The sequence below is a fragment of the Podarcis liolepis genome (assembly GCF_965112155.1).
Source record: "Podarcis liolepis genome assembly, chromosome: 7".
Lineage (NCBI taxonomy): Eukaryota > Metazoa > Chordata > Lepidosauria > Squamata > Lacertidae > Podarcis > Podarcis liolepis.
Genome location: NC_139561.1, coordinates 73,336,526 through 73,458,421, shown reverse-complemented (window position 1 = coordinate 73,458,421; position 121,896 = coordinate 73,336,526). Strand labels below are relative to the sequence as shown.

Here is a 121,896-nt window from a genome sequence, read left to right as displayed (position 1 = left end):
TCAGCATGGCTTCTACAAAATAACTATCCCTTTTAGAGTGTTTTATGGATTTGCTAGGGAGAGGGCGCTTATGCCGATGTCTTGCTCCTTCACTTCCAAGATGTCCACTTGAAGGAATATGCTGCTGGATAGGCCTGATCCTGCCATGCTCTGATGCTCTAATCTGGAATACAGCGGCCAATGCCATGGTCAGTGATGTGGAAATTTGCTACCATCCACCTTCCCGGCTGGTGCCGCCTTAAGGTTCATTGCCCTCCCACGTCCAGATGCAATCACACACTCAGAAGGCAGAAATACCACGTTTATTAGCAAGTATCAATGTGACATCTGTTTTTTAAGCAAGTACATGTACCCAAGAGGTATCTGTATTTATACAAAGCAAGGAGTCTGGCATAAACAGTGGTGCACAGAGTAAGCCTGCAACAGAAGGGTACTCCTAGCCAGAGGAAGAAAGGGCCCAATCTCTACTCCAGGAAGGTCCTACTGGAGTGTAGGGAAATTGCACTAAAGGATCACCACCCTAGAGGCAATATATAGTCTCTGCTGCCAGAACCTCAGCAGGGAGCGGGCAGAGGGGAATGTCACTTCTGTGAAGAGTGAGCAGCCCTTGCAGCTACTAGCGAGGGGAGAGCAGGCCTGAGGTGCTTGCTGGCTTCCGGTAAAAACGGAGAGCAAAAAGCCAAGCTAGGCTGCTACCCTATTACTTTCCGGTGACGGCAGGCTTTTCCTGGCGGCTGATGGGGATGCTGCGCTCCACTCCGGGAAGAGCCTGGGCAGTTGGTGCCGTGATGGATAGCACCCCGTCAGGAGACAGGGCCGAGGTGATGGCTGCGGGGTCAACACCTTTGGGGATCATGTAGCGGCGGTGGAACTCCCGGGAGATGTAGCCGTGCTCATCCTATAAAGAACGGAGATGCAAAAACAGGCAAGTGACTAAAGTGGGTCCAGAAACCAGCACTCTCACCAAGAAATTTATGTATTTACTTCACAAAATTTATACGCCGTTTGATTGTTTAAAAAAGGTCAAAGCAGTTTACGGAAAGATAAACCAGTAACCCCAAGTAAAATTTTAGAACCCTACTTCTAGAGATAAAATACTAAAACAATGAAATCGCCACAACTTTCTAAGTATCTAGGTAAGCTTGTTTCCACAGGAATATTTTTAAGCAGGCACTGAAAAAGAGTGTAGTGAAGGCACCTGCTTGAGTCAACAGGCAGGGAGTTCCAAAGTTACTTCTTAATTATTTTATTTATTAAATTGGTTAGTCGCTTTATCTTGCCTGCCCAAAGCAACTCAAACAGGAAGTTCAGGCGGCAACACATGCCTGATTTAATAATAATAATAATAATAATAATAATAATAATAATAATAATAATTTATTATTGATACCCCGCTCATCTGGCTGGGTTTCCCCAGCCACTCTGGGCGGATTCCAACAGGATATTAAAATACAATAGTCTATTAAACATTAAAAGCTTCCCTAAACAGGGCTGCCTTCAGATGTCTTCTATTTACTGATGCATGTAGTTTTCAGACATTTCAGACACGGCTTGGGGGGGGGGCGGGATCTGTGGCCCCTCCAGATGTTGCTGAACTACAATTCCCTGCACCCCGGCCATAAACCCTGTTGGTTGGGACCAATGCAAGTTGCGATTCCAACAACCTCTGGAGGGCCACGGATTCTGCTCTGGACACTGGTGGAGCAGCAGCAAATGTTTTTCCAGGCCGTTCTAGCTACTGAGGTTTCCAAATCCCTGCGTACAGACTAAGAGGACTCCAGAGCAATATGATTTGCTTCCGGGGTTGACTTAGGATGGCAGCTTTAACTTCCTGCTTTTGGATATGCCAGTGTTCTTCAACCTCGGGTCCTTAGAAGTTGCTGAACCACAAAACCCATCCTTCCCAGGCAGCTTAGCTGATGGCAGCTCAAGGATAGCAGGTCCCCAGAACACTGCCCTACAAGCACCACAGGGATCTTTTAGGTCAGGGCCACCCCACAAAGAACCCATGAAGCCACATACCGGCCGTTCCTCATGCTTGGCATGAACTTCGATGTAGTCCCCAATCACCTTCACGCTCATCTCTTCAGGTGAAAAATGCTTCACGTCCAACAACACAGAGAACTTGTCTTTGTCCATCTTCACCTGGGTGGAAGGGGGGGAAACAAAGTTAAAACTGGATTCAACAAACAGCATCTTCTACAGGCCAGCTGCCCCTGCGCCCAGGGGTGCTGTTGTGGACAAGTCAACACCCTTTTACTGCTTTCTTCAACAAACCACAGGGTAGGCACTAACACCACTGGGCATATTTAGCAATTATAACTAATTGAACTTGTTAGTTGCCCGCTGAACAAAGTCTCCCAAAAAATAGATACTGAGAGCACAATAAACACAAGTACAGTGGTACCTCGGGTTAAGAACTTAATTCGTTCTGGAGGTCCATTCTTAACCTGAAACTGTTCTTAACCTGAGGTACCACTTTAGCTAATGGGGCCTCCCACTGCCACGTGATTTCTGTTCTCATCCTGAAGCAAAGTTCTTAACCCGACATACTATTTCTGGGTTAGCGGAGTCTGTAACCTGAAGTGTCTGTAACCTGAGGTACCACTGTACATTATAATAAAAACACGTCTACGGGGGGGGGGGGGGATGGACATCCCCAATAACAGAAGCACAACTAATAGCAAACACCACCGCAGTCCATCAAAAGCCTGGGGAAGAAAGTAAGTGCTCTAGTAACATACGCAGCCAAAGCGCAGCACTTGCTTTCCTCTTCCCTCACCATTCCTTCTTCCTTTTATATCACGCCTTACCAGAGCAGCAACTGTCTTAATCCAGGGATCGGATGCCCAGGCCCAGGGGCCAAATGCTGCCCCCTCCAGGTCTGTATCTGGCCCCAAGACTCACACGCTTCTTCCAAGACCACACCCTCTTTGAGGGTTTGTGCCTGGGTGGAATACGTCATTGAATTCTGCTAAGGCTTCTTGTTTGTCTGGATGGAGGCCCAAACAGGTATGCCAGGGTGTGCAGAGACTAGCTGACTGCATAAGGCAGAATTCACATTCGCTGCTCTGCTCATCCTTGGCTCCGGCCAACACAAAAGGTTGTCCAGAAGGGAACAGTGTCGTTGGGCTGACAAAAGTTCCCTGCCTCTGATATCATTTTAATATATGCACAGTGTTTAGGAAAGAAATTAGCCACTTTAATTGTTAAATAATAAGTTAGAGCCACCATGAAGCCACTTTATGAGCACTGGGCAGCAGTTACAGAAACCAACACAGCAAAAATCCCTCCAGGCTAAACACAACCCTTTATGATATGGGCGAGAATGCTCTGTATTTTACACCCTTTTGTAGCTAGCTAAGAATATCATAGAATTGTAGAGTTGGGCCATGAGGGTTATCCAGTCCAACTCCCTGCAATGCAAGAATCTTTCGCCCAGTGTGGGATTCGAACCCAAGATCAAAGAGTTTCAGGCACTACCGACTGAGCTATCCCTCAGGGTCTTCTAGATTGGATCACTGTATATTTAGAGCCAGTGCGCCAAGAACACAGGAGCAATCTCCCTGCCAAGGGGTGTGATGAAGCACATTGGAAAAAGCAAGACAGAAAAAGCCAAAGTATGCCAGTCATGCATGGGGAGTTAAGTGGCGGCAGCAGCAGCAGCAGCACAAGGCTGCGCTGAAATCTCCCCAAGGATGAATTCTAACAGTTGAGTCTTAATGCCACAGCCCTTAAAAGCACCCCTCGTTTCCCAGGTCCAATTACATATTATTTAGTCATTATTATTTATGGAGCCGGTGACTACAGCTCCTTTGCATGCAGAGAAGGACCCTGGTTCAACATCCCCCCCCCCTTCTAACCGCAAGCAGAAGGGACTTGGGGGTGGGGGAAATTCTTTGGATTCCCCACCAGTGTGGACAGCAGGAACAACAACCAATGTCCGACTGAGCGAGGAAGCATCTCTAATATAGGCAACAACTATCTGGGGTGATGGAGGAGGTCCAAGGTTCGGTTCCCAACTCCTCCTGTTCGGGATCAGCTATCTGGTGGCAACATGGGGAAATGATCTCCCTGGGGACCCTGGAGAGCCACTGCCAGTCAGAGCAGGTGGTGCTGGCCTAGACAGACAAATAATCTGATCTGGGGCAAGGCCACCACTTATGCCCCCATGCTGGTAAGTAACTCCAGGCAGCTGTGGGCAGGGAGCCAGCAAGACAGTGTGTCTTCTGTACAGCAAGAGTCCAGAGGGCGGGGGGCGGGTTGCGTCCTGCATGCCAGCCCCTTCCCCACAGGGCAAGACAACCCAGCTGGCATTGTCTCCCCACCCTGCTCCCCCATAGGGCCAGCTGGGGAGGCTGAAGAATGTTACCATAATAGGTAAGCACAGCCTACCAGCCCCTTGGCACCCTTTCCTCTTTCAAGCGCGCACCTTCACCAATTGGCAACAGCAGCACCACTGCTTTAGAGTCCGCAGACCGCTTCCCCGCAGGAAGCGTCACATTCCCGACACGCAGGCACACCCATTCCCACGACGCAGGTCCAGACACCGAGCGCTACCCATCTTCGGGCATTTCTGCTCCCTTTTAATCCTAAGAAAGCCCCCTCAGCAGCCTCCAGTTAGGCGGGGGACCTGCTGCGCTGTTGCTCGGCCAGAAAAGCACTCTGCACATGGTCAGAGGCATCACGACATACATGGGGGGTGGGATTAGAAAACTAACTTTTCCCGTGATTTTTCTTTTCTTTTCTGGTGCAATTCCGCACAAAAGCCCCAGATGGGTTCAAAACTTAACGCAAGGCGCACCTACCTCCGAAAGCCCCGTGTCCGGCATCTGCGGCATCGCAGGCATAGCAGGCATCTGCAGGCTGGGCGTGCGCATGTAATAGGGGCTGAGCGTGGCCGGGAACAGGTCGCTCTCGAAGAGCCCTTCGCCGAACCTCTGGTCGAAAAGACGCGGCGGGAAGAGCGACGGGAAGGCCGAAGGGAAGCCCAGGGGCCGCCGCATCCAGGGGTGGTGGATGGCGATGTCCATGGCGCGGAGAGGCGAAGACGGGCGAGCAGCCGGAGACGCGCAGAACACAGACCGCGGCCAGGGGAGCGCACGCCCAGCCCAGCCCGCCGCGGCGCCTTTTATACCCGGCCGGCTCCGCCCCCTGGAAGCCGCTGGAACGCAGAAGAGGCTTCGGGACGGAGCGGGAAGCCCCGCGAAGCGCCCGGGTGGGCGGGGCCACGGGAAAGGGGCGGGGCATGGCTCTCGCCTAGCCTCGAGGCTCACGTGGGAACCGATAGGCGGAGGCGCGGCTCAGCGGGGAAAGGCGTGCCTGGATCATCCGTGTCATCAGGATTCTGTTCTGGAACAGAGGGAGCCGGGAAGGTTCTCTCGGCGTTTCCCCGGCTTTGAGCTCCCATCCAGCCCGTTCCCACGTTGAACGAAGACCCTGCAAAGTGGGAGGGCGGTGTAACGGTAACGTCTGAATTGGGGACAGGTGGTTAGATGGGGGAGGGGGGAAAGCTCATCGTTTCTCTTCCCGTCGGTCAGTGCTCCCCTGGCCCCATTTCAGACGTTACCTTTATACACGTGAGAAGCAAAACGATGATGAGCCGAAAATACACCGAGGGAAGAAATGTGAGTCCTTTGAAAGAGAGCGCGCGTTAACAGATCTTTTAAATATTTGTTTCAGAATGTAAAGTGAGCACTTTTGAGGTTTGTAGTGTTTACATCGGATGATAATTAGGGACCCTCCCCACCAACAATTCAGAGAAAAGAAATGGCGTAGGGTTGTCGGTCTCCGCTTTCAACCACTCGCAGTGGAATAAAACTAGCATAGGGGAAAGTACGCTATAATTTGAGATTTCCACAAATCCAGACATTTTTTTGTATCATTTGGCATTCATTCCTTTGTCACATAGGCAGGACAGCCTTCATTTTGAAGACAAACATGGACACAAGCCTGCCAAATCTGAACTTCACTTGACAGTCAAATAACACTAAATGTCTCTGCGTGTTGTTGTTGTTTTAACTGTGAAGACAACTTTTCTTTTTTCTTTGATGAATTGGACTTTGTTACTTAAGCCGCAGAAGTAAATGTACATATTCTATGTGCTGATGGTTTTTTTCCGTCAGTTGTCATCAGTTCTTCTGGTTTTTGTATATATTCTAAAATGCAATAAAATCTCATTACAAAAAACAACCACTCTCCACTTTTATGTCCCTAATACCGTTTCCTGCAACCCACATTCGCTTGTTTCCTTCCCTTCCTGCTGGCTTTGCCTTCTAGCCTGATATAATCCTGGGAACTGTAATTTGTGAAGGGTGTTGGTGGGAATCGTAGCTCTACAGCTCCCGGGAGCCTTGGGGAAGCAGAAGCCATGCACTTTAAATATATGGTGTGTGTCAGTGACATGACCTAATAAAGGAGTTTGGAAATGCTCACAAAGCATTATTTTGATTTATTTAAAATGCTTATGCTGCCTTTCAGCGCAAGTGGAAGCATCCCTGTTGCGCCTGGCAACATGTAGATACTTGCTTGCCCTTCCTCAGCCCAAGGCAGAACCCTGAGCTCACTGGACCAACCCTGCAAGGACCAGGTGATGGATTGATGGAAGAGACAGCACATACCCAGCATGCTTAGCTGCTTCAGCAGCTTCTCCCTTTATGTAGCACTGCTTGCAAAGGACCTGGGGGGTTTCCTTCACAAAGCAGGACAATCCAGAATGCCAACTGGGGAAGGGATACAGGAAGCCCAGGAGGTCTGCTCCAAAAGATGTAAACATGCTTAACTCATTCATTTACTGCAGGGCCTGTCCCCCTCTGGATGTTATCTGACTACAACCCCATAATCCTTGTCTCATTGGCCAAGCTGGCTGGGCTGATGGGAGTTGGAGTCCAGCAGTACCTGGAGGGTCACAAAACACCCCACTTTGATTTAATGGGACATAGCATGCTAAAGGGACTGATTCACACCTCCACCTACTGCACAAGTCCTGTAGTTTCTCGACAGTACAGGTATTTCCCTCAAGTCACCATTTTGGGAAATATTTTGCACCTCTAATCCAGATCTCTGGGGGAGAACTAACATGGCAAATTTCGCTCCTTTATAAGCAAAGGTAGTTGGAAAGAAGGGACTCTATATTACAGTGGTACCTCGGGTTACATACGCTTCTGGTTACAGACGCTTCAGGTTACAGACTCTGCTAACCCAGAAATAGTACCTTGGGTTAAGAACTTTGCTTCAGGATGAGAACAGAAATTGTGCTCTGGCGGCGCGGCAGCAGCAGGAGGCCCCATTAGCTAAAGTGGTGCTTCAGGTTAAGAATAGTCTCAGGTTAAGAAAGGACCTCCAGAACGAATTAAGTACTTAACCCAAGGTATCACTATATAGAGGAACAAGATTTGGAGGCTTTCACAAACAAGAGTTTTGTGGTTCAGCTTTTTCAAAATGCAGCTTGGCATCTTGACATGTAGACCACACAACTGGTCAACACTTGACTCACAGGTGACTGCAATAATAACCTTGGTTGGAAAGTACTGTAATATAAAACAGGCCTGCAGGATCAGGCCTTCTGACTTGCTTGAACTTCTCTCCATGGTGTTTGGTCCACAAGTGTAGGAACCAGCTGAAAGATACACTAAATGGCATTCTACAGTAATGCACTTCTATCTTGCAAACACTTTGCAGTTTATATACACCAGTCATCTCTCCTCACCACAAGCACACTTTTCTTGCTGAGCATACAATGTCGCCTCCTATAGCAAGCCTTGGGATTGGGTTAGGGAGACACACCTTTCAAATGCCAAATCACCTTTGAAGCAGAAGGGATAGCAGCCCAGCTTCCTGCTCAAGGCCTTTATTAGGCTAATTGTTGTGAGACTAGTAAAGCTGTTTTGTTTCCCTGAAAAGTAATTCACAAAATTAACATCTGTGGTATAATGAGCACAAAAGTTCCAATCTTTTGGCACTGTTAGCTGCTCTCAGTTTCAACTGGGAGAATTGTCAGTGTATACTTAAAACGTTCTTATTGAAATCCTTAGGATGTGCCCCTGACCTTAAGTATATTTATTTAGAAGGGGCTAATTATACATTACCTGCAAATGAATGCAGCTGTGAAGCCCCAACACAATTTTTTAAAGTGAAAAAGCAACCTGGGGAGAGGATAATTTAGAGTTGAGAAGCAGCAGGGGCAGGAAATATGTTAAAGGGGAGGGGATATTTTTTCCCTAGCCCAAGGAGATGATAAAAGCGTGTTCTATGAAGTATGTTCTGTATGCATATGTTTGGGAGGGGGACAAACATCACTACTTTATTATTCAACTGGTATCCCACCCTTCCTCCCAAAGGAAATCAATCTCAGAATAGTAATACAACACATTATAAACATAATGTTGTGCACATATTTAAAGCATTTTAAAAACTATTTTAAAAACATCTAAAACCAATTGCAATAGCGGATAGATGTAGCATTAACTGATAATCAAAGATCTGAGTAAACAGGAATGTCCTTGAGTTTCTCCGGAAAGCCAATACCAAGGGAGACAGATTCGCTGTTCCAGGGAGACCATTCCACAAATGGGGAATCACCACCGAGAAGGCCCTGTCATGGGTCAATACTAAGTGGGCAGCGGCCAGAGGTCCTCTTCTGTCCATTGTAGGGCCTAAGATGGCTGGGGAGTTACTTCTTTCAGGACTGGGGTTCCAAGCCATTTAGGGCATTATATGCTAACACTTATTGATCTTGGTAGCTGGGTAACTTAATTGGTTCTACTTGAGGACAGAGACTCTTCCCCCCACCCAACTTTACGAGGCTATATAATGCATTTTGAAACCCAGAATATTGGAGTAGTGGGGCATGGCCTGACCATAAAAATAATATTTTTAAAATGTGCAGAGTTGTTTCCGGTTTGTAGGGAATGTTCCATTTTGATTTAAGAAAAATGCATTAAAATGATTTATTTATAAAACAAATAGCTTAGAAGCAGCTTATTATCATAGGAATATCCCATCTCTCCTCCAAGGAGCTCAGGGTGACACAGGGTTCCCCTCCTTCTCCATGTTATCCTCACAGCAACCCTGTGAGGCAGGTTAAGTAGAGAGACATCCAGGGACCTTGTGGATGAGTGGAGATTCAAACCCTGGTCTCCCTAGTCCAATGCTCTAACCACTAGGCCACACGCTTTTAGATAATGCCATATTGCAACCTCCTTGTTCGCAAAGCTCGCGTGCTGTTTCCATCAGTCATAACCTTGGCACGCACATATTCTCAAAGGATTTTAAAAGAGCTGCAGCACAATTTTCCGCAAGGAGTCCGACTGCTTGCCTCTGGGTCTAGGTGGGGCAGTTACCCCATGAGATCAGTGGTGCTGCAGTGGGATCTAAGCATTCAGAAGAACAGGGTAGCTCATAGTCAGACTATTGAGCTTGGGAAAGGGTGTGGACTGTTCCAAAGCGTCTTCTGGATTACATCAAAAGGCTGGAATGCTGCTCTCAACTCTTTTGGATAACAGGTGTGTTGCCGTTCCAGGTATAACCTCGACAAGACTTCTCCCTTCCCTGAAGAAAAAACAAGCAGGATTTTCTCTCTACTGCTAGCCCATTTCTCAGTTGTTGTTTTTTAAAAAATAAAACACGGTTTTTATGCTACTCTTGTATCCTGTTCCCATGGCAGTTAGCAGAAAGAGCAGAATACTTAAAAGCATCAAAGCAAAGCAGTAAAATAAGCTAAAAGCCAGATAATCATGAAAGCAGCACAGACCAGCCAAGGGGGTTAAAACTGCACCCAGAAAGCTTGGTGGCAGTGGAGGGGGTGGGTGGGGAGTCCTTCGCCTGGCGCTGCTAGAAAGACAGACGCCAGACAAACCTCTCTAGGTTTTCTCGTTTGGCAGAGACAGTCCCCTAAACGTTGAAACGTAATGTCATTAATTGATGCAAATTGCTGCTGCAAGATGCAGTGATGGCTGCAGCTTTCAAATGGGATCAGGCGAATTTATGGAGCGTGGGTAGCTATACTGGGGGGGGGCAGTATTAGATGTAACGTGCAAATGGAGCCTCCAGATGCAGAGGCAGTTTAGCCCCAAATACCAGGCATGAAGGAGAAGAGACAAGGGAAGGCTGTCGGCTTCATTCCCCGCTGCTGTAGATCCTAGATCAGGGGTTGGGAATCCTTTTTTGTTCCAAGGTCTGTTTTTCCTTCTAGGACACCTTCGGGGATGGAAGGTTAGGTGCCAGGGGTAGGTGGAGCCAGAAACCCAAATGGGCAGAGCAAGGAATGTAATTTCTATCTTTGTTCAGCAGGCTAGTTTCCACATGCTCATGTGCTACTCTATCCTGTATCCAAACAAGCAAGAGGCATTATTCGGCTTTAAAAGCACATTCCACCCTAGACAAAAACACGCTAGGAGGATGAAAAGCAGGGCTGGTGGGCTGATGCAAGGCCTGGCGAGAGTCCCAAAGACCAGATATAGAGAGGTCTGGAGTGCTACACATGGCCCTGGGTCTGAGGTCCCCAACCAGGGTTCTTGATGAATTCTTGGTCTGATCCAGGTTGACTTGTCTTACGTTATGTAGATAAAGGACTGTATGGGCAATCTCTTCGGAATATATTTGTATTTCCAGTGATCTAACTCGGTTTCCCTCTTCCTGCCCCTGTTCCTTTTCCCTATCTTTTGTTAAGCTCTATGATGACTGAGAACAGCCTTTAATTTCCTAGTCCTAATCTGTTGGGAGGAAGTGATATTGCTGGGTACCTTCTTTTGAAGTTGGACATAGTTTGAAGAAAGTGAGGCATTGGCAGAAGCGGCTAATGAATAATCTGCAGGTGGCTAGTAGCATGTGGTCAGTCAGGCAAGCCATAGGCTAACAGGTTTGCTATCTATAAAACAGATTATTTTGGGCCGAGTTCAGAGAAGCTCGTGCACAGACTGATGGCCATGGGGCCGTGCAACCTCAGGCTACCTGAGAGAGTCACTTTGCCACTTCTGGAGGGCTTCCAAGTGGTAGACTGAAGTTCTTGCTTGGTATGTATATATTGCTTGCTGTTTAGAATACATTCGTAAATCTTCTCACTGGTGTTTTGTATTGCCTCTGAATCTTTTTTTCTAAAGAACTACCTTGCATTTGGCAAGACGAACTGAGGCAGAGCCAAAGTGGTGCAGTGGTTAAAGTGCTGAACCAGGACCTGGAAGACCAGGGTTTGAATCCCCATTCGGCCATGTAGCTTGTGGGTGACCTTGGGGCTCTCAGCCTAACCTACCTCACAGGGCTGTTGTGGAAATTAAGTAAGGATCTTCGGATAGAAAGGCGGACTATAAATGAAATTTTAAAAATGTCACGTGCTTTAAATGTATGTTGTATATGCAGCAGACAGACAGATAGCTGTTGATATGTAATGGTAATGAGATGAACTGAAATGACTTCCAAATCCCAGATCCTCAAACAGCAGGAAGTGCTTCCCAATAAAGAGAGGCAAACACAGACAAACTCCCCCTACTTCCATCCCACATGTGATGGGTCTAGAACCCAGGAGACCAGGATTCAAATACCTGGGACACAAACTTCATGGCCAAGTGGCACATTCCTGTTTCACATACAGATGCAAGAACAGAATGTTTGCTCCATCCCTCCCATTTTAGAAGTACAGATTCATCTGTGAAGCGCTGGTTTCAATCTGAATTAGCTATTGGTTTGTCAAAGGGAGGTAAATTAAATCCAAAGTGAAATGTGTACAGCCTCCAACGCCAAAGCAACCCTGAGCAGGTTTCAAGGAAGGAATGGAAAAAAGGAGACGGGGTGAGGAGCTCCGGCAATCAGATGAAGAAGGCAAAGGAGGTGAAAAGCTAGAGAGGCTGCCAGTTCAGGTCAGACGAGATACCTCCATTCATTTGCACCCACCTTAGGTGGCATCTCTGCTCCACTTTTAACAACAAACTTCTCTGGTAGAGGGCGATGTGCAGCCTCAGTGGGTGTGCATTAGCCACACCTGATAGTTGGTATATTTGTGTCAGCAGCTCCAGAGATAACAAAGCAGGTGGAACCAAGAAAAATAAAGAGAGTAGCAATGATAAAAACAAAACAAAAAAATGGAAAGAAGAGAAAGAAGCAAACAAGATGGACATACTGCAGCTTGCTGCTGGTTTATATTTTGTAGTCAATGGGTTGGATTTTCAATGGGACTTGTTCAGATAACTTAGCCTGGTTCCACCCCAATGGCCTTATCAGCCAAATGACATTTGACAGGTAATATCTAGAATACTACTTATTTTTTAACACAATCACTTCGTCTCGAATACCTGGAAAAGCTTCGCCCGCCGATGTTCACCAGTCTTGGAAAGAGAAATGAAAAGTGGCAACATCTGTAGCACCTCAGAGCCCAACCCTAGCATTGCAGGGTGAGGATGAAAGACTTGTTCCAACAGCTGGGCCTCCTAGCTCACAAATCACTTGGCTCAGCTGCTGCTCTTCAGACTTTCTTGCTCCTAGATCAGGTCTGGGGAACTTTTGTGAACTTCTCTGCTGCCAGTTGTGTCAGGTATGAATGCAGGACAAAAGGAAACAAATTATCTTGGCTGCAAGTGTTGGCACCCCCAGAGAGGTCTACTTAGGTGAAAGCATTTTCAGTTGTAAATATATTTTTTACTGCTTTTTATTTTTGTTTCACTGGATGCCATTCTCTATTGCTGCTTTTATTCTGTTAGATTTTTGTTTCCTATTTCAATTTACGTTTTAAGGTTTTAACTTGTCTGCCCATAGGACTTTTGTCGTCAGGTGGTATAGAAATATCAGAAACCAACAAAATCAAACTTTTGGCCCTCCAGATATTGCTGACCTACGACTCCCATCAACCCCAGGCAGCACGGACAGCAGCCATGGACGATGGGAGCGGCAGTTCAGCAACCTCTGGAGGGACAAAGGTTCCCCACCCGTCCTAGGCACAACCACGTGTCCTCCAGAGCTTCTGCATAATTGCTTCCAGAGGTTTATCTCCACCTAGAAAAACAAGTACTTAAAAAAATAACAAGGCAGAAACCATTCTGGGAGACTGCTTGTAATTAACATTCAGTGAGCTTTAGGTCCCCAACGTTGTACATACGGGCCTTCTGAAATCTCCACTGGCATCCCATAACCTTCTTTTCTCTCCTTGGCTTGTAAAATTGAGGTTGGAGGGGCTTTTTAGTTTTGTTTTGCTGGGGAAAGTCGCCTGCTTTTCATGTCTGTGTTGTCCTTGATGTGAGGCAGCGGGTACAAAATTTCGCCTATTTTCCTTTTGAGAAATGGTTCTTTTGTGATGCCCACAAGTTTCCGCTCAGATTTTTAAATGCCCCGCCCCCCCAAAAAAGGTTGGGGACACCTGCAATGAGTTCATGGCTGGAAGGAAGCCTGTGCCTCCCCATTCCGCTTAGCACAATGGAAAAGGCCAGATAGTGACCTCATGCAAGGCAGGCCAACACCTGCTGTAGGCTACTTCATTGCTCCGCTGACATCACCGCCCTTCAGCTCACGCCCCCTTCCCCACCCAGCCTGCGCAGGGCACTGCTGCCTAACCAGCAGGGAGGATCCCCCATCCCTTTCTGAGACACTAGACTGTAACCGGCCTGCTGGAATGACACAATTTAAATTGCAGAGCAAGCTGCAGCGGCTCAGGGAAACATTGGGCTCATTGTTTCCTCCACTGTTTATCACACCATCCTACATCCCAATCAGCTGACGGAGGTGTAGGAGAAAGGCTCTCCTAGGACAGCAGCCAACTTTCCTCCTCCTTTCATCGCCCCACGCCTGTCCCTTGAAAACAGCAACTCAGAATGCAGATTCCAAGTGAAGCTTTTTCTCTTTATGCAACTTTTCTTCCGTGCCAGGAGACCTTGATCTATTCCAGTGTCTACCGTATACTGCACTGGGGGAACACGGCACAGGGTTAAACTGTGGCAGTTGGGGGCTGCTCATTAAAGGAAGAACGAGGCCCTTGAAGTCGCCATCCTAAAAGAGCAGGGAGGGAGAAACTGTGGCACGTTATGTGCTGTTGGGCTATATCTCTCTTTGCTGCATGCTGGCTAGGACTGATGGAAGGTGGAGTTCATCCAGTTGCCCATCCAGTTATACACATTTTTACTCGGGGAGTAAGCCCCATTGAACGCAATAGGATTTACTTCCAAGTAAACATGTTGCTGGGATGCTGGTGGCGGTGTGGGTTAAACCAGAGCCCAGGACTTGCTGACCTGAAGGTCGGCGGTTCGAATCCCCGCGATGGGGTGAGCTCCCGTTGCTCAGTTCTAGCTCCTGCCAACCTAGCAGTTTGAAAGCACATCTAAGTGCAAGTAGATAAATAGGTGGGAAGGTAAACAGCATTTCCATGCACTGCTCTGGTTCGCCAGAAGCGGCTTAGTCATGCTAGCCACATGACCCGGAAGCTGTATGCTGGCTCCCTCGGCCAATAAAGCGAGATGAGCGCCGCAACCCCAGAGTTGGTCACGACTGGACCTAATGGTCAGGGGTCCCTTTACCTTTTAAACATGTTGCTGTTCAGCAACAATTGCAAAGGAGTGCAGAACTAGGCCCATCAAGAAATCTAAATATGTATATATGTAAAAAACCCATCATTGTAGTAAACACACACATATACACACCTCTAGTTTTCATGGAAATCAACAGAGCATAACAGGAATGTGGGAGCTATGGCCCTCCCAATGTTGCTGGACTGAAACAATACAAGAAGGGTAAGATAAAGGACCCCAGGATGGTTAAGTCCAGCCAAAGGCAACTGTAGGGTTGTGGCGCTCATCTCACTTTCAGGCCAAGAGAGGTGGTGTTTGTCCACAGACAGCTTTCCAGGTCATGTGGCCAGCATGACTAAACCACTTCTGGCACAACAGGACACAATGACAGAAGCCAGAACGCATGGAAGCGCCATTTACCTTCCCGCCACAGCAGTACCTATTTATCTACTTGTGTTGGTATGCTTTCAAACTGCTAGGCTGGCAGAAGCTGGAACAGAGCAACGGGAGCTTGTCACACCGATCTGAACTGCCAACCTTCCGATCAGCAAGCCCAAGAGGCTGTTGTTTAGACCACAGCGCCTCCCGGGTTCCTAATGCAAGAAGTAGCAGAGTAAGTCACACATAATGGAGAGCGCATAGGAACACAGTTTTTTAAAAACCCTGATATAGATCTATCAGCGTTCCCCTTCATGCAAATACTGTGTGCGACCCTGGTCACCACCATTTTTTCCAAGATGATTCTCTGGCAATTTTCTGGCTGCATTTCTTAGGTTTCTGAATACACAGGAAGATGTAATGTGGGAGCAACAGGCTTTAGAAAGCGTGACACCTACCTCGTCAAGCCTCCATCTCTTTTGGGTTTGAATCAAACAGTTGGATTGCCTAGGTGCGTGATGCTTTACAACAGGGATGAAGAACCTGTGATCCTCCAGACATTGATAAGGTTTCAGTTTCCATTGGCCTAGCCAGCATGGCAAACAACAGGAATGATGGGAACGGAAGAGTCTGGAAACAGGGCGGTCCCTGGGGAAGGCGAATAATGATGACTGCCCTGTGTTCCATGCTTGGAGGGCCCCTGCCTGGCACTGGCAGCCCCAGCCCCACTGCTTCTTGTCAACCTGGCCAGGTTCTCTGCCCAATTTTTTCCTGAGACATGGCAGGGAGGGAGGAGCTACTGCTAAAGCAGCATTCATATAAAAAAAATGGGGGGGGGGAGAGACCACCACTGCTAAATAGAAGTGGGACAGGGGGAGATACATTGTGATTTGACTTGGGTCTCACCCACCAGCTCCCACTACGACCGAAGGGATGTCCCTAGATATACAAGGGTGTGCTGGAGAGATTTGTCTGAGGTAGGGGAAAAGACCCATAGTATATTATCATTTAACTAGATAGATTTGCTAAGTCAGAAATCACTTCTTTTGAATTAAACACAGTAATTTTACTTAGAAACCAAACACACACACACACACACACACACACACACACGGGTGTCTTCTAGTGGGAAATTGTTAGTATTGCACAAGAGGCAGAAAAGTGAAGATTTTTCTGGGAAGAATAAATCCCTGGTGGCCAACCACTTGAGTCTAAGAATATCCTGCTATATGTTTAGTTACAGGTAGGTAACTAAAGAGGTATCTGAAGAAATGTGCATGCACACGAAAGCTAATACTAATAACAAACTCAGCTGGTCTCTAAGGTGCTACTGGAAGGAATTTTTTTATTTTGCTGTATGTTTAGATATGTATAGTTTTTTTTAAAGCCCAAAGGTCCACAGAGAAATAATTCATTTTGCCCTTCTACTGTACCCCTGCCTCTCTGCTTTATGCAGCCGAGGGAGATGTTTAAAATTGCGGGCAAGGACTGCCACTGGTCCTAATGCAATGCCTAAGGGAGACCAGATGGGTCGCTGGCCTGATCTTGCAGGCTCCTCTAATGGTCTTATCTCCATTCTCACTTCTTCCCAATACCACCACACTGTGGGCAAGCAGATATAGGCAACCCCAGGTTTATTAATCACCTCTGCCCCAGGTTGTGATCAGGGCATACTGAACAGAGGATTCTGCAAGGAGAGGCAGCCTCCCCGGGGTTCACCATGGCACAATCCCACTCTGGTTCCATAAAAGGGGAGAGCAGCATGCCACCCAGGGAGTCCATTGAAAAAAATACAACCCTAAAAGCTCCACACTGGTGACATCAAGGGAGGAGGGATTGGTCATGGAGTGCCCAGGGGGATGGTGAAGGAGAGGTAGTCGCCAAGCTCGCCCCACTCTGCCCGGCGTGCCTGGAAGATGCTGATCCATGTGGTGAGCACGATCACCCAGAAAAGAAGCCCCATAGCTGAACGCTGGACATCTGGGATGGAAACAGATAGAAAACCATGACCACAGTCACCTCCATTTAAGCATAGATCCTTATGCTATCTGGCACTGCCCAAATAGGTGGCCTGGGCTCTCCTCCTAGCGCAGAAGTGGGAAATCTTTGGCCTTCCACAAGTAATAATAATAATAATTTATTATTTGTAATCCGCCCATCTGGCTGGGTTTCCCCAGCCACTCTGGGCAGCTTCCACAAAGACCAAAAATACACTAATATGTCATACATTAAAAACTTCCCTGAACAGGGCTGCCTTAAGATGTCTTCTGAGTGTCAGGTAGTTGTTTATCACTTTGACATCTGATGGGAGGGCGTTCCACAGGGTGGGCGCCACTACCGAGAAGGCCCTCTGCCTGGTTCCCTGTAGCTTTGCTTCTCGCAATGAGGGAACCGCCAGAAGGCCCTCGGAGCTGGACCTCAGTGTCCAGAAGGAATGTGGAGACATTCCTTCAGGTATACTGGGCCGAGGCCATTTAGGGCTTTAAAGGTCAACACCAACACTTTGAATTGTGCTCGGAAAAGTTGCTGAACTATAACTCCCATCATTCTTGGTCTCTGGTCATACTTGCTGGAACTGATGGAAGTTGTAGTTCAGCAACATGTGGAGGGGCCCCACGCCTGCCCTGCCCCCTGCCCCCCCCACTTCCTAGGATTTGCACCACAACTCACAGCGCTTTATCTGTAGTTGCTCAGTGTACGCCGGCACCAGAAAGGCCTCTCGGAAAAACCAGAAAACGTTCACCAGCCACAGGAAAGGCAGCAGAGCAAAGCCACCTGGAGAAACAAAGGAAAGAAAGGACTCATTTATATGTGTGTGTTTTTAAACCCCTTCACCTTTCCTATATTAAAAGGGGCTGCATAAATGAAAAAAAGATCTTTATTTTTCCAAAAGGTTCACTTTGCCTACTGAAAAAACCTCTGCCTACCGTCTAAGCAAGTTGGCAAAAACATAACATTTCTAATAAGGCACCAAAATGTACACACACCAGCTCTTACCACAGTAGAAATTCAAAAGTTCTATGCACCTGGGCGAAATAGTGCTTTTTAAAATAAAAAACAACTTTAAGCAATCATTCTGTGTGTGTGTGTGTGTGTCTTCCATTTTTCCCTTTGCACATCGCATTCCCTCCACGCTAAATATTTATGTACAGACTTCCCAACCTAGCACTCCACAGCATTCATAATAAACCCAAGGTGTGCTGCATCTCCATTTAATGATCCATCTTTCTTTTTATCCCTTTTACTCCTTGACTGGCTGCTCGTGTGATCACCCCTACTTGTACATTAAATTTGGTTTCTTCTTCTTCTTCTTGAGGTAACCCCCAAAGCTTTCCCACTCGCCCCTTTATCCGGTTTTTTCCAGCCAAATTTCTTATTTCGGCTGTCTTATTGGGAAGTAATGGAAATTCTGTCAACTGATAGTGGGGATTTCACTTTCTTTTCCAATATCTGGCGTATACTATTCTGGACGCAGAGAGAAATAAGCCGCGTGCCTTCTATTTTATTAACGTTTAATTGTGCGTCGTCGTCGTCCCGTCCCCCCCCAATGATCGTCAGGAGGAAAACCCGGGTCTAACCACCACCGATGCCTCTCGCCGGAACCAGCCACTCACCCAAGTAGTACTTCCTACAGAGGTTGAGCTTCTCCTCGTTGGAAACGCGCTCCAGGTTCATGGTGCGACTGGGGTCTAGGAGGAAGAGAGGGACCCTCGCAGTCAGGGCGGAGCTCGGGGTTAAGCCCCCCAAAACCCTCCTCTGGCTTGGAGGGCAGGGCCCATCCCCCACCCCACCCCCAAATTGTGGAGTGGGTGAGCCTCCCCTCCCCTCCCCCAACGACTCACCCCTTCCTCCTCCTCCTCCTGCAGAGCAGCTTCTGCTTCCCCAACGCGGAACTTGCGCGGTTCCTGGTCACCAGCTCGCCCCGCGGGCTGCTGGGAAAACGTCCGCGCTCTCACCAAGCGCGGAGATAGGAAACGTCTAGAGCAGCGCGACGAGTAGTCGGTGGCGGGTATCCCTCGCTGGCTCTTTCGTTTGGTCCCCGCCGCACTCGAGAGAGCAAGGGTCCTTTTGATTTTTTATTGCCCCCCCCCCGAAAAATAATAATGGAGAATGCCGTTGGACTGCATTGTCCAAGCTTGCAAGTAGGTAGGTAGGTGGGTGGGAAGGTAAGAGGAGGGGCGGGCTTGCAAGAAGTGTTACGTCGTGACAGCTTTGCCAGGAACGGCTTGGATCCCCCCCCCCCAGCGCGAAGTCTTCGTCAACGAGAAGCACCCCGCGGGTTGCACCTATTGCAATGTTCCTATTTCCCCAAGGTCTTTGGTGGTGGGTGGGAGTAAGCTTCTCCCATAGATTTTTAAAAGGGGAAATACAATGGAGAGCTCTCCATTGACTTGCATAGGGAAAGGCACAAACCCTTGTGGGAATCAAACAGTTTTTAACCCTTCTCCAAAATAATTGTGATTGGAAGCGGGGGCAACCATTCCTAGCCCTGAGGTGGTGGCCGTGGTGCCAAACGCTGAAACCTCTGGGGATGAATAAAAAGACAAGGACCTCGAGGAGCAGGCAGAGCCCCCTGAATCCAGTATCAAGGATCCCCTTGAGGGGCCCTCCACGGTGAAATCTATTGAATCCAGCGCTCCGTTGGAAGCAGGACTTTTAACTTCAGGGACCTGCATGCAGATACATTGCGCATTTCCTAAGGCGCTCTCTCTCTCTCTCTCTCTCTCTCTCTCACACACACACACACACACACACACACATATATATATCCCCTACACACAATAAGACCCGAGTTAATTAGAGCGCGAACTCTCATCTCTGCTGCTCATTTTTGCTTGAGGGACAGCAGCCTGCTCAATTCCTAAATTTCCCTAGTTTGCAAGCTGCGGCATTCCTACCTCCGAAGACGAGCTCGCAGCATTCAGACACGACGCGCTGGTCTATAATGTTAAGTCTATGGTTCAAAACAACGCCCTGTCGCAGCGCATGCTGGGATATACTTATTTGCGGCGGATAATAGGGAGCAGGGGCCAAGAGCTTGCTGGGAGTTGTAGTTCCTTAAAGCCCTACCAACCTTGCCAACAAAGGTCCGTATAGTTAAAGCTCTGGTTTTCTCAGTAGTGATATATGGAAGTGAGAGTTGGACCATAGAGAAGGCTAATCGCCAAAGAATTGATGCTTTTGAATTATGGTGCTGGAGGAGACTCTTGAGAGTCCCATGGACTGCAAGAAGATCAAACCTATCCATTCTGAAGGAAATCAGCCCTGAGTGCTCACTGGAAGGACAGATCGTGAAGCTGAGACTGCAATACTTTGGCCACCTCATGAGAAGAGAAGACTCCCTGGAAAAGACCCTGATGTTGGGAAAGATTGAGGGCACAAGGAGAAGGGGATGACAGAGGACGAGATGGTTGGACAGTGTTCTCGAAGCTACCAGCATGAGTTTGACCAAACTGTGGGAGGCAGTGGAAGACAGGAGTGCCTGGTGTGCTCTGGTCCATGGGATCACGAAGAGCCGGACACGACTAAACAACAACAAAGCCCTACCACCTCAACCCTCCAGATGGCGAAGTAGCGACATGAGCAGCTCTTCCTTTATTTTGTGATTTTAAAGGTAAAACTGTTGCAGGACCACAGCTGCTTCTTGCTATGCCATGTTTTTGCCAACAAAGAGGAGGCAAAACCTGAACACCCATTGCCTTTTCTCCAGCTTCTGCCTCACAATCAGATTTCAGATAGGAAGTATGTTCCTGAGCATGTGTAAAGTGCACTTCCCCATAGACTTGCCACCTGCTCCTTACTGATGCACGTTAGATGCGAGGTGCATCATAATTTTGAGAATGAATTATACTACAAGCAAAGTATGGTTAAGGTAACACATCATTTTCTAAAGTCTCGCAGTTAAGTTCCTTATGAGGGACCTCTTTAGGGCATAACCCTCATTCCCCACCCCACAGCCACGCCAGGCATCAGAGATTGGCAGGGCCTGTTCCTTGACTACTTAACTCTCTCCCACACCCAATACCTAGAAAAGCTGCCTTTGTATCCCCCACCCCAATCTCTGTAGGGCACTTTTTTGGCTGCTGGGGCAGATCTTTCCCTCTTCAACCCTGGCAGTCCAGGCAGGTGATGCTGCGCTTTGAAGTCCACGTTGCAAGGACTTCTCTAAGTCTAAGGACTTCATTTGAAACCCTGCTCTTACCTGCCCTCACACCTGAAGTCAGATAATAATAATAATTTAATAATAATTTATTATTTATACCCCGCCCATCTGGCTGAGTTTCCCCAGCCACTCTGGGCGGCTCCCAATCAGTGTTAAAAACAGTACTGCGTTACATATTAAAAACTTCCCTGAAGAGGGCTGCCTTAAGATGTCTTCTGAATGTCAGGTAATTATTTATCTCTTTGAGATCTGATGGGAGGGCGTTCCACAGGGCGGGCGCCACTACCGAGAAGGCCCTCTGTCTGGTTCCCTGTAGCCTCACTTCTCGCAAGGAGGGAACCGCCAGAAGGCCCTCGGCGCTGGACCTCTGTGTCCGGGCTGAACGATGGGGGTGGAGACGCTCCTTCAGATATGTCAGGTGTTGGGTGTTCGTGTGTGGCCTGCACAAAAGAGCCTCTCAGGCCAAATGGGGAGGTAGCCAATGAGCTGGAGGTACCCCACCTGACTGTTCAAAGTGCTTTCTACAGGAACTCAGCAAACGAATAACATAAGGGGCTCTATAAATGGTTCTATTTTTATTTTCTTCGCCACTCTTCTGGAAAGGAGTAGACCATTAGATATGGATCCACGTGGGCTCCACCATTAATGTGTGCAGTACAAATGCATAACCTACATGGGTGGTGGACCACTATATTTTTGGGGAGCTCATATGTAAAGCTCTGGAACATGTAAGGCAGCCTGTGCCTTTGCATTTTGGAATCAAAGAGTTTTGATATGAAATCACTAGATGGTTGCTGTCTCCGTTTCCAGATGGATGGGCTTTGTTGTTTACACGCAAACACACTCCCCCCCCCCACTCCTTCAGGCTACAACGGAAGCCATGTGACAGTCTTGTGTCAAAATTGCGTTTTATTTAAAATTATACCAACAAGAATCCAACCCTTTACCGTCTGAGTTGACTGAGCATCTTAAATAAAAAAGTGCATAGAAAATAAACAGGTTTAGAAATTTGTACAAATATTTACATCCTCCTGGGTTTGATGTTTTTTTTTGTTTTGTTTTTTAACTTTAAAACAGAAAGCCTTAGCAGGAAAGGAAAGAGAATCACAAAAGTTAGAAGTACAAAATTAAAGAAAAAGTTGTTCTCACCCCACAAGGGAGAGGGAAAGAAAATCAGGTCTACGAAGCAGATGGGCACAGATAAGGGACCGGGGGGACTACCCTTCCCACACTTGCCCCATATCTCTGCTTGCCATAATTTCAAGCCACAGACAGGTCCACTGCCAAAAGCATCCCCTCTTCCCAGACAAAATGGGCATCACTGATGCTCCTGGGAGATGAGCCATCTCCGTGCCTCAGGGAACTAAGGGGATGAGTCAGTCCTGTAGCAACCCACTTGGAAAGCTACAGTGAGGTGGTTAAACTCCCTGCATGCCTCTTGGTGTCCCCCCTCACTGACGCCAGGCTGGGAGAAAGGTAGAGAGCTGAGGAATCAGGTCACGGGTAAAAAAAAATGCCTTTCAGTTGAGAAAACGGCGGCAGCGCTTGGCCCCGCAGTTGCAAGGGAGCTTGCTGCCAGCGTCCTCAATAGGGAATTTGTAGTCGTAGGTGAGCTCTTCGCCCCGGAAGATGCGTCGCAGGGCAAAGATGACGATGTGCTTCTGGCCCTCCACGTGGATGACCCGCGAGTAGCAGTTGGGCTCGCAGGAGTGGTTGATGAAGCGGGCGGCATTGCCGTGCATCGTGGCGTCCACCACGTCGAAGTCGTCAATGCGGAACATGTAGCAGCCTATGCCCTGCCGGGATGAGAAAAAGAGAGCTCAGATTAGTGAGACGATTTGGGGAGCCCAGCTCCTCCCTCCTCCACTGGTCCTGTTAAAAATAATTGTTGTTGTTGTTTATACCAGGCATAGGCAAACTCGGCCCTCCAGATGTTTTGGGACTACAACTCCCATCATCCCTGGCCACTGGTCCTGTTAGCTAGGGATGATGGGAGTTGTAGTCCCAAAACAACTGGAGGGCCGAGTTTGCCTATGCCTGATTTACACCCTGTCCTCAACTCAATCATGGGCTCCCCTGTCCCTTGACCATCAGCTCGGTAGAGCATGCGACTCTCAATCTTAGGGTCGTGGGTTTGATCCCCATGTTGGGCAAAAGATTCCTGGATTGCAGGGGATTGGACCAGAAGACCCTCGAGGTCCCTTCCAACTCTACAATTCTCTTGATTCAGTACCTTGCTGTCATAGTACTTTTCGCGCTTGTCTGTCAGCACCGAGCGGATCACAATGCCAGAGTACTCGATCACCATCTCGCCTGCATCGATATTCCGCTTGCAGAACAGGCCCCGGCCGTGGATGGCTGACCTGGAGTGGGGAGAAAGGTACGCATCAGCATTAAGAGAGTTAACAAGGCAGGCCAAAGATGGGCCAGCCACTGGGTACTCTCTGTTTCTTTTTCAGGCTCATCCTGGAGGCGAGTGTGGAGCAGGGCTGCTTCTCTGCACAAAGTGGCCTCTTTAGGAAGGATTCAAGCAAGCAGCAGCAGCTGCTGCCCTTGTTACCTGTACACGCCCACAGCTTCCTTGGAGGTTTTCTTCAGATGCCGAAACCGCATGGCCATGGGCAGCTCCAGGCTGGTGGCTCGCCTAAGGAAGAAGCAGAGGCCAGGCTAGACTTAGAAGCTTATGCCAAAAGAGAGTGTGGCTGCCTTTACAGTAAAAATGGATTCAAGATGGACAGATTCCCAGCAAGAATCACAAGGATGAAAATCAGAAGTTTAGGGTGCAGCACAACAGTTTAAAAAGTGATGGAGAAGGAAACTTGAGTGGCGGCAGCAGCAGTAGCAGATCATGGCACAAATTGTGGGAATGGACAGTAAAGTTTCCCTTCTGGGGGGAGGAATTCCTGAAACGTAGGAAACTGTCTTATGCATCTTATTTAGCTCAATATTGCTCACACTGATTGGCACCAGCTCTCCAGGATTTCAGAAAAGGGTCTCTTCCCGCCCTAGCTGGAGATGCCTTGAGATTGAACTGGGGACCTGCATGCAAAACCGATGCTCTATCACTGAGCTATGGCCCTAGCCAGGATATTCTGTGCGGGGAGCAGAAGTGGTACGTGAGCTCTCTCTTTTTTGGGTCAATGCTAATTTGGGCTATTTGCTGCCTTCCTGAGTGTGCTCTCTGGTGCACAGAAGAGGACTGGGCTCACTGGGCTTCCTTGGCAGCAAAAAAGCTGGAGCTGGAAAGCAGGTAATCACCTTTATTACATAAACCTGGCTAGAGGGCCGAAAGACAACTGACTACAAGCAAGCAATGCATTTTAATCAAGTGGAAATGAGATCTGGGCAAGGAAACATGGGCCCCTACTTCTAAGTGCTTTGGAGAAAAACGATCCTCTTGGAAATTTTATAACTCATAAGCTTCACAGGCTGAAGAGGAGAAACATCTGTTTTTAAAAGCTTCCCTGGCAGTACACACAGCATGGGCATTATCTAATCAGATTCATATTACCAAATGCTGAGTTTTCACAGCCTACCATATGAAGGGACAAAGTCAAGATTGACCAGCTTCAGGACAGCAGAAGACAGGCATCTTCTTACCTGGTGGACTTGAGCTGCACTTCATCCTCCTCTTCGTCATAAGGGCCTCCCTCAGGAAGCACACGGTGTTGCGATGCCAGGAAGTTGAACATATCAAAAGTGCATTTCCTGCAAAAGAAGTGGAAGGCTGCCCATCTCAGAAGGCCTCTGGATTCTCTCTTTTAAACACTGCCTGTAACACTATCTGTATTTCCACCTACTCAAGAAAGAACTCCTTTTGCTGCAATACAACCCAGGCAAGGATGCAATTTAGGAATAAGGGGTGAATCGCTGACCCATCGTATGTTTCGCATCAGCTGCAAATGACATGGGATGATGCGAACTGTAAGGGATGGACTGGGCAGCCAAATTCTGCCCCAGCTGGTGCTCAATTATAGGTCATTCCTGTTTTGTGCAGATATTATCATTATCATTATCATTATCATTATCATTATTTGTCTGGATTTAAATTGCATGCATTTTGTATGCACTTTTGCAGTCGTTTCAGTGTGTAGAAATGCACAAAAATTCACATTTTATCTAAAAGAACACAAAATAAATATGTTGATTACTTTTTTATTATTTATTCAATTTGTATACCGCCCATCAATCTCAGAGCAGTTCACAACAAATTATACAAATTAATGCATCTGTATAAATCTTTTCAATGCATTCATCTGTAAAATATTCATTTTGAACTCTTCTTTTACATAAAATATATATGACTGCACACACCTTTTGCACACTGCAACTGCCCTGCAAAATCCAGAGAGGTGTGTGATCCAATAGGTATATTGTAAACCTCTCTGTGATCCACGGATGAAGGGCGGTAGAGAAATTTGCAGTCCACTCCTCCTCCCCAGAGAGAAAGCAAGGCCATTCCTCACCTGACGTAGACTTCAGCTCGGGCGCAGCCATGAGGGTTGAGCGGAAGCTCCTCCTCCTCGCCTTCATGCTGGTGGTACCGGAACTTGTATTTGTGGCAGGCCTTGGCACCATACAGCTGTTCCACCAGAAAGATGACGGCATCATGGTGCATCCCCAACAGCCGCACCCCGTTCATCCCTGCCAGAAAAGTCAATATACCTAAGATTCAGCACCCAGTCACCCTTTCAATACAAGAGAACCAGTCCTATCCCAAAGCCTCCGAACAGAGCCCCAGAAACCTCCTCGCCAATGCAAATTTTGCTTTCTTGATGTGCTTTTCCCGCTTCTGCTTTTCTACATCATCTGCTCTCTTATTTATTTGGAACATACAACCTCTGTAGCGCTCCTATGCTTATAGTCTTCCCTCTTTTGGAGCAGCTATTCTGGGCAGTTTTCTGCTCCCAGAGATTGTTCCCCTTTCTATTGTCTCTGGGTCTTGAACTGAAAAAGCCAAAAGACTGGTAGGCTAGCTTGGGAGCTGCAAAGTAATTTCCAACCAGAACAGAACAACCTATGAACCAAGTAAGAGTTCTGCCGGATCTGGCCTAAGGCCCTCTAGTCCAACATCCACAGCAGCCAGCCAGATGCCCATTGGAAGCCTTCAAACAGGACCTTATTACCTGCAAAGGAGAGGTGCTTGAGCCGGGCATTGGTGCGGGCCTCCTGAATCTTCTCAATCACTGCTTTCCAGGCACCTAAACATGGAGAAGGCAACCGTGATTTACTCTGTAAGAGGCAGGCATCTGACCCAAAGCAAAATAATTATCAGAAGGGTATCACTGGGTAAAGGAGGTCCAAGGTGTTGCTGTTCCCCAGAGTCTCTTATGGCTTCCCTGAGCAAGGCATAACACAATTCCTGCTTGTACCCGGGATAAAAACAATCCCCCAGTTGTCTGTGGAGTGTGTCCCTCTTTCCAGCAGCATCAGCAGCACAACTACAACCAGCCAGCTGAGAGGTCCAAAGGAACGTTACCACCGATGTGATTCTCTCCTCCTCACCATCTATGCTGTCAGCCTGCACATTGAAGCCGTCCTCGCTGGTGATCTCGAAGCACAGGTGGGGCTGCGTTTTGCGGGGCATCTCATTCTCTTTGTCCTCCTGCTTCAGATTGTCCTCGTCTGAGCTGGAGAGATCCCCTGGGAGGGGAGAAAAAAAGGGGGAAAGAGCAGGAGGCCCAGGCGTATTAGCTCTGCTGTTGTCGAGTCATCAGCTGTGGGAAAGGGCTTAATTCACAGGAAGGAATAGACTTACAGCAGGGTTAAAATAAAAACCCAAGCTCACAAAGCAGAGACCTATCAGGTCCAGGATTCACTTTCTGAACTCTGGTATGCAGGCTGGAACACTGCAGTCCGTATCCGTAGTCACATTTAAGAGTAGCCCCATTGAAATTAATGTACACGACTAGACAGATCCGTTCATTGTGAAGGGTCTACATTGAGCAGCGCTTGGGTACAACCCACTTTCTGTATAGAAACTGATTTACAGCATTCATATTCCGTGCCTTTGTTACAGTCTCCCAGAGCAGCTTACAAAAAGCAACTGTATATATAACACCATTTATTTTATTTTTACTTATTGCACAAATTTATATACTGCTTAACATAAAATGCACCAGAGCCACGTACCACATAACAAAAATAAATATGGCGCAGACAGCTAGGGAGGGATTTCACACCAGAGAAAGCTGGTGTGAATAAAATCTGATGTGCAATGTAGGGATTAGAGATACACATCTCTAAAAGGAACTTGAAAGGGGTAGCTGCCCACGCCATTAAAAACAAATGAACAAGAGATACATAGCTGCTTAATGCTTTATTATATTTCTATCCTGTCTCTTCCTTCAAGTTCGTCCCACCCTCAGTCTCCACAACTACCTTGTGAGGTAGGTTAGGGTGAGAGAGAATGACTTGCAGCAAGTTACAGGGGTGAGTGAGGATTTGAACTCAAGCCTCCCTGGTCTTCTCCAACACACTCAACCGCCACACCACCCTGGCTCTTAGTACCATGTGCACAGCGATTTGCCCGATACAGCAAACGTGGACATTTAATCCCTGGTTCTGTGTGCCAGCCCACAGCCTCCCAGCTCAGTACCGACCACCCTTATTTCGAAGGTAGAGCGGGGCAGGCAAGAGATCCCAGTACCTGCATATCTATGCCAGACTGGCTCCAGCAGAGCCTCTTGGTTTGGTTCCGGCGTTCCAGGATGGGAATGTAACGCTGCGAAGGAGGGCGAATGGTCCATCGGAGACCTGAAAGAAAGAAGGGCTGTTTTAAAAACCCTGCGGCAGGCAAGGAACAGGATCCCGCAGCCTCCAACCTCACACTCACAGCTCACTCTCGCCGACAGCGCCTGCCTCCTCTTTGAGCGCATCCAGGTCAAGGACGCCCCTGGCTGTGGGGGTCTTCATCCGCACCCTTCCCAAGCTGCAGGGGAAGAAGTCCTTGTGAACACGGGCACAAACAAAACACACAGCTTGGGGGCTACCCAGAAGAATCCAGAGAAGCCATGCTTGGCCTGAAGTACAAACCCACAAAGGACCACCTCTTCTCCTTAGCCCTCCCATGCTTAAGAGTGTGGAGATCACATGCTTGCACTTACCCTGAGCCCGCTGTGCTGCCAGAAATGCAGTTATTCACCAAGTGATCTGGCGTGACGGTGGGCAACACGGGCAGCGGCTCCTCTTCGTTGGCGCCGTCCACTTTGGCCTTCTTGACAGGCATGCTTCCAACGAAGGTGGAGACCCTCTTGACCCGGATGGCCGGCCGGGGGCCCGGCAAGGACACCAAGCCGGGGATGCTGAGCACGCCGGAATTCACAGCCACCGGCTGAAGCAGACACGTCTGTGGGATCCCCAGTGAGGGCGTCACCAGAGCTGGAGTGCCCAGTGCCAGCTGGCCCCCGCCAACGGCCTGAGGGGCGGCGCCCACGACGTTCATCATGGGCACCATGCTGAGCACCGGGCCCCGGATGGTCCACGTGGGCAAAGAGCTGGAAGTGAGGCCCAGGGGCGCTCGCAATATGACCGTGCCAAGGTTGGGCACGGGCGCAGGAGGTGGCGGCGCTGGGCTTGGCACGGCCTTGCAGCCAGAGGCCTGCTCCCCGTCCGGGGTGCTCAAGGCGCCGTCCTCCCCCTGCACTTTCATGCACACTTGTCCCAGCTTGTTCACGAGGATGATTCTGGAGCCGGGCAGCTGCCCCTCGGGTCCCAGCAGCTTGACCTCAGGGGTGCCTGGCACCTGGGCACAAGCCAGGGTCGGGGCCAGGTCTGGAGCGGGGCTGGGGTGGGCTGCCTCGGTGCCGTTGAGGCTGGCAGAGGTAGGGGGTGCTGGTGGCGGCGAGGCCGCCTGGTTGAGGCAGGAGGAGAGCGGCGCCTTGCTCTCCGGCGTGTCCATATTCTTCAGGACGAAGTCCACAATGTCCGAGGGCAGGTCCTCCGGCGCAGGAGCAGGGCCAGCCAGCTCCCGTTCGACTCTCGGCTCCGCTTGCTTGCCCTTGGCCGGAGGGTGGCCCCCTGCCCCGTCCGCCTCGCTGTCGGTCCCGTCGTCGATGCCGTCGAGCTGGTGGATGTGGGGCAGAGGGAGGTCCAGTGGGTACGGCGGCAGGGGCGGCTCTCGTGTTACCACCGTGCGGGGGAAGCGGAAGTAGCGGCTGGCCTCCCCTTCCTCCTCACTCTCGCCGTCGCCCAGGCCGTCCAGCTGGGGCAGCTCCAGGCTGGGCGAGGGGCAGGCTCGCGGCACGCCCAGCTCCTCCTCCTGGAAAGGCTCGTCCAGGAGGCTGTCGTCAAACTCCAGGTCGGAGACGTTGAGCTCGAAAGCCAGCTCTGGCGGGACGGGCGGGGGCGAGGGAGGGGGTGAGGTAGGTAGGGGGCGCTGCCCGTCAGAGGTAGAAGTATGCCTGAAGCCGCTCCCCGCCAGGGGGTTGTCCGGGAGAGGCGGCATGGCCCTGAGAGAGGTGCTGGGGGAACCAGTCCTGTTGCTAGCAGCGGCCTGCGGTGGGAGGGGGGAGCGGTGGGCATGGGGGACGCTGCTGGGAGACAGGGGGCTGAGGCGCTGCGTGCGGCGTGGAGGGGGGAAGTCGGGGTCGCCCACCGTCAAGATGTGGTGGGACATGGATGATGCGCTCCCTGTGGTGGAGGGAACAGGAAGAGCATGTCAACAGGGGGTGGGAAGCAAAACAGGCAGATGCACAAATGCACTAGCCGCACAGGGAACAACTCGCCTCCCTCCCCCATGTGATAACTTGCAACTTTTGAGGAACCCAGTAGACAGCGGCTTCCTATGTTTGGAGTCTGAGCACTGTGTCTATCTAGCTCAGTATTGGGATGGGGAAGCTCAGGCTGGGGGTCTGAATGCCACCTTCCAGGCCTCTCTCTCTGGCTCTGGGAACACTTCTCAGGCAACACATGGATGGCCATTTGTCATGGATGCAGGGGGTTGGACTTGATGACCCTCGGGGTTCCCTTTCAACTCTACGATTCTATCACTGGCCCCATTCCACACCCAGAGTGCTTTTGCCCAGCTGGAATGCGCCCTTAGACTCTGGTAAGGCCTCTGGATAGAAAGAGGTGTTTGTGTATGTAGAAACCGGCCTACTGAACAAAGGCAAAATTGCTCCCCCCCCCCCCGTTGTGTGGTTTTTGGAAAGTTGCCCAGAAAGGAATGCAGCCATTACAGTTCCTTACCCCTGGTTTACGCTGACTGGCCAGGGCTTCCCAGGGTCTACCTCAAACACCCTCTCTATCAGCCAGCCACTCAGACACAACAATATCACAACCCACATGCAAAGGACGGCAGCGGAGCACAGGCATGTCAGAACCTCTCCCCATCTCTGAAGCACCAATGGGCTCATGCCCCATGCCCCATACTCCCTGCACTCGCTAATGCTCCTCTCCTGCTTCTCCTGTTCCATTAGCCTTGTTTCAAAGCAAGAATTGGCCTTGGAGTATCCAGCTGCTGGCCTCCGTTTCAGACCCTCTTGCCTCTGTGCTGCCTACATGGCCTTGAAGCTACTCACCAGGAGAAGGCAGCGGGCGGGATGACACCCCACTTATGGGTCGTCGAGTAGGGGAGTAGTTGGGCACTTTGATGCGAGCTCCAGTGAGAGACCTGTGTTTGGAGGCCGCAGACTCCGGGGGTGGCAGAGGCCCTGGGTTCTGCGCGGGGGAGTGGCGCTCCAGCGGCGGCAGTGGAGGGGGCACATCCTGAAGGTGCTCATTCCCAAGTTTAGGATCTGAAAACAAGAAAAGGCACATGACAAGAGACCAAGCATGGCAATGGCAGCGCCCAGAAGCCGGCAACCCTTACTGTGGGCTTTGTTCTGAGAAAAGACAGCACAGAACCAAGAAAACTGCCTTATTCCAGAACAGATTATTTGCCCATTTGGTCTACATGGGCTGAAGACTTGTACTCTTATATACATTTGCTTTTATTTTTCTCTCCCAGCCCCCCCTCCCCATTTATGGGAGTTGGAGTCCAAATACTTTGAAGGGCGACAGGCCCCAACCCAAACCTTGGTTCTCAAACAGAATGCGTTCCAAGAGTCCGTTCGACTCCCGGAACCGTTCAAAGGTGGCTTCCGAAAATCATTTGAAAACTGGAACAATCACTTCTGGTTTTCGATTGTTCGGGAGCCGAAATGTATGAGTTCCAAGGAGTTCAGCAACCAAGGTAAAACTGTATTCTGGTTTTGAGCAGAAAGGATAGGGATGCGGGTGGCGCTGTGGGTTAAACCACAGAGCCTAGGACTTGCTGATCAGAAGGTCAGCGGTTCGAATCCCCGCAATGGGGTGAACTCCCATTGCTCTGTCCCAGCTCCTGCCAACCTAGCAGTTCGAAAGCACGCCAAAGTGCAAGTAGACAAATAGGTACCGCTCCAGCGGGAAGGTAAACGGCATTTCCGTGCGCTGCTCTGGTTCGCCAGAAGCGGCTTAGTCATGCTGGCCGCATGACTCGGAAGCTGTACGTCGGCTCCCTTGGCCAATAAAGCGAGACAAGTACCGCAACCCCAGAGTCATCCGCGACTGGACCTAATGGTCATGGGTCCCTTTACAGTGGTGCTTCGCAAGACGAAAAGAATGCGTTCTGTGATTCTCTTCGTCTAGCGGTTTTTTCGTCTTGCGAAGCAAGCCCATTGACGGATTAGCGGATTAGCGCTATTAGCGGCTTTTAGCGGTTTATCTGCTGATCGGATCAGCTGATAAGCGGCTTAGCGGCTTAGCAAAAGGGGGGGAAAGGAAAAAAACCCAGCAGGAACTCGCAAGACATTGTCGTCTTGCGAAGCAAGCCCATAGGAAATTCGTTTTGCGAAGCACCTCCAAAACGGAAAACTCTTTCGTCTAGCGAGTTTTCCGTCTTGTGAGGCATTCGTCTTGCGGGGCACCACTGTACCTTTACTTGCCCCAGAGAAGTAGCTTAACCACTAAACTGGCTTAAAGGATTTGACTTTTAACCTCTTTGTCAGGTAAAGCTGGATGAAGAGCGTCCCCCCACAACATGCAAGTGGGCAGGAAAACTTATCACCACCCAGACTTCCTACTGCAGATGGAGAGGATGACGGTATCCAAAAGCCAGCCCAGCTGCACATCCCAGATCCCCTTACCTGCAGGGGCAGCTGGGCTGTGCACTATCGTGTGGTTCTCCTCCTGCACTCCCGAGGCATCAGGCTCCTCTTGACTCAGCTTCGGCCGGTACTCCAGGACGCGACACTTGTACCAGCACTGCTTGCGGGCGTCCACCGTGCTCCAATAAATGCGGGAACACCTGGGGGGTGGAAGGAATACAAAGGCAGTCCCATCAGAATCGCCTTCTGGCTGCCGTGGGGCTGCTTGCTCAAAGCAATGGCGCAGGATTGCTGGGAGGAAAGCAAGGTGTCTAACAGTAAGTGGAACCAATGACTGGCAGAGTCAACTAAGTTTTGCACCCGCCCCTACTTACTTGTACATGGGTAACGCCGAGGCAAAGGTGCAAGAAGCAAGACAGCCAGAGCCACCCTTTGGAATGGTTGCAAGTAAGACCACAGGTGGGCTAGGAGACCTCAAGGTGAAGGTTGGTGAGGCAGTGCCCCATTTGCCCCAATGGACCAGCCCCCATTGCAACCAAGTGGCCTCCTATCCTTGGTGGCAAATGCCTAGCGGTTAGGGGATTGGAATTAAGGATGGGGAACCTGTGGCCCTCCAGAAGTTATTGAACTACAATACCCATCATCCTTGACTACTGGTCACGCTGGCTAGGGATGATAGGAGTTGGAGCCTGACCTCACAGATGAGGCCACAGGTTCTCCATCCTTCGGATAGGGCCTTTAGATGGTTCACCATGGGTGGAGCAGATTATCCATAAACAGATAAAAAGCCCTGCTCCAAGGTTTTGCAAAACCAATTTGTGAATGTTTGTTGGCACATTCCAGCAGATACTTCAGCCTTCCCCAACCTGGTGGGTTCCAGATGTTTCAGATGGCATATCCCTCCAGCTGTGCTGGTCAGGGACTGATGGGAGTTGGTCCAAAACATCCGGCGCCCACCAGGTTGGGGAAGAGAGAGAGAGCAATTCACACAACTTCAGAGAAGAAGAAAAAGAACTTCTCTCGTCTCTGCATCCCTGACCAGCAGAGAGGAAGCAAGCATCAGAGATTTTCATGTGACGTTTGATTTGCTTTTGCCAGATGAAAGCCAAGTGGGCAGTTCCAGAAAGCAAACGTTTAAAGAGCCAGAGGGAAGAAAAGGCACACAACCAGGAAAACATTTTCAGAGGCTGTGTAAAGGGTAGCTATCTTTGTGCATCACAGTCCATAATTGCAGGGCACTGGCATACCGAGAATGGCTGTCAACCTTCCTATGAACACCTGGAAGCAGACATGTTGGCACCCAGGCCTCAGGTAGAGACATGCCTTGCCCTTTTAAAGAAAGGGAAAAGGATACCTGCTGAAAAACAAGTTTCCCAGGCTGTGTGTGCTACTGCAGAGGATCGCTAGGATCTTTTGTCCTTCCCAAGTCTGGCAAAACCCTGCAGAATTAAATGGGAGACACTTCCATGGCTCTTGTGAGACAGAACACAGCAAGAAGCAAACGAGAGAAGACTGTGGAGAGGGCAAAGGAGAAAGGCGGCTTTCTGGTTCTGGTTGTTATGGAGCTTTTAAAGAATCTACATGGCAGCTGGTCAAATCAAGGCCCACCCTTCTGCACAGCTGCAAGAGTGGATTCTGACAGCTGGAGAATGTGTTGAGTGCCAATGTGGTATGATGACTAGGGTTTGGGGTCTAGGACCTTGCCGACCAGAGTGCAAATCCCCACTAGGCCATGAAGCTCACTGGCTGTCTCCAACTCCCACTCTACTTCAGAGAGTTGTCGTGAGGATAACAAGGAGAACTATGTCCTCCAACTTGAGCTCTCTGGAGAAAAGTTGGGGAATAAATGTTGTAACAGCAAATTTAAAAGATGTTAGCTATTTAGAAGCTTACTGGGCAGGGACCTGAAAGCCAGCCTTCACCAACTCCCAGCATCTGGCTGGGAGTTGTAGTTAAAAACATCTGGAGGGCACCAGGTTGGCAAAGGCTGCTGTGACCCATGCAGCCACATTATGCTACAAATCTCGTATGTTGTTACAGGTGACTACGCAATATCTGATTGGCCGCTGTGAGATGCAGAGCATCCTGAACTTCATCCTACACAGCCCTCATTCACATTAAAAGAGGGGGAAAGAGAGATCGGTTACAAGCATTTTCCAATTGGTAAAATTAAAAAAATGGGAGGGAAGGAAAAGAGTGGTTGCAAATAATCCCCCATGCCATGTGTGCAGGTACCTAAACACACCACACTGTGCATTAATCCACCTGGAATAACGACCACACTTTGGTTTCACACCCGCCATCACCTAATCTCTTCAACCATAAGAAACGTGCCGAGAGCTCCCAAGGAGATGTGGAGGAGGATAAAGTCCCTCCCTTCTCTTGAGCCACCCTGCCAAGAGGATGGCGTAAAGGGTAAGCTAATCCATGCCAAGATAGTATCTGCTTCAGCATCTATTCAGTAGAACCCTTCATGCCAGATAAAATGAACAGGTTTAGACTAAAATAAGGAGCGAAATGATTTTTTAAAAACCTGTATTTCTATTATTTCACTAGCCCGTAATTATTATAAATGGGAAACTGTATGACAGTCCTTTTAAGGAAGGCAAATGGTGGGCAATTTTTCATCTGGAGAGGTTACTTGAGGGATGCAGAGTGCTGCAAACATCCGCACAGCAGCAACCACAGTGGAAAAGTTTTCTGATACCATTAATTTAATACTGTATTAAGAGAAGAGCGACATTAACACACACCTCCCTTCCTATTAAATACTCAAAATGTTCAGTACATAAACCACCAAGGGATGCTTCAGACACAAATTGCATTTTCAATTCTTGAGTGTCTCTCTCAAGATCCATCCATACCCAAATATGGGGAGTGTGAATGCAACAAACCAGTGCTTGCAAAAGCAGGCACCACACAGGCAAGATCCAGGAGCCAGGACTGAGTGCAGCTCCCTGGAAAGAGTGCAATTAGCTTCAACGGTGTGAACAGCCACCCAGGACACCCAAACCCTTTTTCACATGGGTGAAATCCAGGAATCCTGGGCACACAGTGAAGGCAGCCTGATCAACTTCCACGTGTTGAGTGCTCTTGGATTTTGACTGCCTAAAAAGGAGCTCGGGGTCTTTCGACCTCATAATCAAATGCAAGAGGCAAGCATTGCTTGCTCAGTAAATGTGATTTTAGCATGATTTCAGAGGAAAACGTGGTCTCAATGCAATTTTGGAAACTGGGTCTTGCTCTTCATGCTTGACCAAATCAGAGCTGAAAGAACGGCCCCAAATGCTGTGAGGACTCCTAAAGCTGGCAGAGAATTTTGAAGCAGCGTGGCACAGAAGCAGCTGCCCAGTCCTTTTCTTCTGGGTATCCCCTGCCAAAAGCCATCTCGTATCCATACACGCCCCCGCAATAATGGCTCCCCTGGTGATGATCCTCAGGACAGCTAGCATGGGATTGTTCTTTCTTTGTCACTTAAGGTGGGTGCGAGGCTGCTACCAACTTTAATGCGGATACTCACTGGTAGCCTACGGGAAAGAGGCGTCCCTCACACTCGGACAGATCTGTCAGCATCCCCAAGCTGTCGATCTTCATGGAGCCTGGAAGCAGAAATACATTGAGCAGAGAGCCAGAAACAGAGCGAAAATGAAGCTAACAGAAAGGCAGTTGCCACAGGATGTGGGTTAGGGGGGCTATTACGGATGGCAGAGCATGAGAGAGAGAAAAACCTATCAGACCTAATGGATACAATCCACTGGGGAGAGTTCTGCTGCAGAAGCTTCTGTTTCAACGGAGTTTGTACCTGAAGGTGTCCCAATGGACGGCGTCCCATGGTAATTAGCGCATGAGCAAAGGGAAAGGATAAAGAATAGTGGCTAAGATTTTCTGCCTTTCAGGCACCTCTGGAGAGGCTAAATTAGGGTATCCTACACTCCGTCTACAAGGGAACCAAGAAAGTTGGTTTCTGGGTTCCCAGAATGGGCCTAGCCAAGATGCAGGAACTCAAGGTGTAGGCAGGTGTAGACAGGGGCTGGCTTAGCTGGCATTGGCACTATGGGACAAGATGCAATCTAAGATATAGTTCAGAGGGGACAAATGTTTCTCCACCCCAATGGTTTCAGAGTTTACTTTTTCTCTTGTAGGCGACGCCCTCCCTCCCTCCCTGCTCCCATTAAGTATTAACAACAAGCTTATTTGCTGGCGTTTGAGATAACCAGCGCAGACACTGCCAGAACAGAGGCGTGATGGATACAAGGAGCAAAGAGCGGTGATGAATCCATTTCCAGTTGCAGATCCTTCCGCTCCATTCTGAAGCAAGCTGGTCCCTCCTATTCCCTGCATGTTCAACTGCAGAACCACCCACTTGCTAGAGAAGAAAATCCCATCTACTCTGGACCACAGTGTTTGCACAGCCAAGTGCTGCTCTCCTGCCCTCTCCCCATATAATTACCTATCATCATGTTGATGGTGTCTGGCTCCAGGCCCACCATGAACTTCCTCTTAAAGCTGATGCCCTCGAAGTCAACGTAGACGCGGCGCAAGACATCAAACCCATCTTCAGCAACTATCTCCTAAAAAGGCAGACAACATGGCCAAGGGACCCTCTTAAATTCTATTTGCAGTGACCAAGCTTCAGAAGACAAAACTGCCAGGCCTAACAGAACTGTCCCACCCACGACCCACTCATCCCAGAGGCGACAGGAAGCCTGATGGTGCCCTCCCCACTTACCGTCCCATCCAGGAGGTCAACGTGCTTCTGGCAGAAGACTTTCTTGTCATCCTGGAAGGTGCACTGGCAGAGGCGAGCACACATGAAGTGGTAGTTGCTGATGCACGCGGAGAGGCAGCAGCCAACCGTGGCCCCCGTACGTTGACAGTGTTCGCAGCGCTAAGGGGGGGGGGAGAGAGAGGTATGTCAAAGGTATGGAAGAAATGCCACTGCAGCAGGGCAAGGGATAAAGTGTGTGGCACTAAGCAAAGACGCAGAGGGCCAAAATGTCCCCAAGGAGCAAAATCATCAGTCTGCATTCATTTCTGACCAAGATGTAATTTGGGGAGGGCATTTATACACACATTATAGAGACAAACATGCAGTCCGAACACCCTATTCCTTCCTCTCTTTTCCTCATCATCAAGATCACCCTACACATCAATGCAATCAGATGCAGAAAGCAGCCATGTTGACGATGCAGTCTTGCTGGGACTTTCTAGTTGATTGATAAGATCTGTAGTAATATCCAAGCACTGTTCTCGCAGCAGTGAACACTTGGAAGGAGTTTTCAGCTCCACCCTGGCCGGGGGGTGGGGGTGGGAGGGAGAGGAGCTTTTAATCTAAGTGGAGGCTCTAAGTATGAAGCGGGTCCAAGGAACATAAGATCTGGCTGACGAAAAAGACTGGACAGCTGTTAAACCACCATGTCCACATCGCTATTCATATGCTGTGTGCAATTGTGGAAATTCAATTACTGGAGCAAAATTCAGCATACCAAGAATCTCAGAGATCGACTTTTAAAGAAAGGTTTTGAGCAGCAGTGACTGCAAAACTAAGGCTGAAATATGGGCAGCATCAGTGGGTCGCTTCAGGAGCAGGCTAGTTCGGTCCTCTACAGCAGGGGTGGGGAGCCTCGGGTTCAAGAGCAAATGCCCCCAGGCCTCTCTATCTGGCCCACAGAACCCTCCTTAGGCTCCGCCCCCATCTCCCCTGACTCCAGCTATCACGAGGCTCCCTTCCCATGCCCTCTTCCTTGAATACTTTTGCCTGGTTGGAACGTGTCTTTGAATTGTGGCAATGTGGACCGATAAAAGTTTCCCTGCTCCTATTCAGCAATGAAGCTTTCAGGACCCTCGCTTATAGTGGGAATTCTACTGAGGCCACAAGAAGGACCGGATTTGTGTTTGATGAGGCCCTAGGCTACTGAAGTTAATGAGGCCCTTTATATGCCCAGCTGTCCTTTGTCAACAACAAATTGTCACTGTTTTTTGTGTTACATATATGCTATAGGTCCATACACAACACAAAACACGGTTGCTGTATGTAGGTTTTATTTTATTTGTTTTTTATCTTATATTTTGGAAATATACATCCAGGTTTTTTTCCTTTAAATTTTTCTGCCCCCCCCCCAGAGAGTGGGGCCCTAAGCTATAGCTTGTTTAGCTTATACAGTGGTACCTCGGGTTACATACGCTTCAGGTTACATATGCTTCAGGTTACAGACTCTGCTAACCCAGAAATAGTACCTCGGGTTAAGAACTTTACTTCAGGATGAGAAGAGAAATTGTGCTCCAGCGGCACGGCAGCAGCGGGAGGCCCCATTAGCTAAAGTGGTGCTTCAGGTTAAGAACAGCTTCGGGTTAAGAACGGACCTCCAGAACAAATTAAGTACTAAACCCGAGGTACCACTGTACATAAATCCAGCTCTGGCCACACGGAGGGTCTGGTCCTATCCCCTCTTCTACAGAGCTGAATGGAGAGAAGCCCAACTCACCATTTGCCGACCCCGGGCTACGGCAGCATGCACGTTCTTCAGGGAGCCATCGTTCTCCTCAAAGACCTCGGCTGACCAGATGGCACAGTTGACGTGCGTCCACTCGTTCTGGCCGATGTACAGCAGCCTCCCTGCGTCCTGGAGGGCAGGAAGAGAGCTCATGTTGAAGAGGGAGGGGGAAGGCAACACCTCGAGGTCTAGCCACGAGGAAGGGATTTGCAAGGGGTTCAGATGGTCACCTCCCGGACACGAGACAGGATCCAGGGGTTATAGATTTCCTGGCCCTGTCCAATCCTCCACTTAAGCTGCCTCCTCCACAACAACAAACAAAACCACCCTACAAAGCCAGTGGATTTGGTTCTCCCACACGTCTCCCTTTATTCTCTCAATATAGCCTCAAAAAGGTGCAGCTAGGACACTTTCCATTGGTAAGATACTAGCCCCAATGGCTACATAGTTCCAGGCTGAGAGACAGTGTGCCCGAAAATGCCAGTCACTAGAGCACGGGTAGTCAACCTTTTTATACCTACTGCCCACTAATGCATCTTTCTTGATGGTAAAATTTCCTCACCACCCACCAGTGTTCAATGGAAGGAGGATTCGGCTTGTGCCACAGAACCCCCTACCACCCACCTAGAATCCTGAAATGCCCACTAGTGGGCGGTAGGGACCAGGTTGACAACTCCTGCACTAGAGGAACAACAGCAGCAGGAGGGCTCTATCGTGCACATATCCTGCTTTTGGGCTTCCCAACTGGCCACTGTGGGGAACAGGGATGCCAGGATGCACAAGCCATTGGGTCTGATCCAAAATGGTCCTTCTTATGTTTTTATCAAAGCAGAAGGGTGTAGTCTCACCTTGGAAGGAGCATCTCCATACTGGAGGCACAAGGCACACTGTCTCTTGTCCTCAGGATCATCCAACGGCTGCTGCAGCACGGCATGTTCCGAGTCTTTCCCAGCTACAGGTAGAGAAGGAAAGCGGTTAGGCATTGAGCTTCAGCCGCTGGAGGGCAAGAAGCCCCACCCCCAACATCCCTTCAGAGAGTATCTTCCAGAAAGGACACAGAGATCTTCTGTGCAGAGCATGAGTGGGGAATCTCTGGCCCTCTGGATGTCGCTGGACTCCAGCTCCCATCACACATCCCCAGCGGCCATGCTGGAGATTAGGAGTCCCAACATCAACTGGAGGGCCATGGGTTTCCAACCTTTGACGTAGAGCAGTTGTCCAAACTTGGGTCTCCAAAAACAGCGTGGCTACAATTCCCATCATCCCTGACCGCTGGTCCTGCTAGCTAGGGATGATGGGAATTGTAGTCCAAAAGCAGCTGGAGGCCCAAGTTTGGGAAACTCTGATGTAGAGGGAACCAGGAGAGAAAGAAGGAAATACAGAGTGACAAGCCTCAAGCATAGTGCACATGGCTTTGCATGCATAACATCCCATGTTCAATCCCCAGCATCTACAGGTACAGCTAAGAGAGACCCATTTTATACCTGGAGGTTCACTATCAGTCAGTATAGACCAGTGTTTCCCAACCGGTGTTCCGCGGCACACTAGTGTGCCGTGAGACACCGGCTGGTGTGCCGTGGGAGGAAGGCGGGCGAGTCGGGCGGTGAGAGGCGGCGGCGGCGGCGAGGATCCGCGTCGAGCCGGGGGCGGCTCCGCGGTGGTGGTGCCGAGCGGCGGGGCAGCGCGCGCAAAAGGGAGGAGCGCGAGACAGCGGAGGAGGAGGAGGCCGGCATGTCCGGGCAGCAGCAGCAACAACAGCAGCAGCAACTCCCGCCGCCGCCCCCTCCTCCGCCCGCTATCGCCGCCGCCGCCTCAGCTGCCCTCGCTCTGCTGCCTCCTCCCACCCCGGCAAGGGGGAGGGAAAAAACTTTCGCTTTTGTGCGTCCCTCCCGGCGTGACGCTGCGCGCTGACGTCACGGGGCGGGGCTTTAATGGTGGTGTGCCGCGAGATTTTTTTCCGGCTAACAGGTGTGCCGTTGCCCAAAAACGTTTGGGAAACACTGGTATAGACAATACAGAGCTAGTTGGACCAATGCCCTGACTTGGTATAAGGCAGCTTCTTATGTTCCCTTCTAGCAAGAGAACGGCAGCAGCCAAAGTTCTCCTGGGCAATTGTAAAAACCAAGGGAGTCTGCATGTAGAGAGGCAGCTTCTACGCCATGAAAACCAGGCATAGGCAAACTTGGCCCTCCAGATGTTTTTGGGACTACAACTCCCATCACCCCTCGCTAACAGGACCAGTGGTCAGGGATGATGGGAGTTGTAGTCCCAAAAACATCCTGATGGCTGAGTTTGCTTATGCCTGATGAAAACCAAAATCTCACCTGTCTTTTCAGACCCAGTAGAAGTCAGGTGGCTGTTGGCAGCCGAGATGACCTCCTCAGGCTGCCTCCACTGAGCATAGATGTGGTCAGAGGAGGGAGGCAGAACAGCGTTAGGAAGCATGCCACTGTTGGGGAGAAAAGAAGAAGTCGTCAGGGGCTGCAGAAGCTCTGGTTCTAAGGAAACCCCAGTTCAGTTTGAAACAGGCCACAGGAATAGATATAGAACAGGCTTGAAGCCAGCGACTGAAATGCAAAAATAAAAATAAAAAGAGGAGGTGGTAAGAAAAGAACAGGATCTAAAGCCAATTGTGGGATCTGTGAACAGATAAAACGTCTTGCCGCTGGGAGACACAGGGCCAAGTCTGCCCCATCCCCATGAATTTACTGTGATCTCACCCTCTTATCTCTCATGTGCACCTATGATGGATTAGACTCACGATTAGACTGTGGTGAGAATACAGATTTCCATTGTCACCTTACCAAACAAAAAGTGAGACAAAAAGGAAGAGGAGACCTGGCTGTGTATATTCCACGCCCTTAACCAATTCTAATTCCCACTCTATTCACTTGGAGAAGCAGCAAATTTCAAGGAAAACAGATTTTGTTGGGCCTGGATGGTTTTTGCAGTTAGTAAAGGTAAAGGGATCCCTGACCATTAGGTCTAGTCGTGACCGACTCTGGGGTTGCGGCGCTCATCTCGCTTTATTGGCCGAGGGAGCCGGTGTACAGCTTCTGGGTCATGTGGCCAGCATGACTAAGCCACGTCTGGCGAACCAGAGCAGCGCACGGAAACGCCATTTACCTTCCCGCCGCGGCAGTACCTATTTATCTACTTGCACTCTGACATGCTTTCGAACTGCTAGGTTGGCAGGAGCAGGGACTGAGCAACGGGAGCTCACCCCGTTGCGGGGATTTGAACCGCCGACCGTCTGATCGGCAAGTCCTAGGCTCTGTGGTTTAACCCACAGCGCCACCCGTGTCCCATTTGTAGTTTGTACACAGCTCCTATTTTGAGCCCCTCTACAGATTCCCCAAATGCCGTTGGAACTTCCATACTGAATTGCACACAACGGTCCGTGGTGCGTCTGAATCCTCCAGTTCCCCCCCACCCAAAAAAAAAAAAAGGCACCAGGTGCATGGACACCTGTGGTGAGGGGGAGGCATGACTTCGGCGCTTTCAGCTACTGAGCACTCACTTGGGAAGGGTGCTGCTGCGGGTCCAGTGCTTTACATCCTGAGCATCAAACCAGCTGAAGAACTTTTCCATCAGCTGGAAAGATAAAAAGCAGGCAATCACAAGGCTGCTCAGGGAGAGAGGCTGTGCCGAACTGCAGGGGAGGAAGTGCTCCCAAGCCAGCGTGGAGCACGTGCACAAACACCCCCGCACCCCCCCCATTCCCACTCAAGTTAGTTTAATCCAGACCACACATCCCTCCTCCCCACCAAACCCAGATCGCACAGAGTTACCTCGATGTAGAGTGCCTTTGCCATAAGGCCGGTCTGGTCTTCTTCCATGTGCCCCAGCAGGACCCCCACCATGTCCTCATTGAAGCTATGCTGCAAAGAGAGAAAGCAGCTCAGCCGAGGTCAGAGGCCTTGCTCCCGTTCCAGCCTGGAATCCCTGCTCCCAACACTCACCACGGACGAGTAGTGACCCTGTTCAAACAGCTTGTTGACAGTGCGCAGATCACAGGGCCGCAGGTGAACCTTCACGCCATCATCCGGGCAGCACTGGCAAAGGACAGAGAAAAATGGAGCACTGCCACCTGTTCTGCAGCCTCCACCCCACCCCTGCCTACAGCATGCAAAGAACTCTGTGACATAAAGGTCCTGTGTTGCAATAAATCAAAACAGTTCCCATAATCTCTAAGATTCCACACACACACCCCTTTATCTCCCCCCCCAATTTCATATCCTTTATTATTTTATTCACATAATATACATTCTTTACAACAAACAACTCCAAAATAAGCAGACAACTCCAAAATAAAATATGTAACAAAACCGTAAATCTCATGTTTTCATTTACACTGATCTCCTCTCCGACACCTTTACTTGATATTTCTTGCTGCTTTCTGCTTTCCTTATAGATCTTAATAAAAATTTAAATCTCTTAAATCCTATACCAATCTTTAACAATTTCAATTAATCCCTTCACCTCCCTCCCCCACAGCCTAGTACTTCCCTTCACCTGTGTGCAATCTTCTTTACCTCTTATTATTTTTGTTATTGTTGAGTTATCCACTTTATTTGTTATTCCATCCTTAATATATTATTATCCTATCTCCTTGCGCTTTTTGAACTTTTGCATATTAATTTTTAAACTCCAGCACTGACTTTTTTCATGTATTCCTTAATGCATTCCCACTCTTTATTAATTTTTTGATTAGAATAGCCTCTAATTGATGCTGTTAATTTTGCCATCTCCACGAATTCAAGAAATTTGGTTCTTCATTCTAATTCTGGTATTTTATCAGTTTTCCAATTTTTTGCCACTACGATTCTGGCTGCCGCGGTTGCGTAAAGGAATACATTCCTTTTATCCTTAGGGATGTCACTCGATACTACACCCCCCCCCTTTATCATGTAAGCAACCTACAGACTCAAATATCAAGGAAAGCTGAAGTCATAGAATCCTAGAGTTGGAAGGGACCACGAGAGTAATCTAATCCAACCTCCTGCAATGCAGGAATCTTTTCACCCAACACGAGGCTCAAACTCACGACTCTGAGCATCTGAGATTAAGAGTCTTATGCTCTACCGACTGAGCTATCCCAGCATCTTCCCACCTAGCCAAGGAATGGGCATCCAGATCAAAGGACAAAGGAAGGAGTGAAACTGTGTTTGAAGAGTGCTGGACACGGATGCGTCCAGCCCAGCCATGCCCAAAGTGTGCCTGCGAATGGGGCCAAGAAAAATCTCCTTCAGTAGGGCAGCCAGATCAAGAACGGTGATTTTAAAAGCACAACTCCCTGCTGTTACACATGCCCTGGAGAGAACATACCTGTGTGCACTGAAGCAGCGGGGTGGCACACTTGGAACTCATCAGCCCCTGGAGCACCTGCCGGAGACCCTTACGCAACTCCAAGGTGAGGACTTCCCGCCACTTGGCCTTGTCACTGCCGCAGCAGGGCCGGCAAGCGTATATGACGCTCTCAGGTAAGTTGGACAAGATCTCATAGCCTTCATCTGTAAGAGAGGGGGGTGGGAACACATCAGAGATGCCCAATCTTAGCCCAAAGACTGTCATGCTGTTCTCAGGCCACCCTGCTGCACACACCAACGCTAGCAAGATGGGCAGGCATATGCTGTCAAGGGAAAGACCTAGCCAGAAGGTCAAAAAGGGGAGCATATCATAGGCAATTTAACAGAGGCTGTGACTTGCATTCGCTTCTCAATTGCCTCTCCTGACTCTGCCACAACTCTCCCCCACATTATTTCTCCTCCCGGCCATTTGAGATGTAAGCAGGTAAGCAGATGTGAAGGAGGGAGAGGGATCTGTGATGCAGCAGCAGTTAAGGTCATGTTACTCTGGGTTCAGAACAAACCTGAGAGTCCCTCACACTTGGCATGAACCCAGTGGTCACACTTGGCACACTGCATCATCTTGCTCTCGTAGTCATTGTCTTCATAGCAGTGCAAGCAGATTGGGCAGTAGTTACCTGGATGGGAAAAGAGGGAGGCAGAGAACAAGCTAATGGAATCTTCTTCTGCAGGTCAGGTGAGATTCAAAGCCCTCCCAAAATGAGCTGTGTATTCGCTCCCCCTTTATTTATTTGCTCCGTATATATCCAACATCTTCTGAGTCCAAAATCAGATAAGCTAATCAATATAAAACAATGAATTGCAGTATAAACAGCATCATCAATCTATGCTTTGGAAAGTTGTTTGCCTGTTCGCTATGCATCAGGACACCTCTTCAGATACCGCATCCAAATTTGACATGATGGTTCCTGAGATCAAGGAGTAGGCTTCTGTCTATGATTGGATACAATTTTGAATTAAGACTTAAGAATTAAGATCTTAAACACCAATTTCAAAACTTCACTGATGTTCTGGTTTCTTAGAATCCAGGTACAAGGCTGCTTGTAAAACATAAAAAAAACTCAAACAGGAGAGCCTCTACATCAACTGCATAATTTTTTAAAATCAAAATAAAAATGTAGGATTTCTAAAAGTCCAGGATTTGCCTGCCATCTGAACATCACCAGAACAGACATCTGTCAAGCCTCCTTGGGGAAGCCATGGCAAGGTGAGAGGCCAACCCCCCAAAAAAGCTTTCTCTCTCCCCCCCCCCAGTAGCTGCCCATTAAATCCCAGAAGAGGAGAGGCCCCTGGAAGAGACGTTTCAGAGGACAATGTAAATGAATGGGTGAACTAGTAGGAAAGAGTACAACTATTTGGGTCGCAGTGCTGTGTAAGGCTTTGCTGTCTAGGGCTAAGGAAGACACACATTGTGTGAGCAAAATATGTGAACTTGTTTGTGGAATGTCAGCCCCTCGCAATGCCTTACCTGGCACAGCTCAAACTGAAACCCATGGCATTTCCCAGGCAATTCCGCTATGCTCACCTTTATCGTAGAGCACAGAGCAGGCAGAGCACAAGCTGTAGTCACTAGACCACTCCGTGTCCCAGTTCTTCCCTGGAGCTGTCCCGCAACTCTTACAGCGGATGCAGGCCGAACAGATCTGAATAGGGAGAGGATGAAGGAGACAGGTTAGCAGCTGCAACACAAGCGAGGGAAGGCTCTGCCGAACTAGAGGGGTGCCAGGAATCTGCAAGACACTTACCCAGCCCTTCCTCTTACGGAAAGGTTTAGTGGGGTAGTTGGGCCCAAGGCAAGCCAGGTGATAGCAGTTCCTGCAGCGCTCACACTCCAGCAGTTGCTGCGGCAGGTTGAGGAACAAGGAGAGGGAAAGTAGGCCATTACGCATGTTTTTTGGGGCAGGAATTCATTGCAACTAATCACAGGTACGACAGAAATCCCAATGAGAAATGCAAAGAAGACAGGCAGGAGAGAACAACGCAAAGCGGGTGCATATGCCTCTGCTTTTACAGAGGTGATCAAAATGCAGAGAGCAGGCCATGGCTCTTGGTTTCACATGTAGGAACCTACCCGGGAAATCAGGTTCTTGGGATCCTTTCAAACCAAAGGGTCATGGCATCAGGTATCATGACAAAGATGCTTCTCCTTACCATCCCTGTCCAAACTTCTCCCCATGATGTTATGGATATAACTTCACCTGCCTTTAATGCATAAAATCTTGGGGTCATGCATTCCTCGCATTCCTATTCTTCAGACAACCAAGACACTGCCAAACCCTCCTTGTTCCTCTTTAAAACACTTAGATATCCCCTTTCCTTGCATGCTGCTAAAAACCTTTGCTCACACTCTAGTTGAGGGGTGTCTTTTTCTTCTTTTTTTAAATGCCTAGGGTTACATTGCTTTGTGGGTAATCTCTTGGGACCTGCATTCCTGAACTGGTGAGGCCACCCCTTCCATCTCCAGCTGTGTTTTGTGTAGGGATCACGAGAGCATGGGAGGGGTGTGCAGCCCCTGTAAGCAGCCATGTTTACTTCCACAGACCCTCCCCCCTTGCACAGATCCCACACTGGGGGGGGGGGGGGGGACTCCGCCTTACCTTGGATGCCTTGTTTTTGCGACCGCAGACATGGCAGAATTTGCAGCGGCGACAACACCAGCTTTCCTCTTGCTCAGGCAACGGCTGTTCATCCTCCTCCAGGCAGAAGGTGTGGAAGGGGTCGCAGCACACCTGGCAGAACACAAGCTGCAAAGCACATGGTGGGCAGATGCATTAGATGTGCTTTGATACACGGAAGCCGGAAACTCTCTGCAAGTTAGAAGCAACCCCAATGTCCCCTACCCTGTTCCAGGTACAAAACAAGGCCTGGTCTATTTGCTATGCATTTGTATCCCAATTAGGCATGATGGTTCCTGAAATCAAGGAGCAGGTTTATATCTATGTTTGGATAGAAGACCTCAAGTGCCCCCCTCCCCAACCTTCTGAATGGGGCTCGCAATCCGTTCCCTCCACCCCACACAACTGAGATGCTGGAAATCCCAGAATCCAGGTATCCTCACCCCATTCCTCAAGACCTACCTGATGGAACCCCTTGCTAGCACACAGCAGGCACACCACCTGTGTGGTGACCGGCACCGAGGTGAGGATGCTGAGGCCACCCATCAGCCAGACGTTCTCCAGGTCACAGTCCTCCTGCAAGAGACACAAGTGGGGGGGCAGAGGGATAGCTGTGAAAAGAGCTAGATGGAGCAAATCTCTGAAATGAAAGGGATTGGAGATCACCAAGCCCAGAGGTGGGGAACCTGTGGCTCTTTTAAGCGTTACTGGATTGAAACTCCCATCATTCTTGGCCTTTGGCCACAAATGGCTGGGGTTGCCAAAACCTGTGGCCACTGCATCGCTGTAAGCTCACTGCAGCCTCCTCTCCTCTCTCTTCCCACCCAACTCTACCCTGCTGGTATGAAAGCAGTGCTCCCAAGCAGCTAGGAAAGCCAGATTATTTCTGGCAATGCCATCAAGTTAGACATAGCTGTGCTCTTCAAAGTACAATGGGTATGTGTGATTTGTGAATGAGGGGTAGGTAGGGGGCAGATTTTAGGGCGTTCTGGCTCATGTGCAGTTGGCTGAGCTTGAATTGCACCAGCAGAAAGATTTGCAGGGGTGCCTCAAAGAACATTTTGTGGCCCATAATTTGTCTCGTGTTTCAATATCATCATTTCAAAGATGCATCTCTCAAACAAGATACTCCCCACCCCACACCTTGAAATCAACTCTGAGCCTGTGGATGCCATCCGTGGATTTCTGCTTCCCGTTCCAGCCATTGGAGACAGATGGGAGTGTGCCAGCCGATGGGACATCCTACAGAAGGAAGGGACAGAGAGGCAAGTGAACAGAGTCCAGCAGGAAATGCAATGTGTGGTCATTTCCCTAAACAGGGTGAAAGCTCAGACCAAGAGGAAAAGGAAACAGGAGGTTGTATCCCAGGCTAGTTCTACACAAGAGTAGATCTGCTGAGATTAATGGGCATGACCAATTGAGGTCTATCAGTTTTAATGGGTCAATTGCAAGCAAATCTTAGCTGGATACAAACCAGGATTTCTATGTTCCTCTAGTTGTTGCTGGACTCTAACTCCAGCACAGCCAATGGTAAGGATGGTGAGACAGATGGAGGGCTTCTAGCCCTGGAAGAGGTTATTCTGAAGGAAGGCATGGTTGGCTAGCTGGCTGAACCCTGAATAGAAACACTCCACAATTCTGGGTGTTTTTCTGCAGGTCCAATTTGCATTTATAGGCTGCTTTCCTCATGCTCAAAGCTAGTGATATACCAAAAGAAGAAGAATATTTAAAAAAAAAACAACCAGCAAGGAAATAACAAAACTGAAAAACCTCTCATCAAACCTCAGCAGCCATCAAATAAAGTCTGGACTGTCTATGGGTTACCTCAGCAGCCTAGAGACTTCTGAAAGATGCAGGTTTTTAAAGACCTGCTTTGGAGATTCGGTTTTGGCCCCTGAAGTCACGGCCTCTTCCCAAAGACAACAACTTGATATTGGGAACAAACACATACACAAACTCAGTCAGTCAAAAGGCACTTTTTTACACTAAATCTTTGGGCTGAGTTGTCCTCCGCTGCCCACAAAGGGCTATAATGGTGGAATAAAATGTGGATCACAATAAAATTGCTGCATTAAAAAAAAATGTGGGCTAGTCCCTGCCCGCTCTGACTTAATCTTTGCCCAAGCCTCACCTTCTCTGGCCTTTTTCTGGCCTTCAGCTGCACCACAGGCTGGAGGGGGGTCCTGCGGGGCCGACTCTGCTCCTCCGAATCCATGGGAAGCAGATCTGGAAATGAAAGCAGGAAGTGCCGGTCAACCAGCTCTTTTCTTCCCTGTCAGTTTTGATCAGTCCCAAACTGGATAAGGTCCTATTCCTGTCCTCGAAAGCACAGAAACTCAGCTAGCCTTTACCACAAGGCTGAGGAACCTTTGGCTCTCTGCAAGCTGCTTGGACTGCAGCTCCCATCCACCCTGGTCAGCAAGACCAATGGCCAGGGATGGGGAAAGGTGTAGTCCAAGATAATCTAGAACAGTGTTTCTCAACCCTGGGTCCCCAGTTATTGTTGGGCTATAACTCCCATCATCTCTGACCACTGGTGCTGATAGCTAGGAATGATGGGAGTTGTAGTGCAACAACAGGAGGGGATCCAAGTTTGAGAAACACTGATATAGAGGGTCAAAGGTTCCCCCATCCTGCTTTACAGCGTGCTTGGGAATTACCATGAGTACCATGAGTAGGGGCAGGCAAGAACTCCTGCCTGACTCCATTTGCAGGCCTCAGACAATGACACACCCCCGGAGCATTCGTTCCCCACTGAGATGGAAGTGGTGGGCAGCATTCAGCTAAGCCTATTAAATGGGGTAGGGTGGCTCACACAGCCACAGAGTTACAGAACAACAAAGGCTGCTTCACACACAGCTAAAATCATCCAGAAAAGTTAACTGGATGTGGTGCAAGTCCAGCATGCAAACCCCCAAGGCACACTGACCCCGCCACACAAATGTCATGGGAAGTTGCAATGAGCATGCAGCAACATTATTCCTTTGTAGGATTGGTGCACGGGGCTATCTACACGCAGGATTAATGCAAAGCAGCCTTGAATTCTCCCCCTCTCTCACCTGAGTCCCGGGAGGATTTCCGGCGATGCGTGGCCGAGCCGGACACCGTCTCTTTTTCCGAGTCAGAGGATTCAAAGATGTCATAGGAAGGCCTCTGCTTGACGCAGCGCCGGGCTGACTTGCGCTGCAGCAGGGAGTCTTGCTCCGCTGTCTCCGTGGCCCCCAGCATGACTTCCCAGGGGGCTGGGAACTCCTCTTGAGAATCCTCCGAATCCCAGGGGACGATGGGCTTCACTACCGTACGGCCTGGAGACAAAGGCATGGAGTGAGCAGTCTCACGAGGCGGGTGCTGTCTGGGAGGACCAGATTCTCCCATTCACTTCCACCCTGACACACTCTAAAGAAGGTTGCCATCATTGCAAGGGATGTGGGAGGGATAACCACTAGTATTGTGCACATCAGAGCAGGGCAAGGCTGGTGTAGTGTGGTGTAGGGAGTTAGAATGCTGGATTAGGAAGTTCAAGTCTGCACTCCGTCATGAGGCTCCTTACATGACCTTGGGCTAGTCACCATCTCTCAACCTCGCCAGGCTGTTGTGAGGAACAACCACGTATACCCTTTACCCTAGCCTTTGGCACTTGGATAAATATTTTCAAGATCCACTCAATTATTGTGACTGCAATTTGTTTCAAGCTGTATTTTAAATGGTTGCTACCCGTTCTAGGACCTTAGGGTGAATGGTGGGTAATTATTAATATTAATAGCAATAATAATAACTTTGAGCTCCCTGGAGGAAAGGCAGGATACAAATTTAACAAAAGAAATAACACACCTCGTAACAGCTCTTAATTTGCTGAGCTCCCTGGGGGTTAGTGTTAGAAACTGAGATATGAAAGATAGGGGCTAAATAGCACCTTAAATGTAGGTTATGGGCGCAACAGCAGAATGTCTAGGTGTGCTTTTTTTATAACAAGAATACAGTGCTGAAAATGAATGAACTGCAGCTAAAATGTTATCTTCATTTTTCACATGGCCTAGTCCTTCCTCTGCCCACTCCCCCTAATATTCTTAAGAGGGTCTCTTCTCCAGTCTTCAGAGAGTAGTTGGAAGTGGGGAGGCAGAAAAAGGTCTTCCTTTCCTTCCACTCTGCAGCTTTAATCTGAAATCTTAGGCGCAGTACTGCGCCCAGAGCTCAGAAACTGCTCATGCTGAAGAAATTCCCTGTCGCAAAATGCTCCTAGAACAATGGGAGTTTCGAACACTGCTTGGGGTGCAAAACAGCAATACCATCCAGGATTTCACTTGTAGCAAAACCTTTTTAATAAGCTCACTTACCTTACAGAAGTCTTATCTTTCCCTCTTCTTCAACTGCTCATTTATTTCTCCCCTCCCTCCCAACAATCTGGTTCTGAGAGTATCTCTCTGTCCCTCCTGATATAATGATTTTGCTGTGGCTCCACCGTACCTTTCTCAATAGGCAGGCAAAACTGATTCTTTTCCCCCAGGGAGAATCTGGCAGACTCTTCAACTACCTCATTTCCAATACAAAGGCTAGTTAAGCATTCACCTGGCCAGGACTGGGTCTGGGCCATTGTTCCCATCACAAGGATTTCAAGGCAGCTTGAGTGTTCCCAGCAAAACCTCCCTACAAACTCCAAAAGGGGAGCTGTGATGCAGCACAAGACTCTTCACGCCTACTCAGAAGTAAGTTCTGAGCTTACACCCATTTAAATGCACGAGGGGATTGCAGCCCAGGTTGGTAGCAGCAACCATTTTTTTTTTTTAAATTAAAATTGCATCTTAAAATCTAACAGCCTGAAAGACCACAGTACTCAAAGCAGACAGTCATGAAACTTCAGCTGCAGGGAATCTGTCTTCTTAGTCTTACAAAACTCTTTCTGGTTGTCTTTGCTATATTAAGTCATCACCCCCAAATCCCTTCTTTTTCTGCATTGCACCCCTTCCCTTACATTGCATGTGAAATTAATTACAAACTCCAGAGATCAACCCTTTTTCTTGGGGGTGGGGGGGTTAGTAAAGACCCCTGCCATATTAGATGCAGTGATGGGGCAGGGAAGGAACAGACACAGGTCAGGGAAAGGGGGAATCCCCCTTGCAAGGCTTCAATGTTGAGGGGGAAATTTATAGCTGCCTTCCCTCCCCCCCCCCCCACTGAGTATAGAGAGGTCAGGAGTCTTGGCTTCAGCTGCTACAGCCATCTTTCTGCCCAGAGCTGATCCAATAAAACCCGGCCCACCTCCTTGCTTTTCCCTCCCTCCCTGACCCCCCACCCCCACCCCCCAAATCGCAGCCTTCTTCCCAAGATCATCTGCTCACATAATCAGTGCTTCTTCAGTCTGCAGGCAAGAAATGCCATGTCCCACACATACACCAGGCAGGGCTCGTGCTTGGTTCAACCTGGAATGGCTTCCCTGGGAAAACCAGGCCCCACCTCTTCCTGAGGCAAGCCCTCTTCCCCCTCCCCATCCCCAAGCAGGGAAGAGATCACATTCCCCCAATCCTCAAATCCATTGTCCCGGAACTATCTGTTGTGGTTTGCAGGGCTCCACCTATCTTTGTCCTTGACCAGCAAATTCCACCCAGTCTGTCTGTGCTTCCTCTACGCACTTTCAAAACCTAGCAGACTCCATTGCCCCCAGCAAAAAGTAGAAGAGGGAGAAGGAGGAAGGGGGCAGATTACCCTCTACATTATAGCACAATGGTTCTCAACCTGTTTGAATGATGGGATTGCTCTCCTTACAGCCATCTCATTTCATGGCTGTGTTTACTCCATACATTTAAAGCACAACTCCTCAAAAGAAAAGGAATCTAAGGGACTGCAGTTTGTTAAGGGTGCTGGGCATTGAAAGGGGTGAATTACAGTTTCCAGGATTCTTTTTTTTTGGGGGGGGGGAGACATAACGTGCTTTAAGTATATGGTGTTCATGCAGCCTTTTAAGAGGACAGGTCCCTGCCCTGAGAAGCTTACACTCTATTATTCAGAAACAGGGTGGGAAACAGAGGCAAGAGAAGGAAGGGGAGAAAATGTGATCATCTGAATTAAGAAATTATCTTAGAGAAGGCTTAGTTATAGTAGGGAATAGGAATTGGGGTTAGGGAGGGGGATTGCTGCTAAAGGAGCAGTTGACATCACAGCTTGGTGTGCTTCCTTCCTTTGTATATACACAAAAAGAAAGCCATTCAAACAAAGCCTTTATCATGGAACGGACTCCCTCGGAACCCCCTCCCTCTGGTTGGGTGGTTATCTGTTATGGATGCTTTACATATTTGGCATAACACTTTAGTTGAGATTACAGTTGTAACTCAGCTCCCAAATGCCTTGGGAGTTGAACGTTCCGGCTCCCGAACAATCGAAAACCAGAAGTGAGTGTTCCGGTTTGCAAACGTTCTTTTAGAAGCCGAACGTCCGACGGGGCTTCCGCAGCTTCTGATTGGCTGCAGGACCTTCCTGCAGCCAATCAGAAGCCGGGCTTTGGAAGTCGAACGTTTTGGAAGTCGAACGGACTTCCAGAACGAATTCTGTTCCACTTCCAAGGTATGACTGCACTGCATTGGGCTAGTTGACCCTTGGGGATCCCTCTCAACTGTACAGTTCTATGTAGATACCCTACTTTGGGCTCAAAATCACTACACCCTTGGTTCAAATACTCCTCTTGCCTCACTACATGGCCTTAGGCCCCTCCTGCCATCTGCAATATGGGGCTGATCATGCTACCCTACCTCACACAGTTGTTGTTAAAGAACGATCACAAGGTAACGGATGCAAAGCACTTGGAAAGCAGTATACAAACGCTAGATAAAGGAGAACAGCATTTTAATAGTCATTTTCAGAGAGTTAAAAAGTTCCACATTGGCAGAGGGTCCCACAGAAATCTGCCCTGAGACAGAGTACAAGAAGGGTCAGGAAGAGCTTGTGGCTAGACATGGTGGAAGAAGGAAGGTCCGCCCCCTTTTGGAGATTTGATAGCTGTGGTTTTCCTCACAAGCGAAGGCTAAGAGTCACTGCAGGTCAGGTTCCAATGCCCCCACATTGATAGAACAGAGCAGCATAGCAGCCCCAAGGTTGCAAAGTTGTCCCCCCTCTCCACTCTGCCTCTCAAATTCCTCATTTGAGAAAACAAAAGGTCAGGGGATGTGATATTGTCCTTCTCTTTCTCTTGGGGTCCCTTGCGCTGTTGGCAAGGAGCTGTACTGGTGCCCATCCCCTGCGGGGGGGGGGGGCAAAATCACTTTATTACAATAGCCACATTAGAAATTACTACATTTTATGAGAGCCAGGAACTCAAAAGCATGCAGAATGAGGACACGACGAAGAGAAAAGGCACATAAACTTGCACGTCCTCATGCTGTGAATGGGGAGGCTGCTGCATTTTATTTCTGCCAAGTTGCTTCTAAGACTTTTTACTCTAAAAGGCGACCGGATGATGAAATGAAATAATAATAATAATCACAGTTCAAGGACACATTCCAAGACCAGCACCTGCAACTTCCAGGGGAAGAGGACTCAACATCACTGCCCTCCCCAGCATTTCCCATCTGCTGCTGCCAGCCTCCTCTGGAGGAGAGATGAGGGAGATAGCTGTAAACAATCTAGCCTGGTGAGAAGACCCTCTCCTCATTTAAGACGGGCTGCTGGGGCTTTTTGGAATGCAGTAAGACCAGCAGTGGAACTTCCACCATCACTGCCCTCCCCAACATTTCCTTTTCATCACAGGAAGCCACTCCCTGGAAGTCCATCTGACTTCCAGGATCCAGCTGCAAGTCATCTAGCCTGGAAGAAGACCCCTCCCTCCCTCTCTGAACGCATTCAAGCCTTAACCAGAGTCAGGGCTTTTTCGGCCATGGCCTCGATCTGGTGGAACGCTCTGTCACAAGAGACACAAGAGACTAGGGCCTGCAGGACTTGACATCTTTCCGCAAGGCCTGAAAAACAGAGCCGTTCCACCAGGTCTTTGACCAAGGCACAGTCTAACCTCCTCCTTCTGTAATCCTCATAGAACTCTAGCCCAATGGTTGCCTTTAATTTGATTCTGCATTGATTTTAGAATGTATTTCAATTAATTGACTGTGCTTTTATGTAAATTGTGCTATTTTTACTGTTGTTAGCCACTCTGAGCCCAGCTTTGGCTGGGGAGGGCGGGATATAAATAAAAATATGATGATGATGATGATGATGATGATGATGATGACTCTGTGGAGTGAAGCAAGATCAGCCCCTACAACTTTACTGTCTTTCTGCTCTGAACTTATACATTTAAGTCCAGATAATTCCTTCTGTCATATTGAATTTATTCTGTTTGCTAAAATTGTCGGTTTTTGTCCTGTTTGGATTTACTGGTGACTTCCCTTTATGCTTTGCATTCTGAATGTTTGCTGTAAGCCACTTTGGGCACACAGCTCACTGTGGAAAAGATGGCCAGTGTGGTGTTGTGGTCAAAGTGTTGGACTAGGACCTGGGAGAACCAGAGTTCAATTCCCTACCCAGTCATAAAGATCGCTGGGTGACCTTGGGCTGCCTCACCTCTCAGGGTTGTTGTGGGGATTTAATGAGGATGGGGAGAACCATGCACCTTGAGGCTTCTTGGAGGAAAGGCGGGATATAAATGCAATAAATAAATAAATAAATAAATAAATAAATAAAATATCAGTTCCAGCCAGGTAAAAGCACTCAAGCAGGGCTTGGAGCAGAGCCAGTAAAGGCTGGAGCCAGCAGAGGTAGTGGGAGAAACTTGTGGGTCAGGAGGAATGGCCACTTTTGGCTCGTGGGACTGAGATTCCCCACCCCTGATCTAGGAAAAACAGCCCCCACTCAATTTCAGTGGAATGACACCTGCAGACAATACACACAGGAGTCAATTGAGACTTGGGGGCAGCACACACACTAACCTTTAAAGCACATTCCTCTCAAAGAATTCTGGGCACTGTAGTTTATTAAGGGCTGCTGGGAATTGCAACTCAGTGAGGGGTAAACTGCAGTGCCCAGAATCCTTTGAGGGAAAGAATGTGCTTTACAGTTACAGTGTGCATACAACCAAAGTCATGAGTAAGTTAAGCTGTTGACTACTCAATGGAGGAGGATAGCTTAGAAGTAGATCACCTACTTCACAGAAAGTCACTGGGTCTACCCTTGGTGTCACCAGTTAGAGGGATCAGAAAGACCTATTCCTGAGACCCTGGAGTAGACCACGTGGTGCCCTTCAGATCCTTTGGGCCACAACTCCTACCAGTCCCACTAGGGATGACCAATGGTCAGGGATGCTGTAGACCAGCAATATCTAGAGAGCACCAGGTTGGAGAAAGCCATCGTAAACAAGTACATTTGCCCTTGTATAAGGCTGCTTCCTATGTTCAATATGATTAGAGGTGCCTTACTTTGCAAGGAGACCCCTATCTCAGTAGTAGAGAGGGTTTAAAAAAAAAAAAAGATCTGACAATACCCACAGGAATGATCAGGAAAAAAGAAAAGAGGTTACCAGCCTGCAGAGCTTTCGATCTCTCACAATGGGACATGCCCCAGTCCTGCGGTGGAGCTCAGCAGGAGAGGAGCCAAGGGAGTGGGTTGCCCATCCCACTAGGAGGGCACTGTGTCTCAGTTTACATATTCCTTCCCGGTGGTGTGAATGGAAGAGGCAACCCATCCCAGGGTCCCCTCCTTCATTGCAAGGTGAAGGCAGATTCCAAACGGGAACTCAAATATGAATTTGCGGAAAGAGCCACTGTTATGGAAGTGTTGTACAGTGGTACCTCGGGTTACAGACGCTTCAGGTTACAGACTCCGCTAACCCAGAAATAGTACCTCGGGCTAAGAACTTTGCTTCAGGATGAGAACAGAAATCGTGCGGTGGCAGCAGGAGACCCCATTAGCTAAAGTGGTGCTTCAGGTTAAGAACAGTTTCAGGTTAAGAACAGACCTCCAGAACGAATTAAGTACTTAACTCGAGGTACCACTGTATCCTATTTTTAAAAATGGAGCAAAGAATGCAGGTCTCTCTCTCTCCCTCTCCCTCTCCCTCTCCCTCTCTCTCTCTCTCTCATATGCCCTGAGCTCTTGGGACTGGACAGGCTGCAAATCTAAATCAGCCAAATGAAAAGCCAGCCCCTAAAATGAACAATCAGACTGGCTAAGGAGCAAATCATCAAGAGCCTGGTTGCTACCATGCTTGGATGCCATCTGCACAGGTTTCCACAGGGCACAGAAGGCAGCTAAGCTGCAAAAGGAGCCTCAATATATCACTGTGACCACATGAGCACTCTCTTTCTTTCTTTCTTTCTTTCACTCACTCACACATACACACAACTCTGATACAGTGGTACCTCGGGTTACAAACGCTTCAGGTTACATACGCTTCAGGTTACAGACTCTGCTAACCCAGAAATAGTGCTTCAGGTTAAGAACTTTGCTCCAGGATGAGAACAGAAATCGTGCTCCGGCGGCGCAGCAGCAGCAGGAGGCCCCATTAGCTAAAGTGGTGCTTCAGGTTAAGAACAGTTTCAGGTTAAGAACGGACCTCCGGAACGAATTAAGTACTTAACCCGAGGTACCACTGTACTCCTGAACAAGCAGCGCTAGAGGCTTATTGAAGGATGCTTTGGAACCTCCTATAGGCTGAAGGTCGAAACAAGGACGCTACCTCTGTTCCAAACCGCATGGGGCACGTCCCAGGGAGAGAGATCAAAGGCAGCTACAGCGCTATGGAAGAAGTATCCACTGGCACCAAGTGAGGTTGGAGCCACCTGAACAGAGCACCTTGAGTTCTGCACAAGTGCAATGAAGCCATGGGATATAGGATGGACCTGCTAGAACAAATCCTGTACACAGATGGTTACATTCAAGTCAGTTCTACTCAGAGCACACCTGCTGAAATTAACAGACCTAAGTTAGACATGCCCATTAAATTCCAGTGGGTTCATTCTGATTAGCATTCTATTTATTTTCTGTATACACAAGATGTGTTCCTGACTTCACAGTTCTAAAAGTATACTGGTCAATGATGCATGGAAACATTTTTTTAAAGGGAATGCCCCAAATCCCCTGGAAGCAGGCAGAGTATCTTACGTCTGTGGGAGGACTCTTCCCTTCGGCGCAGTTACCATGGCTTGTGAATTGGACTTGTAAAGAAGCCTACAGATGTCACTAGCCTACGATTTCTTTTTACTACCAACCTTTAGTTGTATGCTAGCTGTGGAGAAGAGGGGAAAGCTTCCTCTCTGCAGCCAGCACAGAAATAAATGCAGCCCACTAGACTCTTAGCAGGCTACTAAAAATATTTCCTTCTGCCAAGTGCCCTGATGGTGGAGGGACAGGGAGATCTGCCCCTTCTCTGGCAGTCTGGAGCTACCAGGAGAGTCATTAAACGCAAGACTGGCACTAAACACCCCGTTCTTTTTCTCTCTCTCCCCACCCAATATTCACAAGCTTCAACCTTTCTTCCCAGTCTCTGAAAGAGGCTTAGACACCAAATTTCAACTTCTCCACAAAACAGAGCTTGTTTAACAACGTGTAACAATTTAATACGTGAATTTGCAAAATATAACCCACCAATACACAATGTGAAGGACAATAAGTAAGTAGTAGCAGAAGAATTAAGTCCATTTGGACACACCCACCCACTTTCCCACAGAAAGGTTTTGCCCAAAGCGGCTTACAGGAAGATAAAACAAACATAGCTGGTCATATCGATAAAAACAGTTAAAGATATATCAAAACACACAGTTTCAAAATGCACAGATAACGACAATGAAAACAGCAGCCCCAGACTAACACAAAACTTTATAAGTGACGGACCACTAAACATCAAAAGCCTGTTAGAACAAGAATATGTCTTTTAAGTGCTGAATGTCATCATCCATTCTATCACGATGTAGAAACCAGTGCTTATTGCAATTCACGGCTGGGTATCCAGTACAGAACTCCTGCACCCAACCCCTACTCCACTGTATACGTGGGACTGGACCCAAAAGGTTTACACACAGGTAGAAATATGTTCACAGAGCCCTTGGACCAGAAGATTGCAGTACGCAGGATAGTACGCACCCCGGAAATGATCTCTTTCAGCTTCTGCCTTCTGGAAGAAGGTATAGGGTTATAAAGACCAGGACTAGCCGCCTGAGAAACAGTTCTACGAAAATGCAATTCTGGTTCTAAACGCAGCATAAGGAGTCTCTATAGTATATTGTATTTTAAAACGGGGTTTCAGAGTTTTTGGGGGCTTTTGAATGTCTTACGTAGATTTTTCAATTTCATTGTTCTGTATGGGACAATGACAATAAAGATATTGTATCATATCGTAACGACGCCAAGGAAGAGGCCACACATAATCACACAGCCAACTCACAGCAGCACATGATCAGTCCACCCATGTACAGCCACTCAATCGTTACCTTTCTTAGAGAGCCGCTCCACCCGCCGCGCCTCGATCTTGTCGCACTTCCGATACCTGCCAGTTAGCCAGACATGACATGGTCAGAGCAAAGAAATCAGCCGCAAAGAAACTCTTATCTGGTCCACCAGCGCAGGAGGAGCCGAAGGAGCTCTGGCCCACACCCTCCCACCAAGGCAGCAAAGGGTCAGGGCCCACAGTACGCGGTCTTGCTCAAAGCAGATAGAAGACTGTGGAGCTAGACACCAGCAGTGATGGACAGCTGGCCAAATACTCCTCAGTGGGGAAGAAAGCCCCACCTGAGAAAGGAAAGGCTCTTTTCTTGCCAGTGGCATTCATTTATTTGTAAGATTTGTATGCTGCAACTTCATCGAAAATATCAAAGCAGTTTACAGCATATATAATAAAATACATGTGGTTTTTTAAATTAACCCCCCCCCCCAACGCACACAGCTATCAATTACAGAAGATGTATTCTTAATGGTCTGCATAAGCCTAGTAGCAAGGAGAAGTTTAAGCTAATGCCTGAAGGTTAAAACAGAAGGTGCCTGCTGAATCTCTGCTGGAAGAGCTTTCCATGGGACTGGGGTTGTATTATTATTATTATTATTATTATTATTATTATTATTATTATTATTATTATTATTATTATTATTATTATTATACCGCCCTTCATCATAAGATCTCAGGGCAGTTCCCAGAATAAAATGCAGGATACAAACAAGTAAAACAAAACAACAAAGCAATAACATGTACAAACACACAGTGTAAAGGTAAAGGTACCCCTGCCCGTACGGGCCAGTCGTGACCGACTCTAGGGTTGTGCGCTCATCTCACTCAAGAGGCCGGGAGCCGGCGCCGTCCGAAGACACTTCTGGGTCACGTGGCCAGCATGATGAAGCTGCACTGGTGAGCCAGCACCAGTGCCGCACACGGAAACACCGTTTACCTTCCCGCTATAAAGCGGTACCTATTTATCTACTTGCACTTAGGGGTGCTTTCGAACTGCTAGGTGGGCAGGAGCTGGGACCGAACGACGGGAGCTCACCCCGCCGCGGGGATTCAAACCACCGACCATACGATCAGCAAGTCCTAGGCACTGAGGTTTTACCCACAGCGCCACCCGCGTCCCTGACAGTAACTCAGGTCCTTGTTTTAAAACAACGTGCTTCTAATCTCCGCAGCTATGGGAAACAGTAGGCGCCTCCAGATTTACTAATATTTTGTAGGAGGGATTGGTGTGCACAATTTACAAGTGGATTCAAAGTGCTCTGCAGCCCTAGGGGCAACTAATTCACTTTTTTATTTTAAAAAATCAGACTTTTTGGAGTTAGGAATGTGATGGGAAAATGTATCATGGAATAAGATGGACGAACCACTCCACAAGCAGATCAGGATGGTTGCTCATTGTCATATAACCTCCCCACAAGCAAATCAGGACGCGTGCTCTATAAATAGGTTCCTGGGGGAGCCTACTGCCCGTATAACAGATAGCCATCCTCTCACCTTCTTGCATGACAGAATTGCCTCGGCTCAGAAACCTCTTCTGCATAGCTATTAAAAACACAGGAGTCCCATCCTCCTTGACACCTGTCCACCCTTCTGAGGATGACTGAAGCTAAGGGAGGGGGATGCAGCTTCCCAAGGCTATGTGGCACATCTCCAGGTTCCCCACCCCTCAATTTGAGATTAAACCAAACAGCTCACCTTTGCCAGAACTACCTGCATGCAAGAAGGTGAAGCTGTTGAGTTCACCATGAAAAGCAGGTGAGGTGTGAGGAACCTTTTTCAGGCTGAGGACTGCGTTCCCTAATGGAATTTCAAGAGAAATGAATGGGAGCCACTACCAAATATAGTGCAAGGGAAGAATAAGGATGAGGGCAGAAAACACTGCCCAAATAATCCTGATTCCGGATGGGCACCACCATTTTATTTCTGTTCTTCCACTCGATTTGGGCACCATTTTATTTTAAGAATCCTGTGTAAGCTGCTTTTACAACTCCTATAAAGTGGAACGTAAGTATGCTAAATAAACAAACCACCCAACCACTTCCAGACTTCACTGGAATTGGCACGTGGTTGGGCAAATATGCACCTGTGCTCCCCAATCCAACAAGAGACACGCTGCTGTAGTATGCAAATCTCCATTGTCGAAATGGGGCAAACGTCTACACACTTACAGGCCTATCTTCCCCGCCTTAAGGCCCGGGAACTTGTTTTGCAGGTAGTGACTGCCAAGGCATTTAGCAGGCAAGATTCTGCAGCCAAAACTGAGCTCTGCATGGGAGCTGCACAACTCCAGCATCTACCTAACCTCAGCCACAAAACCACTGGACATCACCTATTTTCTTGCCTGGGCAGACAACTCTTCGGCCATAGCTCCCAGTTCCCAAGCAGCACAGAAGAGAGAAGCCGGAGGGCAAAATTCAGCAACGAACTGGGAACCCCCCAGGACATACTCACACGCAGCACTGCTTCTTGGTGTTTGGCCCGCCAAACTTCGGCTTGTCTAGGCAGTTGATGCACTCCCCACAGTCCTGCAGCTTCAGGCAGCCTTTGCACTTCCCACAGCGCGTCATTCTGTTCTTCTTGCCGTGGTGGTGGTGGTGATGGTGGGAGACGTGGCGACGCACAGGGGGTGGCGCGGCCTTGACGGCCGTATCTGCCTTCACTTGCTTCTGGTGGCCGCTTTCGCTCTCTGAGGCTGAGGAGGTCTCTGTGGAAAGGAAAGTTCAAAAAGATGACCGAAATGCAGCTCCATCTCGAGGCCCCAGAGAACATCTCTGTATGTCACCCAAATATTTCTATGGGCGCAAGAAAAGCTCGGTGCAGACAATGTAAAAAGGACCAGGCCACAAAAGGATCTCATTCACTTATTAGGTCAGAGAATCATAGGATTGTCGAGTTGGCAGGGACCTCTGGGGTCATCTAGTCCAACCCCAACTCAGCTAAAGCATCCATGACAGGTGGGCATCCAACCTCTGCTTAGAAACCTCCAAGGAAGGAGAGTCCACGATCTCCCAAAGGAGACTGTTCCACTGGCAAACAGCTTTCCAAAAAGTTGGACTTTTAATTAGGTAAGACTGTGTGCTATTGGCAAGAAGGGAACTCAGCCCATGTAAAGGCTCCTGCATTTTCACTTTGACACTAAAGGCTTAAGTATGGAATTGCTCCTCCCAAAGAAAGTACAGGCAACTCCTCGTTTACGTGCCTCTGCTTGATGCCTAACTGCACAAATGCGCGGAAGTGAATTTTAAAATGACAAAACAAGCCTAGAAGAGCCCAGAAGGGGCAAAAAAGGCACGGAAACAGCACCCAGCAATCCCAGGAGCCTTTGCACCAACCTCTGAGGCCTGAAGAAAGTTCGAATTTGAGCAATGAGGAACTGTTCACACGGAAGTCCCCACCCATGGGGCTTCTGTCGGAGGAGGCCCTGCCCCTCACCTCCATCAACTGGGACTGGGCAATACAGTCGTACCTTGGTTGTCGAATGGAATCCATTCCGGAAGTCTGTTCAACTTCCAAAAACGTTCGACAACCAAGGCACGGCTTCCAATTGGCTGCAGGAGCTTCATACACCCAATTGGAAGCCGCGGAAGCCACACCAGACGTTTGGCTTCCAAAGAATGTTCGCAAACCAGAACACTCACTTCCGGGTTTGTGGCATTTGGGAGCCAAAATGTTCCGAGTTCGGGATCCAAGCTACAACTGTATCTGGTTTTCAACATTGCGGTATATCACCAGCTAAACAACGTGATATACTGATATACCACAATGTCTGAAATAAGGATGGGGCTATGTAGAAGCAATGGCTGGCTTCCCGGGTTTTTTTCCACATAGTGGTGTTTGCATAGCACAGACACATATACATAGTAAGTTGTGATATATTGCCAGGTCAAAAATTATGAAACTGGTATCACAATACGGACTTCGAACTGGTTTTGGATGCTATATTGCCCAACCCTAACACACATCATGATTTGCAATATATTGCCAGGTGAAAAATTATGAAAGCGATAGAACGATACGGAATTCAAACCGGTTTTGGATGATATAGTGATATATTGCCCAGCTCTACCATCAGTCCTAGCCAAAACCAGTGTCCCCTGAATATGGCATGATAGCAGTGCTCTTCAGGATCTGTGCAGAGCTAACACTGGTTTTCCAGTCTTCCTTATTGCTTCCCTGATTATCCCACCGAGGATCAATAAACATCTTTGCCACATAGCTACAGAAGGAGATGCCACATATTAGTGCGCCCATTATTAGCCCTGTGATCTTGCAGCTCGGCACTCCTCACGTTATCATGCTCACCCTTTAAAAAGAGGCCACAGAGCGTAAAGGAAAGAAAACTTCAAGCGGGCATCCCCACACAACCACTCACCCTCTACTGTGGGCGATGCAGCGATCTCCTCCCTCTCCCGCAGCGGCAGGGCACTGAGACGCGGCACATCCTCTGGCACCATGGCACGAGACTGCCCCAGGGCCACTGAGGCATGCCGACACACGTGCTTGATCCGAGGGCCCTGCACGGGGGACTCTTGGCCCTGCAAGGGAAGAGAATTAGGATCGGCCATGGGCATGAATGGTAAACAGCAGGGCCGGCCCTGAAAAACCACCCCCCAGTTCTCAGTGAACCTGTACCACCCGGCGCTTGCCAGGAGTACAGAGGACTGCACTGCTAAAAGCCACTGGCAGGCCAGGCCAAGAAAGGCAATCTGCACAGAGGATGCCTGTGTCTACATAGGAGCCATTGCTCTGGAAACCAGAATCATTGTCACTAACCGGAGTTCAGCTACACCACTGTATATACATGCAAATAGTTACCTGCTTCCTGTCCTCTTTCCTGTCCTCTTCTGCCACTTTGAGTTCAGTAGTCACCTCCTGCTTAACGGGAACCTTTGGAGTCTCAAAGAGCTCCGTATTGACTGTTTGACACCCCTATAGAGAAGAGACACACAGATGAAAGGTAGTTAGTTGGTTAGTTAGCATTTGAGACTCTTTTTGCGTATACCAAATGTCCCAAGCAACACTGGCCGCTCCCCATCATAATGGCAGCTCTCAGCCTGCAAGTGTGTTTGTAGAAACTGATCTGTAATGCCAGTTGCACAAACACAGAACATGCCTATATGTATGGTGCTGTCCAGATATTGCTGAGACTCCAACTCCCATCAGCCCCAGCCAGCATGGTCAACGGTCAGGGATGCTGGGAGACATAGTCCACAACTTCTGGAGGGCACCATGTTGGCTAACTTATGGAGACACAACTGCATTGCAAAGCACTGGACACACCCTCTGAACAGTCCAATGGCTGGTACTAAAAATTCAGACTCTCTTTAAAAAGCAAAACAAAGATGACACTGGAAACCCACAGTCTTGGCTCCCTAAAAGTGAAGGCCATTTGCGTGGGACTCGTGAAAACAAGAGGTGCTTCAGTGGGAGCTGTGTGACTTCTACTCTCAGTATAGCTATTGTATCTCAATCACCACCTTCAGCCTCAGCCTCTCTCTCTCCCTCCTTCTTCCCCTGAGGGTCATCTAGTCCAACCCCCTGCAATGCATTACTGGTCTATTTCAGGGTTCTTGGCTTTTCTTCCCCAACACACACACAAAAATTAAAAGCTATGGGGGGGGGACCCCAAACATTAATTATACAACCAGAAACAAAGCTTTCAAAATGGAAGCACATGCATTTATGCACAATTGCTCTTTATGTTAATGTAATAAAATCAAAGAGTGCTTTCTGAATGCAAAATGGAGAATTTCACTTACCTAGAAATTCTGGTTGTTCAAAGAATATAAGGTTTATAGCTTATTTAAACACAACTCCAGACTCTTTAGACACAGATTGAAGTAGAAAAGGTATTCCCAAGTAAGAGTCAAGCACAGAACATAATCTACAATGCAGAATTCAGCATCCAGAAACTCTCCGCTTTCAGACTTTCAAAAGCTAGTGCTACATTCCTAAGATTACAATCAGAGGCTTGAAGGTGTGTGGTCAACTGATCAGATCTCAGGTGTATGTGTTTTGTGGAGACCATTTCAGCTGCGAGTTTTGGAAGACATGCTCCCTACCTTACAGGCCTTTTTCCACCTGCTCTGGGAGCCTTGACTGACTCCAGTTACAAAAGCTGAGGCTGTTGAACAGACTCTTTGGCTGGAGTATTATTTAGCAGGTTTCGTGGGGAAGGGAGGTTTGCTGCCGTTATCGATATTAATTTTTCATTTCTTTATTTTAGATCTTATGATTTACATGGAAATTGTTCAATGTGTACTTTTTGATGTTCCATTAATTGTTTATGACTTCTGTTATATTTGTAGTTATGAAATGTTTTCATGTTGCAAGCCGCCTCGAGCACTGTTTTAACTTTGGGAAAGCGACATACACATAAAATGATCAATTGATGGTGGGAAAGAGATGTAGATTTTGCCGTGGCCAGGGGCTGGACTTCAGTACCCTGCCTGGCTTCCAGCCCTGACAAGCGAACGTGAAGTTATGCAAAACAGATTATGCTTAATCTGCATAATCTAAACAGGTCACCATTTTCCTTGCAAAGGACTTTTGATTACTTTAGCACATTGCCCTGGATGTGGCCATGCCATGTGTTGGTCTTTCTTAGAACTGCTGTGCATGTCTTTTTTTGTCTGGGGGAAGGGCCAAAGCTTGGTGGCAGAGCAGAGAGTAGAAATAAAAGGGAAGTTCTCGCGACAGAGGAATGTAAGAAGCGGATTCCCCCAAGGATCAGTATTTTTGCTTGTTTATAAATCACCTGCATTTAGGGATAAGCAATGAGGTGGCCAAGTTCTCTGATGACATCCTAGCGTGCAGCATGGTGAGGGACTGCGAGGAGCTCCCAAAGGATGCACCCAAGCTAGGCAAATGGGCATTAAGATGGCAAATGTGATTTGATGAAACAAGGGCAAAGTGGCACACACTTGGGTAAAAAAAAAAAATCACATATATGGTTAAGGGGTTCTGAACCAGCAGTGAGTAACAGGAAAAGGATTACTGGAGCCATGGGGAATAGCTCGATGCAATTGCAGTCCCAACAAGCAGCAGTGTGGAAAAGGCAAATTCCATGTTAGGGAAAGGGATTGAAAATAAAACTGCCAATGTAATAATGCCATCATACAAATCTATATAGTGTGCCTGCACTCAGGATTACTACGTATGGTTCCAGTTACCACACCTCAAAAAGGATATCATAGGGCATGGAAAAGTTAAATTAAAATGATCCTGAGGCTGGAGCAACTCGCCTATGAGAAGGGCTGGGTAATATAAGCTTTTCAATGTTGCGATGTATCACCAGTCTAACACCGCAATATCGTGATACATCGCGATGTTGAAAAGCAGAGGGAGGAACAAGTTGAATTGGGTGGGGCCCCACGATGCACTGGGGTGAAGCCGCCTCAGCAGGAATGTCAGCAGTTTCACCCCAGGGTCTTGTGGGCCCCTGGCCAATGCAGCTTGTTTCTCCTTCCGGGTGCTGGTGGCAGTGTAACTCAGGAGCGATGGCAGTTTCACCCACAATACACCCCCAGGTGAAGGCACCATCACACTCTGGCCCTCAAACCAGTGCTGGGCGATGTATCAACTATACCTATGAGGAAAGGTTACAATATTTGGGACTTTTAGTTTAGAAAAGGCAGGTTTTTCTCCTTCCCTCATAATACTGGAATCCAGCGTCATTCAAGGATGCAGAACGTTGGAAGAATCCAGATAGGAAAAAAGGACATGCTTCTTCACACAGAGCATAGTTAAACTATGGAATCTCCTGCCCCAAGATGTAGTCATAGCCAGTGCTCGAAGCACCCATTGTTCTAGGTGCATTTTGCGACAGGGAATTTCATCAGTGCAAGCAGTTTCTGAGCTCTGGGTGCAGTACTGGGCCTAAGATTTCAGATTAAAGCTGCAGAGTGGAAGGAAAGGAAGACCTTTTTCTGCCTCCCCACTTCCAGCTACTCTCTGAAGACTGGAGAAGAGACCCTCTTAAGAATATTAGGGGGGGTGGGCAGGGGAAGGACTAGGCCATGTGAAAAACGAACATAACATTTTAGCTGGAGTTCATTTTCAGCTTTGTATTCCTGTTATAAAAAGTGCACCTAGATATTCCGTTGTTGCGCCCATAACCTGGGTTTAAGGTGCCACTTATTTCCTAGCTTTCATATCTCAGTTTCTAACACTGGTCATGGCCCACCAGTTTGGATGACAACTTGGTGGAGGACAGGTCTACCAATGGCTACCAACTACAATGGTTGTGCCCTGTCTCCAGGATCAGAGGCTGTATTTCTCTCTGAACCTACCTGTTCCTGGAAAGCCTAAGTGGGACCTGGTGTTGCTCTCAGGTCCCGCTTGGCCATTGTGAGAACAGGTTGTTGGACTGGACGACCCTTTGGTCTCATCCAGAAAGATTATTAGGTCACAGCCTTATTTGGCTGGCCCAATTATCACAACTTCTTTTAATGCAGGGATGGAGAACCTGTGGTCCTTCCAATGTTGTGACCGCTGGCCATGCTGCATGCAGCTGATGGGAATTCAATAACGCAGTTGGTTAGAGCATGGTGCTGATAATTCTTAGGTTGAAGGCTCAATCCCAGTAAGGGACAGCTGCCTATTCCTGCATTTCAGGGGGTTGGACTTGAGGATCCTCAGGGTCCCTTCCAATTCTATGATTCTAAGTACCCCATCTCTGTTTTAATGGAAAAAATGACCTATGTGGACCCTTATACAGGGTTAACGTTAACTTTACCCACAGCGTCTCTTGATGAACAGTACACAGTACCACAGTGGGGGGGCATGGAGCTTAAAAACAAAACAGATGAAGCAAAATCATTAACCGAGGCCCCAGAGACCACCGGCCTTTCCTTCTACAAATGCACAGCCTTGCCTATCGCGCCAAAGCCTTGCCACTCCCACCCCTGAGGCTTCTCTTACCGGCGTCATTTTGAAGTGCTTCTGCTGATCGATCTTGTACAGCTGCACCTTGGCACGAGTGAGCAAGCTGTATACCTTATCCATGCTTGAGAGCTGGGTAATAAGGGGCTTGGGCTCCTCTGGAGGGGGCTTCAGTGCCTCCGAGCGCAGGCTAGCTGGCTCTCCCTCACTCTCTGAACTCTCAGCTGCCACCTCCTCCTCATCCTCCTCCTCCTCTTCCACTTGGGCCGACGGAGGCAGAATCCTCCGGATGGCCACCTTGTGAACTACGCCAGGAGAATTGACATCCTCCATGGTGATCAGCTCTTTGCCCTGAGCCCCAAGAGGCCTAGAAACCTCTGGGAAGAGGGGCAGGGCAAGGTGGTTCGTCCTTCCCAACAGCTTCTTGCCACTGCGGGTCACCACTGGCTCGTAAGGGAGCAGGAGACCCTCTTGCTGGAGTGCGGGGAGGTCCCTCCTGAGCTCGGGGGACGCAGGCACTAGATCAGATTCCTCAGGAGACACTGTCAGAGATTCGTAGATCTTCAGGTGTGCCTCGCTGGGTGTGAACTGGGGGGCTCGCAGCAGCGGGGTCCGCTTGGCCGGGGGAGATGGGGTTGGCGCTGGAGTGCTGAGCAAAGGAGACGAATCTTCGCAAGGAAGATGGAAGAGCGCCTTGCCCGTATCCTTGGGGGGCGATGGGGGGCTCAGCGAGGTCCACCTGAAAGTGGGCTCCCGAAGGATGGAACGGCGCTTCTCAGGTAGGGCGGGAATGGAGGAAGTTAGGAGGGGCACACTGGGGGAAGGCGGGGGCGACAGGGCCCGAGAGGTATCTTTATCAGGGGAGCTAGGGGCTGGGGGAGTCAGCTGAAGGGGAGTCTCCAGCAACGGCAGCATGGGAGTCTCCTGCTTGTCTGCACAAGGCCCATCCGCTGCAGCGCTTTCCACGGGCTTGGCTGCCTTCTGTGGAACCTCGTCCATAAAGCGGCGGGGGGTCCGGATGAGGCGCGACGAGCGGGCGCTCACCACGGGCATGATGAACTGGCGGATATTCTTCAGGAAGTTGGCCTTGTGACCTGGCGCCTCTTCGAAGCCAGGCCCGCCAGACTGCTGTGCAGCTGCTAGAGCCTCCTCCCTGGCTTTGGCCGGCAGGTGCTGAGAAGCCAAACGCTGGGCCCGCTGCGTAGCGGTCAGGGGAGGACGCCCGCGACCCCTTTTCAAACACTGCGCCCGCGTGGAAAGGGCAATGCTGGAAGTCCCCTCCTCGGAAACAACTCCTGACCCGTCACTCTGCGGGCAGGGCTGCTGGTGCTCTTGTTGGCCAGCTATCTCACTGGGTGAAGCAGGAACGCCACCTCCTGGTGCTGGAGCTTCTGGTTCTGGCTCAGAAGCCTCCAGCTCCAGGACAGGAGCCTCTGACAGTTGCTCAGATTCTTGGGCAATCACCTCCAGTTGTGGCTCTGGCTCTGGCTCTGGGGCAGCAAGTTCTGGCTGGGGCTCTGGCTCTGGCTCTGGGAAAAGGACTTCTGCCTGAGATTCTGGAGTCGAAGACTCCTCTTTCTGTTCCGGCTCTGGGGCAGACCCGTCTGACTCTGACAAAGGTGCCTCTGACTCCGATACAGACCGGGAAGGAAGTGGGGAGATTCCCTTCCTCGGTACAACGCTCCACTTCCTCTTGCGGCCCCTCCTGTGCCCAGGAGTTTTTAGCCGGACGTGGGTCACCACCAGCTGGCCAGACTTGTGCCGCTTGGCCTTTGAGAAGAACTTCAGGATGAGTGGCGGCTTCTTCGGGGGCTCCTGGGGCGGAGGGGAGGGGCTGGCCGCTTGGCACGGCGAGGGTGACCGAGGGCTGCTGCTGCTGCTGGGTTCCAGGGTGGAATCTGGAGCTTTGGTGCTTTGACAAGGAGGCTTGGGTCTCGCAACGAGCCTCTTTGTGAAAGAGCCCCGTGGCCGGCCTCGCGGCCTGGGCGACACGACAGAGTTGAGGTCCTTCTCCATTTGTGACGGGAGGGCAGGGGAGACGGAGGGTTTAGTGGGGTCGCCAGGCTCTGGGTCTGCTTCAGGCTGCTCAGGAAGCATGCCGCCAGCTTGGGGGCTGGAAGCCGACAGCCGATTTGTCCTTGCTGGAGACCCCTTGTTGCTCTGAAGCAGCTCAGCCAAAGCCTTCACCATCCGCTCCCTCTGGGATTCCACAGCTCTCTGCTTCGACAGCCGCTTGGAAAGGGTGTCCTCAGCAAGCCCCCTTTTTTTCCGACCACGTGCTGGCAGCCCTGCGCCTGTAAGGAGAGAAGGAAACCTTGGCTGTCAAAATACCTCTGGAGTTTCCAACCTACAAGGGCAGTGTGTACAGCACCAGGCCCTGGATATAACATGCTGGGAAGCGCACCTCCAGAGAGCAGAAGGATTCTCAATACTTCAACTTGCAGACAGGTTTGTCGAAACAGTTAAACACTTGGAGTGGTCACTTACAGTAAGCAAACAACTGCTTCCAGGTGAGCACATGTGGCACCACTGACAGCATGTGCCCCGAGACAGGCAGCACCCATAATTCCTTACTAGCAGGAAAACATAGCAGGACACTGAAGAAGGCATTTTCTTCGACCAGTGATTAGTAACATGTATTCCCCACTTTTGAGGAGTCAAAGCTTTTCAGCACCTATGCTCCAGAGCTCCCTGCCCGTTGATATGACAGTCACTGTCTTGTTTATGGCGCCTACTAAAAACTCCTTTTTGTTTAGGCAAGCCTACCCAGATACATAATTTTTATTTTTATTTTTTATGCCTACTTGTCCTTAAGCTGCTGATTTTATCCACATTTTGACTTGCTTTTAAAGTTTGTTGAATTGATCAATATACATAAACAATTAATAAGAAAATGCTATTTTATATAAATTGCTTAGAGTTCTTTCTTTTAAAATCAAGTGGTCAATACATTTTGTTAAATAAATGAAGCTAACAGTTCTCTCAGATTCTCTTCAGTATTCCCCAGAATGCACCTATAGGGAAGCTGGGATAATACACATTTTTAAAAAATCTCAATCAGCTCTTTGTAAGTCAGCTGATGAACCAGTTAAACGTTCTTCCATCGGTTGGCAGCCCTTGTAACAACAGAAAGCAAGAAGACACAATTTGCTAGGAACAAAGGTGAAATTCCGTATCTGATAGCATGCAACTGAGCTAAGGCAAACAGCATGACAAAAAGATGGTAAAAGAGCCGGGCTTCTCATTGCATATTAAATTTCTATGCCACCCTTCATCCAAGGATCACAGGGTGGCTGTGTACGTCATCAAAACACAAAAATGCATAACATACAGTGGTACCTCGCAAGACGAATGCCTCGCAAGACGGAAAACCCGCAAGACGAAAGGGTTTTCCGTTTGCGAGTTGCTTCGCAAGACGAATTTCCCTATGGGCTTGCTTCGCAAGAAGAAAGCCCATAGGGAAATCTCCGGGGACCTCTTTTAAATGCTGGCGGTGGGGAGCAAAGCCTCCCCTCCCCTCCGGCCTTCAGAAGAGGTCCAGGAAGGCCGGCGGGGGCCGAAAGGCTTTGCTCCCCACCGCCAGCATTTTAAAAGCAGTCCGGGATAGCAGGGAAGCGCTTCCCGCTATCCCGGACGGCTTTTGAAGGCAGGCGGGGGGGAGCAAAGACTTTCGCCCCCCGCCAGCCTTCAGAAGAGGTCCTGGACCTCTTCTGAAGGCCGGCGGGGGCAAAAGTCTTTGCTCCCCCCTGCCTGCCTTCCCGGGAGAGCGGAGAAACGCGCTGCATTTCTCCGCTGTCCCGGACGGCTTTTGAAGGCAGGCGGGGGGGAGCAAAGACTTTTGCCCCCCGCCCGCCTTCAGAAGAGGTCGGGGGACAGACTGTCCCCGGACCTGGTCTGAAGGCGGTTTCCATAGGAACGCATTGATTGATTTTCAATGCATTCCTATGGGAAACCGTGCTTCGCAAGACGAAAAAATCGCAAGAAGAAAAAACTTGCGGAACGAATTAATTTCGTCTTGTGAGGCACCACTGTAGTAACAAAAAAAAAATTACCCACCCAGTTTAAAAGACCATAATTGGCTTTATTAGCCAAAGGCTACCTTTGCTGTTGTTTTAGTTCAAATTTTGGAAGCTGCTTTTATACTGTAACTGTTTCATTTTCTCACTTGTACTATGGCATTGGTAGATGTAGCTGTCTATTTTCACTACATAAAGTTGATCTCAGTGTTCCATGAGCTGAAGATCAAGACACACAAGCAGGGCAACTAATTAATATAATGAATTGCTTGCTTCGGACAGCTTTCTTGTAACAAAAAACACCACATCTAGACTCCCTGTGCCTGCTTTTTTTTGTAAGAGAGTCACACATTATGTAAACATGCTATTAACATGTAACATGTAGTCTGGCCCTCTGACAGAATGCTGTGCTTTATTACTATTATTATTATTAGTTTAGTCTGGCTATGCTTGTTTCTGTTCAACAGAATTTCTTAATCGGTTTTTTTATGTGTTGTTTTTCCATGTTGCTATTGCTGGGACTTAAATGTGTGTGCAGATGTTCCAGACCACTGTCAGATTAGCCAGAAAACCACCAAGAGGCACCCGCAATGGCACCCTTACCTCTTTTAAAACGTAGAGCAGCACGCAGCGAGGAGCTCTGAGAGGCGTCATCCTCTGAATGGAAGCCCAGGAACTCCTTCTGCCAGGCAAGAGAGAAGGAACTGGAGTCACAAGTGAGGGTCACGTTCAAGGAAGAAACCACCCGGCCCTTTCCTTACAGCAGATCACCCATGTAGCCAAGGTTAAACCCCTTTCTTCCAACACCGCTGCACAACTCTGGGGTGCCTCCCCATCACCACCACTGCCCACACAATTCTTTGAAAACAAAGGGGGAGGATTTATTTACATTTCTAAGTCACACTTTATTCAATCAGATTCCAGGCTAGCGTACAATAGACAAAACACCTGGGCAGGGCTGTGTACAAAGTGTTAATGGCAGAGCAGCAAGACACGTGTTCAAAAATACGCCTGCAGGGTTACTTGGCATCATTCAGATTTGTATCACAGAGCTTATTCAAATGTATGGACATAAAGACAACAGATCCTGTGTACATCTACTGGGAATTTTGTGCAAAATGGCCAGTTTGCACTTCTCAGAGGAGCAGCAATCAAAGCTTTTTCCGTATGTGGCTGCTGTGATTACTACAGACAGGGCAAGTCAATCATTATTTATTATTATTTTTGAAAATTCTATACCGCCCTTCATCCAAGAATCCCTGAGCAGTTTACAATATGAAGACACAAAAACACACACCACAGTAACAAGCAAAAACAATACTCCCATTGTAAAAGGCCATAGATGGTTTAATTAGCCAAAGGCCTGGGGAAGAGGGATGTTTTTGCCTAGCGCCTAAAGGTATCTTACAAAGGTGCCAGGGGAGCCTCCCTGGAGAGAGAACTCCACAAAGAGGGAGCTACCTCAAAAAAGGCCTGTTCTCATGTTGACACCCTCCAGACCTCGTGTGGAGGAGACACACAAAGAAGGGTCTCAGATGACTGATCCATGCACAACTGACACACTGTGTATAAGAGAATTGGCCCAACACATGGGTAACTTTACATGGAAACCCAAGTGCTATGTACCAGTTTCCCCACATCTATACAAAGTAACCTCAGACCCACATCTGAGCACATAGTGGACTCATCTTTGGATGTGCAGAGAAAGTTCCTGGGCCTGCTGTCCCTCTCTTCTGAAAGGTGAGAGTCTGGGTCTCAGCAAACACAAAAACCCCAGTCATAGTCAGAAATTTATCCATTTTGGGGGTCTGATTCTGAAGGTCCCAAAGAAATTTAGGGAACTCTCAGGCACTGCATGCAAGGCTGGAGGTAATGGCCGCTGGGTGACAGAAGGTATGCAAAATGTACAACAGATTATGGGTGGAGCAACTCCTGGAGAAGATCAACAGGGAAGCATGAGAGCCATTATTCCTCTTTACCTATTTTTCGTGGAGTCTCACATTCTCTTAGTGGGTGGTTGCTTCAACAGCTTCTAAATTCGAATTCAAGTCCTTCTGCATCCCCATGCAGCTGTTCTTGGAACTGTGCTGCAAAGGGGAAGCATTACTGGTAGTAGACAGCTGCTGTAAGCTGTGGATAAGCACAGCACATGCTTTAGTCTATATCAGAGCTGTGGAACCTGTGGTCCTCTAGACGTTGCTGGACTCCAACTCCCATCAGCACCACCCCACCTGGCGGATGGTCGGAGATGATGGGCTCTGTTGAACCAGCAATCTCTGGAGAGTCAAAGGTTCCTCAACCCTAGGCTAGATGCTGCTATTCAGTGCTGATCTGGGTATGGCATATGTGCAAACCTAGTAACACCTACCTAGCCAATGCTTCCTCCTTTCTCTCCACTGTGTGCATATAGTATAGCTGTAATAGACTGTCAAAGGAAGGCCTACTATTCAGAATTTGCTCATTGTTCCAGAAAGAGTTTTCGGCACTTTTGCACCATGAGAGGTCAGCAGGATCATCTCAAAATGCACCACAGAACATGTGGTCTACTACTGCAGTAGAGAGCAACCAGCCAGGAAATGAAAGTTCCTTATAATTCTTGTGAGTTCTTCATTTTCTAACTGTTGCTCTCTGTTCAATGCAATGAATGGTGTGAGACAGAACTCTGGGTTCCATTGGGAAATTCTCGGTATGTTTGAGCCGACAGGTGAGACCAAACCTGTGTTTAGCTAAGGCAGCAGGGCAGGTGGGGTAACTGTTATTTTACCCCATTCTTCAGTCAAAAAGAGGGCCCCAGAGCAACTTACAAATGTCAGTGATAGCACCTGGTGTGATTTGGCCAATAAACAGAAACTAGGATAGGACTATGCAGTTAGATGCAAACTTGCTTCTTAATTGAGAGATCAGCAGGGCAGGTGTAGTACCAGTTCACCCCTATACTTTATGTCATGGAAATGAATGGCAGCTATACATTCCTGTGGGGAAACAGCTATACGTGGGAAATGAATTACAGTGGAGGCAAAACTTTCCCTTCATCCATACAGCTCAGACTGGTCTCACTTCTGGGCTGCAGGAAGAGGGAAAACAATATATTTTAACGTCCATCAGCAGAAAATTAGAAACAGGGTTATGATGAGGTAGAAAAGGTGCTCCCAGTTCCACATCCGTACATACTTCAGTGTTGGCACTGCTACTGCAGCAATGGGGGGATGGACCAAACACTTTGTTTTGCTTTAGTCTATAAGTGCATGCCTTGTTTTTTGTGCAAACTGCAACAGTAGGAGCAAGTGGTGGTTTCAACTTCTGGGAACTGGAGGTAGCAAACAGGGTTGGCAGGAGAAGAACTGGATCTTGCAACCCTCTCCTCCAACCCAAACCTGGTGGGCTTTCAGGTAGCATCATTGCTCTCTCAATCTCATAGTAAAATCAGGTGGCTGAGAGTCTATCAGTTTAGGAAAGAAACAGGGCTACCAACAAAGAAGGCATCAGCGTCCACATACTTGGGGGAAATCATAGATAAAGGAAGACGCAAGTTTGTGATCAAAACGATATTTTAGGGGAAGGAAAAGAAAAGAACCCAAACCCCCCAACATGAACCTGTGAGCTTAAGAGGATCATTATGGCAGTTGAGCCTCTACATCAGTGTTTCCCAAACTTGGTTCTCCAGATGTTTTTGGACTACAACTCCCATCATCTCTAGTTAGTAGGACCAGTGGCCAGGGATCATGGGAACTGTAGTTCAAAAACAGTTGGAGACCTAAGTTTGGGAAACACTACTCTACACCTACACCCACACCCCTAAAGCAGAGATGGGGAGACCTTTTCAGCCTGAGGGCCACCGTTTAAGGAAGAAATATAATTGGTGGGCAGAACCAGAGGCAAAGTGGGCACAGAAACAACATTCTAGCCAGACAAAAGCACTTGGGGGGCACAGCATGGCCAGTGAGGATTGTGGTCCGGGGAGAGTTCAGAGCGCAAGCTCGAGGGCCACATTTGGCCCCTGGGTGTAAGCTTCCAAGCCCTGGTCTAAGGAACCAGAATTCAGCCAGAAACGCCCTCTTCAGGTGTTACTCATGCACACAGGTCTCCCCTCACCCCCGGCTGAGTTGTCCTTCTGCAACAACATGCTGTGTGCAGACACCAACTCATAGAGAAGGGCTCCATGCAACTAGGCTTCCCAATCATACAGAGTCTCTGCATGCAAATAGGCACTTGCAGGTGACTTCTTCTGCTTTTAGACCTGCCCCACTCCAGCGTCAACACCAGTATACACTACACATAACTACGACAGACTAGAGCTTGTGCAAGTCTATCCAGGAAGTCCAGGGCTGAGAGAAGCTTGGTATGCGAAATGTTCATGCGTCCGTTGATAACAAACTGAGGATGGAGAGGGAAGACAACTGACCTGCCAAAGGCCTGACAGCTTACAGCAAGTATCCTGGAGAATTTGGGGGTGGGGGAGAAAGAAAGAGGGAGGTGCCTTTCCTCTCTCGAGAACTGCGTTTTCTCCCTCTCACTATATAGTTAGAAAATACCAATGTTTGGGTCCTGGTAATCCTCTAGTAGAAGAAAGCCTCAGCGATGGAAGGCAGGGGAGCAGGGGCAGGGATCAGACCAAGGCCCCTCCACAAAGTTGTCTCCAAGGGCACCTTTTGGCTTTCTCCTATGTAAGCAAGTGGTTGCCATTAAATCCTACGAGAAGGTAAGGGAGTCATTTCCTAATGGACAATCTTCTGGGGCTGAATGCTTGGGGTGGGTGGGAGCAGCAACCCAAATAGGCATGTTAATGGATGTGACAGTAGGCTACGTTCCAGACACATGAAAGCGAGTGGTGTCTATACACCTATAGCTACCTCCACCCAGGCAGGCAAGATCCGCCATCAGGTACTTTAGGAAGGAATGAGGGAGGACTGAAAGGTGTGGCCTAGTGAGACTCTTGAAGGTCACACAGAGAAGGCTATAGGGGGCATATCGGCCCCAAGGTTCCCTATCCTCGCAATAAGAGCACCTCCAGACCTGGGTGGCCAAGCACCCACTGGCAGGTTGGCAAGCCCCCTTCCAGACAAGAAATCCCACACATCCTAATAGGCATCCCCCCCTACATGTGTCATTTATCAATATAAAACACTAGGGAGGCAACGTTTGATTAAAACTTTGGAAATGGAACTGAACAATCGCCTTAAAAAGGTGCCCCTGATTAAGCGAGTGAATTGTTTTAATACTACTTTAACACAAGTGTTCATAAAAATTGCAATGACCATCATAATAGGGCAGTTCCAGAAGGGCAGCAAACACAGCAAAGAGCGCTATAGTACCTTAGACTAATCTAAGGTAGACATAAGCCTTCATGGACTAGAATCCACTTTGTCAGATGTATGAAGCATTTTTTTAATAATTGGTAGAGAGGTATGTACATTTTTTGAGAGCAGTGGTAGGGAGCAGTGAAGCCGGAAGGAAACAAAATGCATAAATAACAGAGAGAGAAATTATGAAAAAACCTAAGTGAGTGACCATTACAAGACAAGGTTGGCAATAATGCAAAGCTCCTGGCACTAGTAAGCTGGGGGGCCAACGACAGTTCCTATGATTCCTAGCATTGTTAAAAGTGGCATAAATGTGCTTTAAATGTATGGTGTGGCTGGGACCTTAAAACACACACTATCCCAATGATATTTCAGGCATCTGGTGAAGAGGACGCTAGTCCACAAAAGCATATGCCATAATAAATTTTCCAGCCTTCAAGGTGCCATGAGATTCTTCCTAGTGGGAGAAAGAAAAATGCATTTTGGAACACCTGATGCAATGTATGCTCACACATCATCTAGAAACAGAAGAAATCTGCTTATTGTTACAAACGATCGCTTGGCCTCTTGCATGCCAGTTTCTGCAGATTTTTTTATTTTTATTTTAGCACACCTGTATCTTGCCTTCCTTCCTTCGTGGAACTCAAAGCAATGTTTGTGGGGTTCCCTGGCCATCGTCCAGTTTAGCTTCAGCAAGGTGGCTGTATCATCATGTACCCCCATCAGACATGTACCCTGTGATGGATCTTAATCCATTAACCAACCAAAACTCATCCAATTAATCAGCCAACATTTATTTGAACGGGTGGACAGCTTTACTGGGGGGAAACAGCTAACTCCATAGTTCATGGTGTGAAGGTCACATTGTTCACAGATCACAGAGGACACGCAGGACTGGGTTCACAAAGGCTCTGATGTCACGGAAGGCACAGGGATATTGCACACTTAAATGCAGTGTCGAAATCTTCTTGCACGCATGCAACTGGCACTCCAAGGGCAGGCAGCCTGTCAAAACTCCTTCCCTGATGGAACAATAGGGAGATTATGCAAAGATGCTTCCATATAGACTATCTCTCATATGCATGCTCAAGCTGAGAAACACTGCATAACGCCTCCTGCTGAACACTTGAACCCAGACTCAAGAACAGCAAGACGATGAACCAACCATCCTTATGTTTTGAGGAGCAATCCTAGGGTGTATTTTCCCCTCTCTATCACTGATTTGTGATTCTGAAGAAAAAAAAATTCAACAAATATGTCTCAAGCCAACTACTGATCTCTAGAGCAGGGGTCAGCAAGGTTTACCTTGCCTGGGCCTGTTCACTCCAGTGGAGAGCCCTTCGTGGGCTGGACTGCATGTGCAGCCGCGATTTCTGGCGCCTGCATCTGTGCAGATGCGATTTCCAGCGTCTGTACAGAAGTGCTTTCCAGTGCCTGCACAGATGCGATTTCCAGTGTCTGTTTCTGGCACTGCGGAAGTGAATCCCTGCACCGCGCCGGTTTAGCACAGCACGCGGGGACTCACTGAGTGGGCAGCTCAGTTCGTGGGCAGCTCGCTTCTGGCACATGGGCCTTAGGTTGCCTACCCCTGCTCTAGAGTGTCTTAATCCACCCATGCCCTCCCTTACCTGTTGTGGGTAATTGTCCATTGCAGACACAGAAAGTGGAGGAAACGGGAATTGATGAAACAGAGGCAAACAAGGGCCCTGTCTAGGTGTGCCAGTATTACACTTTTGGTATTACACTTTTGGTAAAGGTTACTGAAGGGCTTCCGAGGTGTGTGTGTTTTTTAAAGAATGTTTTATTTCAACACAATAGCAAGTAGGGAAAGTGTTTCCTGACAGTTCCCATGTGTCTGTTACGATGGTTATCAAAGCAGCAGTAACTGGAGCTAGCTCTTACCTGGCTGCGAGGAAGAATGCCATTCAACCTCACATGGCCATTTCTGACACTGGTCACATTATGGACTGGTATACCAAACATCATTAACAGCTTACTGGAACACTATTATTATTATTCCACAACAGCTCAAAGTGACTAACAACCCCTTCCCTCAATACATACATCAAAACCAAAGGGGGGGGGGGAGATACATTAAAAACATCCCTTCCACTCCAGGTGGTCATAGATAAGTTAAAAACCAAAAGCCTGGTTAAAATGGAATGTTGTTACCTAGATACCTAGAGGTATCTAGTGATGTGCCAGGCGGGTCTCCCTGGGGAGAGCATTCCACAAATGGGGAGCCACTACTGAAAAGCACCGGAGTAGCTGTTATCTGCACATCAGCTTTCCACAGCCTGGTGCCCTACTGACACTGTGGACTACAGCTCCTGTCAACTCCAGCCAGTTTGGCCCACACTCAGGGGTGACGGAATTTTTCATTCCAAAATATTTGGAAGGAAAGACACCATGTTGGGGAAGACTGCAGTAGAGACATGCACGGCTGTGACCCAAACTCTGTTCCAAGGGCAACCCGATGGAACAGGTTTGAAAAACACCTGCAGCCACATCGTCTGTGGCGAGTAAGAACTTTCCACACGTGTACAGCCATCTTGTGGAAACGCAAAACACAACTGGATCTGGCCAGGGGTCGTGCAATAGCTGTTGCATGAACCAGAGATACAAAGATGACTGCATTTCACTCATGGCAAAGGGGTAACCTGCATAAAGAAATGTAGGCTCAGTTACCACTGGTGGTGTTTTCTCCTTGAAAGAGCTGAGATATTAGCTATTTAACCAACCAAAGAAACAGAAAATAACTGCACTTCATGTGCTTCCATACTCGACAAGGGAGAAATATGTGGGTACACACACCACCAGTTCTTTTATGGTTAGTATTTGGTTGGGTTTTTTCCCCCTTGGGTGAAGGTGGAATTCTTAGTACTCATATGGTAGGGATTACCTAAACTTGCAGGAGAAGCCGGTGATTTTATGCCCAGCTGTAGACACGATGGAGGGATCTGCTCTTCTCTGTACTGCCTGTAAATTAGAGGGTGTTTTAAAAGCGACCTCAGCTGTTATTCCCAGTTCACATCTCCTTTGTCATCAGGAAGCATGCAAGCCCCCTGTACAGTGGAACCTCGGTTGTTGAACGCTTCGGAAGCCAAACAATTCGGAACCCGAACGCCGACAACCCGGAAGTGAATGCTTCCGTTTTTGAATGATTTCTGAAGCCGAATGGCTTCCAAGATACGTTTTTCATTTCTTTCCATTGACTTTGCAGCCAGCCCATTGATCCTTGGTTTTCAAACTTTTCGGAAACCGAACGGTCTTCTGGAATGGATTAAGTTTGAAAACCGAGGTTCCACTGTACGCTAAATATTGTGACCAATTCTTATTGCCATAAGCTTCCAAAGTTTCTTTTTACAGTAATTTGTCTGCTCAGGATCCCCTGCACATTGCATAGGATTCTGGGGCGCATTCTATGGCACACTGCATTTACACAAGGTGCCTGTTGCTCTAAATCTGAGCTGGGGAAACATTTTTTTTAGCCAGAGGCCTACATTCTCTTCTAGACAACCTGCCTAGGGGGCAGAACAATGAATACACATTTCCCCCTTTGTACAGTACAGTATGCTTGTTTCTTTGCCTCTCACACTTCCCTCTCTATTCTCCACCCAGGCAAGCAAGGGTCTTGTGTTCAGCGACACATTCCAAATTTGCAAAAAAACAAAAAGCACCACACTCAAGGAGGATGCCAGGCAGAGTCAGTGGGGGTGTGCACCCTGGGGACAGTCTCAAGAGACAGAGGGGCTTGGAGGGTCACATTTGACTCCTGGGCCTAAGGTTCCCCACCCCTGCCCTAAATGAACTGAGTGCACACACCAAGACATGTAGACTGGAACTGTACTCTAGGATGCATCCAACACTCCCTTTGTGGCTGCATGCTTTACAAGACAATCTGTGGTTGACAGAAACCTCTTACCAAGGAAACCTTAAAATGCCATCAATGCTTTTTCTATGGATGAACCCAAACTGTGTAGCCCAACAAGTACTGAGAACCACATATCAGTTTCCAGTGCCTATGTCGGGGTGGGAACCTGTGGCCCTCCACAGGTTGCTGTGCTACAACTCCCATCCTAACCCAGCCACTGGGCATGCTGGCTGTGGTTGACCGAAGTGCAAATGCAGCAACATCTGGAGTGCTGCAGGTTCCCCATGTTGACTGAAGACAACAACAGCCACTAGCAAGAGATGGATTTAATCACAAGGAAAGCTGATTACCCAAGTGATTTCACCAAGCCCTCTTCCAAAGGCTGAAGTCGCTCCCTGCCAAGGTGATGGCCTTCCAGTATATTCTGCCCACCCAGTCAAAATCTATCAAGGTGTCAAAACATGCATCTCTGGTCACTAGTTGCCCTTGTGTGCTTTCAGCCAAGTCTCTAGTGCTAAGGGCAGGTCAAGCAGAAGATTTCTTACCTTGAGTAGCCCTCTTCCTTTCTCCTACAAACATTTCAAGTCTTCCTAGAAATTAGGCCATCTCACCCTAAGAAGCCCAATTTGTGCCAAATAGTTCTCAAACCTCTTAGCTTAGGTCGCTTTCAAAACTGGTCCCTTTTGCATCTTCTGGAAAGCTAACTGCTAGGCACCTGCATACTTTTTTTAATTTACTAGGGGACCAAAATCTGCCATCTAAAAATACCCATCCTGGGCTTTCCCTTGAACAACAACAGAAAGCAGACAATCTGCAAAGGTCTAGTCAGACGAGATGCTTACAAAACAAAAGTGGTGGGCTCCTTCAGAAGGACAGACTATAAACTGAATAGATAAAGCACAGTACAATCACATATTACATGCATTTAACTTGCACAATTTCAAGCATACATGGTTGAAGATAGATAGCTGAAATCGCACAAGTTAAATCCAAGCAAGGTGGAAAGTTAAAAGCTCTTTCGAACTGGGTCCGCTGGGGGCAACCCAGTGTGAAAAAATAGCTTTTAAGACCTCTGCCATGCTTGCGAGGCAAGGCCTGTTTGGTGTGTGAGCTATGGGAGTACTGGGGCGGGGAGAGTTATTTCTCTTTTCCTATCACCCAGTAGCCGCAAGGTGGCTCCAAGGGTTTGGGTATGTGTAATTTTTATGTATACACAGAACCCTTGGAACCAAACCCTGATGTAAGATGTGATCACACTGTAAATACACTTCCATCTACAATGGACACTTCATAGGGCAGATGTGGGTTCACATGCCAGAATGCTTCTTCATACACCAAAAAAAAAAAAAAAAAGAGTCCGACCATGTACAAGACTCACATGCCAGGGTATAGGCAAGGCTTGAAACCGCCCCCACCCCCGCTGCCAAATACCCAAGTTCTCTATGTGGAAATATATTTGTATTTTGTTTTAATATAGAGATTTGATCAAGCTCCCTACAGATTTACCAGCTGAGGGCAAAGAAGCAACTTGCAACTACCACAAATGAGTCTTTCTGCTTTCTTATGCTATTCCATAAATCACAGACTGCACAGACTCTCAGACCAAGCACTGGCAATTTGTTTGTACTGTACCTGAAATGAGGCACACCTAAACAGCTGTCCCAGGACACACAACATAAACGAGTATGAATACATGCTTCGGAACACAGAAAAGATCACCCCATTGCAATGCCAGTGCTTTTCTTGAAGGCACAACCCCCTGTGCTAGCAATATACATAAACGGCATCACTTTCACAATTATGAAACAACAGGTAGTCATTGGCAACTTCATCCAGGCCAAAGACACTGAATTCTGGAAGCTAGGCTTTTCCCATTGGTGGCAGAGGTAGTCAGACCTATAGGATGCAAATCTTCCAAAGCAGAAACTGAAATCCTTCAAGAGAAAACCAGCACCTGAAATTTAGTTAGCTACTAAGAGAAGAACAAAACTTAATAGTTTCTTAAATAAAGCCCAGATACCGGCTAGTCAGTCAGCCGATAACTTGTCCCTTACCTCAGTTTCACTCTCAGACTCTGCTAAAAGTTTGTGTCCCATGTTGCACTGCAGCAAGATTTCAGGAGATTAACTTTTAACTCTCATTTGCAATCAGCCGAGATAGGTGTACAATAGTGAAAGACAAGCAGTAGCTCAGCTCAGTCATAACTGCTTCCTTTCTTGACATTTCTTTACAATCCTTTCTAGCATATTTCTCCCGGGACTCGAAAGTCACCCAAACACCCATCCTCCCCACCTTAGAAAACCCCAAGATCCATTCTTCCAACACAAGCCTTCCATCACCGTCATATTGATTCCCCTTGTTCCCTGGTGAACAGCAACAATTTACCTCTATGCAGCTTGAAACCTTCGAAGAGTGAAGTTATTTTCCCAAATTGCTGGAAGAATCTCTGTATGGTGAAGGCCATCCCTGGTTAGGCTAGTTTCTCCCATGTGTCTAATGCTACAGGAGCAGGGAGGAGACAGCAGAGCAGGTGACTAAGCGCTGTCAGCTTTCTTCTTTCAAGGACCAAGGTAGGAACAAAAGCCCCATATGTCTGATCGCACCACACCCCTGCCTAGCCAGAGACAGGGCCATTCTGCCCAAACCGCCTTAAGTTTGAAAGCACCTATTGAAGAAGGAGCTGTGTGCAAACAACAGGGAAGCTCAAAGGCAATCCCTCCCCTGTCTCTCCCCCCAAGGAGGGCAGCATCTGTTCACCATGGCTACCTGATAAAAGTGTTGCATGCAGCAATCCAAAGTGGGAGGCACAGCCTGCATAAAGGAGAAGCTGATCCTGACAGCTGAACAAAGCATCCCTTCTGTGCTCAACAGGACTTGCTCCTGGACATGCCTGCAGCCTCAAATCCCACATCACCAGTGCAGGTCACCATGTGCCAGCAGGCGAACTTATCTCCCCTGCAAGGAGGCCCAGCTCATCCTCACAAGCCAGATAGACCCCCACCACCAGCGCTACCCTCACGCACACACCCCCAAAGCCAATTTCCTGTGGGGGGGGGGAGCATCTAAGCTCAGCCCAGGAAGCACAAGCATGGGATTTAAGGCCAGCTTCCAGCCTCCAGCCCAGGAAGCAGGGGAAAAGAGAGGAGGAGGGGCGCAAACTCCAGGGATCCTGCCCTACTTTGCAGGTGAGCTCTGTGGCAGGGTTCGCATCAGCCTCAACAAGCCTCCCTACCCCCACTGCAATTAAGAAACTAAACCAACCAAGAACACACGCTCCTGTTGGAGAAATGCATCGATGAAGGGAGTGAAAAAGCAATGCGGTTCCAGCCCAGGTCTTGCCGGAGAAGAGGACGACTACGGTGCTTCTGCACCCCCCCCCTTTAACAGCTGAGCACCATCGCGCGGGTGCACTCGGCGCGACCCCACCCCACGGGGTGCGTGAGCTTCCGCAGCGCCTCCCGCGCCCCCTGTCAAGACGGGGCCCGCAGCCTCCCAGCCCCACCAGCTGCAGGGATTCTCACCGGCTCCTCTTCGCCCCCGCTGCTGCCGCCTCCGCTGCTGCTGCTGCTGCTGCTGTCCCCCAGCAGGCCCTGCAGGCGGCGCCAGCTCCGGCTGAGGCCCAGGAGGATCCCCAGGGTGGTGTCCGTCGCGGCCCGCTCCCCGTCCCCAGGAGCGGCCCAGACCAGCAGGCGCGGCGCCAGCAGCGAGACCCTCGCGCGGCTGCCGGCCCCTGCGCCCCGCGCGCGGCACCCGCCGGGCCGGCCAGGGAAGCGGCCCCGCGCCTGCGAGGCCCCGGACGAGCCGCCGCTGCTGCTGCCGCCGCCTCCCGCCGAAGCCGCCGCCGCCGCCATCTTTAAACACTGAGAGGAGCCCAGGGGGGCCGGGCCGCCACAATAACAATCCTCCGCAGGAGCCTTCAAGCGCCGAGCGCGGGGCAGCCTGGGAGCCCGAGTCCCGCCGAGGGGGGCTGTGCAATGCGACGGGAGGGAGGGCGCGAGGGGAAGGGACCGCGCTTCCCGTCGGCCGCCGCGCCCCGGAAGTGGCCCTCTGTCGCCGCCGCGCACCATGGGAAGGGAAGTCCGCCGCTGGGACGGAGCCCCGCCGCGTGAAGCGAAGAGGGCGGAGGGAAGGGACTACGTCTCCCGTCAAGCACCGCGGCCGACACCCGAGCTAAGCTGCCCTCCGGCGTGGTGGGCGACTGAGGCGGCTGTAAATGGCTGCTCCCGCAAGGGATGAAGAGCGGGGCGCGGGTCCGCTCGTGTGCCTGAGGGATAAAGAGTCGGGTTCAGCCCGGGCAATGAAGGCAGGAGCCGTGGGAGGCTTGAAAGAGCGAATGAGGAACGAGTCCATTTCGCGTTCGGGGCGAGAGGGAAGGCGCGGCGGCGGCGACAAGACTACAGCTCCCAGCATGCAGCGCGAGGCCCGGTCTCGTCTGGAATGCACCCTGGGAGTTGTAGTCGGGGTGGGGCTGGACGGCGCGGCCCGTAGAATGCTGTCACAGAGAGAAATCCCCGAAGGGACGATGAATGAAGGGCGCCACTGCCCCAGCGAGCAGGCCTGAGGAATAGCGTCCTGCAGCACACAGAGCATCGCCGCGACCACAGACAGTTTCCCTCCATTTGACAGTGGAGAAGCCACGTTAAGCCGACAAGTCCCCTCCCGCTCTGAACTTAAAAGTTGCCGAAGTTTGGGGAGAATGAATGAATGAAGATCGCGCGCGCGCACCCTGAACCCGACGAAGTAAAGAAGCTGCAGCGACGGGACAGACAAAACCAAACTCTGAATGCCTCTGCATGCAAGATTTGGGGCTGTGCGAGTGAGACACGGAACGCGTGCGGGATAGAGTGAGAATTTGGGGAGGAAATGGTACAACAGCTTTCCCGCCCCGAAAAGGCAGATAAACCTGAAAAAGCAGGATCTTTATCACGTTGTTGGATATACAAAAGATTTCACGAAGCAGGAACAGGAATGTTTACGAAGGTGCGAAGTGGAGGCTGAGGGAGAGACACTTTCAGTCTATTCATCCCTCCCAATTCCCTCGGGGAAACGCAAGTTTTTGGCCACTTTCGTGTTCAGGCTGAATGAAACATTTACAAGTGCATTTATGTTTCAAAGGATCAGCCAACTCCCAAACCGGTCTTCCCTCATGTTGAAACGTCTCTCTCTCTCTCTCTCTCTCTCTCTCTCTCTCTCTAAGCCAACTAAGATGCCAGAATGCACTGCACCACTTGGGCTGCAAGTCAGGCTGCTCTTTAAAAATTGCTATTTTGTTTAAAAACAAAACATGACGTACAAGTGATTCTTTAAGGGGGGGGAACCATGGCGAAAGCTTCTAGCACACCTTGCTCCCCGATATGCTATGATACCAGGTATAGGGTGCTTAAAAAGACAAAACCCAAGGAAGCATTACAAAACAAAAACCAACCACCACCAGCCGTCTGAAGTCATACATTTCTTTCTGACACCCTAGGATGCTAACACATATTCTCCATCTCCACCAGCTGTCTGCGTAAACCAGATCCAGCGGCACAACCCTAGAGGATTACTCCCAGGCAAGCTTGTATATGGGATTGCAGCCCCAACTAGGGTTGCGTGCCTAACATACATTTAAAACACATGACTCCCCCCCCCAAAAAAATAACAATCCTGAGAACTCTAGATTTCCCCTCACAGAGCTACCATTCCCAGCACCCTTAATAAACTACAGTTCCTAGGATACTTTGGTGGAAGGCATGTGCTTTAAGTATATGATGCAGATGCAGACTAGCTAGTTTACGGTTTCAGCAGAATCACAGAATCAGATTGCACAGTTACCAGTCCAACACACTGTCAAACTGAAGGAGGGCAGGTAGCGTTTAAGCGTTTTGTTAATTTTTCTACCTGAGCAGAAAGTCTCCCACAATGTTTAAGGACATGTTTGCCAGAATTTGTTTGGCTTCCTTTGTGTCATCTTTCTTTCTTTTTTTAACCTGGCTTTTTCTGATAGACCCAAGGTTGCTACATAATGTGCCAGTTACATTTTAATCCTCCTCTTGGAAATCACATTGTTACTCCTAAGTCTTAATAGACACATAGAATTACTCTTCGAACTTGCCCTCCAAAACACCTTATTCTGTTTTTTATTTAAAATACTAATCAGTCTTCAGTTCTTTTCTAAATGGGATCAGAGCAGCTATCGGTCCATTACAATGCCGCTAAGCAAAACACTTGTTGTTGTTGTTTAGTCGTGTCCAACTCTTTGTGACCCCGTGGACCAGAGCACACCAGGCACTCCTGTCTTCCACTGCCTCCCGCAGTTTGGTCAAACTCATGCTGGTAGCTTCGAGAACACTGTCCAGCCATCTCGTCCTCTGTCATCCCCTTCTCCTTGTGCCCTCAATCTTTCCCAACATCAGGGTCTTCTCCATGGAGTCTTCTCTTCTCATGAGGTGGCCAAAGTATTGGAGCCTCAGCTTCAGGATCTGTCCTTCCAGTGAGCACTCAGGGCTGATTTCCTTCAGAATGGATAGGTTTGATCTTCTTGCAGTCCATGGGACTCTCAAGAGTCTCCTCCAGCACCATAATTCAAAAGCATCAATTCTTCGGCCATCAGCCTTCTTTATGGTCCAGCTCTCACTTCCATACATCACTAAAGCAAAACACTACAAGTAATAAACAGATGCAACAATTTGGAAGTAAGAGTGCATAAGATTGCAGCCCTAGAGATAAAAACCCACAAATCTTTTCCCACCAGGGGGAAGAAAGACATTCCTTTAAAATACTGATATTCTGCTTTTTCATCTCAAGGCAACTCCTTGATGGGAGTTGCAGTCCAAAACATCTGAAGGAAACTACATCAGTTGCCCCAGCTTAGTAAACATCTAGACTACCCTTTAGCATGAGACTTTGTGGGAGTTGCACACACTAAAAACAACAGACAGTAAAAACACTATAAATTGTTGAGGAGGCTCTCTCAATTAACTGGAGAAGTTCACACAGGAGAAGACAGTTTGTAACACTGTATACTGCTTCTCGACCATCATGGTTCTCAAAGTAGTTTGCAAGAAGGAAAATGAAATATAGTAACTACTGAAACAATATAAAGCTTTGATAGGCATGAAACCAGCAAGCAAAGCAAGTAAAAAGAAAACAAAGCCCTAAGTGTGTCTGGAAATGGTGCAATGAAATAAATGTATTTAATTGCCTACAAAAGGATGGTTGGGGTTTATTAACAGGCATCAAGGAGGGGAATGTCAGAGATGAATGGTGTTCTTGAACTGTTACGTTCACCTGGATGTAGCCTACTGGGTGACAGTGACATCCATTGCCCCGCCCACTCTTGCATCTGGCCACATCCTCCACGGGCATGTGGCCCCCAGAGGGTTACCTATGAGGCAATGTGGCCCTTGGGCGGGGGGGGGGGAAATCCCAGCACTGTGTGAGTCAGAGGACAGAGAGGAAAGACAGAGATTGTGGTATAAGTCACCTTATACAATCTAATCTAAATATTTGCAAAATGTATTTCCTTGGAAGTCAATGCCACTGAGTTCAATGGGAGCCACTCTGATTGTGTAAGGCCATTCTTCAGATTTGTTTTCCTTCCCCTTTCTTGTTGTTAAAAGATGCCTTATTGTAAACTGTTCAAAGAGCTTTATTGTAGAACAGTACATAAATGTAGTAACTGAAGAAAAATAAGTGTGGATCTCTAAAGGAGAGGTGTCAGGGCTTATTATGTGTCTGCAAACCACCATCAAACCAATGTGAGCTTGTGCATATGTGGGAGGGGGCAGACTAGCTGTGGTCACTCTTCTGTGAGGGAAGACCACTCTGCACATGCCCATGGACACTTTGAAATCACTCCACATGTTTTGAGGAAGACCCCTGGATTAAGAAGAAAGTTCAGGGCTGAGCTCAGATATAGGCCCCTATCTGCACTGTACAGCGAAAGTGGTATCAGACCACTTTTAAGTGGTTGTGGCTTCCCCCAAATATTCCTGGGAAATGTAAAGGGTGATGAGAGTTGTTAGGAGACCCCTGTCCCCCCAGAGCTACACTTAGCATAATTCCCTTGGAAGAGGAATTGACTGTTAAACTACTCTGAGCATTGTAGCTCTGTGAGGAGTTGATCAACAACAACAACAACAGGGATCTAGTAACAACTTTCAGCACCCTTACCAATCTACAGTTCTCAGGATTCTTTGCGGAGGGAGCCATGACTGTTTACAGTTGTATGATACTGTTTTAAATGGGTAGTGTCGACGAGGCCAAATATTGGGCCCGAGTGTGGGAGAAGAACCATGTTTAGGACCTGGTAGGTGTTGCACCCTGCAGAGCTGGAGAGTTCACAGGAGTTCAGATTTTGCAGAAGAACCCAGGAAGAAGTCTAAAAGACCAGAGCGATCTGCTCTAGTGCTTTATTAAAGAGAAAGGAAAAGGCTTACAGCAACAGCAGTCTGCCAGCTCCGCTCCGCTTATAAACAGCACCTGTGGGATGGACTCCACAGCAAGGAGATGACTTGTCTGATGATGGACTGTTCGGATCCAAACAAAGATACTCCCGTTCTTCGTCCAGTAGAACAGCATATACTTCACATGGGAAAACAGGTGTGCGATACCTCAAACATTACCAATGTTTCTCTTTTCTGGGCTCTGCGCCCAACTTCCCTGGCCCACAGATAAGGGTACCATCCCAACAGGCCAATTAGTGGATATCAAAGCAAGTTGTGTATGAGCTAAGTGCTACAGCCACTACCAATTAAGGATGGGGTCATTTTGACTATCAACATGGCAGAAGCAGAGCTTCCGGAACAGTTCACCTTTGGGTGAACACAGTAGGCCTCAGTGCATAGGAGCCAACTCCAAGGGGCCAAAGTCCCTTTGCCCCCCCCCCTTAAATATTTGAGAAGGCAACCCCCCACCACAAAGTTGAGGGGCATTGCCGTTCAAATGGTGTCCATGCACAGTGTCATGTGATGGATTATGCGGGGTAGTGCTTTCTCTCTCCCCCCCCCCAATAATTTATTCAAGTTTACACCCTTGCCTCAGCTTAGAAAGGAGATCCTATATCAATTGCTCAGTGACAAGGGGCACGTGATTTCCATACAGAAGATGCCAAGTTCGATCTCGGGGATCTCCAGAAGGAAGGAATTCATAGGAAAGACTTCAGAGGAAATCTTGAAGTCAGGATCCTGGGCTTGATGGATAAATAGCCTGGCTGCAGCCAAGGCACCTTCCTATGTTCCTGTAGCAGTGATGGACGCCATTGGAATACAGCCCCCATCATGCCTGACCATTGGCCACAATGGGTGGGGCTGATGAAAGTTTGAGTCCAGCAACATGCGGAGGTTCGCAGCTATCCCCTACCCCTGGTCCTGAATTGTAGACCATCAAGGAGATGCCTCTTTCATCTTTGGGCAGGGCTGTGCTTTCAGAAAGGCAGAAATCCCACAGGTAGCAAAGCTTGCTGCACCTGTTGGATTTCTTTCTCCTTTTTTGGGAGAATGATTTTTATTTGATTTTACAAATTCGTTCACACTCAAAATCACAAATAATAAAAATTACACAAGATTCTTTCGAATCTTCAGACTTCCCTCCTGCCCTTCGTGGGTTCTTCAGTTAACCTTTTCAACTGCATACTATAAGTCCTCCTAATTTTTCAGTCCTCCATTATATCCAAAGTCTATGTACCATAGCAAGAGTTATTTAAGACCTGCCAAAGGATTCAAGTGTTTACAGTGCTCTGTCAAATATAATACTGTATAAATTTCTCCCATTCTTTGCTGAAGTTTTGATCCTCCTAGTTTCTGATTTCCCCAGTCATTCTTGCCATCTCTGCACAAACCTTTCATTTAGTCTGCCAGTTCATTCTAGCAGGGACCTTGTCGTCTTTCCAACTTTGGGCAAGCAGCAGCACCTGTTGGATTTCTACCGCGCGGTTGCAAAAAAACACACAAACCAAAACCAATACGAGGAAGGAAGCGCGGAAGGCGAGCCAGCCATAGAGAACCGCCGCCGCAGCACCAGGGAAGTCAAGCCGGCCATAGAACAGCTTCTCCCGTCCGGCGGCTGCGCTCCACGTCGAGCGCGAAAGCAGCTCTCCAGCAGAGTAAGATGGCAACCTGGGGCGGGCGCGCGCGCGGGGCTCGCCGCGAGGAGGCGGGCTGGGGCAGCCGCGCCCCTCCCCTGGGGCGGCCGGGACTGCGCTCTGGCCGCGGGGCGCTCTCGGGGCGGGGCACGCGCAGCGTCGGGCCGAGCCCAGCCTGGAGCGAGTGAGTCAGGTAGGAGGCTAGCGGGCTGTGAACGCCCCTTCTTGCTCCGCTCCTCCCCCTCGGTGGAAGAGAGAGAGAGAGAGAGAGAGAGAGAGAGAGAGAGAGAGAGACTGAGCCACCTCTCCGCCGCCTCTCTTTTCCCGCACAGAAAATGTCCGGGCTGCAGATCAACTTGGGACCCGTGAAGGAGCCGCTGGGCTTCATCAAAGTCCTCGAGTGGGTGAGTCCTCGACGGCAGGGGATCGGAGAGCGGGGCTGGGCCAGTGGCCACAGAGGGGTAACGGGTTTTTTTTGGGGGGGGGGGGTTGATCACCGCGTTTCCTGGCAGGATCTACCCTACCCACCCCTAACCCCCCCCCCCGGGCAGGTATTGGCTGCGAGCCCTGTTTGGCTCTCCCACTGGAATTTCTTCCTGCCTTCCTCCCTTCATAAACACAGGCGTGGCCTCCGGCCTGTACTTTTCGAAGCTCGCTTAGATTTGCAGGGGACTCGTGTATTTCCAGCCCACCCCGCTCCAGGGATCTATTCCGGGCCGCTTCTAAACACACACACACACACACACCCTTGCATAGTTGGTGCAGGGCGGGGACGTCTGTTGTGTTCTATTTCCAAACAAACCATGTGCTTCAGAGTGGAGATCTGGTCATGGGAGGGCTGGAGGGAGTTGGGAACGAGAGATCACGCAGGCAGGTTAATGGCTCCCAGCCGCTTGTGCAAAACCTGGACTTGTCCTTCCGTGCGTCACGTTGGAAGGAGCAGCACGTGTGCCAAAAGTGACCTGTAGTTTTATGCCCTGCAAGGTAATGAACTTTTAGCGGGATTGCAGCGGGTGAACTTCATGGTGTGGAGGAGATCCAGTCTCTTTAGGTCAGTGGACCGTGGAGTAGAAACTGGCCCATTCTCATAACGCAGGCTGAGGATTATTCTTGCTCAAAGGAGTTTTTACTCTGGGGGCAAAAGGGAACCCAATGACTGCACTTGAGGCCGGTCTCTGTCAAGTCACTTCAAGGGAATTCCATGCAGGACCTTAGCATATCCTTGTTGGGAATCCTGGAGAGCCGCTGTCAATCAGAGGAGACCACCCTGAACTATCAGTTAAAAGGCAGTTTTCTATGCTCCTATAAGTAGGAAGGAACAGGTTGTGGCCTGAAATGTTTTGGCGCCTGAGGCTCCCCACGCTGGGGAGGCGCAGCATGTGGAACTCTGTAAGCAGTGTTAGAAACTAAGATATGAAAGCTAGGAGCTAAATGGCACCTTAAACCTAGGTTATGGGCGCGACAACGGAACGTCTAGGTGCGCTTTTTAAATAACGAAGAATACAAAGCTGAAAATGAATGAACTGCACCTAAAATAATTATGTTCATTTTTCACATAGTCTAGTCCTTCCCCTGCCCACCCTGCTAATATTCTTAAGAGGGTCTCTTCTCCAGTCTTCAGTGAGTAGCTGGAAGTGGGGAGGCAGAAAAAGGTCCTCTTTTCCTTCCACTCTGCAATTTTAATATGAAAATTTAGGCACAGTACTGCGCCCAGAGCTCAGAAACGGCTCGCACTAATGAAATTCCATGTTGCGAAATGCACCTAGAATAGCGGGAGCTATGCAGAACTAGATAAATTAACAGGAAGGATTCGAAATCTGCGGGACCAGAAATTCACAGAAGACTGGTGTAAATTAACAGGCTCTTTGAAAAGTAATTGTGATGATCAGACTACGTTTGTAGGTTTGCAAGAAGTTTTGTGGTGAATTATTGGAACTATTGCAAAGATGGATAAAGGGGAGGATGGTTAGTTAAGATAATTAAAGGCAATATGAATTTAAGAAATGGATAAGAAGTGGTTAAAACGGTGGATCATCAGAGGTGCTGATAGAAGTCCAAAAAAAAAAAGATCGTATAAGTGGTGAAGCTTTGTGGTATGTATTATAATTTATATGTTAAAATTAATAAAAATTATTTTTTTTAAAAAAAAAAGAACAACAGGAGTGTCAAGCACTGCTTCCCCTTACGAGCGGGGATGGGGGGCAAACTCCACAAGGGTTTCTGGAATACAGTGTTACCTTGGTTGTTGAATTTAATCTGTTCCGGGATTCTGTTTGACTCCCAAAACAGTTCGAAAACCAAGGCGTGGCTTCCGATTGGCTGCAGGAGCTTACTGCACTCAATCGGAAGTCGCGTTGGACGTTCGGCTTCCAAAAAACGTTCGCAAACTGGAACCCCCACTTCCGGATTTGCGGCGTTTGGGAGCTGACTTGTTCGGGAGCCAAGCCGTTCGAGAACCAAGGTTACCACTGTACCTCCCTCTCACCAAGACTGGGAGAGAAAGCATCTACACATTAAGGAAAGTGCACACGATACTGTATCTACATAGGGTTCTTGGATCACGAGAAGCACTCCACCACAGTTATTTCACCTGTATTCTGACAGGTACAGACTTGCAGAATGTAGGTGTGGAAGGCATGCTTGAATGCTTCTCCATGTGAAAACCAATTCTCATTTGTGCATAGGAAACAGTCGTGTCAGTAACAAGGCTGGTCTGCAACTCGTCTTCCTGACACACCATGGTTTTTCATGGTTGAGGTTTTATTTTGTTTTTAGACCCAAGGCAGTATGCAATCGTTCAGTTTCTCCTCCTTGCATTTTGAGTGGTGCAGGCTTGCATAAATGGTGCCGCTGGCTATTTTGAGCATTTATTTTCAAAATACGAAAAGCACTCCTGGTTGGGCACATGAAAGTGTGCATAAATATCCATTAGAGTAAATTAAGAGAGAGAGAGAGGAACCCCCAAATCACAAAGCAGCCCCCAGACCTCTTAGCCATCTTGTAGGTCCTTGGCAAACCCAACATCTGGAATTTGCACAGTGGCTCTATCCTTTGCTTTTTATTTGGAGATGCGGGAGTTGGAATAACTTTGGACACTAATGGGGAGGAGGGGGTTAAATAGTTTTTCATAGGAGTTTTTTCAGCAGGAACTCACAGGAATTCAGTTCTGGCACCTCTCAGGTGGGCGCCATTGCCATTAAAAGACAACAAGGGAGGCGTTCATGGTGAGCTCCGACACCTCTTTTTCTAGAAAAATAGTACTGATTTTTCATGGCATTGATTACAGTGGTCCCTCAGGTTACATACGCTTCAGGTTCCAGGCGCTTCAGGTTACAGACTTCGCTAACCCAGAAATATTACCTTGGGTTAAGAACTTTGCTTCAAGATGAGAACGGAAATCGTGCAGCGGTGGCAGCAGGAAGCCCCATTAGCTAAAGTGGTGTTTCAGGTTAAGAACAGTTTCAAGTTAAGAACAGACCTCTGGAAGAAATTAAGTTCTTAACCCGATGTACCACTGTATAGGCATTTCCAGGGGTTCCCAAAGTTGTTAGATAGATTGTGGTCACTTTGGGGTTGCAGTACAAAGGAGGAGAGAAAGGTTATGAGTCTCTTGCTACTGTGGGCAGTTGCTTAAGCCTGGCAACAGCGGGCATTTTTATATCTGAGGTTTAAATTAGTAGGTGCTTAAACATGCATGCCTTGTTTACATGTGGTCTTACGCCAAACCATGGCTTAAGCATGAATGAGCGAGTGGACAGGTCGAGAGGAAAAATGACAGCCACTTTGCTCCTTCCCCAGTCCATCTGAGCCTTGTGGGTCATGGTTTGTCTCACTCCAAACAAAGTACAGTGGAACCTCGTGTTACAGACGGGATTCATTCCGGAGGCCTGTTTGTAACGCAGAACTGATGTAAGCTGAAGTTCTGTGCCTGCGCGTGGCGCGATTTAGCGCTTCTGCACGAGTGGTGAAACCCGGAAGTAACCCGTTCCGGTACTTCCTGGTTGCCGTGGGACGCAAGATTGAAACACGCAACCTGAAGCGGACACAGGAGTCTTGGTTGACCACAAACTTGACATGAGCCAACAGTGTGACACGGCAGCTAAAAAAGCCAATGCAATTCTGGGCTGCATAAATAGGAGTATAGCATCTAGATCAAGGGAAGTAATAGTGCCACTGTATTCTGCTCTGGTCAGACCTCACCTGGAGTACTGTGTCCAGTTCTGGGCACCACAATTCAAGAAGGACACTGACAAACTGGAACGTGCCCAGAGGAGGGCAACCAAAATGGTCAAAGGCCTGGAAATGATGCCTTATGAGGAACGGCTAAGGGAGCTGGGCATGTTTAGCCTGGAGAAGAGGAGGTTAAGGGGTGATATGATAGCCATGTTCAAATATATAAAAGGATGTCACATAGAGGAGGGAGAAAGGTTGTTTTCTGCTGCTCCAGAGAAGCAGACACGGAGCAATGGATCCAAACTACAAGAAAGAAGATTCCACCTAAACATTAGGAAGAACTTCCTGACAGTAAGAGCTGTTCGACAGTGGGATTTGCTGCCAAGGAGTGTGGTGGAGTCTCCTACTTTGGAGGTCTTTAAGCAGAGGCTTGACAACCATATGTCAGGAGTGCTCTGATGGTGTTTCCTGCTTGGCAGGGGCTTGGACTCGATGGCCCTTGTGGTCTCTTCCAACTCTATGATTCTATGACAACATGAGGTATGACTGTATGATCTGTAGCCAAGGTTCGTTCTTGGGTTACTGCTCATGGTTTGTCTGGGACAGACAAGTCACAAGCCAGGGTTTGGATGTAACACTATGCCAAACCATAGCTTTAGCTCTGAGTAAGCGCAGCTGCAGCAGCCAACAGGATTGGAGGAGGAGAAAAGTGGTTGTGATTTTTCTCTTGGCTCGCTCATTCATTCTCAGCCATGGTTTGGGTTGAGTGTTGCCTGCAAAGTGCGGCAAACACACGAAAATACAAACCTTAAGGAATTAGGGCTGCAGTGATATTCTCAGCCTGGGAGTGAACTCAAGTGAACTCAATGGGATATATTCTTCTAAGTAAATATGTATAGGATTGCGTTGTAAGACATGTAGTTAAGCTTACAAAATTCATAAATATTCTCCTACCTTCACTTATTATTTGATCTAGTAAATCCGCTTAAAAAAAATAAATAAATCACATTATCTCTTTAAATTTTACTTGGATGCAGCATCCAATCTATACCCCATTCATTTCTAATATATTTTTTTTTTAAAATGATATTTATTAAAAGTTTAACAATTACAGAAAAAGAAAAAAAAGGAAGATAGTAAAAAGTTACAATACAATACATCAAAAGAAAATGAAAACCAGAGTAAGAAAGGGAAAAAAAGAAAAAACCAGTACATCGAAACAAAAAAGCAAAAACGTTTAAAAACAAAAACATTTAAAAACACATACAATATTCCATATCTTTACTTTTCATTTACTTGTTTCCTCGACCTCCTCACACCTCCCTTTTTGTATTCTAGTTCAGTTAACTATTTCAGCAAATTCTTTCCATCTTTCTCAATTTATTTTCTATAATTTATCTTAACAGTCTATCCTTCAATTTTTCCATTTTTGCCCATTATCAATCAACTTTTACTTAATTCTTTATTACATTTCTGCTAAAACCATATAACTTCATTCCAACCATTTCTAATATATTGAGTCATGGTTCCTAAGATGAGTGTACATTATTGATGTGCTCTGCAACAGTGTAAGCTTAACTTTCAAATGTATGTTTATGTATCAATTCATTAAAATTGATTTAAAAAATACTTTGCAAAAAAAAAAAATGACCCGGGGAAAAATATTAAAAAGGGAAGAAAGTTTGAGTTTCAAATAGGGCTATAATGAGAGTATGAAGTATAGTATACCTTTGCTAGAAAGTACTTTCAGTTTCAGTCTCTTGTGAGATGAGGTTGAATTTTTCACGTCCTATGGAAACGCACAAGAGTGTTTGCATAGTGAGGTGGTGGGGGAGGCATATCTGGATCTACTCATGGAGCTGAGTGATTTTGCAATAGTTTAGTCTAGATTGCTGACTCCCAGTTGTTTAAGGACAGCAACACAGAAGATTTTCCCTCTTACCAGTTAGCGGCCTGTTAGAAACTCTGATCTTTTTATAGATAGGGATGGCAGATAAATTTGATTCAGTTTGCATTTAAAGGCAAACATACCTAAATCACACCTTTATGAAACAGTACGAGAACTGAAATTTCCCAAGCGTTGCAGTGCAGCTCTCTAGCCAAATAATGTGTTCAAAAATGTATAAACTGGGATAAAGTGTACATGGAAATGCATATCTTAGCAAATTTAACATGCCAAAACGCATCACATTAGTGGAAATTCCTTTGCGAAAATGCACATGTTAAGCATAATTTCATACAAATGCGTGTATATTAGGAGAAATTTACACTAAAAATGCCGCTGCATTTTCATGACTTTTTTTTCTAAAAAAGCACAAGCTGGAAATGCGAAGAGTTGAAGACTGGGGAAAAAAAGGAACTGGGAGAACCTGAAATTGACAGATTCATCCATCCCTAGTTGCAAATTGGATATAGATTTGTCCTTGCATATTGAAGCTTGCACATGCAAGCAGGCAGTTGGCTTTGCCCTGAGCCACCATTTTGCTTCTGCCTCCACCCACCCTTGGTAGTATTTTGCACCTGAGCTCCAGCTGGCAGACCTGAGGGATCTAGCACAAAAACAACATAGCTCCCGTGAGCCTAAAGCCCGCCCACCCATCTTGTGGATAGTTGGAGCTGAAGTCAGATGCTGGGAAGTGAAGTGTATTATATGCTGCAATCCAGTTGCTTTTAATTTGGTTTGACCGCAGACACCTTACTCCTCTTGTGAGCCCTTAACAGAGGGTTGCGAGGCAGGGGACGGGGAGAATCCAGAGGGTATCTGAAACTCTTTACAGGTATGCATTGTGCAGCCGATTGATGAAGTCTGGACATTTATTTCTGGCACAGATGTGGCCCAATGGCCTATCAGCTGTGACAGCCTGTCTGGAGTAGGCAAGGATGCCCTCCCAGTCCAGAATGCAGGGCCACCCCTACCGTTAGGTAGAGTGAGGCAGTTGCCTCAGGCAACAGATGTGGAGAGCACTGGCAGGTTTTTGAGACGGCTGCATACCCTCCAAAAGTCCTGATTTTCCAGGAACAGTCCTGGAATTACGAAAGCCATTCCAGGTTCTGATTTATTCTGGAATGTCCCTATTTCCCCTGCCAGTGCTGCCACTGCCGAGGTGAGGGAGGAGGGTGAGGCGGCGTTTGTCCTGAGTGACGGTTGCCGCGAGGGAGCACCCTGTGGCCTCTCCATGGCTGCTGCTGCCGCTGCCCTCCTTCCTTGGGCAGTTCGTAGCAGTTGCTGGAGAGCGGGCCAGGAGGAGGTCAAGGAGGGTTGGGAGGGGAGTAAGAAATGACCCTATTTTCATCTGAGGAATGTTGGAGGGCATGCATTTGTGCGTTCCACATGGCCTGCCCTAGACCTCCTAATCTAGCCTGTCTCCTTGCAAGTGCTGAACTAAGATTCAGCTGCCAGCCCAGTCTGCTTCTGTTCATGAAATGAAGGGAGCGTGCCGTCTTAGCCTTTGCCACAGACAGCAAATTGTCTTGCGCCAGCTCTGGTGCAAAAATATCCCAAGTACCCAGAGAGATCAAGAGAGCTAGTAGCGATCAGAAAGGGGGAGGCAACGACATTTTTCAAGCTGCAACATGTTTGTTTTAATAGTACAAATTCTTCGATACATGCTTAGGTAGGCAGAACGAAATGTTGAATTAATGGGTTTTCCCTCCTTCCTTTTTGATGAAAGTCACCCCCTCACAGCCTGTTTTCCCTCTCTGGTTGCTGGAGCAATTCCGGCGGCAGGTTTATTCCAAAATCCTCGTCTTTCCTTTTCAAAGACTTATGGGGTATGCTGGAACATTAGAGCATGCAAGATGTTTTAAGTGCCTGGAAATGTAACATACAAACGAATTAATTCTTCCAGATGTGCAGATGGAGGCGTTCGAGGTCAACATCTGGTAAAACCGGCAAGAACTTTATTAAGAAGAGGACAGCATAAATAGAAAGGAATAAGACTGTTACTAGGTTAGAGGACTATCGGGGCATTTCTGGTTGAATCATTGGCATGCATGGAAGGGCCAACACTCCCTCAGTTTAAATTACGAGTTCCCAAGCTCCTCTGGCCCCACAGTGACCGTTTGAAAATTGCTGCGGGCCTTGGTTGAACAGCTTAATAATGCTCCTGCCTATTATAACAATTGTAAAGGGCTGTGCCTAGATGCTGAATGACTTTTTAATTGTATTTTTATTGTTTCTCTTATTTCTCATGTGGTATTACAATTTGAATTCCATAGAATTAATTGTATAAAACATTCCTCTTCGACCAAGCCTTTGGCTGAGTAATATTCTGATTAATATTCTACAGCCTTTTAAATGTGTCTGGGAAGGGTGTGTGTGTTATTGTTTTGCTTTTTTGTTTTAGCTTTTGTGTGTGTTGAAAGAAACGGAATGGTTGCGTCTAAGCAGCTTGTCTTTTTTAAAAAAGCCTGACGTGTACTTTGTACGTTTGGTGGTGTAACTTCACAAGCAATTTTAACAGCTGGAAAATGGACTCTTAACACGTCTCCTGAGACTCTCCTCTTGATCGTTCTGAAGATGCCACACCCAGGAAAGTAAAGAGAATCAGGGCATCTCATCTCCCAACTTTCATTTGCTGTTTGTGTGGTCTGAACTTCAGGACAGAAGTTAGCATGGATACCTGCACGTTCTCCCTCCCCAAGGAATTGCACTGCTGGGGAATTAAAAGTCTCATTTCTGCAGCACAGTAGCATTTCGTGCTCAACTTTTCTGGAAGAGCTGGAGCCAAGGGAGCTCCCTATTGCCAAAAGCATCTAAAACAGCCTTCGCCAACGTGGTGCCCTTGGGATAATTTGACATGCAATTCCCATCAGCCTCAGCTAGCACAGCCGTGTTGCCTGTGGCTGATGGAGGGAGGCAGGGCTCTTCCTTGCAACTTACTTATTGAGCGTTCTTCCGAATCTTGCTTGCACAGAGCTTACATGGCGGTTACAAAACGTCTGGTATTGACTGAGTATTTGCTCCGATTTGTTTGCCAGGCAGTGAGAATTCCTCGTATTTTGTTTGCAGGTTGTTTACATAGAGCATGGGTAGGCAAACTAAGGCCCGGGGGCCGGATCTGGCCCAATTGCCTTCTAAATCCGGCCCGCGGATGATCCGGGAATCAGCGTTTTTTTACATGAGTAGAATGTGTCCTTTTATTTAAAATGCATCTCTGGGTTATTTGTGGGGCCTCCCTGGTGTTTTTACATGAAGAGGAATTTGTTTCCCCCCCAAAAAATATAGTCGTCCCCCCACAAGGTGTGAGGGACAGTGGACCGGCTCCCTGCTCAAAAAGTTTGCTGACCCCGGACATAGAGTGATCATCTAGTCCAACCTGAATTTGCAGCTGTCCTGTACGGGGATTGAACCTGCAACCTTGGCATTATCAGCACCACGCTCTAACATGCCTCCCTATTAATCATTTATCCCACACTTCTCAGTGCATTCCACCCTTACTTTCTAAACTGGAAAAAGTACAGGTGGTTGTTGTTGTTGATTTGCTGCACAAGGCACCAGCACGTTAATCCACTTTGGAAGCCTAAAGTTCTGGTAAATGCTAGAATCTTTCCCGCAAAAAACTGACAGTCTGGGGGTGCCCATAGTCCTAAACATCTGGAGAGCACCAGGTTGATGAAGGCTGATCAAAAATAATGTAGACCTCTGAGAAATTCAGCATGTTTCCCATAGCTATAAAGGTGTAGGCAAAAAAAATTATGTTGGTGTTTTTAAAAGGGGATTCTTGACTATAGGAATCTGAAGTGCTTCCTGCCCCTGCCCCCCATTCTGACTGAGACTCCTGTTTCTCCACAAGTAGCCATTTTGAGGCTTAAGCTTCATGATGAGGTAACTATTTTGTTAGAACAGGAGGTGGCCGCGAGAGAGGAACCGGAAACTGGATATTCTCCGTTAAGAACAATTTCCTGCAGGATAGGAAATGTACCGTTTAATGCTTTGTGTTGGAAACTGTATGATCTTGGTGTTTTAATTTGTTTTACGGCGTCTTTGACCATACAGTAAGAATTGCAAGGATATGTACACACCATGCGTTCAAAACACATTGCCAAAGAATGCTGGGAACTCTAGCTTGTTAAGTGTGCTGGGAATTGTAGCTCCACGAGAGGTAAACTGCACTTTGCATAATTTTTGTGGGGCGTATGCTTTAAATATATCGTGTGTACACAGCTTCGGAGACACAGTGAATAAGACGGTTGCAAGAGTTCCTTCCAAGTGTCATTGGAGAACGGTTAACAGATAGAGCAGACAGATTCCTTAAGACTTCTCTCTCTCAAATGAAAGCTGACATTCTTGGGATTCCACGTAGAATTTCGAGCATACCAAAAAGAGGAATGGAAACAGTCCCAATTATATCAGTTGTAGGGACTGAATCAGCTTTGAGTTCTGAATGAAGGGTTTCAGGCACCAGAGTAAGAGTCACACCATTGGTGGGGGTACCATTTGGTAGCAAGGACGTGGGCTCTTTGGGACCGAGGGGTCTTGTCTCCCCCAATATCTCTTGGGGTGGGGCCTGGACCCCTTCAGTGCATGGATGTAGCCAGGGTTTTTGTTAGTGGGGGGCAGGCCTTTTGTTGGGGGGGGGGCAGAACCTCCGCTACCGTATTTTTCACTCTATAAGACACACTTTTCCCCTCCTAAAAAGTAAGGGGAAATGTGTGTGCGTCTTAGGGAGCAAATGCAGGTGGGAGGCTCTGTTCAGTGCTCCCTTTAAAAAGCCACGTGGAGCGTGTGTGTGGCTCTTGGGGGAGCCTTCCTCCCGCTGCCTGGGAGAGGCTGCGCACGGCTATCCCATAAGCCAGGAAAGCAAGAGGGATCACTGCGCAGCAATCCTGCTTGCTGTCCTGGCTTATGGCTTAGCGCGTGGCTCTTGCGGAAGGTGGCGGAAGGGACAGAGCATGCGGCTCTGTCCCTTTCTCCGCCTCCCAGCAAAGCCCTCAAGAGCTACGCTCCCTTTAAAGTCACTGACGGGCTGCCCTTCTCCCTCCTTGGGGAAAAGCCTGCAAGCGCCGCACATGCACTCCACAAGGCTCATGAAAGGGAGCTCTGAGCAGAGCCTGGGATGCATACAGGCTCTGCTCAGAGCTCCCTTTAAAGAATATTTTTTTCCCTTGCATTCCCCCTCTAAAAACTAGGTGCGTCTTATGGTCAGGTGCGTCTTATGGAGCGAAAAATATGGCAGCTATTGCTTTTTAATGATTATGTGGGGGCAGCTGCCCCTTCTTGCCTCAGTATTGTGAGGGCAAGGAGGCTGAGCGCAGAGCCAAGTATGGCACGGCTTGAATGACTGGCTCCTCCTGAGTGCGAGAGAGGAGGAGCTGCCGGCCCTTGAAGCCTTGCTAGGCCTCCTCATGACAATGCTCAGCCGTTAAAATTATTGAGGATTTAAACAAATTCTTAAGCTGATCGGATGGTGTGGAGGTACGCAAAAAACCCACTTAGTCCCAAGATAAAAGCACTAATAGGAATAAATGTACAGATGGGGGATAGGGTAACATTTGCAAGATCAGAACTAAATTTAACAGGTGAGGCCTACAGTAAATTGCGAAATCTTCCTGTCCAGGATACTGTATTGCATTCTCATCCCCCCTTGTCTTCTGTCATCATCCTCGTCCAACATTAGCCTGTGTTCTGTGCCCACTGAAAATGCTCAGTCTTCACGATGTTGCTTTGGGGTTTCCTTTCCCCTGTTAGGTTTCCAACCTGCCTGGAAATATTTTTATGTCAACAAACCTTGGGTTTCTCCCAGGCCTGTTGGATGTTTCTCTCTTGTGTATGTATGATGGTACAGTCACCCCTTGGTTGTCGAACGTAATCCGTTCTGGAAGACCGTTTGACTTCCAAAATGTTGGACAATCGAGGTATGGCTTCCAGTCGTTTGCAAGAGCTCCTTGCACTCAAGCAGAAGCCGTGTCAGACTTTTGGGTTCCGAAAAACGTTAAAAAAACAGAGCATTTACTTCCGGGTTTTCAGCTTTCAGGAGCCAAAACATACGATAATGGAGGCGTTCGGGAACCAAGGTTTGACTGTACCATTTTGGCTACAAGGATGAGCAGTGGGAGAGTTGAATTCACTATGGGTACATCAGGGCTGGGGAATCTGTGACTTTGTAGATGTTGCTTGACACCCAAGTCCCATCATCCTTGTCCATATGGGTCATGCTGACTGGGGCTAATGGGTGTTGGAGTCTAATAACACCCTGGAGGGCCACAGTTTGACCAGCCACTGGTATATGTGATGGGAGTACCAAAAATATCCTGCTTATTGGGATGCTGAACATAAAGGCAACATGTAAGCAGCAACATTTGGGGCACCAAATACGAAATAAGCAAGGCAGCACAGATCTGGCCAATTTAATTTGCTGCCTGCGTTGCTGGATCTGGGCTCTGCAAACATAGGCTATCATTTTTGTGTCTCTGCTGTTTTTGATATAGGCTAGGCTGGTGGTGTTCTTCATAAATGCCATTTCCATGCTTCTAGTAATACTACTGACATTGGGTAATAAATCTATTGCGTTGAGGAGGAAGTACATGGAGACATGAGGAAATGAATTGACTCTTTCACTGCTGCCTGCCTAAAAAGTGAGATATGGGGCAATATATCACCCCAAGGCCGGAAATGGTTGCAAGGCAGTTCCGTTGAACCTGGTCTGTTGAATCCACAGTTTCCCCAGGGCATTAAATGCATTCTGATGACCGCCAGTTAAGATTTCAAAACAGAAACCCTCCTTTTTTGCGAAAGATTTATACAATGAATTCAGCCTTTTTCAACAAAACCCCTCCCCCAATTTGTTAAACTGGAAATAGCTTATTTTCAAACTAGCATGTGGCTGATAGCAATCAGCCAATCTAGGGCCATCACTTCCTATCCCAAGTGACACTGAATATTTACACAAATCACGATGCATGGGAAAATGTGTTTTTTGCCATTGCTTGCTATTGTGATTTGTCGCCCCATGCAGGAGGCAGGAGAGAGCTGAGCCTACAGAGTTAACAGCTGGTGATATATCAGGATGTTGAAAACCAGATATAGCCCAGCCTTAATCTCAAGGGTTTCAGGAAGGAGTCTTTGCCTCGACATGCCAGGGACTGTCCAATAAAAGTGGCATTGGACAGGTCAAGTAGAGATGGGCATTGCAGATAAGACACAACTTTATATCCAGTATTAGTCATAACTCAGAGCAGACCTATTGAAATTAATGGGCACTACGAACACAGGGACATTATTTTCATTAGGTCTGTTCTGTGACTAGAACTCGGTTGAATACAAGCCACCATCTTTAGATAAAACATCTTCAGATAAAAGCCAGATGGAATGAAGTGATCTTTGCTGAATGACAACTCAGGAGGGGTCGCTTGAACCTCAGGTTCCACAGTTTGGGTGCCACCACTGAGAAGGCCCTGATGACCATGCTTTCAGTGTATATGGGATACAGAGAAGGTCCCTTCACTAGCGCTTAGGGAGTTGGTAGACTGATGCAGGAGAAGGTGGTCCATTTGGTGTGGACCCAAGCCACTTAGGGCTTAAAAGGTATTTCCTAACATTTTTAAATTGTGCCCAGAAGCTGATAGCCAGAGGAGCTACTGCAAGATCAGTGTAATATGAGTGGGTGCCCGCTTACATACTTGCTGCTGCATTCTGGGATCAATGGAAGTTCCCAAAGGTACTTCATAGTCAGTCCCATGCAGATTGTGTTGCTATAAGGTAGTCTAGACCAGCCTTTCTTAACCTTGGTTCCCCAGTTGTTGTTGGACTACAACTCCCATTATCCCTGACCACTGGTCCTGCTATGTAGGGATGATGGGAATTGTAGTTCGACAACAGGTGGAGAAGACCCAAAGTTGGGAAAAGCTCGTCTTAGGCTACTGTAAGTTGTGTGTTAAATAAACTGATGGAGGACAGTTTACCTTCACCGAAGCAAGTCAGTGTGCATGCTGAGATTATGCTGAAGCACAGGAAGGCTAATCCTGTGTAACAACCTAGGACTATAAAATTTGTAGTTTATGCAACATGAGCTGGCATTTCTAGGAGGCTAATTACCACACTTCCATGGTACAGCTGCCCAGGGTTGCTTTCCAGGATATTCTCTGCTTGCTTCACCTAGCAGGCCACAGACTGTGGGTCAACCCAGTTGGCACAGTTCATGTGAAGCTTGTGCGGCACAAAAAATATACATGTCTCTCTACAAGCAGGGTCATGGCAGGCTCAGGGCCTCTTGAATGAGAAAGGAAGCTTGATTTCTGCAAGGTTAGACCTTTCTTTCTTTGAAAGTGGTGGGTTGTAGAGGCAAAGAGAGATTCCCTGGCGGTCCCATCCTTTTTCAGTCTAGCACCACCAATTCACCAGGCCACAATCATACCATACAAGTACATCGCTTTCACTCCCCAAAGCCTGGGAGCTGTTGTTTGTGAATGGTGAGGTGTAAACTACAATTCCCAGGATTCTTTGGGAGAAGCCATGACTGTTAAAGTGGTATCCATGTACTTTGAATGTATGGTACAGGTATGACCCCAAACTCTTTCACTGTTAGCCATCAGATTCTCAAATCAGTGAATCTGGTGTTGCAGACCCAGAAGATTAGCCTCTTTTCTTTCTTTTTTAAACAAGCTGTCAAGACCTTTCTCTTCTCAGAAGCCCTTTTATGAGTAAGATATTGTCTTAACGCCAGCTGCTTTTCCATCGGCCCCGTTAACAATGTTTCATTGTTTCATTGCTGTTGTTTTATTGGTCCTTTCTGGACTTTATCTTTCAGCCAGCAATTGAGAACACTTTATTTGCTATAAATTTGTCAAATAAAAGTAGTAGATAGGTAGCCGTGTTGGTCTGCCATAGTCAAAATAGTGCTACTGGAAGAAAAAAAAAATTATTTCAAATAAAAGTGTTAAGATTCTTGAAACGGTAGAATGCGTTGTACCATTTCAGACTGCAAGTGGGGAATCATCTTTCTGAATTCTTAAAAAATAAACTTTTTTTTTATTTTTTTAAATCCCTCCCTTCAAGTTGATAGCGTGAATATTAGAGTCTGGAATGGGCTGGTGCCTTTCTTTCTAATCAGCCAGAAGAATCTATTGTAGTTTTTAAGATAAAATAAATCTGAGGAGTATTAAGAATTGTCTCCCCCTGCTTGGAGTACACAGTATTGCCCCAAGAGTCTATCTACCTTCGTTGGGTAATCTGCGGCCCTGCAGACGTTGTGGACTCCAACTCCCATCAGCCCCAGCTGATTTAGAATGACCTGCAACTTTAGGTGCCTTATAAATTAACAGTCACAACAATTATAATTACAGTGATAATCAGGCAGAATGGTGGCAAAGCTTCTTGAACCCAATGGCATCACTGAGAGGCAATGGCTCCAAACTGTACGGAGGGGAACAAACAGGCTCCCAGAAGATCCACAATTCAAGATCACCCATTACTGCTCACCCTGTCAGAGCATAGGAACTTTTTATGATGTAAAAGGGCCCCCAGAAAGCATGCATTCCCTCCTCCATGGTGTACGTGCCTATGCGCCCGAAAACTGCACTAACGCATATATTTGCTTTTGTCTTGGTTCTTCGCAGATTTTTGCCATCTTTGCATTTGCCACCTGTGGAGGTTACAGTGGAAAAACCTCCCTTATCCTCAACTGCTACAATGGCACAAACGCTTCTCTTCAAGCCAACTTTGCGTATCCTTTCAGGTAAGAGCATCTATCCCTTTGAGGAACGCTGCCACTTGTGGCACAAAGAGAGAGGCCCTTCTAATTGTCCACGCAACAAACACGTCTCTCTCCAAAGAGCTGCCCTAGACTTGGGGAATGTCGTGTGTGTGGACAGGAATGGCTGGTTCCAGGTTTGAGCAGGCTGTGGGCAAGGTGCCTTTCGAAGCTGGGGCCTGTCGTTGAGACCTTCAGAGCTTACTTCACCGTGAGAGGCAATGCCAGCCTTGTTGCTGAGCAGAATGAGGTGGCTTGTGGGGTTTTCTGCCTCAGGCGCCAAAATAACTTGACTGGCTTTGGGCAATGGGGCAGGGAAGGTGGCACCATTTGCTGCTCTGCCTCGGGCAGCAAAATGCCTTTCGCTGACCTTGATGGGAGACCACAGCGGTTCTTACAGCAGCGCAGCAACGACAGCTGGGTCTGGCTGCCATTTCAGTTTCCCACAATCCCCCGGGGTTGCATCATGGAGGGCCATCTTGGGAAAGTCAAATGGCAGTGATTATTCTGGTGTCCGATGTTGCTTGGAGCCCTGGGTCAGAAAGAAGAGGTCCCAATCCAGCAGCAAGGTGGGCCCTGAGGACGAGGGAGGTCGAGTAACCACCATATAACATTTTAGACCATATAACATCATTCCTGAGCACCCACATCTCTGGTTAATATGTGGTGTTAAAAGGTGTTCAGAACTTTATTGGCCTGCAGCCTTAGGTTTGTTTCTTTGAAGTGTATGCTATTGTTTTGACAGCTGTCATCCTTTTCCTCTTTACGTGTTTTAACATTATTAAATTAATTTAAAAAACCCAACATTAGCTACTACAGATGTTTCTTTCTTTCTTTTTTGCAACTAAGGCTACAATCCTATGGCAGAGCCCTATGCTGAATTGGTGCCTCCCTCCCACCCCTGTTTACCTTAATATTAGTTTGGCCACCTACCCACCAAGTGAAGCAAGGCTCTTTGCTACCTATTCAACGTCCTCCTTCCTCTGAGAAATGCCAGGGGGATCTTCTTCAGACTGAGAGCTTCTGGGCAAGATGGTTTTAAACTTAAAAGAGTTTTAAAAGTTACTATGGTTTTCAAAGTTGAAGGAAAGAACAATTGTCAGCTACGAAGCGCAGGCTGAAATGTTGCATGGGGATTTATTTTGCATTTCCCCTGTTTGGTTGGGAATCTTGCGAATGGAAAATTGAGCTTCAGCATTCTCTCTCTCTCTCTCTCTCTCTCCGGAACTCAAGGTTGCACCAGTCTCCGTTTGACATTCCTTCAAGCAAGCAGTGTCTCAGCATCTGGAACACTACTTACTACCTGGTGGGAGACTTCGCCTCTCCCGCTCAATTTTTTGTCACTTTTGCAGTCTTCGTGTTCCTGTACTGCATGGCTGCTTTGGTGCTCTACGTGGGCTACTTGCACTTGTATCGGGGCACTGGTAAACTCCCCATGATTGTAAGTTGGCAACGCCTTGCTTCCCCATAATTTATAGGACTCAATAAGGATATGTGTGCTGCCTATCAGTTGGGCATTGAGTATACTTGATTTGTGTGTTCCATGCTCCAAGAGAGAGCTGTAAATGGGCTGCTATATCTGGAACCAGTGCTTTAAAAAAAATTGTTTAGGGGTACTCTCATTTTTACTCAAGAAAATCACAATTTTATTGTTCAAATTGGGGAAAATAAATACAGTAAATGGACACAAGTAGAAAGATTCCCAAAATGTTTAGGGGTATGTGTACCCCTGCGTCCCTCCAGAAAAAAGCACTGTCTGGAACAATCCAACCACCACAAAAAAAATATTTAAATTGGTGATTCCTATTCTTAATATCATTACATTCAGATTGTCACTTGTTTGTGGACCATTTCTGTTAGTAGTAGATGGTGGTGGAACCGGCGACCCTCAAAGGTTGTTGGACTGCATCTCCCATCAGCCCAGTCAACATAGCTGGTTCTGAACAGCTTTAGAGATTGTTCTGTGTACTTCTTGGTTACTAACCGTGGATATTTTACCAAACGAAACACTTTTAAATCCTTATTTTAAAAAGTGTTAGGAAGTGGATTGTTTTGGAAGATAGGAGTTCTCTTTAAAACCCTAGAGATCACTCAAAAGTTAACTTCTGATTAAATGAAAGCTATTTTAATACACAACATATGGGATGCGGGTGGCGCTGCGGGTTAAACCACAGAGCCTAGGACTTGCCGATCAGAAGGTCGGCAGTTCGAATCCTTGCGACGGGGTGAGCTCCTGTTGCTCGGTCCCTGCTCCTGCCAACCTAGCAGTTTGAAAGCATGTCAAAGTGCAAGTAGATAAATAGGTACCGCTCTGGCGGGAAGGTAAACAGCGTTTCCGTGCGCTGCTCTGGTTCGCCAGAAGCAGCTTAGTCAAGCGAGATGAGCGCCGCAACCCCAGAGTCGGCCACGACTGGACCTAATGGTCAGGGGTGCCTTTACCTTTACCTTAATACACAACATATAGGCATTTTGTACTATTTAATATGCCTTTCCTGGTTGTGAAGCATCCGGGGCCCATACCTGACCTCTGGATGTATTCAAGAGGTTACCCTTGAAGCTGGGCAGGTGTGGTGCCCTCCAGATGTTCTAACTATGATGCAATGATTCTTTCTTCCTATTTTCCTTGCCGCTGGGATTGCAGGAGCTCTGGTGAGTGTGGCATTCCTTTCGCATGTTGAGTTGCATTCTGAACACCAAGACAGGGCCCTCTCCAGCTTACCAACCTTTTTCTTTACGGGGTTTCTTAAGCACAGAAACATTAAGGCCTATCCCTCAGTGGCAGGGCAGGTGCTCAACATGTACAAGGTCTGAGGCGCAGTCTTAAGACCTCTCCAGTTAAAGGGAGCAATAGGGAAGGGCCTTAGTGCATTGGTAGAGCGCCAGCTTTGCATGCAGAAGGCCTCAAATTCCATCCTTGGCATCTCCACATAGGACTGCAAGCAACCCACATGCTCAGCTGCTGTGTCACTGAGCAATAATAAAGGTGTATGTGTGGATCAGCCCTGGGTAGACCTTAGCAGCGACCTGGTTTGGTGACCAGTTGTGTGCATCTTCCACCGTTCCCTCCAGAACAGACAGCTAACAACTTTTGTAAAAAACAAAACAAAACCCAGAAGCTTTTCTTTTGGGAATTATAGGGACAGAACTACCTAAATTGTATAGAAATTTATGTATGCTGCTATAGCAGCAAGAATGCTACTTGCCCCAAAGTGGAAAGAAGCAGGTGTCCCAGTAAAGGAAGAATGGATACAAAAACTTATGGAATATGTAGAAATGGCAAACTTACCGGAAGAACTAAGAAATCAAGATAACAAACTTTTAATATAAAAGAATGGAAATGGTTTATTGAGTATTTACAGATAAATTGCAAACAGATAAAAATATTAGCAGGATTATTGTAATAACCTGCGGTTTCATAAGAGTATATATTTAAAGTAGATGATTAAATGAATCCAAATTAAATGAATTTGGATATGCAGAAGATATTTTTAAAAAACAAATTTAAGGAACCGCAGAAAGAGGGAGAAGGAAGTCAAACTTTGAAATCTTAAATTGACTGTAAAACTAATGAAATGTATAAACTTGAAAAGTATAAATAAAAACTTGTAAAGAAAAGAAAAGACCGCTAAGGGTGCTTGTCTTTTCTCCTGATGCAGGACTTTGTTATCACAGTAGTCGTCTCTTTCCTGTGGTTGGTGAGCACATCAGCCTGGGCTAAGGCCCTCACAGACATCAAAACATCCACCGGACACAGCATAACGGAACTTCAACCTTGCGTGAGCCAAACCAACCGATGTCAATTCAATGACATCAGAAGCTTGGGTTCCTTGAATGTCTCTGTGGTATGTATGCATTACTAGATGCTGGGGTTACAAGCAACCAGAAATAGCCACCATCCTCATGTTTTCTTTCTTTGAGAGTTGTCCCAGGAGACACAATACTGGTCTAGTTTGGGGATAGCTAACATGGCGGCCTCCTGATGTTACTGGGCTACGGCTTCCATCACCCTTGACTGAACGTTGTGGTCCCACGAGCATCTTTAGGGCACCACATAAGCTGTCCCTGGTCTTGAGGAACCAGCAAGGCAATTGTGCTTCACATAATTTAATCAGAGCATGTAGAAGGACCATAGCTCAGTGGTAGAGCATCTGCTTTAGGTGCGGAAGGTCGCAGGTTCAATCCTTGGCATCTCAACCTTTTGGCTAAGACAGGAGTGTAGGCTGGCTATTCTCCGAATTCAACATTCACTAACTGGGTTTTGACCTTGACCTACCACTCGTCCATCCTGGAAGGATTTGCATGACTTATTATATTCTTCTTCCTGTTGCCCCTGCTGAAAACACTTCTGTGCACATCCAAATCCCTCAGGGGTGATATATGCTGCCGTACTTCCTGTAGATTGATTTGGAATCAAACATCCTCTAATAAAAAAATATTAATCCCAGTGCATCAGTTTGGATTCATACACAGCTCTTCAGAGCAAGATGCATTGGGACCGGTTAATTTTCATATTCTGAACTTCCATGACTCTGTTTTTTTAGGGTTTTGAGGTCTTGGTGACAATAGCTTTGAAGTTGGAGGAGGTTCTTGTTTAATACGATACAGTAAAATGCTTTTCCTGGACACTCAGGCTCAAACGGCATAGTCTGTTCAGTCACAGAAATATTTTCCCCTGAAGGTAAAAAAGAAAAAAAAAACCAGCTTCAGGAAGCTGCAGTTTCAATCGGAAGTATCTGGGTAGATTAGGTGCTCCCCCCTTGTTTCTGTAAATCGTACAGTTTTTCTTATCAAGAGTACCTTTACTTCTTCCGCTGCAGGACAAAAAGCTCAAGGGGGACTTAATTTTTTAAAATAAGAAAACTGGCCCAAAAGGAAAGAGATAATTGCGTCCTGCCCTGAGGCAAACACCCAGTCTGGATAGCAACTTCCTGCAGCTCTTTGTGGTTAAAACAACATTCCTTGGGGGAAATGTTTTCTTCTGACCTTGAGTGGTTAACAGCTAAAACAGGGACAGCTAATATGGAGCCCTCCATAGGTTGTTGGACTACAGCTCCCATGATCCCCAGCTAGTTGTAGTCCTCATGGGAGTGATGGGGAGGAAGGGACTGGAGCAGGTCCGTTCCATGATTGTTCTGGGAGTCTAACACTGCATTATTTTCTCCCCGGAATTCATGTCGGAAATGCAAATTGTGGGATGCAGCTGGCAGGATCAGGCAGGTGCACTAGTTGCCTGAAAGTTCCTTCTTAGGTCAAAACCTCCATCTCTTTTCTCCTTTTCTTGCTCCTAGGTCATTGGTTTCCTCAACCTGATCCTCTGGGCAGGGAACGCTTGGTTTGTCTACAAGGAAACCAACTTGCATAACCCTCCGGCTGCCGCTCCTCCGACCCCTGGCAACCCCCCACCTCATTCGGGGATGTAAGGAGCATGGAGAGCCATCCGCTATGGGGCGCAACCTCTTGCTGGCAGGATGGTCGTGGCAGCAGGTTGTTGTTGTTTTGTAAACCCCCCCCCCTCCTGATAATGCAATTGATGTGTGAAAAAATGGATGGGTTTCTTTTGTTGTTGTTGTCCTAAAATTTCTGTCTAAGAGGAAAGAATGGAGATCTCTGCTCAGCCCCGTGTGCATCCAAACAGATCATGCTACTGTACTGAAGCTTATTCTGTGCATTGAAAATAAGGACACAGGTTTCTTGATTTAAAGCCTAGGAGAGTTTAGCTGTACAGCTTTCCAAGGGCTGCGCAGGCCAACACACGCTGTGTGCACTGAGTTGTGCTGCTCAGTGTAAGCTGCAGCCTGATCCTGTCTATGTTTACTCAGAAGGCAGTCCTGTTGAGATCAGTGGGGCTTACTTCTAGGCAAGTATGCTTAGGATTGCAGCCTTGGCCTCACCCAAGCGCACGCGCGCGCACACACACACACACACACACACACATATATGCTTGGGTGAGACCAAGGCTCACATATATACATATATATATATATATATATATATATATATATATATATATATGTCTATATGCCTTTGGCTGCCTTGCAGATAGGAATTGTACATAACACTCAAGAGATGTACATTGTTCTTAGGTTACACTGCTGTCCTTCTGTAGCAGGAAGAGTCTAGGTCAGGGGTCTGCAACCTGTGACTCTGGAGCCGCATGTGGCTCTTTTACACCTTTGCCGCGGCTCCAGGGCGGATACTAGCAAGGGAAGGAGGCGCATTGTGCGCCCTGACACTCCCCACTGTGGCGGGCACTGTACTGGCTGTGACGTCGCATGGGGGCGGTGCGTGCGTTAGTCATGCACCGTCCCGGCGTCACCTTCCCGCCCACTGTCAGATCGTGGCTCCGGAGATATATTTGTTTTAAATGTCGCAATGGTTTTGCGGCTCCCAGGTTTTTTTTTCTTCGGAAATGGGTCCAAGTGGCTCTTTTTGTCTTAAAGGTTGCAGACCCCTGGTCTAGGTGACTGCCTGGGACAGTGTCTGTATGTGAAACTCCTGTCACCAAACTTTAGACCTGTAACTCTAGGAATGGAAGAAAGCAGGGCTGGGGAACCTGTGGACCTTGGATCTATTGCTTGATCACAACCCTCTTTCAACCTTAACCATTGACCATGCTGGTTGGGACTGCTGGAAGTTGGCGTTCAACAGAATCTGGAAAGCCACAGGTTTCCCACACGCGTAGAGAGACAAAAAGCGTTTCTCTGCACATAGTCTATATAGACCAGAATATGCAAGAGTTGTTGATAGGAGCTCTGCACAAAATAATGGCATCTGAAGCAAGCTCCAGAAACTTGAACGGAACTCTAACCTTCAAATCAATGTTGAATTTCTAGCCCTTGCAGGTGGCAAGAAAATGTGAGGCTTCATTTAAGATAACAATCAGCCTCTCTCCCTGACTCCACACCTCTTTTGCCTTAATCCGGGCTTCATCTAGTGCTTCGCAAACCAACTGAACTCGGAATTTCGAATTTCTTTTAAAAACAACCAAAGAAACCATGCTTGCTGCAAATTATTACACAGTGGCATGTAAAATCATAACAACTGCTAGTAGAGATTGCAAATTTTCATTATCTGGTTAATTCCCCTACGCCCTCAATTTAGGTTTTGTGATTACAGAGCTCAGAAGCTATCATGCGTTTAGCGTAGCATTCTGGAACTCCTGGCCAAACTCAGCTAAAAACCTGCAAATAGTTTGTCTTTCTGTGCCAGTAGAATTCTGCACAGTTTGGATTCCTATGGATCTTAGTTTTTATTACTTCAAATTACTTTTAAAATGCAAGGTTCTAGCTGTCATGGTTACAGATGCCAAAATGATGCTGCAGAGCTTGGAGAATGGATGGATGTGTTTCATGATTTCTGATAAACCTCCCCATTGCCAACTGTTCCTCCACTGCCTGCTTCATAGACGATCTCCCATTTCTAAGCTGCTAGTTTGCCAAAACATTCTGGAAAAGTTGCAGAATTTAACAGGAATGCAGAAGGAAGCATGCATATGGAGCACATTTATGGAAAATAGCTGCATATATTTTAATGGTGCTCAGAATTCACCGTCATAATTAATGTAATTACTTTGGAAGATTTCTGCTATGATCTCTATTCATGGCATATGATTTCCCCCCCTGTTCTGATGGATGTATTTACAGAAGCTTTGCATGAACTCCCAGCAGTGTTTCCCCCCCATCATATTGTTGATTCAGTAGGATTTTCATCGTAAGATGTCTTGGGAGTAGGGATGGGGAAACTGGGACCCCCAGAAATTGTTAGATTAGATTACAGCTCCCAGGATTTTTGATCAGTGATCATAGTGGCTGCTGGAGCTGGTAGGAGACTTGAGTCCCAGCAAGATGCTAAGAGTAAGGATGGGGAAATCTGACAGTTCTGGTTCCTCTCACTTTTTTCCAGTCTTAGGTTCAGTTTTCCACATTTCCACTTCAGTGTGTGATTTTTTCTTTTTTAATCATCAGCATTTTAGTGTGAATTTCTCTTAATATGCATAAAATTGCATGCAATTTCCCCTAAAACACAGTTTTGCAGAGCAATTTCCCCTAATATAGTGCATAATAACATACACTTTACCCCAGTATATATATATATTTGTACACATTGCTTGGCTGGAGAACTGCGTTATGAAATTCGGAGAGTTTTTTCATGTTCACTTTTCACTGAGTGACAAGCATCCAAAAAACCAAAAAAGCAACAACAACCCTGGCTTCTTCCAGACGGCTGTTTGAAAACCAGTGATTTGAAACAATGAAAAAGTGTTAGCAGATTGTGGTTTTTTGATATGACAGGCAGGCTGTGCAAAGAACAACTGTCTCATTTTGCTAACAGAAAATGTGTTTCCCAAAGCAGCGTGATCTGCTTCTATGTTTTTTGGGAAACGATAGCAGTCCTGAATAGATAACTGAAAATTAAAATGAAATAGCTAGTAACTTGCTTTTTTTGCTCCCAACCATTCTATATGCATTTCTTTTTTTTGATGAATTGCACTGGTGATTGCTTCCCCCTTTTTTGTCAGTGAAATCATTATCCAAACTGATGACACAAAATAAAACTGCTTATGGGTGCCTCTGGCTATAGAATTCTTGTATCCGAACTTGTGGGGAGAAATCTGGAGAAGCAGTCATGGCACATGAGTCTGGATGTGAGTCCAGACTCATGAGTCCCCTCTCACTTAAATGCTCAGCATGCCAACAGGCGTGACTTGCAGCGTTCCAAGTCTTATCATCACACCCATAAGGGCTAGAAACTTGTGAACATGGTTTAAAACTGAAAAGCTGAGATTCCCAGGAATCTGGATTTGTGCGCATTGTTACATCAGATGCTCCCATAAAACTGTGAGTTAGATTCACAGCCCTGCTTGGCAGATCTTGAAATGAACTGACCATGCTGAGAACAAGCTAACTCAAATTATTTATGGGTTGTATCTGTCTGACTCACACAGCAGATTTCCATTTGTGAAGCAGAACTCCTCTCTCCTGCAGGCCTTACCCTCAAAATCTGCTTCAGAGGGTCAGGTGACCCTCTTCCTGAGGGTAGAGGAAGGAGCAATTGCATTGCGCAAGTGGAATGCTTCTCACATAGCAATGGATACATGTTTCACATGGCTAAAACAAGCTGCTCTAACCAAGACCCAGTAACACCTAGCTTCTTATGCAATGTTCTTCATCACATACATATGTTGATGCCTTAATCTGCACTCAGGGTGTTTGGAAATCTGCACGGTGCTCAGTGCTGAAGAGGGGAGAATTGTCACTTCGAAGGCAGAATCCTAAGTTTCAGTGCCTATATATATCTCTATATATTTTTCTACGTCTCTTTGTTTATGCCGCTTCTCCCTCCCTAAAAATTGTTTCCTGCTTGCTCCAGGCGTGTGAGCAAAATGCATGAAGAAATATAATGCCTTGCCAAGTTACCACAGGGAGACGCCTCATACGTTTATGAAGCTGCTGTGTGTATATTCTGCTGCTTGTTTTGAATGGTGGTTCTCTGCACTTCTCAGGGCTGAAGTCGTGTCCCTTTGGGGGCCTTTATTATTATTATTATTATTACTCATTATGGCCCTCTCCATCTGCCATTGTTTGGCATGAATGTGCAGGTATCAGACCTTATTTTCTGCTAGATCGGGAGTAGGGGCTTAGGGATGGGCCATAGCTCAGTGGCAGAGCTATGCAAGCAGGTTGGTCCCAGGTTCAATCCCCTGGGTAGGGCTGGGAAAAGACTCCCGGAGAGATGCTGCCGGTCAGTGTAGACAGTATAGAGATAGATGAACCAAAGGGTCTTAGAATAAGTTGTTTTTCCAAAGATTCCTCCCACCCCCAAGCTCAGACAAGCAGATAACCCTGACCTGCGAACTTTGATAGGAATTGGGCCTCATCACACACCCTGTTTGTGGCCTATCACCTTGCTGTTTCTTTCTTTGGCCAGGTTCTGGGTTCAGGGCCTGCCGTGTGGGGCAATACTGTTGGTTGAAACTGACCCCAGCCTCCAACCAGGATGGATTTTGGTGGATTTTCCCATCAAACACCTGGCCTAAGAACCATTCAGGTGTATCAATGGAAGCCTTTTGTAGGTTGGCCTACAAGATCTCAAAAGAGAACGTTGGGCTTGAATTGGGAGCAGGAGGTTGAGGGCACGACAAAAGAGGGCGCACAAAACCGCATCCCCTTTCATGGGGAGGAACAAATTGGGAAGCCCTTTATACAAAAGTCACTGGTGCTTCTCTGGCTCCCGTGCTGTGGGATGCCAATGTGAGCTCCCTGCCCCACCCCCCAATGGCATTGCGCTGACATGGCATCTTTCAGGGCCATTGTGGGAAATTCAAAATGGCAGCCGGCAGGACAGGAAGCAGAAGGAGCGCTAGTGAGTTGGGCACCCCTTGAACCTTTCCCAATAACCAAAACGCACACACTCCACACACTTTTGCTACCATCAAATAGGGTGATGAAAACGGTGGGGTTGGTACAGTAAAATTATTCCTCTAAACAGTTTGCCGCTAGTCTACTCAACCTGTGGTGGCACTCCCCACAACAGCTGTATGAAGGGGGAGAAATTCATAAAGTGATTGTGTTAGATAGCCCCTCACACTGTCTCGAATGCTTATAAAACTGTTAAAACACTGGATGTACTTCACTATGCAAATATATGCAAATGTATGCAAATAATGCTTGCTGCTTTCTAGTAATGCTGTAAACAAGCACATTTGGAGGGAAGAATGCTGGAATGAAATATAGCTAACAACACCCCCCCACACACACTTTAACTTGGGGACACGTTACATAGCATAACACCCCACAATTTTTTACCCCTTGATACTAGATCTTTCCTAAATCACCCCAGATGTAGATAGCACAAATAAATTCACATTATTTTCTCTTGTAAAGAAATCTGGCTGTGCCTTAAAAAAAAAATCCACTAGCAGTGAGCTGTGTGTGTTTGTTACATGACTATGGAACTGCAGTGTGACTATTGCTGATCAATTGAGCTCATGTGGAATTGCAGTTGATTCCATCATTTGCTTTTTATATGCATGTTTTTCCTCCCTGCGATGGCAGAATATGGAGGCTAAATGCATTTATTATTTAAACACACACCTTTTTACTTTATATAGATTTTTTTTTTGCCTGTCTCTTACAAGAATTGTTTTGAGATCCCTGTATGTGTTCTGCACACACAACAAATGTAATAAAACAAATTGCTCAGTGACTGTATTAAAGTTGCAAATGCTCTCTTTCTTCCAGTGTGTCAAGTGTCCGGCTGGGCTTGAGTTTGTGTATTGTTCTGAGCTTTTGTGATGTCCTTATAAATCTCAGGTTTTATTTCAAAGGGGGGGGGGCGGGAAGCATGTTTCTAGCTCTCATTCTGGTAAACACAATCTTAGAAATCAGGGCAGTAGTTAGCTGAAGGTGGAAATGAGGCAGCTGTCATAATCTTTAGGAGTATAGAGCAGGTTCAACTTGAAAGCAGATTGCTCTGCTGATTGCCAGAAAACTGGCAGTATCATAAGTCAGTCAAATGAATTTACACTGATTAAAAAGAAGTAAATTTCACTGACTGGCTGCAGCAGTGCATCTTCTGTGTTGGGGGTGGGGGTAATGGGGAATTGGCCTGGGTCTAGTTTGTAATGTTTTTGGTGCTTAATAAGGGTTTTGCCCTAATGGATTTAGGAATGTTTCTTGTGGGCCAACACAACATCCTTTACATTTGAGGTGACTTTGGGTGTGTGTGACTTTTTGTCTGTCTTTTTGGGGGGTGATCTAAAGACTTAACAGATTTATTAAGCTTTGTAGACTAGAATGCACGTTGTTAGATGCATCTGACAAAGTAGGCTGTACTTGGCACACACAAACTTACATATTATACACACTTCTTAGCCATGCGGGCACTCTTTCTCCCACCTACCCACCCACCGCAACAAAACTAATCGCAGTTGCCGCCCCTCAGGAGTGTGCAATTTGTTTGCATCAGCTTTCTCTGTTCAAGGACAGTCGTGGAGAAAGGGAGAACACCAGTTGGCTGACTGGTCTTCCCAGTTGCAAAGTGGGCCCCAAAGCCTTGTCATCATATGGGGCTAGCAGTGTGTGTTTTGTGTGGTAAGTCTAAAAGGTAAAGGTAAAAGGACCCCTCACCGTTAGGTCCAGTCGCGAACTACTCTGGGGTTGCGGCGCTCATCTCGCTTTTCTGGTCAAGGGAGCCGGCGTACAGCTTCTGGGTCATGTGGCCAGCATGACTAAGCCGCTTCTGGCGAACCAGAGCAGCGCACAGAAACGCTGTTTATCTTCCCATTTATCTACTTGCACTTTGTGCTTTCAAACTGCTAGGTTGGCAGGAGCAGGGACCGAGCAACAGGAGCTCACCCCATCGCGGGGATTAGAACTGCCGACCTGATCGGCAAGCCCTAGGCTCTGTGGTTTAGACCACAGCTCCACCCGCATAAGTCTTGGAACCCAGCAAATGGAGTAGCACACTGGGAGGAATTCTGAGGTTGAACAAGCTTCTTTCTGCACCACAATCTGCCTACTACTGGTGACAATTGATAGAACGCCAAGGAAAAAACGACCTCTTGGGAGTTAGAATTAAATAATGGTTGCTTTTTCTTCCTAGTGGCAGCCACCCAAGGCAACCACACGATATTTCTGGTATGAGATATTTCTGGGAGACAACTGTCTAAAAGAGGAGTTGTCTAATATTCCAAAATATTCTGAAATGTGTTCTATGCCAGGGTCGTCAATGGTGCCCTTGAGGTCTTCTGGCACCTCTGTGAAGCCTCTTGAGTTACCACCTCTCACTGCCTCCTTGTCCATGAGATGGTGCCGACCTTTTCCTCCCTTGAAAAGTACATAGAGCTGAAAGCAGGAAGTTGGAAGAGTGGCACTCTTTCTCATTTCCTCTTCCAGCTCTGTCTGCTTTTCGTGGCTCAGATTAATTACAGCTTTTACCCATGAAGTTGGTGCACCTTTTTTTTGGGTCCCTGTTGGGAAGGTGGTACCCACAACATTTGCACAAAAATACAAATATGCCCACAGGCCTAAAAAACAAAACAAAAATTAAAATCTTGGTGAACCTAAGCCCTAGTGTAGGAAGGGCTATTAATTGAGATTTTTAAAAGAAATGAACTGCTGGTATTGTATGAAGTGAGGGTTTAAACACAAAAGTGTGTTTAGGCAAATATACAGGACCAACATGTCTACGTCAGCCTCATAAGCTGAGGGATGAATGATTCCTCCTTGTCCTGGAAATGCAGGTGGACTTACGACTTGTCCTATATCTGTGGATTTATAAAAGAAAATTCCAGGGAAATCCTTTTTTAAAAATTCATACGTCTAAACAGTCATAAACACACACATGCAAATAAGGAGTATTAAGAAAGTGAACCAAGGCAACTGTTCTAACGAGGGCAGCCATTTTGTTGTATGTACAATAGACCTTTGTGTATAGAATTACACAGGAAGTGCAGTTTCTTCCCACAGCATCTTAAAAAGTATTTTTACCCTGCACTGCAGAGGTACCGCACTTTGAAGCTGCTCCAAGCAGCTTTGCACTGTTTAAAACACCGGGGGGTGGGGTGGGGGGGGGACAATTAACCTTGTTAAGTTCAATGGACTAGATGGCAGATTTTTGGTTCATTCTGAGGACGGCAGTTGGGAGTGGCATTGTTTTGTTTTTGTTCTTATATATTTTGTGCTTTTGTTTGTATTTTTATGCTGTGAACCACCCAGAGCTGTTTGGATGAATCACGGAATACAAATTTAATATTTTTTTAATATATGAATGGTGAGTTGGGGGAGTCACAGCAAATCTAGCCTGGGTCAAAATCCTCTGACACCCGTACGTAAGAGTCACCTTTTCTCTGTTGGTCCCTTAACCCACTGGTTCAGCTGATGGGTGGGCGCCACTTGTGCAGAGCTTTCCAAACTTTGTGTTGTGACACAATAGTGTGTCGGCTGCAGTGTGTAGATGTGTCGTGCAAACGCTCCCTGCGCTCCTCCCGTGGTTTGGAAAAAAAGTTAAGTTTAACCTTCGGTTTGCTAGTGAATTACTGGGTCGTGGAATGATTCCTGTCTAAAAAGGTGCATCACCAACATGCAAAGTTTGGAAAGCTCTGCACTTGTGGGTCACAGCCTGATACGAGGTGGGTCCCCACAGGAGCCCTACCACCATGCAAATGTATCGGAAAAGGTTGGGAAATGGGTTCCCTAATGCATCCTTGGACTAAAAGTGGGTCCTGGATTTGGAAACGTTGGAGACACTTGCCTTAACCAGTATGTTCTTCGCAGCACAGTAAAATGATACCTCCCACTGGTGATAGCTTCTGAAAGAACACCCTACATTCTCATGCACTTGTAACACACTTCCAACCAGCCATGGAGGTCTGTTGAGTATTCTGCAATTAGTTCCAGAAGTTGCTGATGGGGGGCATTGCACTGGAGAGGAGAGAAGCAAGCAGAGCCAATATATACATTTATTTCAAAGAGGGGAAGCTATCCTGTTCTACCCACCACTGGCTGTAATACTTGCAGAATATATATATTTGCAGAATTCACGGAAAAAGAGACTTTAAACCCCCGCACCAAAAAAGGTAATTGTTTATTATTGCCGGAACACCAATGTGGATAAGACGAGCTCTTTCCTCGGGATCAGTTGTTCCACATGATTTGTTGGATCCAGTTGACGTACTTGCATACTCTGCTGTAAACCCCTGGCCGGTTGGGCTGGGCACATTTCTCCAAGCCCCAGGAGACGATCCCCTCCAACTGCTGATTGCAGACGAGAGGCCCTCCAGAGTCGCCCTGTGAAAGGCAGCACAGTTCCTGACATTGCATTGCAGCCATCTGGCCTACAGGGGGCAGCATTGCAGCAGAGCAGGGCACTTGGTTACAACAGTGGTATTACTATGGCAGGCTGGCAAATGAAGCAT

The 121,896-nt window shown here is 47.7% G+C and overlaps 5 protein-coding genes across 5 annotated transcripts in view; 1 reads left to right on the top strand and 4 right to left on the bottom strand.

Moving 5' to 3' along the window:
- Positions 1 to 287: 287 nt before the first annotated feature.
- HSPB6 (heat shock protein family B (small) member 6) lies at positions 288 to 5,434 on the bottom strand. The gene is made up of 3 exons (XM_083512412.1): positions 4,809 to 5,434; positions 2,023 to 2,145; positions 288 to 898 (listed from the first exon to the last, which is right to left on the bottom strand). Exons 1-3 carry the CDS (start codon positions 5,031 to 5,033, stop codon positions 701 to 703), a joined length of 546 nt encoding a protein of 181 aa, XP_083368538.1. The 5' UTR covers positions 5,034 to 5,434; the 3' UTR covers positions 288 to 700.
- An 11,046-nt stretch (positions 5,435 to 16,480) lies between these two features.
- On the bottom strand, positions 16,481 to 18,818 carry PSENEN (presenilin enhancer, gamma-secretase subunit). The gene is made up of 4 exons (XM_083512422.1): positions 18,704 to 18,818; positions 18,476 to 18,550; positions 17,532 to 17,636; positions 16,481 to 16,841 (listed from the first exon to the last, which is right to left on the bottom strand). The coding sequence occupies exons 2-4, from the start codon at positions 18,534 to 18,536 to the stop codon at positions 16,702 to 16,704; spliced, it is 306 nt and encodes a 101-aa protein (XP_083368548.1). The 5' UTR covers positions 18,537 to 18,550; positions 18,704 to 18,818; the 3' UTR covers positions 16,481 to 16,701.
- A 3,097-nt stretch (positions 18,819 to 21,915) lies between these two features.
- Positions 21,916 to 85,047, bottom strand: KMT2B (lysine methyltransferase 2B). Its single transcript, XM_083512275.1, is given in 39 exon segments — positions 21,916 to 22,820; positions 23,258 to 23,387; positions 23,585 to 23,668; positions 24,625 to 24,732; positions 25,491 to 25,668; positions 26,151 to 26,225; positions 26,530 to 26,667; positions 27,674 to 27,780; positions 27,860 to 27,955; positions 28,131 to 29,655; positions 30,546 to 30,761; positions 32,130 to 32,290; positions 35,611 to 35,689; positions 36,541 to 36,661; positions 36,820 to 36,978; positions 38,576 to 38,713; positions 39,433 to 39,536; positions 40,909 to 41,033; positions 42,105 to 42,178; positions 42,376 to 42,465; positions 42,547 to 42,639; positions 43,913 to 44,097; positions 44,457 to 44,570; positions 45,479 to 45,596; positions 45,699 to 45,794; positions 46,551 to 46,697; positions 47,031 to 47,144; positions 47,712 to 47,810; positions 48,700 to 48,794; positions 49,628 to 49,873; positions 58,970 to 59,025; positions 61,432 to 61,684; positions 63,353 to 63,515; positions 63,796 to 63,909; positions 67,903 to 68,317; positions 68,319 to 68,383; positions 68,386 to 70,157; positions 72,483 to 72,561; positions 84,575 to 85,047. Coding segments are annotated over 39 exon segments (8,538 nt in total). The 5' UTR covers positions 84,905 to 85,047; the 3' UTR covers positions 21,916 to 22,544.
- A 6,186-nt stretch (positions 85,048 to 91,233) lies between these two features.
- Positions 91,234 to 118,194, top strand: LOC310710981 (synaptophysin-like protein 1). Its single transcript, XM_083512389.1, has 6 exons — positions 91,234 to 91,520; positions 106,846 to 106,964; positions 108,213 to 108,420; positions 110,636 to 110,821; positions 112,268 to 113,099; positions 113,440 to 118,194. The coding sequence occupies exons 1-5, from the start codon at positions 91,452 to 91,454 to the stop codon at positions 112,397 to 112,399; spliced, it is 714 nt and encodes a 237-aa protein (XP_083368515.1). The 5' UTR covers positions 91,234 to 91,451; the 3' UTR covers positions 112,400 to 113,099; positions 113,440 to 118,194.
- A 3,206-nt stretch (positions 118,195 to 121,400) lies between these two features.
- LOC310710979 (trypsin-like) overlaps positions 121,401 to 121,896 on the bottom strand; it is a 13,152-nt gene continuing 12,656 nt past the window's right edge. The window contains exon 6 of the mRNA XM_083512380.1: positions 121,401 to 121,768. Coding sequence (XP_083368506.1) covers positions 121,616 to 121,768 — 153 coding nt within the window. The 3' untranslated portion in view covers positions 121,401 to 121,615. The remainder of the gene's footprint in view (positions 121,769 to 121,896) is intronic.

What these genes read in the sequence shown, in the direction of transcription:
- HSPB6 (XM_083512412.1), bottom strand. Translation starts at nt 5,033, where the DNA reads ATGGACATCGCCATCCACCACCCCTGGATGCGGCGGCCCCTGGGCTTC. An exon ending in CGGACACGGGGCTTTCGGAG is followed by an intron (nt 2,146 to 4,808) that starts GTAGGTGCGCCT and finishes CCTTCCACCCAG; the next exon opens with GTGAAGATGGACAAAGACAA. An exon ending in CCAAGCATGAGGAACGGCCG is followed by an intron (nt 899 to 2,022) that starts GTATGTGGCTTC and finishes CGTTCTTTATAG; the next exon opens with GATGAGCACGGCTACATCTC.
- PSENEN (XM_083512422.1), bottom strand. Translation starts at nt 18,536, where the DNA reads ATGAACCTGGAGCGCGTTTCCAACGAGGAGAAGCTCAACCTCTGTAGG. An exon ending in CTGTAGGAAGTACTACTTGG is followed by an intron (nt 17,637 to 18,475) that starts GTGAGTGGCTGG and finishes TTGTTTCTCCAG; the next exon opens with GTGGCTTTGCTCTGCTGCCT. An exon ending in GCAACTACAGATAAAGCGCT is followed by an intron (nt 16,842 to 17,531) that starts GTGAGTTGTGGT and finishes TTTCCATCCCAG; the next exon opens with ATGTCCAGCGTTCAGCTATG.
- LOC310710981 (XM_083512389.1), top strand. Translation starts at nt 91,452, where the DNA reads ATGTCCGGGCTGCAGATCAACTTGGGACCCGTGAAGGAGCCGCTGGGC. An exon ending in TCATCAAAGTCCTCGAGTGG is followed by an intron (nt 91,521 to 106,845) that starts GTGAGTCCTCGA and finishes GGTTCTTCGCAG; the next exon opens with ATTTTTGCCATCTTTGCATT. An exon ending in AACTTTGCGTATCCTTTCAG is followed by an intron (nt 106,965 to 108,212) that starts GTAAGAGCATCT and finishes CCGGAACTCAAG; the next exon opens with GTTGCACCAGTCTCCGTTTG.